Source organism: Salvia miltiorrhiza, unplaced genomic scaffold (assembly GCF_028751815.1).
Source record: "Salvia miltiorrhiza cultivar Shanhuang (shh) unplaced genomic scaffold, IMPLAD_Smil_shh original_scaffold_468, whole genome shotgun sequence".
NCBI lineage: Eukaryota > Viridiplantae > Streptophyta > Magnoliopsida > Lamiales > Lamiaceae > Salvia > Salvia miltiorrhiza.
Window position 1 is genome coordinate 142,085 of NW_026651556.1, and position 117,193 is coordinate 259,277.

The following is a 117,193-nucleotide window of genomic DNA, read 5'->3' on the forward strand; positions in this document are numbered from 1 at the left end:
CCCAAGCAAAACAAAAACAAAAATATCAACCCAACTAACTCTCAAGCTTTCATTTATTCAACAATAACAAAAACAAGACAACAATACTAAAACAAACAAAAACAAGTAAAGCTTAAGATAGATGAGACAACTAATCCATATCTCCCCTCCCCCCAAACTTATTTCACACAAAGTGAAAATGAGTTTGGAAGAAAAGAGAAGGAGAAGTTGTCTCGGACTCACAAAAAAAAACTAACATAAAAAAAAAAATAAACCATACAAAAATTAAAGGGTACCTTGTTGGGGTGCCTCCCAACTAGCGCTTAGTTTAACGTCATGAGCTAGACGTCTCCATGATGGTGTTATGGCTCGGGGGTGGTTCCAACGAACACTTCAACTTTTGGTTTCAAGGGCAAAAATGCCTTGATTCTTTCCTTCTCAACCACAAAGGTTCTTTCATCCTTCTTTCTCAATTCAATTGCTCCATTGTTGAAAACCTTGTTGATTTTGAAAGGACCCGTCCATTTTGATCTTGGCTTTTCCGGAGGTAGTGATTGACGGAAGGTGAGGAGAAGGACTTCATCATCGGGTGCAAACTCCCGTTTGTGCATCATCTCGTCATTAGCACTTGTTGTCCTCTCTTTGTAGAGGCTTGACTTCTCAAATGCGTGATACTCATCTAACTCTTTGAGTTGGAGTACACGGTCTTGCCCCATTGGATGTATCTCATTCTCACCAAAGAATGCATACTTCAAGTGTGTGGGGAGAAGCTTCAACTCCAAGCCTTGGGCTTCCTCCTCTTTCCTTTCTCCCTTCAATTTTTCTTTCATGTTGATGCAAGGTTCAATCACTTGCATCAATTTGCATTCCTCCACTCTCATTCTTTCTTCCCCATCTTTGTGCTTGGGAGCTTTGTGGATTGAGAAGGTAACACTCTCATCATTCACTCTCAATGTGAGCTTGCCCTTTGCAACATCAATTAGGGCCCTCCCCGTCGCCAAGAATGGACGTCCAAGGATCAAAGGTACATCCTTGTCCTCAACCATATCCAACACCACAAAATCCACCGGAAAAATGAATTTGTCAACCCTCACCAAGACATCCTCCACTATCCCTTTTGGATATGAAACGGAACGGTCCGCCATTTGCAAAGCAATCGTGGTTGGCTTAATGGTTCCTATTTCAAGCTTGTTGAAGATGGAGAGAGGCATCAAATTTATGCTTGCTCCCAAATCACACAAGGCCTTTCCAAAACGACCATTTCCAACATCACATGGGATAGTAAAGCTCCCGGGATCCTTGATCTTGATGGGTAGCTTCTTTTGAAGAATGGCACAACATTCTTCGGTGAGGTTGACCGTCTCAAATTCTTCTAATTTCTTCTTCTTGGATAGAACTTCCTTGAGAAATTTTGCATACTTGGGCATTTGTTGCAAAGCTTCAACAAGGGGGATGTTGATGTGTACCTTCCGAAAGATCTCAAGGAATTTAGAGAACTCACTCTCCACATTTTTCTTTTGAAGTCTTTGAGGGAATGGAATTGGTGGGCAATAAGGTGGTGGTGCCTTGTACACATCTTTCTCATTCTCCTTATCGCCTTGCATTTTTGAGGAAATGTTCTCATCATTGTTCATGACTTCCGGAGGTATCTTGGACTCTTCAAGTATCTTCCCACTTCTTATAGTGATAGCCTTGCAATGTTCTTTTGGATTCACAACGGTGTTACTCGGAAATTGCCCCTTTTGATGTTGGTTGCTTAAGGATTCGGCAATTTGTCCCACTTTCATCTCAAGCATTTTCAATTGGGTTGCTTGAGCCTCTAACCTTTCATCGGTTCTTGTCATGTGGGCTTGAGTGGCCGTTATGAATTTCATTAAGATCTCTTCAAGGTTGAGCTTCTTCTCTTCCTTGATCATGCCATCACTAACCGCAAATCCGGGCGGTGGTTGCAAGAAGTTATTGGGATTACCATAGGAAAGATTCGGGTGACGATTTGCTTGAAACCCTTGATTGTATTGCCCTTGTCCTTGATAGCTACCTTGTTGTTGGGGCCGGAAGTTCCCATAGCCTCGGTTGTTGTTGTTGTTGATGTAGTTCACATCCTCAAAGCTAGTTTGTTCTTCAACCACGGGTTCTACTCTTGATATTGACATAGCATCAATCTTGCTATTCATAGCGGTCAATTGAGCCGTCAAAAGAGCTATTGGATCCGAGCTTGTTGTAGCCGCCACCTTCTTCAAAATAGTCCTCTCCCCCGGAAATTGGTAGCTATTTGCGGCTAAATTTTCAATGATGTGGGCGGCCTCCTCGTGGCTCTTCTCCAACAATGCTCCATTAGCCGATGCATTCATGTCTCTTTGCATCTCACCACTACACCCGGTATAGAATGAGCAAATAATGGTGTTTTGATCCAAACCATGGTTGGGACACTTCCTTATCATCTCTTTGAATCTCTCCCAAGCTTCATAGAAGGTCTCTCCATCGAATTGATGAAATTGGACAATGTCCTTCTTCATCTTCATTGTCTTACTTGGAGGGAAGAACTTGATAAGGAACTTTTGAGCCATTTTCTCCCATGTAGTGATGGAACCAATCTCCAAAGATTGATACCACGTCTTGGCTATGCCCCTTAGTGAGAAGGGAAAGAGTCGGAGTCGAATGGCATCCTCCGGGACTCCATTTATCTTGATAGTATCGCATATCTCCAAGAAATTGCCGAGATGTCCATTCGGGTCATCTTGAGAAAGACCGGCAAATTGATTTTGTTGCACCATGTTGATGAGACTCGCCTTGAGTTCAAAATTGTTGGCATTGATTCTTGGGGCATGCACTCCCCCTTGTTGGACTACGGGTTGGAACATATTGCTAATAGGTGGTGGTGGTGGTGCATTCCTTCGAGCCTCTTGCTCATTGATACGCCCTTGCATAGCCTCCAATTGTCTTTGGAGTTGGAGGATCAATTCTTGATTTTCCATCATGTTTCCCTCCATTTCTTTCTCTCTTCTTGCTCTTGCTTTGTTGTGTCGGCAAAATGCTTCAACCTCAAGGTTAATGGGTATAAGAGGTGCACCCTTAGACCTTGTGTTCATACACTACCTACCAACCAAAAAGAAACAAAGAGTCAAGACACAATCTTAAAATTGAAAATAAAAATAAAGCAAGTAAAATGTCCAAAGTAGTTAAGCACAATGATTCAAAATATCACAAGTAATCAAACTAAACTAATCCCCGGCAACGGCGCCAAAAACTTGTTCGCTAATATTTTCACCACGCCGCAAGTATACGAGTAGTTGTAATATATGGAAGCAAGGTCGTATCCCACAAGAATTAGTAGTTCAATCTAGTGATTATCCTAATTCATTATGCTAGAGCTATTTAGACTAAACAAGGAGGTGAGTGGTTTGATTAACTAACAAATTCAAAGACAAAATAAGAACAATCAAATAAAGTGGATTAATTAAGTGATGAAGGTGGTTTAGGGATTAGGCATCGATGGATTAGCAATGGACTTCAAATTAGCTCAATATTAGTCTTGATATTCCTATTTATCTAGAGTGATCTCCCCACTAGTTCTAGCCCCCTCCCGGACGACTAAAACGGTAGATTACGGGTCATAGTTGCCGTCCCCGGTCAACTTCTAACCTATAACTCCCAAAAGCACAAAGGATCGGTAAACTCTCACCCAACTCTCAACCTCCCGGTTTATTGAGTCAATATGTTTCAAGCTCCTAATCTATTATGATTATCCTCTCCCAATTCAAATCACAAATTAGAAATGCATAGAAAGTGGCCAACAATCCATACAAGAATTAAAGCTAGGGCTTGAAAAGATAATAACAAGGAAATAATCAATACATATATTAAGCATAATAATCAATCCATCACATCATCCATGAGCCTAATCCCCAAACCAATGGGGGATTTTATCCAAACATGTTCACAAACAACAAACCAAAATCAAAGAAATACATAAATGAAAGAGAGAGTAAGAAGTGACAAATCCTATTAATGAGCTTTCTTCAATCTTCTCTCCTCTTCAATGCCTTCAATCTTGGTAAAAAGATGTGGTAATGGAGGCTAGGGTTTGGTGTGAATGAATTGGGGAAGATGGAAATGGGTGAGTATGAGGTTGGGGAAGATGAATAATGTGAGGAAAAGGGGGAGAAAGGGGTTAAGGGCTGAAAAACGCGACTGGGGCCCACTTGGGGATGCTCCGCTCTTTTCCCGCGGTCACAGCCCGCGTCCGCGGCCTTCAAACGTGGGGGATGCTCAGGGGACCCGCGGTCCCACCCCGCGGCCGCGGGTGGTGACCGCGGGTGTCTCCTGAGTCGGGGGCAGCTGACCCGCGGTCCCACCCCGCGGCCGCGGGTGGTGACCGCGGGCTACTGGGCGTTATGCGCAGTCCGCTCGTTTTGCTCCGTTCTCCCTCGTCCGGACTCGGATTTGATCGCCGTTTGCGCTCACGGATTCCTCTCGAGACGTACTTCAATATAATATCTTCAAAATCCTCCAATTAATCCTTGATTTTTCCTGAAATTACTCCAAAACTACACCAAGACATCAAATCTTCATAAAACTCAACATTATGGTACAAACACGCATTGGCAAGCAAAATATGAAGGGAAATGACAACAAATCATGTGGAATTGAGGTACGAAAACCATGTTTGTCATTCGAGAAGAACCTTTAATGGAACAGACGGTGGTAGATTTGGGAGGCAATCGACGAGGGGAGAGTGGAATGGGAGGGATAAGGCGATCACCACTTTCTTCGTCAACAATTTGCCAGACGGTTGCAGCGCGGATTTCCTGAGAAGAAAGTTTGCCACGATTTTGGAACCTACCGAAGTTGTTTGTCCAAAAAAGAGGGATTTGCGTGGGAAAGCTTTCGGTTTTGTTAGGTTCGGGGGGGTGAGTTTTCCCGATAAGTTGCTTGCGGATCTTAACACGCTATGGATCGGCAGCTATAAAATCAGGGTCTATAAACCAAGGTTTGAGAGAGAACTGAGGGCTGAAAGGCGGGAGGATCCGAAGCCTGATAAGAGTCAGGAGAAACCTCGTGTTTTTGAGAGAGCGGACAGGAAAGCTGGAATTTCCTTCAAAGATATTCTCACGGGGAACGAAGGAAAGGAGACACGAGCGGAAGAAGTACTTCACTTCAAGCCAACGGATGAGGAGAAAGCTTGGATACAGGGGGCAGTTACCGGTTTTCTGAAAAAGGAGTTCTTGTGGGAAGAGGTCAAAGACGAAATCATGGGAGAATGTTCGGGGAAACTGAAAGTTTCGACAATTGGAGGGAATCTCGTTCTCTTTCAGAGTGCATGCGGAGATCCAACTGAAGAAATCATTAAAGAGATGGACGAATGGTTTCGGTTCTGGTTCTCGTGGAGTAGGAAATGGAAGATTGGCGATGTTTCGCATCAAAGAGTGGTATGGACCAAATGGGTGGGTGTGCCATTACATGCATGGAATCCTCGTTTCTTCAACGATGCATGTGCTAGCTTTGGTGTGGTTCGTAAAATTCATGAAGGTACCGCGACAAAGGAAAAGTTCGATGAAGCCTTCATTCAGGTTGACACGGGCCTCCATTCATGCGACAGACTTTTGGATTGCGTGATCGAGGGGACGTGTTTCAAAATTCGTGTCGAGGAGGTCAGAGATGCACCCAATCTCTGCGTCAGATGTCAGGCGGAGGAGGAGAGGATGGAATCGGACTCCGATTGGTCTTCGGAGGAGGTATCAACGGGGCCGGCAGATGCTATTATCGAGGATGACGAAAAGCAATTTTACAAAAGCGGCAGAGTTTCATTGTCCCAAGAAACAGTCTCTTCGATTCCAGCATCGTGTGAGGGGGGTACAATCGAGGGCCCAACCGAAGGTCAGTCCAGTAAAGAAGAGGAAGGCCCACATCATCTAGAGAGTGGCCCAGGAGATAAGGAAGCATTTTCGGCCCAACCCTTTTTTGACTCTTGCGGTTTGGTCTCCTCGAGCCCCCAAACAAGTGGAAAATCAGCGTCTCTTTTGGTGGAAGAAGTCATAGTGGGAAGGGAAGATGGATTTGCGGGAGGTCAGGTGGGAGAGAGTTCATCCTGTCAAGTTTTTGCCAAAGAAACGAGGCTTTCAGCCGCGTCTGGATCGGAGAAAGACAAAGAACGCGAGGGCCAACCACGACAGTCAGAAGATAAGGAGAGAAACATTTTTCTTCAGGAAATCACCGAGAAAGAAACCGCTGATAAAGCTCTAGAAAATAACAAAAAGAAACAGAGCAAGAAATCGAAGAAGGTGTGCCAAATACAGGGAGATAATAACGGATGGGGAAACTTCATTGCGGATCTGGAAACCGAAAGTTTGGAAATTTGGAAATTAGGGAAAACTTTGGGGCTTTCAAGCAAACTTACAGATCAGGAGATGGCAGCGCAAATTGAGGGCCAAGAGGAAGGCAGCGTGAGGACAGAAGCTGGGAGTAAACCAAGTAAGTGTCCATGAATTTTCTATCATATAACATTCGGGGCCTTGGGAGTATTGGGAAACAGAAAGATGTTAGTGAGATTGTCAAAATGCAAAAGATTGACTTTTGTTGCCTTCAAGAAACAAAAATGACTGAGTTTGATTCCTCGGTGTGTAACTCTTGGTGGGGTATTGATAATTTTGATCTTGTGGTTCGGAATTCTGAAGGGCGGTCTGGTGGTTTGGTTAGTGCTTGGAATAAAAACGTTTTCCAAGCTTCTAGCAAATGGGACGTCAGCGGGGCTGTGGTGGTGAATGGAAAATGGGTTCAAGATGATGTTGTGTGCTGCATCATTAATGTCTATGCACCAGTTGGTTCGGAAGAGAAATCTAGACTTTGGGATGTTATAAAAAATATAGTGGAACAAAATGCCGATCGTGGTGTATGTGTGATGGGGGATTTTAACGCAGTGCGGAAGAGGGAAGAAAGAGTCGGAAGTGGGGATTCTTATGGGGCAGCAGATGCAAGAACCTTCGACAGCTTTATAGGTGATAGCGGCCTTACAGAAATCAGATCCCAAGGGCGCAAATTTACGTGGTATAAGCCGAATGGGATGTGTAAAAGTAAACTGGATAGGTTTCTGGTTAACGACGCGTGGCTGCGTCAATGGGAGGGGTCGATGGGACGTGGTCTGCAGCGCACCATTTCGGATCATTGCCCTATTGTTTTGGTGTCAAAAGCAGAAGATTGGGGACCAAGGCCTTTCAGATTCCTCAATGTGTGGGGGTCACATCCGGAGTTTGAACAACAGGTTAGGAAAGTGTGGACGGCGAACGGAATGACGGGATGGAGATGCTTCGTGGTCAGTGAAAAATTGAAGAAACTGAAAACGGAATTGAAAGAATGGAATAAATCCACTTTTGGGAATATTGATGAAAGGATACAGGTTTTGAAGATTGAATTGCAAGCTCTTGACCAGAAAGATGAAGAGCATGGGATTGAGGAGTCTGAAATCATTCGAAGAAATGAAATCCAAGCGAATATTTTCCTACAGCTGAAAGACAAACAAAGGGTCTTGCAACAGCAAGCCAAGGTTCGGTGGCTCAAAAGCGGTGATCTTAACACGGGATTCTATCACCGAGCGATTCTTGGGAGAAGGAAAAAGAATGAAATCTTGGGATTATACTTTGGAAACCAGTGGGTGTCTAATCCAGGGGAGGTCAAATCCAAAGTCCGGGAACACTTCGAAGTCTTCTTCAAAAAAAGGACACGGAATCTGCCAAACCTCCCCAATGATTTCCTCAAGAAAAAACTCTCCGATGAGGAGAGCAACTGGCTGTGTAGGGAGTTCGATTTGGAGGAGATCAAGGAGGCGGTGTGGAGCTGTGGTGGCGACAAAAGTCCGGGTCCAGATGGGTTCACGTTATACTTCTGGAAGAATGCATGGTCGACAGTAAAGGATGATCTTCTCCAAGTTCTGAAAGAGTTTTTCGAGAACGGGAGGATCCCCAAAGGAAGCAATACTTCGTTCATTGTACTTATTCCGAAGAAGGAAGGGGCAGAGAAGCTGGATGAGTTCCGACCGATCTCCCTGATCAATAGCTTATACAAAATCATTGCAAAAATCCTTGCAGGGAGGCTGAAAATGGTGATGGGGTCTATTATCTCGGACAAACAGTGCGCTTTTATCAAAGGTCGGTTCATTCTTGATGGAGTGGTTATTCTCAACGAAGCAATTGTGGAAGCCAAGAAAAAGAAGATTGGTCGTATTTTCTTCAAGATCGACTTTGCTAAAGCTTACGACTCCGTTCAATGGGATTTTCTTGATGCTTTATTCGGTCGTATGAACTTCAATCAGAAATGGCGGAATTGGGTGAAGGGATGCCTCGACTCGGCGTCAGGCAGCGTGCTGGTGAACGGATCATCCACAGGTGTCTTCAAAATGGAACGAGGTCTTCGGCAGGGGGATCCGTTGTCCCCTTTTCTCTTTTTAGTCATCGCCGAAGGGTTAAATGCCCTGATGGAGAGAGCTACTGATCTCCAGCTCGTGGCTCCGGCTGTTCTGGGGATGGATAAAATTTCTGTGTCGCATCTTCAATATGCAGATGACACAATCTTCCTGTTGGCAGCTAACGAGGGGAATGTGACTTTAATTAAAAGGATCCTTCTTCTCTTCCAATTCCTTTCAGGGCTCAAAATCAACTTCGACAAGAGCAACTTGATGGCAGTTGGTGTCGAGAATGCGTGTTTAAGGAGGTGGGCAGGTTATCTCAACTGTAAGGAGGGATCTCTTCCTTTCAATTATCTCGGTATCAAGGTTGGGGGACGGATGAATAGCAGTGTGGAATGGAGTTGCGTGGTGGAAAAAGTGTTGAGGAAAATCAGAGGTTGGAAGAAGAAATCTCTTTCTTTGGCAGGGCGTATCGTTCTTGTGAAGTCGGTCCTTCAAGCCATCCCAGTGTTTCAATTGTCTTTTTCCTTCATTCCTAAATCGGTAATTCACGACCTCAACTCCGTTTTTGGAAAATTTTTGTGGGGGGGAAGTGGCGGGTCTAGGTCTATTGCTTGGTTCAAATGGAAAGACATGTGTGTCGACAAGTCTCAAGGGGGATTGGGCTTTCGAAACATTGAATGGTTTAACAAGGTCTTGGTGTTTAAATGGGTGTGGAGGTACTTGGTCGAGAGGGAGGCGCTGTGGGTCAGGGTGATTAAATCCTTGTACGGGGATTTGTCAAGAGGGGTGGGAGGGGAGTGGAGGGTGGAGAAAAGGGGCGGGATGAAGGGATGGTGGTCGAAAATTGTTGGGAGAGCAGAGAGGGAGGAAGAAAAGTGGTTTAGTGGCAATATTCAAAGGATTATGGGGAATGGTAGAGAGGTCAGTTTTTGGGGTGAGACGTGGGTGGGGAACAGCCACCTCAAGATCCTCTTCCCTAGACTTTTTAATCTTAGTCTCTTTAAAGATGGTAATGTGCAGGAGGCTGGGGAATGGACGGAGGAAGGATGGGTGTGGGATCTCAAGTGGCGAAGGGAGCTGAGGGAGAGGGAGAAGGAGATGGAGGAAAATTTGAGGTCAGTCATTGGGGCGCTTTCTCCTTGCCTAGAACTTATGGACGGCTGGAGCTGGAAGAACGCAGCGGGGGGGAACTTCTCGACTAAAGCGGCCTATGAGGAGTGCGCAAAGGCGGAAGGTGATCATTTCGGGAGACACATTGAAGCTACTGCCCAAATGTGGACGGCACCGGCTCCTCACAAAGCCAGAGTGACAGCTTGGAGAAGCATTTGTAACAGGCTGCCAACCTGCGAAAACCTTCTCAAAAGGAATGTCCTCATCCCAGCCGAAGAACAGTGGTGCAATGCATGTGTGTGGAGGGAGGAAACAGCTGAACATTCTTTTCTCCATTGTCCGAAAGTCGATCGCGTGTGGGACAAAATCCATCAATGGATTGGAATGGAAACGGCTAAACCACAAAAAGTCGAAGATCATTTCATATCTTTCATTGGAGGAGGAAGAGGTAAAAGAAACAAGAACTTCCTTAAAGCTCTTTGGATTGGGACTGTTTGGCTGATTTGGAAGTATAGGAATGAGAGTAGGTTTGAGAACAAGAATTGGGAGGTGTCCAATCTTGTTAATGAGGTCAAAGGGAGGCTTTGGAGCTGGAACAAAATCTTCCATGTTGTCGAGTTCAATGTTTCTTTTACCTTGTGGTGCTCTAACGAGTTCGCACCACTTGTTTGATTTTTTGGTACTCCTAGTACCACCCCAGTTTTTTAATGAATTTTTTATTGATCAAAAAAAAAAAAAAAAAACGCTAATTGGAGTACTATTTATAGAAATGAGACAAGATCAGTGAGACAAATAAAAAATGAATACATGATAAGATCAATAGGACGGAGGGAGTACAATATAGTGCATCCTGATGTGTGTGTGGTGCATCTATCCTACACATGAAAATTAATTACTAATTGGACAATAATAAGAGAGAAATCTTATTATAGCCCTCTTTCTTAAAAACATAAGTTTTATAGCCCTAGTTTATAATAGATAAGTTATATAGCCATTTTAAGTTTAAAAGACTATAACACCCTTTGACTTTTTTGTACTCGATGGTGTACTCGATGGCACCATCGAGTACTCGATGGCGCCATCGTGTACACCATCGAGTACACCATTGAGTACTCGTGGTGTCATCATGTACACCATCGAGTACTTCGATTACTCGATAGTGTTGTAGAAAATCTTCATTTTTTTCATTACTCGATGGTGTACACGATGGTGCCATCGAGTACTCGAAGTTTCAAAAAAGTCAAAGGGTGTTATAGTCTTTTAAGCCTAAAATGGCTATATAACTTATCTACTATAAACTAGGGCTATAAAACTTATGTTTTTAACAAAAATGGCTATATGTGATAATTCCCACCAATAATAAATCCTAACTTGATATTGATACATTCTAAATGAAATGAGCTGAGTATACCGTATATTAAATGCACGGAAGTATTTGCCCATAATTTTCAAAATTTGACAATTGACACCATAAAGCTATACCATAAACCTAGATTCGAGGCTGATAAGCTTTAGGTATAATTTTTTTTAACTCATAGGGGTCTTATACCAGGAATTAATGGTGGACGTGAATTGGAGGAATGATTAATTGCTGTTGTATTGATCGAGTAATGTTACGAAACATGCATACATATTATGGTTATTTATAAATAAGATTGTCACGTCGTTTACAATCACCTCATAAATTAAATTGTCAAGTAGAAAAGTTAGTTCATCGAAGACTTCGTAAGATATAAAATTGAATAAGTTATATAGTTCAGGTGTATTGGAACATAACATTTGAAATAATTAAATACAAAATACATGAAATAAAATAGTTAGAGTATTTACTAACATTAAGCCCTGACCAAGAAGCTAAGAAGAATATTACTTCTTCCGTCCCAACCGAAATGTTCTGTTTTCCTTTTTGGGTTGTCCCAAACGAAATGTCATGTTTCATTTTTCGGAAAAAATAAGGGATAATAAAGTGTCTAATTAAGTGCTTTATTATAGGATCCACTAAATTTTTAACTTTACACAACACCACTTATACTCTAATTAATTTGCTCCTTAATAACTGTGTCCAAAAGAAACATAACATTTCGTTTGAGACGGAGGGAGTACTATTATTCTCCAATATGGATATCTGCATTTAGAAATACTGTGCGCGCCCTAATTAAATGCTAATGTAAAATTATATTTGTACCGAATCCAAGATAGCTTCGACCCACCATATTTTAGCTTTATTCTTCCACACGTCCCCTCTCCAATAAATATTATTTTCCATATGTTTGAAACCTCAATAATTTCTCCCCCATTATTCCTTGCACAACATTATGGTTAGCATTCGCGCCCCACCTTCCTCTCCCTCTTCTTCCTCCTCCTCCACCTCCCTTGCTTCACCCCCTCCCCCCGCCGCCGCCGCAGCCGCTCCACCGCACCAAAAACATCCTTCTTCTCCTTCTTCAAACGCCTCTTCTCCAACTCCAACCCACTACCACCACCACCCCCACCCTCCCGCCGCTCCCCCTCCTCCTCCACGCGCTCCTTGCGCCTAAGCCCCACGCTAGACATCCACCCGTGCTCCGCCTGCGGCGAGGTCTTCCAATCGTCGCCCCTCCTCGAGCGCCACCGCTCCACCCACCACCTCGTCTCCGAGCTGGCTGCCGACGACGAGAACATCGTACGGATCATATTCAATACGGGGTGGCCCGACCCGGCCCGGACTCCGAACATCGAGCGGATCCTCAAAATCCACAACACCGCCGCGATCACCTCCCGCTTCGAGGAGTACCGGGAGCGCGTCAAATCACGTGCGGCGGCGGCGCCTCCCCCACGGCGGGACGAGCGGTGCGTCGCCGACGGGAACGAGCTGCTGAGGTTCCACTGCACGACCTTCGTGTGCGGGCTGGACTCCGGCGACGAGTGCGGGCGGCTGTACTGCAGCCTGTGCGGGATCATCCGGAGCGGATTCTCGCCGAAGATGGACGGAATCTCGACGCTGCCGACGAGCTACGCCGCGCACGTGTCAATGCCGGCGGACATGGAGGCGGAGTTCGAGTTCATGAACGTTAGGCGCGCGGTGCTGGTTTGCCGGGTAATCGCGGGTCGGGTCGGGTGCGACCCGTGGGAGGCCGATAAGGAGGATCCCGGGTTCGACTCGCTGGCGGGTCGGGGCGAGGGGGATGACGAGGATGAGATTCTGGTTTTTAATCCGAGGGCTGTGCTCCCGTGCTTCGTTATTGTGCTTAATTGCTTCAAACCGTAGATTAATTCATTGTTTCTCCATGCACTTCAACTCTCGTTTCTATCTTAAAATAATATATATTGATAATACTGATTTTGTAGTCATTTTTGTTAGTGGGTATATGATGTGTGAAGAGGTAAGTAAAATTAAAAAGAAAATAAAAATAGAATATTCTTGTTAATTACTATAGTGTTTAATTATGTCTAGTATTTTATGATGTTCTAATGTAACGATATGGTGGTATCCAATGACAATAAGAAATATATTGGAGGGCTATATTATGTTAGTTATTTAAATTTGCACAACGTCGTTTAATTTCAAGTTTGCGACATAATCTTCATACCTTCTGACAGTTGTACGGTGTGATTATATTGCCCAAAATTTTCAATGATAGTTGGGTAATCTATATGAAAAGATAAATAGAATAACAATTAGGGAGCTTCAAGGTATTAGTGATGATAATATGGGAAATACTAGATGCATGTGGTATAGAAACTAATAAATCGAGTTTGAACACAATAATATTATTCGGCTCGATTCAATTACACCTCTATCTATTACGGATCAAGAAGAAATTGTTGTTATGCATTTTGAGAAATACTCCGATAAATTTACAAAGGTGTAATTATATCAATCAACATGCATACTAGAAAGACAGAGGCATAACACGAGTTTGTGATGAAAACATGTTTAAGGAATAATACAAGTATACATAATGAGATATAGTGTGACCACGTTTTATATTACGTTAATTCAAATTTAAATATAATAAGAAACGAGTGAACACGAAATTGTTATAGATTAAAACAGAAACCAATTGAAAAAAAAAACATACAAGAATTAATTAGTTCGTCTCTAGGAAAATACGTTGAAGGTACCTGTCAAACCATGAATTATAGTACTTTATATCTTTTTCGATACAATTACAAATGCGGCTATTTATAAGGAATACAATCATAATCAAATTCTAAATACGATCCGGCCGAAATAAATAAAACAAGTCAAAAAAAATTATGACCGCCCAAATTCATGGTATTTTTAGGCTATACAACTCCATCAAATATGATAATTGATTGGGTATGTACGAATGATCCCATTTCTATCAAATAATGTCGTAACTAAAAAGCATTTCATGTGATGGATCAGAGATTATGATTGGGGAAGAAGAAGTCAATTTAGAAATCGATCGATTTTCAAGTTTATAGTTAAAAAAAAAAAAAAAAACATATTGGATTTTTATTGCTCTGAATTCTTTTGGATTTTGGCTATAAAATGACGCGGATTTGATATATTTTGAACTTCCTCCGTCTCAATTCAATAGGTTATAAGATTCGGATACGTATATTACGAAATAAATAATTTATAATGAAATAAAAATGGAGAAAATAATTTTTGTTAAGAAATAAATAGTTTATTCATTTTTTTAGAGTCTATTTGTCAAAAGTAGGAGAGAGAATGATATATTACTCACTCCGTCCACAAAATAAACTCTCATTTTTATTATGACGCAGAGATTAAGAAAGTTGATAAAAGTATTTTGAGTGGGATAAAAGGATAGCGGTAAGTTGGTAACGATTTTTAATTAATTTTATTAATCTTTCATTAGAAAAAGGTATGCACATTTAATTAATTTTGGATATTTTAATCTCATTAATTAAATATAATATACCTTTGATAAAAAAGAATCGTCTTGAATGTTCCATTTTAATTGTTCCCTCATCTTTCATTAGAAAAAGGTATGCACATTAAATATAATACGAGATTTTACTGCTATTTATTTTGTGCTCTTTCAAAAAAAAATTATTTTGTATAAAGATTCTTTTTTCATTTTTGAATTAATGTTACATTAGTAGAGATTTTTTTAGGGAATATTTCAACATAATTAATTGTAGCATTCCAATTCAAAAAGAATTAACTCATAATACTCCTATTAAAAAAAAATACTCCCTCAATTCGTAAAAAAAATTATATGAGGAAATGACACGAGTTTTAAGAAAAAATATGTTGAGTTTATTGAGAATGAAGAAAAAATGATTAAGTGTATTAAAATTGGTGAAAAAGTGTTGTAATTAGTATTGAGAGTGGTGAAAATGTGAAAAATAAAATAAATGGAGTATTTAGAAATGGTGAGGTATAGTCCAAAAATAGATAAAAAAATTATTTTGTGAACATCCTAAAAAGAAAAAGTAGGAAATTCTTTCATATACGATGAGAGTAATACTCCATCTTTTCGGCACGGGATTTAAGGAGTTGTAGATTAGTGTTTTAAGTGCTCGTTTGGTTCAAGTAGAGGAATGAAAAGGGAATGGAATCAAATGAAGGAGTGAAATGGTAACAATAACTTTTATTGAGTGTTTGGTTTAACAATGGAAATGAATCATAAGTAAGGGATTCTCTTTCTTTTGTTTCCTCTCTATTTTAAGGGGTAACAAATTGGGTGATTGGATTATCCTCAAGTAAGGGTAATGATTATCTCATTACTCAAATTAAACAACAAATAATGGATTCAATTACTTGATTCCCTTTCCAACCTCTAAAAACACCCAACCAAACGTGGGTGTAGTATAAAAGTGATAAAGTAAGAAAGAAAATGTAATAAAGTGATAAAGTAGGAGAGAGAATGTAATAAAGTGATAAAGTAGGAGAGAGAAGGTAATAAGAGAGTGATTAATTAGTTGTAATTGCAATTAAAATCCCTTATTTTATTTTTTTCATATTTAGAAATGTAGCATCTTCGTTGGGACGGCCCAATTGGAATATGTAGCATCTTCGTTGGGACGGAGGGAGTAATTTATTAATATTCTCTCCATCCACCAAATGAATACTCATTTTAGGGTGACACGAGTTTAAGAAATTGATTAAGAATGTGTTTGGCTGAGCTTATAAACTCATTGAAACAGTAAGAACGTGTTTGACTGAGCTTATAAGCTCATTCAAAGTTTTTGGCAAAATAAATTCTTAACGAATATATAAGTTATAAGAATAAGCCGTAAGAGCTTATAATCTCTCAAAAGAAAAAAAAAGTTACTTTACCTCAAATTATTTTTTCATTATCTATAAGCAACACTTTATTTTTTTACAAAAATAATTTAATTATAATTTTTTATTTTCATTATATATCATTTTAATTTCACTCTTTTCAATTTTCTCCCTTTAATAAAGATTCCCAGTCTAATTAAAAGTTCTCACTCTAGTAACAAGTTTAATTATTTAAATATTTTGACAATTTATAAGTTCTTAAGAAATTATACAACTTACAAGTTTTTAAAATATCTTATAAATTTTAAAAGTTTATAAGATCTTTTATAATAAGTTTAGTGAAACACCTTTTAAACGTGTGTGAGTGAAATAAGGATCTTAAAAATTATAATTAAATTATATAGGATATATTTACTAAAATAAAATAAAATGAGTACTGAAGTGAAAGAATAAGTTTAGAAGGGGTGAAGTTTTGTAGAGAATTGGACTCCCCAACTTTCTTCCCCTCTCTACGCAATTCTCCTACACAGCACCAAATCTAATCTCATCGCCGACTATAAGGTAACTTTCGTGTTGCTGGTATTGCCAGTTTTATAACTTCGGATTTTTATCAGTGGCATTTCCCGATCATTCTCTCTCTCTTGAATTTGAGCTAGATTCCCTAGCAAGCGCCGCAAGTTCGATTTGTTAGCATATTATTACAGTTTATTAGTCGAATATTACATTCCTAGGTTCCACAACAGTTTTATCTTTTAATTATTCAAGAAATAGCCCTTTGAATCATTACTTGATTAACCTTGAGCTGTTGATGGCGCTTTATATTCATTTTTTTATTATAAGAATCCTCAGATGAAGTAGAAAGCTTATCCCTTTCGTTTCGGTTAGGTTGTGCTAGTCCGCTTTTCTGTAATCCGGTTTAGGCGAATCATTTAGAGAGAGTAAGTCGTTTGCAGTGGAATATTTACGTTTAGATGAGGAATACCAAACTTCGAAATGTATGAAACTAAATTGAATGCAGTGGTTTGGTTACTTCCAAATTTGAAATTTTCATCTGCACAAACTAGATAGAGTAATGGTGTCGGCTTTCTTTACTTGGGGGTCTGAAAAGTTTTAGTAAATGCTTGTGGTATCAGGTAAAACTTAACTCCATAAAGCCAAACCAAAATTGCAAATACTCATGGCTTTAAGACTCTCATCCGTTATCTCCTCCACAGTTGTCCGTCGGCGACTCCCTCTGGTGGGTGCCTTCTGTGTTCTTAGTTTGGGCCTCTCCAATCTCTGCACCGTTTCTCTATCTTCAAGAACAGGGTGTGCTCAATCTCTCCCTTTTGTCCCTCTCTTGCGGTATCTTTCACACTGCATACTTGGATGATTGAATTTGTTCGATGGAGTGTTTTCCCAGAAGTGACGATTGACGTCTATGCTCCTTAATAAATACAGGACGAAATTTGGTACACAGTCTGAGAATAAGAAATTCCATACTGTAAGGATGGAAGCAAGTAAGACGACTGTGCCCAGCATTGTTGTCTATGTTACAGTTCCGAACAAGGAAGCGGGTTTGTTTCTGTTTCATATTTTATCATGCTTAATTTATAGAACTTCACGGGTCCTATGTGGTTACATATGTTGAGTTTATAGAACTGTCACGATTTTGCTAGTGTTTTTCGTTGCTTCTGTTCATTAAGTTAAGGTTGAAGTATCTCAGGGAAGCTAATGTTTAAACTGAAGTGATAGACAGTTTTTGTTCATACTAGATAGTTCTACTTATCATAAATCCTTATAATATAAAGTATATTCAAGTGAAATCTTGTTAAATTTACCATATATTACAAATAAATATCTCATTACTTATTGGATATTTCTTTAACTATTTTGAATACGGAAAAAAAAGTGAAGCTATTTTTAGGTTTAATATAATGCTTCTCGTAAATTATAAGTAATCGAAATTTAATTTCATAGAAACCGTGTTGAGCTCATCAGAACAATCAATCAGTATGGTATTTCATTTTGTGACATCTTTATTTGGTTCTTCACGGTCTTTTTTTCATGGTGTTAATACTAAGTAACTTATAAATATGTTATGTAGTCGATTCTTATTATGCAATAAAATCATTATTTGTTGAGTCTATGAATGTACTAGTTAATAAAAAATCACCATTCATTTTCTGATTTAATTAGAACTATGGTACATTTTAATATCCAAGCACCATGAAATTAATATGAATTATCAATTTGTACTTGGAACATATAGTAGATAAAAATAACAAATATTTCTTTGTCAAATTTCTTCAAAGTATTCATAGATTTATTTCCCTTAGGAGAACACGAGGTTGTGAAGTGAGATAGTGGGAGTATAGGAGTAAAGTGAAATAGAATGAGTATGGGCTTAAAGCCTGCTAACTGAGGGTGCGAAGAGTGTTAGTTAATTGAGGGTGCAAAGATTATACTTTATACTAAACAAGAGTAGAGGGAGATTTAAATGGAATTAACTCAATAACTCATTCTGAATGTGTAATTTGTCTTAACATAGTTATCCATATTGAAATTCTTAATCTTGATTCTTTTATGATGCCTCTTAGTGCTGTTTGAGAACCTTTTGGGATTTGTCACGATATCTGTCAATTCTTTACTTTGGTTCAGCCACTCGTGATGGTTTGTTTGGAGCTCACTTTCACAAATTTATCTTTCAGTATATTACTTCTTTATACTGGCTGTTACTTTTTCCCTTTCCTTGTTTGAGATATGTTGACTTGGATATAGGGACTGTTTAAAACTATCTTTTTCTTAAACTTGGAGGAGACATTTGTTTGTATTTAGTTAACATTTTTACCTATAAATTTAATTGACATCTAAAGGTTACATTTGATATCTCTCTCTGACATGTTTACCTGTTATTGAGCCATCATAACTGTTGAAGAGAAACTTATAGGGTATCCATCTGTTTGCAGGGAAAAAGTTGGCTGAAAGCATAGTCAAAGAGCGGCTCGCAGCGTGTGTTAATCGAGTACCAGGTCAGGCTTCTGCAATTTAGGAAATACTATATAATACAGATGGAAGTACACTGTCAGTATATATTGAAGAATAGGTAGTCTCTCAAGGATTCTAATCTTGAGTGGAGATCTGATTATGAGTTAGTTTGCAGTAGCTCATTAGTAGTTAAGCTGTTATTAGCATTTGATATTATGGCAGCCTACTTGTTTATTCGAAAAACTATGACTATTTTTGCATGTTAAACTAGTCATGGAATTGTTGCATTCTGGGGTAAACAGTTTTCAATGCTTGTCATTGCTTGATCTTGGAATAAAATCTAGAATTTTAAAGAATATATATATATATATATATATATATATATATATATATATATACTTTTCTTATCTTTGACACGCTGTTCTAAATCTGCTACCTGTGCAATTTATTGTGTTTTCAAAGTTCTGTTTTTGAAATCCTTGTTAATTGAACAATCAATTTCTAAGTGATCTCCATGTTTGCTGAATTAGAGATGGTTCTTTGATATCTATATAGTGATCTCATTCAACATGCAATGCCTGCTCTTACATTATACTTAGAGCCGGCAATTTCTGGCCCAACCCAAATGTTTTACCTTCTTTTTCAAGGACAAATAGTTTACTTAGATAGGCCATCAAAATCGAGACCCAAAAAGAACCTGACCTACCTGGCTGGCACAGCCCATTTTTACTTGCACTTATTCTTGTATACATTTTAATAATTCCATGGGCTGGTCTGGCCTCTGAGTGAAATATGTAGTCAGATATCCGTTGTCAGGCACCACTGGACCATTTGCTGCCTTTACTAAAACTGAACATTTTTTTCCTCGATGCAGGTGTTGAATCAGTTTATGAGTGGAAAGGAGAGGTACAAATGTTTAGATTGTGTGCGTGTGTTTGTATCTCTAGGGCAGGTGGTTTGAGTATACCATAAGGCCACCGGTACTGACTTTATGTAAAAGTCTGTTATGGTTTTAGAGAATTTACGTCTTTGTTCTATTTCACATGCAAACAGATACAAACTGATTCTGAGGAGCTGCTTATAATCAAGACCAGGGAATCTCTTCTAGAGGCTTTAACTGAGCATGTGAAGGCAAATCATGAATATGAGTGAGTACTTACGTTGTCTTGTTTTTCTCAGAAGATCTGGTCATCCAATTATTTAAACTTGTCATTTAGAAGTTGAAAAATTAGCATTTAGAATATGCTTCAATTCTTAGTTTCTTTTTTTATTGGATCTTCAAGTTTTTTTTTTCTTCTTAAAAGTGCAGTAATTTACTTGGCAGTACATGTTAGCTGTTTTACCTGTTCTCATCCTATTATTAAGTCGTTCTCATCCTATTATTAAGTCATTCTCATTGATGTTGCATTGCATGTATATATTCATTTTGGCGCTACGGTTATTGCAATGGTAACTAAATTTCCAAATATTGTACTGAAAAGATGTCAAAAGTAGAAAGTAACCCACCGAAGGATGCTCCTTTATCAGTCTCTAAACTGGAAAAAGAAATCTGATTGGTCTAAAGGTAGCATGACTTTAGAAGTTAAACAAGTAAAAAATGATTCAGTATTAGCAGATTCACAAAGAAATACAATTATCTTCTAGGCTAATTGCACACACATGCTTCATAAACAACACATCTAGGGAAATGAGTCATTGGCTTGCACATTACTTGATGTGATATGAAAACTATCTTAGTAAGAAAAGCTACTATGTCTCCTTGTTTTAGTAAGAAAAATAGGTATATTTTAACAATGTGTTCAACTATAGTAGCACATGTTCTGCTTTAGATAACTGGTAAGAGATACTTATTTCTTGTCAAATTCTGCCGTTAAGCTATCAGATTGATAAAAATGACTCTTAAGCATAATTTTCATCAGCTGCATCCTATTTATAATCGGTATTCTTAATTAATGTTTCCTTTGTTATTCCATAGGGTGCCTGAGGTGATTTCCTTGCCCATAACCGGTGGCAATCTCCAGTATTTGGAGTGGATTAAGAACAGTACTAGGGACTAAGATCACATGCAGGCGCATTATCAGTTTGCATTGCATTAAATAAGTCTTAATGTGCATACTTATCATCTGATCGCGCCCGTGTGTGCTCTGGAATGTGGATATTCTCATATCTATGTGATGAATTATGTTGTCGAGTAGCAAACTGTATACGTTTTTTTTTTTCATCGTTACTAAGTGCAGGTAGATGTGGGCGTAATGGAAACAAGAATGTCTGGTTGAAATGAGTGATTATTTATAGGCTGTGCACATATAGTTTCATGTTGTGAAATGTGAAGGCATGGTTAGAAACTGGTTTATGCAAATATGGTGTATGTTTGTGCTTGCTTCGCTTTTATCACAAGCTGTCAAAATCTGCTCAGCCCCCCTGACCTAAACCAGCCCCATTTTAGGTCGGCCCGGGCCATGCCTTTTTAGACTCATTATGGTTTGGTTCCTCAATGGGCTCGGGCTGTCCCCACCCACGGTTTGACAGCTTTGATTCACAAGGATGCCTGTGATGATATGACATGTACAGGAAGTGCTCAAATTTCATTGGATAATATTATTTATCATACTTATAATATAATATGTATGCTTATTGTAAGGCGTGATTGTTATTGGTCCAGAATACATATATATGGGAGCTAATGGTCCATTCTAGCCCATGCCACTTATCCATGTACATAAAACTGTGGATACTAATCTTTCTGACATTTTTGCCCTTAATATTCAAAGTTATAATTATAATCATTAAAATGAGAAGTAAAATTCATATTACCTCTTACAATACTTCAAAACTCCCCCCTCCCCCAAATTTAGTAATCCTAAATCCACAAATTTACATCCCAAAATTCAAAAGCCCTAAAATTTGAATTACTCTTCTCCAAATGTTTGACGCCGCCTTATTTCCAAACCCTAAATGTTGCCGTCTCTGCAAGCATTTGCCACCATTGCCTCTCCAAGACTCCAAATGTCTAGTCGTTGCAGTAGCCCTTAGGAGGTGATTGGTAAGGTGATTGGTATGAAGGAATGGAGGTGGGAATGGAATGGTGATTACTACCTTCATTCCATTCTGATTGGGCGTATTTATACGCATTTATTTGGGGGATTTTGGTGTGGTTTCTATGTTTAATTCGTGTTAAATATCATCTTTTGGACATGATTATGATCTTATATGTATTTTGATGGTATTTGATAGGTTTTGGAGAAAAAGTATTAATTTTGAGAAGAGTTTTGAAGTGGTGAAGTTGTGTGAAGAGGAAGTTGTGCACGTCTGCCGTGCGGTGTGCCCATTTTATCTGGACGTGGTTTGATCGCATGGATTAAAGTCTAAATTGGCGAGATGTTTGGGCGATTACTTGCTTTCGATTTTGCATGGGTTCCTTTTGCTATTGGGCCCATACGCCACTTTAGTGGTTTAATTAGATTAGATTAAGTTTGTTTTTAGTGGGCTTGTCATATGCGCCACTTTTTCTTAAATCAATTTAGTTTATTAGTTTGTTAGACCTTTATTATGTTTCATGGGCTTTTACGCCACTTTAGTATTATTAGGTTAATATTATTTTAATTTCCTTAGTCATATATATATGTAGTTAGCTGCAACTAGGGCATAACACAATTCACGCCAACTTTGGGGAGAGCAGCTACTGGACGCTTGGAGTTCTTCAATCAAGTTTTTATTTCTTCTATCTTGTTTCGTAATTTATTCTTTTATTTTGTTTGTGTTATTTAATTATGAGTTCTAGCTAAATTCGTTTATTCCGGCATTGATTAGGGAAGCACTAGCGAAATTATTCTGTGAGATCTAATTGTTCTTATACGTTATTTTATGCTTGCATCTGCGATTCTCCATGTTTAATGATATTAATTGTTTTAATCCATTAGATAGTTGCAAATATTTATTGGGTTAGAATTAATTATATAGCCAATGGAACCGGCCATCCGTAATTGTGGTTTAGGTTTGATTAGTGGTAAATTGACACATCAGGGTCAAGGGAAAAGCAGTCTTAATTCAATAATCCTGCGTCAGAGTTTATTGGTTTTGAATCGGGTTTCTCTAGATATTAATGCTGTCGGCTCATTAAACCTATAGAGCGTCTCTTACGGTTGTCAGTCGATTAGGGTAGTAATTAGTGAAGCGTCTTCCTGGTTACCGAATAATTAAAGAGAAATAAGATCACGTCAGAAGCGTCTTCGGTGGTTATAACTGATTTGTTTGCATGATTTAAAGTTATTTTTGCATCGATGATCAGAATAATTAAGCTAGGGTGGACTTAATTGATTGCTGGAATTCTTTTATTAATTGTTGGAATTTTTATTCATCTTTTAGCTATTGGAAAAATTGGTTTATTTGGATTTTATTTATTTAATTTTAAGTTTAGTATTTTCTATATTTTATTCTCAAAATTTCGTGGGTTACTTGCAGACTTTAATTAGAGAAATTCTCGCCAGTCCTTTGGGAGACGATTTTGCTTACTGCTGTCTGCGCAGTGTGGGCATACCGGCTGACTGCCGGATATTTTTGGTGTAAAACGACGCACCAAATTTTGGCGCCGTTGCCGGGGATTGGTTTTAAGCAGGATTTTACTGATTTCAGTCTGTCTTTTATTTTTAGTTATTTTATTTTTAGTTTATGCCACGTTCTTCTCGTACAGGCGTATTAGTTTTTGATCCAGAAATCGAGAAGACTGCACGAAAGTTGAAGAAGCAAGCTAAGGAGTGGAAAAAGAGATCCAATTCTGCTCCACCGAGTCTTGAGGATCAAGAAGAAATTGAAGATCCAATGGGTGGCCGTAATAATAGGGATGAGGAGAACGATAGAGAGATCGTTGATCCTCGACAGGAACCACCTCAACTGATCAGAGAGTTAGGCCGTCATAGAAGCAATCGCCCTTTGTGCATTGTCCTTCCTGCCATTAATGGCAACGCTGAAATACGGCCTGGTTTCATTCAAGTGCTACCCAAATTCGGTGATTTACCTGGAGAGAGTGCACATAAGCATCTGGCTGAATTTGATCTAGTTTGCTCAACTCTACGCCCTCATGGTTTTACTGAAAATAATTTGAGGCTATTGACTTTTTCTCATACTTTGCAGGGTAGAGCGAGAGATTGGCTTTTTGATCTTCCTCCTGGTTCGATTAGAACTTGGGGAGATTTAGAAGAACAATTCTTGCGAAAATTCTTTCCTGAGTCCAGAGCTGCAAATTTGAGAATGGCCATTAGCAGCATTAAACAGAAGAAGGCGGAGAGTTTAGCCGATTATTGGGAGAGATTCCAACAGCTGTGTCGCAAGTGTCCTGATCATGGATTTTCTGACTACCAATTGCTTACTAACTATTTTTATCGTGGTATGTCTTCTTTTGATAGGAAAATTGTTGACGCTGCTTGTGGTGGAAGCTTGACCAATAAAACTTTGGACGAAGCAAAGCAACTCATCGTTGACATGGTTTCAAATGGCCAACAATATGAGGATGAGGATGATGATCGTTATAGGCCAGTGCAGAAAGTAGAAGATTCCAACATGAACGAGAGAATTGATGCTCTCACCTCTTTAGTTAGAGGACTTGCTGTCTCTAAAACTCAACACGTTCAATGTGGAATTTGCTTTGAAAATAATCATCCTACTGATGCATGTCCATCTCTGCAGGATAATAATACTGAGCAAGCGTGCATGGGATCCGCTGATGAGCAAGAGATGAACGCACAAAGGCAAAGGCGAAACGACCCTTTTTCCAACACCTACAATCCAGGGTGGAGAAATCACCCAAATTTTAGGTGGAGACAGCAGGAACCAGGGATGTACGCGCCGAATCCGCCGCAGGCTGGACAGTATGCCCATACCGCACGTCCTGCACCGAGTTCTGCACCCAATATGAGCGATATCATGAAGAGCCTCGCCCAGAGCAGTGAAATTGTGAAGAATTTGGTGCAAAGTCAGCAGGCATTCCAGCATGAAACTCAGGCAGCGTTGAGTAATATGGGCACACAAATCACGCAATTAGCCACTCAGGTGAACAAGCTGCAGGCGAATCAAGGCCGACTTCCTTCTGTCACGGAGATGAATCCCAAGGAAAATGCAAGTGCTGTAACTACAAGAAGTGGGAGAATTCTAGTTGAGCCACAACCTAAGCAGCAGGACAAAGAAGAAAAGCTCGATGAAGCCAAGGACGATGCAATTAGTGAAAAGTCACCAGAATCCACCGAGCCTAGCTCTTCTAAGGTAAGTGGAAAACCTAAGGTTTCAATTCCTCAATCACTGACTGCACCACCTTTTCCTTCTAGGTTGGCTCAGAACAAGAGAATTGAAGAAGAGAAGGATATTCTAGAAATCTTCAAAAAGGTAGAAATAAACTTGCCCTTGCTTGATGCAATTAAGCAAGTTCCCAGGTACGCAAAGTTTTTAAAAGAGTTATGCTCTAAGAAAATGAAGTTTGGGAATGATGCGAGAATTCGAGTGAGTGAGAATGTTTCTGCTGTTCTGCAAAGAAAATTGCCCCAAAAGTGTCGAGATCCTGGTATGTTCACTATTCCATGCATTATAGGTAATAAGACTGTTGAGAGAGCCATGCTAGATTTAGGAGCATCCATAAATGTCATGCCTTATTCTGTGTATAAGGATTTGCAATTAGGACCTTTGAAAGACACTCGTGTTATCATTCAGTTAGCTGATAGGTCTACTGCATATCCCGAAGGTGTTGTTGAGGATGTCCTTGTCAAGGTCAATGATTTGATTTTTCCTGTGGATTTTTATATTGTTGATATGGATGATTCTGCTAAGCAATCCTTGATTCTTTTAGGGAGACCATTCATGAAAACTGCTAAGGCAAAAATTGATGTGGATAGTGGAATGCTTAGCCTTGAATTTGATGGAGATATTGTCACATTTAATATTTTTGAGGCTATGAAGCATGTTGAGGATCCTGAATCTGTGTTCATGATTGATGTTATTGACCCTTTGGTTGAGGAATTTGTTAAGAATTTCAGGGAGGATGAGCTTGAGCAGGTTATTTTCAGTTCCCTAACTGAAGAGAACATCAAAACTGAGGAGAATGAAGCCATTAGAGAGATTATCATGCAGCTGTACTCAACGGAGGAAATTCCAGTTCGGCACTTGTCGAGCAGGATGCCCATACCGACCAGCACAGAACCGATTTTGCCCTCTGTTGTGAAGCCACCGAAGCTGGACTTGAAGGTACTGCCCCAGCATCTGAAATATGTGTTTTTAGGAGAGGATGACACGCTGCCAGTGATCATCAACAATGAACTCAGTGCAGAACAAGAGGTAAGGTTGGTAAGTCTTCTTAAGATGCATAAATCTGCCATTGGATGGACTATAGCCGATATCAAAGGTATTAGTCCCTCTACTTGCATGCATAGAATCTTACTTGAGCCTAATAGTAAGCCGTCTAGGGATCCTCAAAGAAAATTGAACCCTGTCATGAAAGAAGTTGTGCTTAAAGAAATTCTTAAATTGCTTGATCTAGGGATTATTTATCCGATTTCTGATAGTACATGGGTCAGTCCTGTTCATGTGGTTCCTAAGAAGTCTGGTTTTCAATTGGTTAAGAATGAGAAGAATGAGTTGATTCCCATGAGGTTGCAAACTGGTTGGCGTATGTGCATTGATTTTAGGAAGTTGAATAATGCTACTAGGAAAGATCATTTTCCATTACCTTTCATTGATGAGATGCTTGAGCGATTGGCTGGTAAGGAATTCTTTTGTTTTCTTGATGGCTACTCTGGATATTTTCAAATTTTTGTAGCTCAGGAAGATCAAGAGAAAACCACTTTTACTTGCCCTTTTGGCACTTTTGCATGGCGTCGTATGCCGTTTGGATTATGTAACGCTCCTGGTACTTTTCAGCGTTGTATGATGAGCCTATTTTCTGACATGATTGAGAGTTGCATAGAAATTTTCATGGATGATTTTACTGTGCATGGAGACTCTTTTGACCATTGTTTGACTAATCTTGAACAAGTTTTGCAAAGATGTGTCGACACTAATTTGGTGTTGAACTTTGAGAAATGTCATTTCATGGTGAGAGAGGGGATTGTTCTTGGGCATGTGATTTCTGCAAGAGGAGTAGAAGTTGATAAGGCGAAAATTGATTTGATTGTTAAGTTGCCTTATCCTTCTAATGTGAAAGAGATTCGTGCTTTCTTAGGCCATGCAGGTTTTTATAGGCGTTTCATAAAAGACTTTGCAAAGACTGCTCAACCTCTCACTAGGTTGCTTCATCAAGATGTGTCTTTTGTGTTCGATGACAAGTGCAAGGAGGCCTTTGATTTGTTGAAGAGTAGACTCACCACTGCCCCCATCATTCAACCACCAATTTGGGGAGAACCTTTTGAAATCATGTGCGATGCAAGCGACTACGCCGTTGGAGCAGTGCTAGGGCAGATGGTTGGGAAAGAGAGCCATGTGATTTACTATGCTTCCAAAACTCTCAACCCGGCTCAATGCAATTACACAACCACGGAGAAGGAGCTTTTAGCCATCGTTTTTGCTTGTGAAAAATTTAGATCATATTTGATTGGTTCTAAAGTTGTTGTGTACTCTGACCATGCAGCTCTTAAGTATTTGCTCTCTAAGAAAGAATCTAAGCCTCGCTTGATCCGTTGGATTCTACTTTTGCAGGAATTTGACTTGGAGATTAAAGATAAAAAGGGAGCCGAGAACTTGGTAGCTGACCATCTGAGCAGACTGCAGACTGTGTCGGACGGTATGCCCATACCAGACGACTTCCCAGACGAACAACTGCTGCACATCGACGGTAACACTCCCTGGTATGCTGATTTGGTTAATTTTCTAACTGCTGGAGTTTTTCCTAAGGGAATGGAGACAACCCGTAAGAATAAGTTGAGGAGCCAAGCAAAATACTTCATATGGGATGATCCTTATTTGTGGAAGACCTGTGCGGATCAAGTGATACGACGTTGCATCCCTGATGAGGAGATTCATTCCATTTTGAATTTTTGCCATGCTCATGCTTGTGGAGGTCACTTTGGTCCCAAACGAACAGCACGTAAGATTCTTGATTGTGGTTTTTATTGGGAAACTATTTTTAAGGATTCTTACAATTTCTGCAAAAATTGTGACAAGTGCCAAAGAACAGGTAATATCTCTTCTCGCAATGAAATGCCTCAAGTCCCTATTTTGGTTTGTGAAATCTTTGACGTTTGGGGAATGGATTTTATGGGACCGTTTCCTAGTTCTTTTGGAAATTCTTACATTCTTTTGGCTGTTGATTATGTTTCGAAGTAGGTGGAAGTGAAGGCCACCCGCACTAATGACTCTAAAGTTGTTGCAGGGTTCCTTAAAGCTAATATTTTTAACAGATTTGGAGTGCCCCGTGCCATCATTAGCGATCAAGGAACTCATTTTTGCAACCGCACTTTGGAAGCACTTTTCAAGAAATATGGAGTCCATCATCGAGTTGCCACAACATATCATCCACAATCCAACGGTCAGGCTGAAGTTTCTAACCGAGAAATCAAGAGCATCCTTGAGAAAACAGTCAACCCGAGACGAAAGGATTGGAGTTTGAGACTGGACGATGCGGTATGGGCATACCGCACTGCATTCAAGTCACCGATTGGTATGTCTCCGTACAGGCTGATTTTTGGGAAGCAATGTCATCTACCTGTTGAGATGGAGCATAAAGCTTTTTGGGCCGTGAAGGAATTCTGTTTAGATGAGAAAGTTGTTGGCAAAGAGCGGAAATTTCAACTGCAAGAATTAGAGGAGATTCGATTGGAGGCGTATGATCATGCAAGTCGTTACAAGGAACGAACTAAATTTCTACATGACAAATACATTCGAAGGAAATCCTTTGAAGTTGGGCAGAAGGTTCTCTTGTTTAACGCACGCTTAAGGATTATGCCAGGAAAGTTGAAATCTCGTTGGTTGGGCCCGTTTAAAGTTGTTAGTGTGAGTCCTCATGGAGCTGTGGAAATCCAAAGCCTCGAAACACAAAAGTGTTTTAAGGTTAATGGACAATTACTCAAGCCATATTATGCTGGAGTCGAGATGGAGTCGTTCAATGCGCTTAGCCTGACGTCTCCAACCATCGTTTAAGGCTTTTGGAATTTCTTTTCTGTCCAGCCAAGGACGTTAAACAAAGGCGCTCATCGGGAGGCAACCCGATTTTTCTTGCCCTTGTTTTGTTTATTTTCGTTTTTTCTTAAAAAAAAAAAAAAAAAAAAACTTGGGGTGTGTTTTGGTCAATTTCGCAGGTTTGGGGGTTGCCCTCCAGTTTCTGAAAAGTTGGGGGCCAAGGTGCAAATTCTAGAACTAGGGTTTTTGACTAAAGTCAAAATTCCCTCAATTTGGTTTTCCCCAACGCCACCCCCTCCATTCCGCCGCTGCTCCGTCCGTCCACCCCTGCCCCGACCACCAGCGAACCGCCCAACCACCATTCCTCATCGCCGGAAGCTTCAGTCCCTCATCCACCTACATGATTCCATTTCAGGGAAGTTTCTTTCTTTTTGCTTTTCGTTTTTGAAGCTTTTGATTTCTTTTAGTTGTCTGCTGTTGTTTCTGTTTTGGTCTGTCATACTCTCACACAATGAGGACATTGTGTTGTCCAAGTGTGGGGGGGTGTTTTTATTTTGTGTGTTTTTGCTCTGTTGATCTGTTGATTTGGTTTTCGAGTCAGTTTCGAGTCCTTTGGCAATATTATGATGGATGATGTGAAGAGTTGAGATTAGGATATTGGATTTGGTATGATAGGCTGTTGCTCTTGTGATGGAATTATGCATATGTTTGTAGGTGTTCTTGTATGAGAAAAACGTGCAAAATTTGATCAAAATTACTTGAAACCTACTAAATTGTGAGGATTGAGCCCTAATGAGCACACATGACTAGCTCTAATTGTTTCTTTGATGAGTGATTGATTCGAACTTCAATGCCGAATTTCTGGTTTGCCCTGTTGCCATAGTCAAGACTGAGTTTGAGAATTTAATGCATGAAAATGATTAAGGCATTTAGGAATAACCATTATTTTGGCCTGAACATATTATCCGAAACTTCACTATTCCCTTAGTGAGCCAGTTTGTGCCTAATTTGCTCCTTTTTGTTTGATGAAAACTCACATATATTGAGCCTTAGCCTGTTTTAGCCTGCTTTTGTCCCTTGAAAACATGTGAATGCACTATATTATGACGAGATGAGAAGATGAGTACTCCTATAATTTTAGTGTGTTGAGAGATAGTTCATTGATTCTATGGGATATATATGCTGTTAAAAAAAAAGAAAAAAAAAGAAAAAGAAAAAAAAGAAAAAAGAAAAATAGAGTTCTATAATAAAATGCATACGTTTTGAGGATTGTGGATATGTTGAGGAGTTACTCTAGAGTTTTATTGATGGAAGGTCTGGTGTGTTGCATGTTTTCAATCATATATTGAGCCTCTTTGATCCCCTTTTTCTTGTTTTATCCCACCTGTACGTACCCTAGCCCCATTACAACCAAAGTGCAAGACCTTTTGATTTGTGCATTGGTTCCATATTTTGGTGGAGATAGTGACATAAGGGCAAGCTGTGTTTGAAGGCATAAAGCTGTGAATTGTGTGAATCTATTCTGTCCATATTTGTCTTTTGAGAGAAATTGAGTGAACTTGGCGAGGCAGGATTGAATTTGCACAATTTTGACTTGAATGAAGAACATGGCATAATTTTCTGAGCAAGAGCATAGTTAGTGGTTTGTGAATGATTGTATCTTGATCAAGACTTTGAGTATTATCTATCATATTGTTGCCAAAGCTTTGTTTTTGCTGTTTTGAGTCTTCTTTTGTTCCTTCCCTGTCGTTTTGTTCTTTTTGGTGCTCGAGGGCGAGCTTTGTTTAAGTGTGGGGGGATTTGATTGGGCGTATTTATACGCATTTATTTGGGGGATTTTGGTGTGGTTTCTATGTTTAATTCGTGTTAAATATCATCTTTTGGACATGATTATGATCTTATATGTATTTTGATGGTATTTGATAGGTTTTGGAGAAAAAGTATTAATTTTGAGAAGAGTTTTGAAGTGGTGAAGTTGTGTGAAGAGGAAGTTGTGCACGTCTGCCGTGCGGTGTGCCCATTTTATCTGGACGTGGTTTGATCGCATGGATTAAAGTCTAAATTGGCGAGATGTTTGGGCGATTACTTGCTTTCGATTTTGCATGGGTTCCTTTTGCTATTGGGCCCATACGCCACTTTAGTGGTTTAATTAGATTAGATTAAGTTTGTTTTTAGTGGGCTTGTCATATGCGCCACTTTTTCTTAAATCAATTTAGTTTATTAGTTTGTTAGACCTTTATTATGTTTCATGGGCTTTTACGCCACTTTAGTATTATTAGGTTAATATTATTTTAATTTCCTTAGTCATATATATATGTAGTTAGCTGCAACTAGGGCATAACACAATTCACGCCAACTTTGGGGAGAGCAGCTACTGGACGCTTGGAGTTCTTCAATCAAGTTTTTATTTCTTCTATTTTGTTTCGTAATTTATTCTTTTATTTTGTTTGTGTTATTTAATTATGAGTTCTAGCTAAATTCGTTTATTCCGGCATTGATTAGGGAAGCACTAGCGAAATTATTCTGTGAGATCTAATTGTTCTTATACGTTATTTTATGCTTGCATCTGCGATTCTCCATGTTTAATGATATTAATTGTTTTAATCCATTAGATAGTTGCAAATATTTATTGGGTTAGAATTAATTATATAGCCAATGGAACCGGCCATCCGTAATTGTGGTTTAGGTTTGATTAGTGGTAAATTGACACATCAGGGTCAAGGGAAAAGCAGTCTTAATTCAATAATCCTGCGTCAGAGTTTATTGGTTTTGAATCGGGTTTCTCTAGATATTAATGCTGTCGGCTCATTAAACCTATAGAGCGTCTCTTACGGTTGTCAGTCGATTAGGGTAGTAATTAGTGAAGCGTCTTCCTGGTTACCGAATAATTAAAGAGAAATAAGATCACGTCAGAAGCGTCTTCGGTGGTTATAACTGATTTGTTTGCATGATTTAAAGTTATTTTTGCATCGATGATCAGAATAATTAAGCTAGGGTGGACTTAATTGATTGCTGGAATTCTTTTATTAATTGTTGGAATTTTTATTCATCTTTTAGCTATTGGAAAAATTGGTTTATTTGGATTTTATTTATTTAATTTTAAGTTTAGTATTTTCTATATTTTATTCTCAAAATTTCGTGGGTTACTTGCAGACTTTAATTAGAGAAATTCTCGCCAGTCCTTTGGGAGACGATTTTGCTTACTGCTGTCTGCGCAGTGTGGGCATACCGGCTGACTGCCGGATATTTTTGGTGTAAAACGACGCACCACATTCCCTTGCTTGGTATGTTCTTTTTGTAGGAATCACCATTCCTACATCTATGGGAATGGTCATTCCTTTCATCTACCATGGTATTAGTCATTTCATTCCATTCTTAAACCATCTAAATTTAAGTTTTGACATGTATATTTGTATAAAACATGCATCATTATTATTATTATTATTATTATTCAAAATATAAAAAATATTGTTTCAATAAAAAATATATATTTTTTAAAATAAAATATTATCAACTTTAAATAAGCAATAGTCTAATATATATATTACATCCACAAAATTACCATTTTAATTTAAATTTTTGCAAATGTTCTTCATGAAATACATCAATAAACTATTATCTACTCAATTATATTTATAATTTTTATACTTTTAAAGTGATGTAAAAGGTAATTTAATAAAATAAAATATTTCATTTAATTCCTAAACTTTATTTCTAGCTACCAATCATATGAATTGATTTTTTTTTAGAATTATCATAGAAATTAAATTAAACAAAGAATGACAATTCCATTCCTTTGGTATTCCTTGTGCATACCAAGCATAGGAATCACCTAAGGTTTGTCATTCATTTCCCACACTCATTCCATTCCACCCTTATTCCATTCCATCGTACCAATCACCTCTTAATGTTTTATTAAGATTGAGTTAGGATTCGTTATGTTGTACTTGGTTGCATGAAAAATGTGCATGTATACATGAAAAATTCAATCATTTCACGAAAAATTTGAAAGGATACACACAAAATATGAATTTGCCAGCCTTTACATGATTTACACATTACGCGATTTTTCGCAACATATTTAAATTCGTGTAGCAATGAATCATGTAAAGGCAGACATCCATATTTTCTGTGTAATTGAATTTTTCATGTATGCATACATATTTCTGTATAATCAGAAATAAATAGCAGATCCTAATTTAATAGTCATAATAAACTTAACAATTTATTACTAATTTAAAAGGCCTATAAGCTAAGAATAATTTCAAGAGTAAAGATCATAAAATGTTGCCCAAATAATCAATCTCTCTCAAATTATTACCATTTTTTAAAATCTATTCTAAAGCTAGACTTTGACCAACAAATACTCAAGTTATGAGAAACTATATGCAAAAAAGAAAGAAACATGTTCACTTTCACCATTTTTGTCACGAAAAGAAACATCATACTATATACTATCACCATTTTGGTCATGAAAAGGAACATCATTATAATAAATAAAATATATTACTGTAGTGTGCTTGTGTTGGCCAAGCGATAAGGGGTTAATGTCTAAGGCTAAAGGTCTTAAGTTCGAGGCCCTTATGACGCGACCTTTAAATTTCTTTATTTAATACTATTAATTTATATAAAAAAATATTATTGTGTATAACAAAACATTATTATAAGAAAATAATTATTATATAAAGAAGCTCTTTTATAAAAAAAAATTATATACTCCCTCCGTCCACGAAATGAGTACCCATTTGTGGACGGCACGGGTTTTAAGAAATGTATGGAGTGTAGTGTGAATAGTTTAAGGGTCCCATTTTTTTAGTGTATTAACTAAAGAGATGTGTGTGGTACACTTGCCAAAAAGGGAAATGGATACTCATTTCGTGGACGGACGAAAAAGGAAATATGGGTACTCATTTCGTGGACGGAGGGAGTATAAAGAAGTATTATTATAAAACAATATTATTTTATATAAAAAGAATGTTTTTACACGTTTCTATGCTACAGATGATTTCTAACTACTAAATTCCAACCTGATACACATGTACATGGAATGTCAGTCTAGTTCGAAACTCATGAGTTAGTCCGAATAGACTGATAATCTAAGAAGATTAGAGTATAAATTTTTTAGCCCAATAAAATTCAGCTCAAATAACCTGACGACTGTCACAACTAGATCAAATTGGCCCGAAAATAGCCTGAATGTTCATCTAATTATATGAAAATTTTCTCGTTAGTTGACTTTTCAACTTCATTACTTTCCTTTTGAAAGTTAGTATAGTAAGATTTTTTTCCCAAAGATTTGTGAAATATATATGATTCAATATTCAAAAGTTATACTCATTATTTCAATTATCTATGTTTTCAATCTAATACCCTCGTCTTCCCTAAGAGTGCATAACTTTTGGTTGCACGGATTTTAATAAATGTTAGGTGAGTATATTGTGAGTGGAGAAATAGACTTACTTTTATTGTAGTACTCACGTAGTAGGACGGTGTCCAAAAATGAAGAATGCACATTCTTATGAGACGTACCAAAATGATAAAAAAATGCATATTGTTATGAGATAGAAAGAATACTTAATATAAAAATTAAAAAATAACAATAATTTAAGAAAAATATGTGCATATATCCCTATCCCTCTAAGAGTTGCATATCAGCATTATACAAGTCAATGTTGAAATGTTATTTATTTATACATATATTTATTTATATAATTGTAATTAGAAATATATTAGTTAAATTTTTTTGATAAATTTTTTGAACCCGACTAGATCAACGGGTTAGCCCGAAACCAAAAACTTAGTTTAGGATTGAATTTATAACTCAAAAACAATTCAGTTAAAATAACCCGTGACCTAAAATCTGATAAGTTGGATCAATATTAGTTGGCTCACTTAGAGTTTAGGATTGAATATCAGCATTATTCAGTTATATGTGTACGTATAACTTTTGTTTTAGTTTCTGATATCATATGTGATCGTAGTTGTATTAGAATTCTACTCCATACTCAAAACTTGGCTTTTTTTAATCTAAATTTAGTATATATTCGTCAACATTGTTGAGATACACTTATGTGTAAAATAGAATCCAGTAAACGATGTAGAGGGTGTTTGATTGAATTTATAAGTTCTTTAAAATAGTTTATAAGCTCCTTCATATTATTTGACAAAATAAGTTCCTAAATAGCTTACAAGCTCTGAAAATAAGCTTTAAGAGCTTATAAGCTCCCCAACAAATAAGTTCATCTACCCCAACTTATTTTCTCATTATCTTATAAGCAACACTCATTTTATAAAAATAATTAAACTATAATTTTTTATTTTCATTATATATCATTCTAATTTCATTTTTCTTCGATTTTCTCTCTGTAACAAAAATTTTCTCTCACTAACTAAAAATTCTCTTTTTAGCTTATAAGCTAAATTACTCAAACATTTAGACAACTTATAAGCTACTAACAAACTATATCTTATATAAACTCTTGAAATATCTTATAAGCTCCAAAAGTTTATAAGCTCTTTAAAATAAGCTTAGCCAAACACCCTCGTAATAAAATACCCTAGTCACATACTTTTTTTTTTTTAGAGGAAAACAACGGTATTGAATTAACTCAAATCCCGACAAACTAACTCCAGGAGCCAAACCGGGAAATTGGACTCCCAAACAAAAACATCAGTGCAAGAGAGTGCATGATGAGCTAAAGAGTGAGCAACAACATTTGCTTCACGTCTAACGTGGCGGAAATCAACCACACAAGCTTCCCGTGCAAAGGAAAACGCATCACGAAGATCTTCACAAAGAGTTTCCGAGCTCACCTGTTCGTCATGGGCCACATGCACAGCAAGAAGTGAGTCCGAGTACACCATGATTGGCCCAAGGTCCAGCTGAAGACAATGACCAACGCCCAGTAGCATAGCCTGCAGTTCTCCCATCAGCGTCGTAGCCGTAGCGCTGATCCTCTGAGCTATCGCCGCCACCAGCTCGCATTTCCAATTTCGCACCACCATCCCTGCTCCTCCGAAACTCTCTCCCTCTGCTCTCGCCACGTCCACATCCAACCTAAGGAAAGTTTTCTTGGGTGGGATCCATCTCTTATCTCCCTCCGGAGGAAGAAGTCGCTGCTCGTCTCCCCAAACCCTCCGCGCTTCAACAAAGTTTGATAGTATCACTTCGCAGCAGCCCACCATATCCTCTTGCTGTTCAAATTTGCCCTCATGTTTAATATCACACAGCCTTCTCCAAATCCACCACAAGCAGACACCAAAAAGATCCAGCTCATCCTCTCCACCTTCATCAGCTACACGAGAAAAGATCTCTCGGCAAGAAAGTCGAGAACAGTCCGACAGAATCCCCCACCACTTGCTTCGTTTCCAGTAAGTCCTCGCCTCTTTACAAAATATCAAGCAATGCGTAGTAGTTCCCCAGTCCGCCTTACACCAATAGCAAATCCCTTTGGTTGGAATGTGATGTGATCGTAGATTGACGTCCGTTGCAATCCAGTCATTAAACAGCCTCCATAGGAAAATTTTAATTTTAGGCGGTAAATTCCTCCCCCACGCCAAGCTCCAAAACTCCTTATCCACCGTAGACGTCGAGTGAGGGTCCGGGTTATAAAATCCGACGCCAAAAAGATACCCCGACTTGACACTATATCTACCCTTCTCATCGAACCGCCAAAACCTATAATCATTCTTCTATAATAAATTCGACATTTTGACTTATGAACTGTAATTAATAATTAATAATAATGTATAAAAGGACGAGCTAGCTGCTAGAACTCATGAACTTTGCTGTAATTTATAATGTCAACTTTCTTTCTCACATTTCATGCCTCAACTTTTTTAGCAGCACTCATGCAAATCAGCATAAGTTAATATATATATATATATATATATATATATATATATATATATATATATATGTGCATTTGTTGGACGCTCCAATCGAAATGATATACAAGTGTACTAGCTAGCTAGATGTAAAAAAAATAGTCGAGCTACTTGTAATTTTAGATATAATTGTTGATATCTTTGCAAAAACCGTGATGAAATGACAATATAGATCAATTATTAAATCGATATGAGGAAAATATATATGTGGTGGAAGACGAGGAATATGACCACATACCATCTTATTTTATTTTACAAATTGAATAACTTTCTTAACTACTGATCTTTTTTTCCTCATTGAATAAAATGTAGTGATTAATATTCGCAAGATGATGTAAAACATTTTCTAATGTGTTGAGACTTGAAACTATATTTTACTTTTATATTTTTGCATCACACATCAGGCTTTTGGGGGAGGGTTTTATTAGAAGCTTCGCATGTCAAATGCTGACTTGCAGTAATAAAATACTACTCCTTGGTAATTAAAACTGTAAAAAATGTTATAAAAATATGTAAAATTGTGAATATATTTTTTTAAGAGTGGATTTTGAAAATAACCACTTTTATATAGTAAAAATAAATTTTACCCACTAATATAAAAACTTAAAAAAATACCCACATTTACCATTTTACCCTTACATATAAAAATTTTACAAATACCCACTGTTCACTGGTTGTGAATTCAACTCGAATTCAAGTATTGGTTGTGAATTCGCGTGAATTCACAACCAACATTATTTCGAGGTGTGAATTCACAACCGATAAAACTTGAATTCACAACCAACATTATTTCAAATTGTGAATTCACAACCAATAAAACTTGAATTCACAACCAACACTATTTCAATTGTGAGTTCACAACCAACGCTGATAATTCAGTTGTGAATTCATAAACGTGGTTGTGAATTCAAGAACATTTGTACAAAATTGCGCGATTTTCATCAATTTCTTCGTTGCATATATGTTTTTTCGATTACGTTCAATTGAATTAGGGAGAAATTTATCCAATCTGTAGAAATTCATTCCAATCATTCTCATCGGCATCAAAATTCATCCCTAAATTCAAAATTCATTCTAGAACAAAGCTTCATCAAAATTCAAACATGAGGAGATTTGCAGTGATGGAGAGGAGCAGAGATTTACGAAGAGAGAGAGAGAGAGATGCGATGCAATTTTCAGAGAGGGAAGAGTGGGAATAGGGCAGCGGTACCCCAGCGAAACCAGCGGCGGAGGCATCGGACCTTCGCCGGTCCAAGGCGGCAGCGACAGAACAGATCGAGAGGGAGAGAAGATCTGCGATGAGAGAGAGAGAGAGAGAGAGAGCGAGAGGAGAGAGAGAGAGAGCGGTGGCCGCGGGCGGAGGCTAAAATCGCGGCGGCGTTGGCTAAAATCGAAGGAATTGGTGGATGTTGCAGCAGATCTACCATTGCAGTTGAAAGAGGCGGCGCGACGACGATTCACAGCTAGAGGAGGCGACACGACGAAGAAGATGATGATGGAGAGAGAGATCTATGCCGCCGTTCCTCGACCGGAAGGCCGTCGACGCCGACCAGCTGCAACTTCGATCCGGCGGTGCTCCGCCGTCCGCCGACGCTGATCGGGGAGGAGGACAGCCTGGAGCAGCGGAGGAAGCCGATCGCCGCCGCAGTCCTCGGCCTCAGCAAGCTCCAGATCGAGAAGAGAGCGTGCAGAGAGAGAAGAGAGCTTGCAGAGAGAGAAGAGAGAGAGAAAAAAAATGAGAGAATGAGAGGAGGCTAGGGTTTGCCCATTTATATAGAAGGGCAATTTAGTCCTTTAACACAAAAAGTGGGTATTTTTTTATGTTTTTATTTGAGTGGGTAAAATTTATTTTTACTATATAAAAGTGGGTACTCTTATATATTAACACTTTTTTTAATATGGAAGTCATTGTTAAAATTTCAAATTATTTAAGAAGTTATATATATGTATTCTTATGCGATTAATAAAAGAGGCACTCTCCCGTGCAACTGGTTTCGGAATGATACTACTTCAACATATAAATGACACTTGAAGATCTTCAAGTGTCATTTGTATGTTGAAGTAGTGTTATTCAGAAATGTTCAAGTGTCATTTCCCGAATAAAGTAGTGTCATTCTGGCAACCAGTTGCGCGGTGCAACCGGTTGCACAGGACTATTTGTATTAATAAAATTGCTTTCAAAAACACTTTTATAACTAGTAGTAATATAAACATGAATGATAAGCCTATATATATTTCTGATTTTTTTTTTTAGGGTAATGTATATTTCTTAATTGAGTTCATCACATAAATTTTGTAACGGAATTAAAAAAAAAATCAGTTGCAGAAACGGCACATTCCCGTATTTAAAAACGGTCAACGGTGTCGGCCGTTAACTGCGTTAAAGTTTTGACCACAGTCCATTCTTAATCGCAAGAATCCAAAATGACAGAAATGCCACAGATCAATTTCAATTTTAATTTATTTCATTTGTATTTGTATTCTGTAGATAGACTACAGAAGATAGAGAGAGAAAGCGTCGGTGGGAAATCGGTTTACTGAAATAGAAATAGAAAAAGAAAAAACTGGAAGAATTGTTGACATACAAAATATATATACATACATATTTCGTATAAATTATGTGAGATAAAAGGGGGCGAAAGAATCGCTTCGTATATAAGTCATCAAAAGCTGAAGACCCCTCATTCGATATATGTATGTATAATCGGATATTTATGTTTATTTAGAGAGAGAAACTCAGAGTAACAAATCCAATATTGTGTGCGTGTGTGAGGAAAGAGGCGACGGCATGGCTGAATTAAGCGTTGATTCCGTTTGCCTCGATGTGGAGACAATCTATCTCGGCGGGAAGGTTGTAATTTTTCCTTTTTTTGCTGTTTTTCTGACATGTTCTTGAGGTCTATTGCTCTGCTTTTCAATTCATGGGTATGCATCATTGCTTCGTGTTCCGTAATCATTGTAAAATTTACTTTGCTTTTGACATTCTGTTTCTGAAATGAAACTTGCTCATTTTGGTATTGCAAATTTGAAATGTTATATTTGCGTGCTACTTTCCTTTTTTGGCTATGTCTTTATTCGTTTGCTCCTTAATTTTACCCCAAGAATTTGGAGCCTATTGTTAAGAATTAAGCACTTTTATTGGTTTAATTTGGGTCTGCTTCTAGTTTGTGTATAATTTCGGAATTGCCGGCGCAATATATACAGCTTCAATTTGGGATAACTTTTCTTTTGAATCACTCTAGCTTCTAGTTTTGATTGTTACATTTCCTCTGGTAATGGGCTTCCTCCAGTTGTGGCCAGAAAGTAGTTTAGGTGTAAATTTTTTTTTTTTTTATGACTTGGTGAGTTTACATTTCATAATCTGATAGTTGTCAGAATAGCTTTGATTTTGTTTCCTTGAATAAAGTTAAGGAATAATATCATGTTTTCTGTTTTATCCAATTCGTTATGTTGACCGTCTTGCTAAAAACATAAGTAGCCTTGCCAGATTGAAGTTTTGGCCAAGTTCATTTAAAGACTTGATGATAACATCAATATTTCTTTGTCAATTTTGAGAAATTTACCATGTGATACAAACTACAATATGTTGCACACTATACTGTTCTTTGAAGTATCTACATTATCTTAGTCCGGAGGATTCTACTGTTTCTGATGCTTGAGCTTGTTGGCTTCTGATTCATTAACGCCTTTTGTTAAAACTGGTTTGTCATCTATAGTGGTTTGTGTTACCTGTAGATTTCATTATCATAATTGTATGTTGATATAGCTTGGCTGTTGCTCCGTCTATTCTATTTCTTATGCAAATGGGTGGAAGTGGCAATCATTACAATTTTAGCATATCTGTCAGCATAACTATAGTTCGGTTCTAGAGGCTCCTCTTTGTAAATGTGAAGTTAAGGTGTCAAATGATTGGGAATTGCAGAACCTTTATTCTGCTTTGACTTTTTATATTAATTATTTCTATTTAGCATCTTGCTAAAAGGTGGGTGGATGCACATGGTTTACTTTATTCTTAAGGATGAAAAAGTTGCCAGAATAAATTATGGGGTTTTCCTTTCCTTGAAGGATGATCAAGCAAATGAATGGTTATTTGTGTTTAACTAATGGTTTCCTGTATGGTGAGAAAATACTGGTGCTACATAACTTCTCTCTCTTGCGTTACTATATTCTGAAGAGGTTGAGTAAACTTGTCAACTTGATTGTGAACTTTTTCTTATTATCTATCATGTGTATCTTCAATCAGGAGCATATTGTGCGAACAGGAAGTGGCTCAGTATCTGTTATTATTTACGGTGACCCAGACAAACCAGCTCTCATCACTTATCCAGATTTGGCTTTAAACCGTGAGTAATGAGTTTTTCTATGTAATAATCATTTTCCTTTAATTGTTTGGACATTACTCTAACAAATATTTATACATGTGGTTTCTTTTTCTATCAGATGTATCTTGTTTTCAAGGTTTATTTTTTTGTCCGGAAGCAGCAGCATTGCTCCTTCACAATTTCTGCGTTTACCATATCAGCCCTCCTGGGCATGAGGTTTGTCATGACCCATCTTGTGAATGATTGCATTGTAGATTTGTTCTTTTCATTATGTTAATTGTTAGTGTGCTTTATAGATTATTAAATAATATTACTCACAGAAAATTTAAATGGGACTCTGATAAGAGTTCTTGCAGTTGGGAGCTGCTGCAATTAGTGAAGGTTATCCTGTGCCTTCTGTTGATGATTTAGCAGATCAAATTCTTGATGTGCTCAACTATTTCAGGTGACCTTAATACTGCATCTATTTTGTAAATTTTATGTTGCCAACCTTAGGTTTCTCGTACTGCGTCTTGTTATTTGCTCCATTCTTGATATGTATTTCTAATTGATGGAATTTGATCTGGTCAGACTTGGTGCAGTCATGTGCATGGGAGTAATGGCTGGCGCTTACATCCTTACCTTGTTCGCCGTAAGTTTTCGGTAGTGTTTCATGATTATAACCGAGTCTTTCATAGAACTAAGAGTGTTGATGTTGACAGATGAAATATAGGGAGCGGGTTGTTGGTTTGATACTTGTATCGCCTTTGTGCAAAGCACCATCGTGGACAGAATGGCTCTGTAATAAGGTTATACATCTACACTTCATTATTACTATTGTCTTTCGACATGATTTGATGCGTGAAAATAAAAACTATAATGGAACTATGCAGGTGATGTCAAATTTGCTGTACTATTATGGTATGTGTGGTCTTCTGAAGGAATGCTTACTGTACCGTTATTTTAGCAAGGTATTTCACAATCCTCTTCAATAACCAGCAAATTATCCAACTGCCATATATTCTGGAGCTGTTTTCTTGGAACTTTTTGGTTACATATATTCTCTATGATGTAGCAGGAAGTTCGTGGCAATGCAGAAGTTCCAGAATCTGACATAGTTCAAGCATGTAGAAGAGTTAGTGCTTGAAAGAATCTATTTTTGTTAATTTGTTGAAACCAACTTCTATGTGTCCTTATAGAACACTTACTCAGGAGAATAATGCGTTTGTTTCAATATATCTAATCCAGCTGCTGGATGAGAGGCAGGGCGCAAATGTACTTCGTTTTCTCCAAGCCATAGATGGGTAAATGAGTTCATATATAATAGTGATTTCCAGTCCAAGTTTTCATGATAATATGTTATCTCATTTAGTTTGTTTTGCCAATTATAGGAGACCTGACCTAACTGATGGTTTGAGGAAATTGAAGTGCCGAACACTGATATTTGTCGGGGATAGTTCTCCTTTTCATTCAGAGTCTCTCCACATGATTACGAAACTGGACAAGAGATACAGTGCCTTAGTTGAGGTTTGTACTAAACATACTCAGAAATATACTTCTTAAACATTAGATGAATGAAAGCATTTTATTAATATCTCAAGAGGAGAAAGAAGAAGCAAGCATGAATTTTCAGGTTTTGGACCGATTCTTAAATACTACAGCAATGCATGATTGTAGGTTCTGCTCAATTTATCTTCGTATCTATTACTTAACTGATTGAAAGATTTGAATTTGGCCTAAAGATGAAGCTATATCTCGAATCTTGTGTTACGATAATGGTAGTATAGACTAGTGGTCTTAATGGTGGCGAACTCTGTGCTTATGCAATGGAAGGACGTTGTCGTGCAGGTGCTTGATTGTGGATCAATTGTCACGGAGGAGCAGCCGCAAGCAATGTTGACATCGATGGAGTATTTCCTGATGGGTTATGGGCTGCACATGCCGAGTCAGTATAGTGGCAGCCCGAGGAGCCCGTTGAGCCCTACTTGTATCGCGCCAGAGCTCCTGTCTCCGGAGAGCATGGGATTGAAACTGAAACCGATCAAGACCCGCGTCACGTCACAAAGACACCATTAGATTTTATTTGTCACTCTGTAAAGTTGGGAGGGCCATATATAGTTTTTTCTTGTTTCTACCATTTGTCATATTCTTTGGTTGTTACTGTTGTCTGAAATGTTGGGGTAGAGAAGGAGAGAGGGCTGTAGATATATATACATACATTATAAAAGACTGGAAAATTCTTTAATTGGACATAGGGCGGGAGGAGTTTGTTGGATGATTCATTCATTTGTAGTCGTTCATCAACTTGTAACATCTGTTGTAAATCTTGAATGTCACACCTTTTGATGACGGCGAGCTATCAATAAATAATGTACACCCGACTGAGCTGCTCTCTCTCTCTCTCTCTTTCTATATATATATATATATATATATATATTCTAGAGAGAACTATATTATTTGTGAGAACGGGAGAACCATCAAATCTAATGCATTTACTGTAAAAATTAATGCATTCGCTGTTAAAATTAATGCACTAAAAAAATGCTCCCTTCAGGATTCGAACTCAGGTTCCATATTCATCCAACAAGATGATGCATTTACCGTAGATCTTGATGATCGAATGGCTGAAAATAGTTCTCCGTTCTTTTTTTATTTATGGTTCTTTCTTGAACCTCTCCCTATATATATATACATATATGTGATCTGTCAATTTGGTTTTCGTACAAATGGAGAGGGAAGCATGGCTTGCAGGCACATGGAGGCAACCACTTTTGTATTGGGGTGGCAGTCGCGGCAAATCAACTTTTGATCGTTGAGTAAATAAATATTTAAAGAATATTATTGCAGGACCCATCATCAATTAAATTATGTAGTAGTAATAGTTTATGTATGATGCACGAATGAGAAAGGTAGCCATGGTTGTTGATTTTGTTTTATTGTGTACCAAGCGAAATCATTCATTGGTTTTGTTTCTTATATTGTGGGTCAAGGAAATGGTACTTTTAACCTACTGCAAGAATATGTTACTACTATATTATTACAAAAAATAATTGTAATTTTGTTAAATGTTTTTAAACATCCAATAATTTTTAGGTGTCTACGGCTCTCATAGTAGGTTCTCCCTCCGTCCCACGATTGTTGTCCCACTTACCATTTTGAATTGTCCCATTCAGGGACGGAGCCAGGGGGGCTGGGGGGGCTAGAGCCCCCTCCCAAATTTTGAGTTTGTTTGTTTTTTTTTTCAATTTAAAAATATATATAGATATATGTTTATACCTATTATAAATTAATTTTGTTTTATAAAAGAGTATTTGGTTATTATATTATCTCATATATACTTAATTTAAGGATAATTCTGTTATTTAAAACTATATAATCTATGAAATATTGTTTGTTATTATTACTATTATACTTGTCTTTTAATAAAAAAATGCCTAATATGTATGAAATGCTAAAAAAAATTATAATGTATTGAAACTAATTTGTAATTAATATATAGAAAATATATAATCTATGAACATGTTGTTTGTTATTATTATTATTATGCTTTCCTTTTAATAAAAAATGTCTTAAATATACGGAATGTCCAAAAAAAGTTTTGTGATATATTGAAACTATATAATCTATGAAAATATTGTTCGTTATTATTAGTATTATGCTCGTATTTTAATAAAAAAAATACTTTAAATATACAGAATACCCAAAAAAATTTATCGGGGGTTACCGCCCCCGAACCCCCGTACAAGTTCAGCCCCCCCCCGAACTTAATTCCTGGCTCCGTCCCTGGTCCCATTATTATTGTCTCATTTCCGTACACAAAACAATAATTAACTCTTTAAAAATTGTGGATCATTTCACTTTTAACCACTTTATACTTGCTCCTTAATTCTCGTGCTTAAAAGTTATGGGACAACAATAACACAAATACTTCTGTGCAACCGGTTTCCAGAATGACACTACTTCATTCGGGAAATGATACTTGAACATTTTCGAATAACACTGCTTCAACATACAAATGACACTTGAGTCTTCAAGTGTCATTCAGAAACCAGTTGCACGGTGCAACCGGTTGCACGGGAGAGTGCCTCCAACAATAATGAGACAGAGAGTGTAATACATAAAAGGATACAGTTATGATAAACTTAATTTTTCGTAAAAATTATGGATCTCTTAAACTAAATCTATAAAATTATTATACTTAACCAATTGAATAAATGCGTCCTTATGGGATCCGAACTTAGTACCACGTATTTATTAGAGTTTCGATTTAATATAATTCCATAGTTTAATACAACGACTTTATAGGTTAAGTGCAAAAGATTTATAATGAGATTTATTTATTCTAACTCTATAAGATATTTATAAAAACTAGATTATCATTTTATATTAGTGGCATATACAATACGTCAATATGTGTCATATAATGTAGGGAATATACACTGGCTAGCCTCATAGGTACGCCTTTGAGACAATACGAATTAAGTTAAAAAAAAAAAAAAATCGAACCGATCGGCGAATTGTATCAATATCTTCCTAAAAATATGATCAATTGAAATGATAGGTACAGTTTAATTTTTCAAAATTTAAAAATTTAGGCCATTGGTTAGGTTTTGGTTTCTATGTATACAAAGTTGACATTTAACCGACTGTAAATACACAATTAAATTTTAAATGGATATCTACGATCGGTTAATTACTAATTTTTCATACATAAAACATAAAAACTAATCAGTTGCCTCATTTTTTTTAGTGTGAAAGTATTTTTTGGCGTATGAAAGCGCAATTAGCAATCATAGATGAAATTAGAATGTCAATATGAACGAAACGACATAATTTTGTGTATAAGATGAAAATATAAATTAATAAATATATTATCCAGCTAAATTCATGTATCCGTCTTAACGGTAAATTGTGTTGTTCGTCCATGTAGGCCGTCACGTTTCATCTTTGGTTGCCATGCTAATTATTCTTTCATAGGCTGAAAATCATTTTTTTAACTTAACTTTACACATTTTCAATCTATTATTTTTTTTTTATTTTTTATTTGGATAAATTAACCAATTTGTTGAACTTGAATTACACGTAAATGATTTCTCGGACTTAAATTCTGTTAGAGCCCATTAAGAGTGCTAAAAAGCCCAAATTTAATTCTGCCTAACGACAAGTCGTTATTATCACATGCTTTCCACGTGGCTCCGTTACCACAAGAAGAACAAAGACGCTGAAATGAAGAAGACAATCAATCGGCTCAGCTGCTGAAACGAGCTTAGAGAGAGAGGTCCGGCTGAAATGGCCGGGAAAATGGTGATTATATTTGATTTTGATAGAACGCTGATCGAAGACGACAGCGACAGATGGGTCTATACCAAGATGGGTCTCACCCAATTGTTCCGCGACCTGCGCCCCACATTACCTTGGAATTCTCTCATGGTCTCTATATTAATATACATACATATATTCCTATGTAATGTCTGCGTATCTTTTAGTTTTCCTTCTTCTTCAAAGCTGGATATGATTTTATTTATTTCTTTTTGTCCGATCACTTGCTTTTACTTCAATTTAATGTTTTGATATGGCTTTATAATTCCATTATTTCAAGCTTTAAATGGATAATTAGGTCAAAAATCACCTCAATAAATTCACTCTAATTCTGCTATGAATTTTTTACCCTGTTGTTAGTTGTCGATTTCGTGATTTTCGTATTGTATGTTGTGATTAGTCAACTGTTTTATATAGGATAGGCTATTGGAGGAGCTGCACATTAGAGGAAAATCGGTAGATGATATTGCTGATTGTTTGAGAGGGATGCCGTTGCATCCTAGGGTTGTTTCAGTGATTAAGTTAGCTCATGCTCTCGGGTACTTGCTTGCCATCTTCATGTCGTTCTTTAGTTTTTTGTCGCTCGAGTTTTGTGTGAATGTGCATGTTTGTGGTGGTTTCAGATGTGACTTGAAGGTGGCAAGCGACTCAAATCAGTTTTACATCAAAACTATTTTGGAACATTATGATATATACAGCTGTTTCTCGGAGATCATCACGAATCCTGCTGTTGTAGACAAAGGAAGGCTGAGGATCTTTCCTTACCACGGTTCAGCTGCGCCACATGGCTGCGATCTCTGCCCATCCAACTTATGCAAGGTACATTAGTTACAAGTTTAAATGTCTGCCTATGTGTTGGTGCCTTGGCCTTGTATCTTGCTCAACTATTAATTGTTGCCTCGTTTGAGATCATAGACAAGTTGAATGTCTTTATCAGATTTAGATGTTTTATTTTGTTCAAAGATGATCTGGTTTGTATTGTTTTAGTGCGAATTTAAATGCATTCTACATACAAATAGTTCTTCATCCCATCATCCATAAGGTGATTTGATCATGAATATGCTGAAAAGAGAGTCGTAGCTTTACTTGCATTTGGGGACTAATTGCTTTACACAGACTGCATCTAGATTTGCAAATTAATATATTTCTGCAATTGCAATATTTATAATGAACTTATCAATTTTTTGTTGCACGTTGCACAAGGCTTCATAATTAACACAGCTGTTATTGAAATGCTGCATTGAATTTGCAAATTCGATCAGAAGTTGTGATTTAAAATGCAATTGATGCCCCTTTTTTGAACTGAAATTATTAATTCCAAATTCTACCTTAAAACTCTATATAATCCCTTTAGCATGTCTACCTCATCCAACAGAGTGTATTATTGAGTTTGAAGAAGAGGTTAGTCAGGTTGTAAGTTAAAATGCAACTAACTACATTTCTTCTTCAAACTAGACATATTACTTTCAAATCCAACCTTGACGCTATAGCTGTGGAGGGTATTAATACAATGGCCAAAACTTTTGTGCACCCGGATTTACGGTGCATCCACAAAAATCCAATTAGGGATCATCAATCTCCAATTAGGATTTAATTATAATGGATGCACTGTGCATCCTGATGAACTGAGAGTGTGTCTCTAAAACAATTTGAAGAAAAGGTAGTCAAGACTAAAGCAAAATTGTTTGGCTTCTGAATGCAATGACAACAAACTTAAGGGATTACAAATCAATGTATATTAGTAGCTAACATAGTCGAAACTGCCCTTTTATGTTGTGGTTTATTAGTCTCCAGATATGATGGACATTCTGTGGAGTTCCCTAGAAAATTTATTTTGATTTGGGCTCAAAGCATTGTGAGGATTAGTAATGTTCGAGCTGTATATTTTGGCTCCATAATGCTTAGTAGCAGTTGATTTTATTCGTAAAGGAGATAGATGGTTGGCTTGTTTGACAGGTTTTGGCCATTTAAAATCTTGTTGATAAGTCATAAGACAGCAATTGTTCTCTGTGCTCTACTGTAGGGTCGTGTAATCGAGCAGACCCAGGTTTCTTTATCTGAAAGTGAAAGCAGAAGATTAATATACATTGGTGATGGGATGAATGACTTCTGTCCGACTCTGAAACTTGCTGCCGAAGACTTTGTTTTGCCAAGAAAGGACTTCCCTTTATTGAGCCGCATTTTTAAAAACACTCATCTTGTCAAAGCAAAGGTTTGTGAATGGAACGACAGCGAAGATCTGGCTAGGATCCTCGGAAACCTTATCGAGTGCATGTCCAATGAAGACAAGATAAGTTCTTCAACCACTCAACTCTAGTAATTTCTGTATGCATTCAAACTGTCAGCCATCAATGCATCATTCTATCTTACTCTTGAGCTAGCCAATTATGCCTTGAAATTAGCAGATATTTTTCTCGAGCATTTCATGAGACTAGTAGCTTTCATTCTTGTACTTTGTATACTGCATTGGACTGGACATACTAAAATTTAGTTTCTGAAATTGTAAATAAAACCAAAGATCCCCTTAAACCTTCTTTAACTTTTCGACATTAGTTTCATTTATCATTTCTTTGCAGCATAACTCTTCGACTATGTGTATGTGCATATGTTATGTTTTTTTGTCCACACCGAGTCGCTGACTATCTCTTGTTCATGATTTTATGTGGTTGTGTATGTGTTCTTAGTTCTCACGTAAAAATATCATTTTCACCTTATCCTAAATCTATATAATATACATGTGTATATATATTTTGAAATATTCCTCAGGGGACAAAACTTCAAAAAGAAGAAAAAGGAACTGATACACTTCTTTTTTTTGCTCTAAAGTTCGTATCTCTGGGCAAGCAAAGGGTTAATTATATTCATATTCTTGATCTTGACGATGGATTTTTTATTTTTAATTTTTAATTTTCTTATATATAGTGTTTTTTGTATGCTTTTACAGCCATTAAGGCTTCATCGACACGCTCAATTTCTACCTCAGTAGAAACGATAATCCATGTAATTGCTTCGAAAAAATGCAGCGAACACATTGAAGATGCAGAGAACAATGCAAATATCTACAAGAAGCACAATGAAATGAATAGGGATATTGTCAAACTACTTGAGAGAACCTATGACATGTGCCATGTAAAACTAAAGTATCTAAAGGAGTTTATTTATGCAAATAGTTTGAGCTTTTTTTGACTTCAAGAGAGGTCTAATGAGTCATTCCAATTACTTCAACGATGTATTATACATTTATGTAATTCTGATTAGCTTGGTAAATGAGTGAAATGCCAAGATTGGCACACACACGCGCGCATATATATACATAGGGAGAGATTCAAGAAAGAACCACTAAATTAAAAAAAAAACGGAGAACCATTTTCAGTCATTCGATCATCAAGATCTACGGTGGATGCATTAGATTTGATGGTTCTCACGTTCTCACAAATAATGTAGTTCTCTCTAGAACCACACCACATATAGGGAGAAGATCCATAGAGAAAGCTAAGTAATTTGAGAAGAGAGAATGATTATAATCCCTTAGATTAGTTTAATCCCACGGTCCTTATTAATTCTTCTATCATTGACCGATTTTTTCATTAAGGGTAATTAAGTAATTTTTGTGTTTTTAATGTAACCGTCTATGCTTAATTTAAGATGGACCGAATCTCTTTCCTTCATTAGTTATAGTTTTGAAGATATCTTCCATTAATTTTTAATTATTTATTTCTTAATTAGTTTTTTTCCTTTAGGTTTGGGTTTCAGTTTCTTCAAACCTATACGTTCAGAATAGTAAGTTAAATATTTTATATCAATAAGAAAAATTCAAATATTTTATTTAAATGTTCATAAATTTTTTATGGCTGTTCGAAATATTTTATATTAAATATTTTATATCAACAATAAAAATTCAAACATTTTATTAAGGTGTTCGTGCATTTTTATGCTTATTCGAAATATTTATTTAGATGTTCATAAATTTTTTATGGCTATTCGAAATATTTTATATCAACAATAAAAATTCAAATATTTTATTAAGGTGTTCGTGCTTTTTTTATGCTTATTCGAAATATTTTTTATAAGCAAGACCAAATTCGAATAATTTATTTAAATGTTCAGAATTTTTTTATGCTTGTTCAAAATGTTTCATATTAAATATTTTACAATTATGAATCAGATATCAATAATATAATTCTGGATTATAATATATATATATATAAGGAGAAATCATAACCATTAAAATCTAATCTTGTACGACTGAGATTAATTTCCTATGGGGCGTTACATTCGTTTTTTGTGTACCTATAATTCATACATAATTTTCGCTGGAGGGTATAATTGGGTAGTGTAATTTATTCTCTTTCTATCTTAATTATCCGTTTTCGAAATTAAAGCCATATTTTTTGGGAATAAAAATGTCATTATTGACGTGAAGAATGGGAAAAGATTTCATTGCATATTCAAAGATAATTCTGGAGAAAATCATTTCAGATTATCTATATCTTTGGAATTCCATCTGATAATTATTACTCGACAAGAAATAACACCTAATCTAATAATTCATACTGTACATACAAATATACTTGCCTAATAATTCATACAGTACATACAATGATACAAATATACTTCTCTGATAATTCATACCATATAATTCATATAGTTGATAATTCATACAGTACATTCAAAAATACTTGCCTAATAATTCATACAGTCGATAATTCATACAATACATTCAAATATAATTGCTTAATAATTCATTGCACGTCGACATGTGTCAATTTCAAAGAATGAGTACATGCAAACTCGTTCGTAATTCTATTAATTTGTTTGGTTTTTTTTTGGATGATTCCAGTAGAATTTTAAAATGGATAAAAGGTGTTCAATTATTGTGTTTATTTTCAGTTTCCTAATTAACGTGTTTAATATGTGATTTATGAATTGAGAAAAAAAAAAGATACACATTTGAATGTAATCCCCACAATTTAGAAAAAGATATTTATTAAAACTATAAAATTACTTGTTTACACAATACACATATTGTTGGGTATCTTCGCCTTGCCGGGATTACTCCGCTTGTTTCCCGAACCTCCGGTCCGTCTCACTTCGTGCTCAGGCACTTCTTCTTCTTCTTCTTCTTCTTCTTCTTCTTCTTCTTCTTCTTCTTCTTCTTCTTATGTTCTTCTCTTCACAGCTCCTCCTTCCTTTCTTCTTCTTATCTGCACAGGATAGACAAGAAAGGAGAAAACAATACAAAGAAAGAAAAGAGAAGATATAAAGGAGTTAGGATTTCAGCCGAGGGAAAAGGTGTCCTCGGGACACAGGGGCTCAGATTTTCCCCCTTAAACTCAGCAACCCTTCCGGCAGCTGAATGATCAAAGGCCAGGGATGGACGACGGAGCAGCTTCTCAGATCTCAACAGAACCACCAACAGCAGGAGCCAAGGTCAGGACTCCGGCGGCTCAGATCTCCTCAGGTAACCACCAAACAGGGCTCCGATGGTCTGGAAAGCCCGGTGATACCACCACCCACGCAGGGAATCCCGTATTATCCAAGGAACAAATACACTTGAAAGGAATAGCAGAGCCCTTCACTTCTTGATAATACGTTATTCCTTGCGTATGAGAGAGCATCACAGATATAAGGGGAGAATCAGCAACGGTGGGGTGAAGCACCATTGAAGGCGCTGGAGAAATCAAGGTAAGAGGGCGGTGGAAGAGGGGAGGAAACGAGGAGTCAGAGAGAGAGGAGCGGATTTAGGGTTAGAGATGGAGCGGCGCGGATGAAAAAATGAGAGAGAGAGAGTGGGGACGCGGAGGGGTATATCTGAGTGGGGAGTGGGCTAGGGTTTGGAAATGGGCCAGAGAAAGGAGAGTGGGCTCGGGTTCTGGGCCTTAAAGAAAAGCCCAGACAAAGAAGAAAAAGAAGAGGAGAGGGAATGAGAAATGGGCCAACCTCACATATCCACCTTTGGCACATTGATCATTCTGTCACCAGGGAAGGGCCATCAATTGAGTTGGAGTTATCATCACAGCCCTAATTTTTACTCTTATCTGCCACAAAGTCAAGACAAGAGAGGGTGAGAAAAATATTAAGCATATTTGTCTCAATCTCAAACCACAGAGACCAACCCAGGGTAATCACCAATTCTCAAACCAAAAGAGGTTATCATCGAAGTCTTAACAGACTCAGCAGAACACACATACACAACACACAAACAGAAGGAAAGGACACAAGACAACAGAACAAAGCATGACTCAAACACACAGAGTAAAAGAAAACATGCAGAACAAGCAAACATAGATCAAAGCAGGCCAACAGACTCAACACATGCAGTAAACAGCAAAAGGAAAGAACAGAAAACAAGCAGCCACAAAGGCTGAACTTGTCACAAAACCACAGAGGGATCAACCAGGCCCAATGTTCAAGGTCCTTTTGCAAGATTCCAGCTTTGCAACTGGTAGGCACTTAGTGCCCATATCTGCAGGATTGAACTCAGAGGGGATCTTGTTCAGAATGACATCTCCCCTTTCTACAACATCTCTGATAAAATGATACTTGACATCAATGTGTTTAGTTCTATCATGGAACACAGGGTTTTTGCATAGTTGTATAGCAGACTGACTATCAGAGAAAAGCACAGGTTTATCATCAATATAGTTAATATCAGAAAGCACACCATTTAACCAAATTGCTTCTTTCACAGCTTCAGTAGCAGCTATATATGCAGATTCAGTAGTAGATAAGGCCGCAATGCCTTGTAACTGAGACTTCCAACTAATGCAGGCATCACACAATGTAAACACATAAGAAGTGGAGGACTTCCTACTATCTCTGTCATTAGCATAATTAGAATCCACATAACCCACACATTTCACACCATTTTTAGACTTAGAGAAAAGCAGACCATGTTTCATAGAAGATTTCAGATATCTAAATAGCCACTTCATGGCTTCCCAGTGGGGAAGACCAGGATTTGACATGTACCTGCTCAAACAAGAAACAGCATAAGCAATATCAGGCCTAGTGCTAATCATCAAGTACATAACAGAGCCTATAGCATTAGCATAAGGTATGTTTCTCATTTCTTCAAGATCAGTGTCAGAGGTGGGACATTGCTTCTTACTTAGTTCAAAGTGGGATCCAAGAGGCACACTGACAGGGTTACAATCAAACATGTTGAACTTATGCAAGACTTGATTCACATACTCAGATTGATGCAGCAAAAAGGTGCAGTTTTCCCTATCTCTTTCTATGCTCATGCCTAGAATTTTCTTGGCATCACCTAGGTCTTTCATGTCAAACATTTCACAGTGGCATTTTTGAACATGCTGTATAGTTTTCAAGCAAGGACCAAGGATAAGCATATCATCAACATACAGAAGCAAGAATACAGGAGACTTTCCACCCAAGTGATACAAACAATGATCAAAACTGCTCCTAACAAAATTCAAGCTTTTCATGCATTGATCAAATTTCAAGTTCCATTGCCTAGGGGATTGTTTCAAACCATATAGAGATTTTTTAAGCAAGCACACATGATCAGGGAAATTTTTATCAACAAAGCCCTCAGGCTGCTTCATATATATATCATTTTCCAGCTCACCATGCAAGAAGGCAGTTGTAACATCCATTTGTTTTAGTTCCCAATTAAAATGAGCACAGAGAGCAAGCATGATGCGCACAGTAGTAAATTTCACAACAGGAGCAAATATTTCATTGTAATCAATGCCCTCTTTCTGTGTAAAACCTTTGGCAACAAGCCTAGCCTTATACCTGACATTTTCCACCTCATTTTTAATCTTAAACAACCATTTGCATTCAACAATGGAGCAGTCAGCAGGTTTAGGAACCAAAATCCAAGTATTGTTGTTATGCAGAGAGTTCATTTCAGAGTTCATAGCTGTTAACCATTTTGCAGAATCATCAGAGTTAATAGCCTCAGAATAAGAGCCAGGTTCAACATGATCCACATTGTTAAACACATTAAAAGCATACATGGACATGTTGTAATCATCAAACCTAGCAGGCTGCCTAACATGCCTTCTCTCTCTATCTCTAGAAAGTTGATAATCATTCAGGTTGTCATTTATGGGCACATCATTCACAATCACATCATTTTGAGCAGGCTCTTGCACATCATGTTCATTCACAATAGGTTCAGGAATTACTGGATCAAGGGGAGAAGTAGGTTCAGGATGAGGGGTAGGTTCAGGATTTGGCTGGGGTTCCACCTCAAAAGGAATAAGAGTGAACATGAATTCATATCTAGTAGCATCATAAGTTTTCAGGTTGTCCACCCCACTTGGAGCAGCAGAATGTGAGGAATTCAACAAACAAGGAAAACTCAGCTCATTAAAGGAGACATCTCTACTGACACATGTTTTAAACCCAGGCACAGACCTATCCCACAACCTGTACCCCTTAACTCCTTCAGGGTAACCTAAGAAGATACACTTCTTAGCCCTAGGTTCCAGTTTATCAACACTTTGTTGCACATAAGCAGCACAACCAAAGACCCTCAAATTCTTCATGCATACAGGTCTATCCCAAAACACAGACTCAGGAAGCTTACCAAGCAAAGGCACAGATGGAGATCTATTGATCAAATAGACTGCAGTCATAAGGGCTTCACCCCAGAAATGTTTGGAAAGACCAGAAGCAACAAGGAGACTCATAACTCTCTCAAGGAGAGTTCTATTCATTCTCTCAACCACTCCATTTTGTTGTGGAGTGTATGGAACTGACTTATGCCTAATGATGCCTAACTCAGAGCACCAGTTATTCATGGAATGATTACAAAACTTAAGACCATTGTCAGTCCTAATGCATTTAATCTTCTTCCTAGTTTGGTTTTGAATCTGCACAGCCCACTTAGACAATTTATCAAACACTACAGATTTGTTTTTCATAAGAAACACCCAAGTTTTCCTAGAAAAGTCATCTATCACAGACAAGAAATACACATTGCCACCATGAGTGGGCACCTTTGCAGGGCCCCAGACATCAGCATGCAGATATTCAAGGATTTCAGTGCTAACATGCTTTCTTGGATAGGGAACAGAAGTGGGAAATGCAGACTTGTGATGTTTTCCTAGTATGCAAGGTTCACAAAATGTTATGTCTGAAATTTTGTCATTACCAAAACAACCAGCTTTTCTCAGGATATCCATGCCCTTATTGCTTAAATGACCTAGTCTAGCATGCCAAAGTGCAGACTTTTCATCATGAACCATATTAGCAACTTGTAAAGGCACAGATTCAGCATGCACAGCATACAAGTTTCCCTTCCTTAGTGCAGAAAAAACATGCTCAGAATCTTTCTTGAATTGAAAACTCAGATGATCAACAGATCCAGTTACTCTATTTTCAGCAATTTGAGACACAGATAACAAACTGAACTTCAAGTTGGGAACAAATCTGACATTAGTCAAAGTAAGGAATTTTCCATTTTCAAATCTTAAACATACATCACCTTTTCCAATAATTTCACAACTCTGACCATCAGCTAGGGCAACATGACCAGACTTGACAGATTGGAGATTAAGAAACATATGTTCATGGGGAGTGACATGAAAAGTACATCCAGAATCAATGAGCCATTCACTGGAACTCATAGTTTTTGAAATATCATTTGAGTAACTGATAAACTGAAAATCATGTTCATGCATCATGTAAACACAATCATCCTCATATACATTATTGGCATTCTGACTTGACTCTTCAGAGGGAGGTTGTCTTTTCTGCTTAGGGAGTCTGCATTTGTTTATGAAATGACCAGGTTTTCCACAGTTCCAGCAAACCTTCCTAGGCTTTTGGTCAGAGTTTTGGTTCTGAGTTTGGCCTCTATGCTCAGAATTCTGGTTGTAGGGTCTCATATCCTTAGGCCTATCCTGGTTCTGACCTCTATTGTGGTTCTGAGTTTGGTTTTTGTTAACATACAAGATTTCACCATGCAAGGGGTTTGACTTAGTCAATTTCAGTTCACTCTCCTTAGACTTAAGGCCATTGGTGATCATCTCACAGGTGACTTTTGAACCACCATATTTTAGGGCTGACTTTACTTCAGAGAAAGGCTCAGAAATAGAGTTTAAAAGAATTTGGGGGGCATACTTCTCTATAGAATCATCTCCAGCAAGTTTCAGGTCATGCAAAAGTTTATTAAAATTTTCCATGTTGGTGTCTACATCCTTAGAAGGATCCATTTGAAAAGACATGAATTGGTTTTGCAAAGACCATGTTGACACTTCAGAAGGAGCAGCATATATAGCATTTAAATCATCCCACAAATCTTTAGCACAAGCATGATGTGACACCTTTCTGACCACAGACCTACACAAATTTAACAAAATGGTGGCCCTAGCACTATCATTCATATCATGTAAAGCTGCATCAGTAATAGCTGCATTAACCCTGGTGGTTATAGCCCTTTTAACTTTTTCTTTAATAAGAATGCACTCAATCTTGATTTTCCAATCTTGGAAGTCATCTCTGCCATTAAAAGGTACTACATGCATGTTGTTCATGTTGATGCAGATGAAAGCAAGGAAGATCACACAAACACAGAGCAAGAGACACCACAACAAAGGTCTCCAAGACCTCAAAGAGGAAACAAATGGAGTTCAGGAGCAGGGAAGAGCCCAGATCTCAGCACAGATTGATCTGTGGAGCAAGGATTCACACTGGTCCCTCCAAAAGTTCCAACAGGACTTAACAGAGTCCAGAAACTCTCAATCCAAGGGAGTTTTCCAGGGCAAACAGAAGCACCAGAGAAATCAAAACAACAGCAAATACAGCAAGTAAACAGAAACACACACAGCCAATCTAGATAGCCCCCTTTCTCCCTTGATTTCCAGGGTACTCGCACGAGGAGACTCCTTTAAAGGAGAATCCAGACGAACTGGACCAAATGCAAGGAAGAACCTCACTTGGCTTTGGATGCCAGGGGTTTATCGAGACAGAGGCAACAAGCGGAAGCAAACAAGAGAGCAGGATCGCAAGATACCAAAAACAAGCAAAAACATGCAAGAAAGAAAAAACAGCAGACAACACCAATCCTAATGTCTAGGGGTTTCAGGGTGTTAGCCAATTTACCAGAGCCGAGCTCTTCAAGGAGGAAGAGCCGGACTTACCACTTTCCTTGCTCGTCGGGAGCAAGTCGGCGCAGCCAAAGGGCGGCGGGGTGAGAGGGATGTGTTCGGGGGGAGCCCCGGCAAGGTCCCCGTGGCTCTGATACCACTGTTGGGTATCTTCGCCTTGTCGGGATTACTCCGCTTGTTTCCCGAACCTCCGGTCCGTCTCACTTCGTGCTCAGGCACTTCTTCTTCTTCTTCTTTTTCTTATGTTCTTCTCTTCACAGCTCCTCCTTCCTTCCTTCTTCTTATCTGCACAGGATAGACAAGAAAGGAGAAAACAATACAAAGAAAGAAAAGAGAAGATATAAAGGAGTTAGGATTTCAGCCGAGGGAAAAGGTGTCCTCGGGACACAGGGGCTCAGATTTTCCCCCTTAAACTCAGCAACCCTTCCGGCAGCTGAATGATCAAAGGCCAGGGATGGACGACGGAGCAGCTTCTCAGATCTCAACAGAACCACCAACAGCAGGAGCCAAGGTCAGGACTCCGGCGGCTCAAATCTCCTCAGGTAACCACCAAACAGGGCTCCGATTGTCTAGAAAGCCCGGTGATACCACCACCCACGTAGGGAATCCCGTATTATCCAAGGAACAATTACACTTGAAAGGAATAGCAGAGCCCTTCACTTCTTGATAATACGTTATTCCTTGCGTATGAGAGAGCATCACAGATATAAGGGGAGAATCAGCAACGGTGGGGTGAAGCACCATTGAAGGCGCTGGAGAAATCAAGGTAAGAGGGCGGTGGAAGAGGGGAGGAAACGAGGAGTCAGAGAGAGAGAGGAGCGGATTTAGGGTTAGAGATGGAGCGGCGCAGATGAAAAAATGAGAGAGATAGTGGGGACGCGGAGGGGTATATCTGAGTGGGGAGTGGGCTAGGGTTTGGAAATGGGCCAGAGAAAGGAGAGTGGGCTCGGGTTCTGGGCCTTAAAGAAAAGCCCAGACAAAGAAGAAAAAGAAGAGGAGAGGGAATGAGAAATGGGCCAACCTCACACATATGAACCGAAAAATTGCTAGAGAAATCATTAACTAAATCAGGCCATTAATTGATTAAGATCTAATGGCCTAGATTAGTTCTTATTTTATAGTCTAACTTTAATTTTTATTTTAGTCTTCCTCTATATATATATATATACATCCAATCTTGACCATACATTTTTTGATATGTGGCGCATCAAAATTATGACATATGGCAAGGAGCTTCCAAGGCCTTCTGGAATATGAAAGATCATGATTTTAATTCGCGAGATGAAGAATATTGATTTGCTGCAATTCGTAAGGGTGCAGAAGAAATGAGTAAGAGGGCATGCGAGTCACCAAATTTGTATATGGATTATTGTTCAAGAAAAGAATATTTATCGAAGGGTGAAAGCCCGTTTGTATATGGATTATTGTTCAAGAAAAGAATATTTATCGAAGGGTGAAAGCCCGTTATATACTGATAGAAAAAGAGCCTAAGGTAGTTTAAGGCACAATTTGTGGATTGTATATTTTATCTCTGTTATATATTTATTATTATATTTATAAAATATAAATTTATTTTGATATACATTTATGACAAAAACTTATATGCGCGCTGCTTTAAACTTGCGCTCACACAATGCGCGCGGGTCTGGGTCGGGTCGGACAAATATGAACCGGGTCAGTTGACCCGATATATATATGAAAAAAAAAAACGATGCTTTCCTTCTCTCTGGCTTCTCTCCTCCTCTTCTCTCTCTGCGGCAATCCATACCCCAACTTTCTCTATTCTCCCTTCGATCTCCGTCGGAAAAGTTCGTCGGCCGACACCGGCTCATGTCATCTCCTCACTCAATCGTCTCCCTCACATTCTTCCTGAATCTACTGAGCCCAAAATAATCCCCAATTTCTAAAATAAAATCCCTAAATCCTCCCCCCAATTCCGGTAAGTCGGCGTCGCGACTCACCACCACCACACCTGCCTCTAAGTCCTGACAAGCTATCGTCCTTCTCCCCAGCTCTGGTCGCGGGTCGCCGCGCGTCGCTCCACCCTCTACTTCTCCAGCCGGCGCCGCATCACTGCAGCAGCTTCTCCAGCCGAAGCCCATTTGTTCCTCCATAAAAAAGAGTTGTCGCACTCTTCAAGTCATGGATGGCTCTGATCCATTATTCCTAATGGCTCATCTTCTTTGTGTAGTTGACTTCCCTCTTTGTTATGTTGCATTTCGCTTTAATTTCGACGAGAATCGGCTAGTCACGTGAAGTAGGTTGTGAGCTGGGTGAGTGGCTTTGTTGGATGGGGAAAACCTTGTGATGTGGTGCAGTGAACAACCCTCGTAGCTTTCCCTCTTCTAGTTGGTGTGTGCTGTGCAGTCAAATATTTGATGCCAAGAGCATATTTTTCTGCAGATAAGGTGTTTGTTAAGATGTCTGAATGAAAAAAAATTCAATAAATAGTTTCATTTATTAAGTTAAATAGTGTCATTTATATATATTTAAAGTGTATATACAATTCAACTGGAACACTCACTTGTTTCAGTTGATGGGTTATTGATGAATGTGTGGAATGAAGAATTGGTGGTGTTATTGAAGCCTTGAAGGAGAAGATGTAGATGAGATAGATGAGCAAGCCATATATGATGAGGAGAGATTTGAACAGGTTGTAGTTTGAGCATGGTGCAACTTATTTAGAATTCTACATTACTTTTCTTAGATGAGCATACTATATTTATATATAAATATCACTTTTAATATATAAAATGACACTACTTTTCTTAGTAAATGATATTTTTAATATATTTAAATGACATTATTTTTCTTAATAAAAGACATTATCTGCACTCATAAATTATACTATATTTATTTAAATGACACAATTTTTCTTAGTAAAAGACACTATCTACATCATAATTGACATTGTTTGGATAAATGAATAACACTACTTATGAATGACACTGTTAATACATCGAATCAACACTATAACTTTGCAAATGACAATTCCTACTATAATTTATACTATTCGAAAATATAAATGACACTACTTGTAATAATTGACATTATAATGTTGTAAATGATACATTTAATAATTGAAACTATTCGGATATACAAATGAAACTACTTATAATAATTGACATTATAATATTGTAAATGACACTTTATATAATTGACACTATTCGTAAATATAAATGACACTACTTGTCAAGTCACACTATTAATACATTGAATTGACACTATGTGATTTTGAAATTGACACTATAACATTTTAAATGATATTTGAAATGACACTCTAAGATTTAGAATGACACATAGTGTCGTTTTGAAATCTTGTAATCTCATTTTGAATTGTTATAGTGTCATTTGAAGTCTTGTAGTGTCATTTCAATTGTTGAAGTTTCATTTGAAATGTCATAGTGTCATTTGAAATGTCATAGTGTCATTTGAAATCTCGTAGTGTCATTTGAAATATTATAGTGTCATTTGAAATATCGTAGTGTCATTTGAAAGTTTGTAATGTCATTCGGAATGTCATAGTGTCATTTGAAATCTCGTAGTGTCTTTTGAAATGTCATTTGAAATCTCGTAGTGTCATTTGAAATGTCATAGTGTCATTTGAAACCTCGTAGTGTCATTTGAAATTTCGCAGTGTCATTTGAAATGTCATAATGTCATTTAAAATGTCATAGTGTCATTTGAAATCTTGTAGTGTAATTTGAAATATCATAGTGTCATTTGAAATCTTGTAGTATCATTTAAAAGGTCATAGTGTCATTTGAAATATCGTAGTGTCATTTGAAAGTTTGTAATGTCATTCGGAATGTCATAGTGTCATTTGAAATCTCGTAGTGTCTTATGAAATGTCATTTTGAAATCTTGTAGTGTCATTTAAAAGGTCATAGTGTCATTTGAAATATCGTAGTGTCATTTAAATGTCATAGTGCCATTTGAAATGTCATAGTGTCATTTGAAATGTCATAGTGTCATTTGAAATCTTGTAGTGTCATTTATATACTACATACTTAAAAGAAAGAAACTACAAGTATTAAAAGAAAAAAAAACTACATACTTAAAAGAAAGAAACTATAGAAACTTATAGAAGAAAGAAACTACAAGTAAAAATAGTGCCATTTGAAATGTCATAGTGTCATTTGAAATGTCATAGTGTCATTTGAAATGTCATAGTATCATTTGAAATATCATAGTGTCATTTGAAATCTTGTAGTGTCATTTATATACTACATACTTAAAAGAAAGAAACTACAAGTATTAAAAGAAAAAAAAAACTACATACTTAAAAGAAAGAAACTATAGAAACTTATAGAAGAAAGAAACTACAAGTAAAAAGAAAGAAAGAAACTATAGAAAAAAAATAAAGAAACTATAGAAATGAAATGATAAAATAAAGAAATTATAGAAATAAAATGAAAAACTGAGAAAAAAGTTAAAAACTATATCTATATATATATATATATAAAATTTAAAATTGAAAAAACAAAAAGAAAGAGAAAAAATACGTATATATATGTCAAAAAAGTGAGAAAAATGTTAAATGAAGAAAGAAACTACATACTTAAAAGAAAGAAACTATAGAAACTTATAAAAGAAAGAAACTACAAGTGAAAAGAAAGAAACTATATACTTAAAAGAAAGAAACTATAGAAATAAAATAAAAAAAATGAAACCTAAAATATAGAACAAATGATACCATTTTTCAAACTAAATAAAATAAAAAAATAATTAAAAATTTGAAACGAAAAAGAAAAAAGAAACTACATACTTAAAAGAAACTACAAGTATTAAAAGAAAGAAACTATAGAAAAAAGAAATAAACTACAAGTATTAAAAGAAAGAAACTACATACTTAAAAGAAAGAAACTACAAGTATTTAAAGAAAGAAACTATAGAAAAAAGAAAGAAACTACAGAAAAAAGAAAGAAACTATAAGTATTAAAAGAAAGAAACTATAGAAAAAAGAAAGAAGTATTAAAAGAAAAGAAACTACATACTTAAAAGAAAGAAACTACAATTATTATTTTAATAAAAAAATTACATATTTAAAAGAAAGAAACTGCAAAAAAAAAAAAAGCTACATACTTAGAAGAAGAAACTACAAGTATTATTTTAATAAAAAAATTACATATTTAAAAGAAAGAGACTATAAAAAAAAAACTACAAGTATTATTTTAATAAAGAAATTACATACTTAAAAGAAAGAAACTACAAGTATTATTTTAATAAAAAAATTACATATTTTAAAGAAAGAAACTACATACTTAAAATAAAGAAACTACAAGTTGAGAAATATCTAAATGACACTAGACAAAAGTTAAGAAATTAATACAAATTAATGCTTCAAGAAAGCAAGAAATAAAACACTTTAATGTGGGTTTGGAAAAGAATGAAACAATGACACTGTAAGAATGAAACAATGACACTGTTTTTTTAGTAAAAAACACTTTAAAAACACAAATTAAAACACTTGGAAAAGAATGAAACAATGACACTGTAAGAATGAAACAATGACACTGTTTTTTTTAGTAAAAAACACTTTAAAAACACAAATTAAAACACTTGAAACAATGACACTGTTTTTTTAGTAAAAAACACTTTAAAAACACAAATTAAAACACTTGGAAAAGAATGAAACAATGACACTGTAAGTTTTTTTAGTAAAAAACACTTTAAAAACACAAATTAAAATACTTTAATAATGTGGGTGTGGAAAGAAGGGGGGAGCTGGGATTCGAACCCACAACCCAATGTCTACATATAGGCCCAAACCAATTGCGCTACCTTCTCAATTGATAACAATTCCTTTCGAATTATATATAATTAGTAATAAAGTCATTTTTTTAATACATAAATTGGAGCCGGATCTCGGGTCCGACCCGGCCCAAACCCGCGCTCACTGTGCGCGCAGAAATTGCACGGTGCTCACCTAAGTGCGTCTCTACATTTATTTGTCATCCAAATCTATAAAGAATACTTTATATCTATAGCTATTGATAAGACTTATAAATAAATATATCCATCCAATAAATTAGCTAATAAAAATAATAAATTAATAGATTTTTTTTAAATAATAGATTATCAATTAAAATAACATTAGTTACACGTACAACGTATAAAAATGAACAATGATTTTCTTTCAAATCGAACTCTTATCTGGAATCTTTTTATTACATATCTAGGGAGCGTTTACTTTACATAATTTTTTTTGATAAATTAACCAGTATGAAATAAAGAAATTTAAAGATCGCGCCACAGGGGACTCGAACCCAAGACCTTTGGCCTTAGACATTAACCCATTTGAGTATTTTTATCTTCAATAATAGGATTTCTTCAATCTCATTTTTTTTTATGGGATAAGAATCAAGCAAAATTAGTTCAAGTAATAGAAATAATCAAGGGCTTTAGGATATTTCAAAGTTTCAATCCATTAAAATAAATAAATAATTAATTTTACTATTTGTATTTATCAAAGCTAATTCTAGAAAGTAAATCCCCCTAAAATACTAAACATATAATTAAGCCTAAATACATTTCATATCATGATTTTATCTTATCTATCAAAGAATGCCTAATCATTGTCTTTTGGGATTCCAAGATAGGATTGGCAAAAGAAAATCAAACCAATATATACTATTATTGTGCAATCAAAATCAAATTCCTTACATCCCTCTTCCATTAACTTTTTACATCGCCTACATATACACATGAAAAACAAGTCTTTGAAAAAATCGTGTTTGACTCATTCGCTTCGCTTGTAGGGGGAGAAAAATATTTTATTCACAAAACTAGACTTATACTTACAAAAGTAAGACCTCACAAAGAATTTATTATGTACTCGTAATATCTAGTGAAAACTGACAAAACTAAAACATTGAAAACAAAAGTAATTAAGTTGATGAGGTTTAACATTTATCCGACTCCGACGTGTAAAAATTGCGCAGAACATTTATGACTTGTTGAAAAGTGAAAAAAATAAGCACACATTTGTTGCTAAACAAATCAAGCATCGCATCTGTCTCGTTGGATAACACCCAATAAAAATTCCCTTTTCTATTAAATTCGGAATATTTCTTTAATGAATCCAACCAAGATTGAAACTCTGTCCTAAAGAAACGTATATATATTCAGTTTCGGTTGCGTTGCGTATTAACCGCTGATTCTTTTCCCAGAAAACTCCACAACTCAGTTAGCACCTTCTATTTCTTCAAGGTTAAAGAGAGAGATAGGTTTGTATTGGGGAGCAAGTCAAAGGGTGTTGTGTTGTGTTGTGGGCAATGGGAGAAGAGAGAGATGGTGGGGTGAATGGATTAATAGATGGGATGCCTGTTTTTGTGAAGGAGCTAATTGCTGGTGGTGTGGCTGGTGGATTTGCCAAGACCGTTGTTGCCCCTCTCGAACGCGTCAAGATCTTGTTCCAGGTTTGTTTTCTTCATCATCATCATCAACGATGCTTTCTTGCTTCTTCTCATTCTTTAACTCAATTTTCTCACTTTCAACTTTATGCCCCTTTTTACTCTCATGTGGAGATTGGATCAAGGCTGTGTTTGAGAGATATAATTTTTGGAAATACTTCAATCTCAGCAAATTTGTTAACCCAATTTCTGCCGTGGAATTAGGGTGTTGAGAGCATTGGTGAATCTTGCTGCCAAAAATTACAGTTCAAATATGTGCAGAGCCTGATTAGTACCTACCAAGTTATTATTCAGAATAAATTGTATGAAGAATATCAAATATTTTTATTGCTTCCACATACATAGAGTGGGTAACTCTTGATTTGAAGGGCTGGTTTGCATTATTCAGAGGTTGATGAACTTTTATGAGCTTTGCTTGGATGCTGCATTTACTTTCAAAGTCTATTTGTTACGCCGTAATAGGTGGTTGCCCTATGATTACATGAACTTTACCTCTTTGGGCCTTAACTAACAGTGTTTACTTCTTAAATAATGAATTTTAGCAGAGTGTGTTTCTTGTTCAGTGTTTCTCTTTTATTCGATATATAGTCCACTCCTCGTTCAGTCTCTCCGTAACTTGCTGAGAGAAAAACTTGGCTTCTTGGATTTTTCCGTCTCCACGAATGGCATACATGTCTCCTCTCAATTATCGGACGGACCACAGAAGCATCTGCATTGTCCTTGGCCATTTAGGTCGATCGTTAGATTTTCCTAGTACAGCTTCTCTCCTACTAGCATTGTGCCTAGCCCCTAGCCCTATTATGTCCAACAAAATTTTGTCCAAGAAGTTCATGTGCCTGAAAAAACATATAGTAGTAGCATATATGCAGATTGGCGGTGTTGCTCTCTCTCTGTCTCTTTTATTTTGTTGCTCTTCTCCTTGAATACAAAATGAAAAGCTCACTTCCATTTTTGATGCATGGAAAATAGGCTGTGTTCTGTCAATATGACTAAGGAAAGGTTAATTTACTGCTTTACAGAATTTCTAGGTTAGCATGCAAATTCATCCTAGGCCTCATTCAATATTCTTCACTCATTGCTACCTCAGATGACTGGAAGAAGGTTTAGTGAATCTTGCCTTCACTTGTGCCCAAACTTTTGATACATCATTCCTATGACGAGCATCTCATGCTGTATATTTTAGTGGACTTTTAGAATTTGTTATGAGCTTGTATATCATCGTCATGAAAATTTGGCAAGTCTGGTAGCTTCTTGTGGGCCGGGTTAACTATATTGGTTCCAAGTTTATCGGGCTGGTTCTTGCTCTCTCGGGAAAAGTAACACAGAAATATGTGATGGGGGAAAGAAAATAACATTTGTCTATTTCATATTTTACCCAGACCAGAAGAGCTGAGTTCCATAGTCTTGGTTTATTGGGATCCTTCTCAAAAATTGCGAAAACAGAAGGGGTGCTTGGTTTTTATAGGTAGAACTTTATCTTTATTGTTTCATCTATAACTTATCTAATAGTGTTTTCTTTCTTTCTTTTTTATTCCTTCTTTGTGTTCTCCTTTAATTGTCTTGTTACTCTCACTAAACATGTGTCATCATATTTTGTTATTAGAGGGAATGGAGCTAGTGTCGCACGCATTGTTCCTTATGCGGCACTGCATTATATGGCCTATGAAGAATATCGAAGATGGATCATCTTGGGTTTTCCCCATTTTGGGAGAGGCCCTGTCCTTGATCTTGTAGCTGGATCATTTGCAGGAGGAACAGCTGTGCTCTTTACTTATCCTCTCGATTTAGTTCGGACAAAACTGGCTTATCAGGCAAGTTCCTTGAAACTCGTCTCTTTCTTTTATAGAACCTAATATCTCTCTCTTTCTTTTAGATAACCTAAATAGAAAAGATTGCATAATTAGGGAAGATGGAGCAAAGTTACTTTTTGAAAAAGGCTTTCAACCAACCCTGATTTCATAATTGTGCCCATAGACAGCCAAATCCCATAAAAGAATTTCACACCCTTCTGTTTGAATATATAAATAATTCGAAAATGGTAGACCAAAAGGGTCGAGGGATGGCGAAAACAACGACCCTGCTACTTCCGTACAAGGGCTTTATCATCAATCTTTGGTTGAATATTTGCTTGTTATTCAAACTTGAACATATACTTCATTTAAAAGAATCCCTTTTTGTTAACAACGAGTGCATATAGAATGGTGCAGGTTGTTGAATCCTCAAAAATCGCTGTACAGAGGCATGCTCAGAAAGATATATTCTACAATGGAATTCGGGATTGCTTCTCCAAGATATACAAAGAGGCTGGCATGAGAGGCCTCTATAGAGGTGTTGGTAGGTTTCCTATGATCGAATAGCTTAAATTTTAAAAGCGTAAAAACTCGTGTGAGGCTGTTTTATTGGTCAAATTCGTAAGACGGGACAAACTCTGGATCCAAATCCATATCAAATGGCTTAGATAGTATTTGAATCTGGATTTTGACATATAAGATAAGATAGTCTCACACAAGAGCCCCCATTTTAATTGTCTTTCCTTTTCAGCTCCGTCTCTCTATGGAATCTTTCCTTACGCTGGACTGAAATTCTATTTCTACGAGGAAATGAAAAGGCACGTCCCCGAAGATCACAAGAAGGACATCACGGTTAAGCTCGTGTGTGGCTCAGTTGCAGGCTTACTCGGACAAACATTCACATACCCTCTTGATGTTGTCAGGCGGCAAATGCAGGTAATGTACATTCATCTAACTGATCAGAGTCAGACTTCCGTGTTTTTTAAATCCAACGGCTAAGATCTGTCGGGTGGCAGGTCCAACGGTTGATAATATCCGACAGCAGTCCTATGAAAGGGACTGTTGAATCTCTTGTCACGATTGCCCGGACGCAAGGGTGGAAGCAGTTATTCTCTGGGCTCAGCATCAACTACCTCAAGGTGAGAGCTAGTGTACCTCTTTCGTGACTTTCGACTCATTTTAAAACCCGAGAGTCTCCCATTTTCAGGTCGTGCCTTCAGTCGCAATCGGATTTACTGTTTATGATGTTATGAAAGCATCACTGCGAGTTCCGTTGAGAGACGATGGAGTTGCGTCGGAGCAAAGGCATAGTCAGCCATCATCGCTGCCTTCGCCGCCTTCATTATCTCAAACTCAACAGTAGTTCTCTCATTCTTTGCTAAGGTATTGTTGAATGCCAGCTCCAACATATAGGATCATTTAGATAAGTACACATTCATAGTGTATTACTTCAAGATGTAGTATATGCATTTGTTTACATTCTAATAAATCATCATGAGATGAGAAGATGTTCAATCTCATAATGAGAGAGGTATGAGCATAATCACTCTTGATCATCATATTCTATACGTAAATCCCAAGTAGTTTAGGTTGCGAATTTGCCCGTTTCTATGTTGATAAACCTTTTATCGAACTCGAGCTCAGCTCATGCATATGCTTTTGAGTCCTATTTTAAATCTCGAAATGTAAGAGCATCCACATGCAGAGTCCCTTGCTGCTCTATGAAAAGCTACCCCCTCCACAATAGGGGCTTTATGAGGAAGTTCTAAAGATTTTTTATTTTATTTTAAAAAAATTGAATTTTAAATCAAATAAATATAAAATTTTAAAATAAAAAATTACATTAGAAATTGAAAATTTATATCAATAGCATCTAGAGCTCGATAGGACCGAATCATATGACCAAATACGCTTGATCAAATCTTGTTCGAGTCTCAAGTGGATTTGTTTATCGCGGATGCTTGTATCTCGAGCCAAATATGTTCAAAATTCAGGCATAACTCCTTGCATAGCTTCATGAGTGTAGTTCGACGCTCCGTTGTTCCCCTCGTCTCCCCATTCCATAGCACATCCCTTATCATCGATTATCATATTGTGCAAAATAATGCACCTAAACATGACATCGTTGAGTTGCTCTTTATGCCAGAGCTGAGCAGAACTTTTGATAATAGCCCAGCGTGATTGAAGAACGCCAAAAGCTCGTTCTATGTCTTTACTTTAAGCTTCTTGCATCAATTTAAACTTTTTCTTATTTTCGTCAGTTGGAAATGGAGGATTCTTCACAAACGTTGACCAATCTGAGTAGATGTCATCGGTTTAGTAGTGCCCCATACTGTAATGAGATATGTTTACCTTGCATTGCACCGGCGAAGCCCTTCCTGCAAGAACATTGTTAAACAATCGTCACATACCCTCAATCATGTCCTAAATTTGAAAAAAAAAATCATCAATATCAATCTCTGGAGCATCGTGAGTACAGACGTTGGTAGAAGAAGACATATTTTTTAAAGCAATATGGAGTAGGAGAAGAGAATAAAATGAATTTGGTATGAAAAATGAATTAAATGAGTTGATATTTATAGAGAGATTTTGGATTAAAAATAAACAAAAAAATTAATTGTTCAACGACATTCTTGAATTAGAAAAAATAAAGAAATCAAAAGGTGAGATAGTAGAATTTTAAAAAATAAATAAATTATATAGCGCGTGCATAGCACACGCCTTGTATAAAAGTCTTCAAGCCAGCTCTAATTTTCGAGCCGCCTACTCGAACAACCAGGCTCGGCAGTGGGGCGGGACTCGAGCTTCTTAGTCGAGTCCGCTATGGATGCTCTAACGAGATAATTTACAAAGCTCAAATCATTGGGTTTCACTTAACACACGATATAGATATTTATAAATTTAATTATTAAATTTTTCCAGGGTTAGATAAATAAATAATTATTTAACTGCTATTGGTTAAAAATATCAGTCTATATTTTTATATTAAAAATTGAATAAAACAATTATGATCATATTAAATAAAGTGAAATTATTTATACATGTCTAAATTACATTTAGAAATAAATATTTTAAAAGATTGTATAGTTGTAAACTCGAACCTAAGATCTTTTAAGTTACACGTAATTGCATTTGACCTAAACCATCTTTATTTATCAGAGTCTGCAATTCATGAGTTATTTTCTGGTGTTAAGTTTATATGGTGAATTTGTTGTCTCCTAAAGGATTCAAACCAATGTTTGAATAACTATTCATGCATTACAAACGGTTTATTCATAGATTTATATGACTTATCGGTAGATTTATACTGGTTTATTTGCTATTTTCCTTTTACACAACAAATTTGAATACATTAATATCGAAGATTTGAATATCTGACGTTCCATATTCATTCTCATTTCTCACCACATTTGATTGTTCTCACTAAACCCCTTTTAGAATACAAGCTACAAACTCATGAATTCGCTATAGAATACGTATGAATTCAAAAATTAACATCATGTAAATTTTTGAATTTAAAAAAAAAATAAAACTTTTGCTCATATGTGATTCAAACATAAAACCTTGAATTCATCCAACAATGTTGGATACCTTTTAGGGGAGGGCTAAAATAAAAGCACTTTTTAAAATATAAAATATAAACAATTTTCAGCCCTTAGATCATTAAGATCTACGGTTGATTCGTAGCCCTGTTGGATGAATTTGTGGTCCTGAGTTCGAATCCCAAAAGTAGCAAAAATTTATTTTTCACAATTCGTAACCTTGGTGGATGAATTCATACATGTTCTACATAAAATTCATACATTGAAAAATATTTTTATTTTTATTTTAAGAAGTATTTTCACGGTAGCCCTTCCATATATATATATATATATATATATATATATATGGGAGAGTTCAATGTAGACCACTCTCTTAGATAAAGAATAAAGATCAAATCTTGTGCGTAGATTTTGCTTAATCTAACGGGCAAAAAAATTATAGATTTTTCTTGTATTTAAATCTGTAAAGGTCAAATAAGTAAATGCATAATATTTTGTAAGTGATATCGTCCATAATTAAATTCATTCAGCACTATTTTATATTTGGCAAGATATACTAAATCGCTAAAAATTAGTTAAATATTGTGTATCAGTCGTTTTTGTATATGTTCAGTCACTCCTAACAAATGAACATACTAATATTCGTCGATATGTTCGTATAAAAATAAATGAACATACTAATGTTCGTATAAAAATAAATGAACATATTAATGTTCATCGATATGTTCGTCGAAATAGATCAGGTCCCAGAATGGGAAGAGATGACTTTTCGGGATTTGTTTAACGGGATGAATTCGGTCAATTTGTTTTTTACACATTTGACCCTTTTTCAATTAAATAAATGCTAATCACCAATTTTTAATTACATGAAAAATTAAATTCGGATGCAATCTAGATCGTTAATTGGGATTCAATGAATAGCCTTGATTTGGTCTTCATTCTCTATCTAGGGGCGCGCTCCAATGAGACCCCTATTTTTCGTGAGACACTGAGTACAATGAATAAGACATACTATATTGATGCACAAGGGCCACAAGACAGTATATACTGATGAATAACGAAATTTAAAAAGCTGGTAATGAATAAGACATATAAACTGATGAACAAGACAGTATATATGTAATACCCTGAATTTTTCTTATTAGAATTTTAGAATAATTGAGTTTAGCATTAAGTCAATTCGCACCCCAGAGAAAAAAAAATTCCAACAATTATTAATTAAAGTTTTAATACAAATTTATCTTTGATATTTATGATTGACATTTGAGTTAAATTTTATTATGTGCTACTATGGTGTATAAGCAATCATTTTTATGAGATGACTCAAAGATTTATGATTTTATTGGAGTTTTGAATTGGACTTAAAATTTTATTTAAATCAAATTCAATCTATGGGCCTTACTTAATTAAGGTATAAATCAAGGGGTGATTCTATTCATAGCCCTTATTTTACTTTTTATAACTCCCTATTTAATTATTAATTAAAAATAATTAAAATTTTACTACTTTGCCCTATGCTTCATAGCCCCTAAATTGAATTTATTCACCCTACGCCAACCCTCAACTTCACCGCCGCGGGAGTCCTTCCAACAACAACAATCAACTAGAAGAACCACAAGAAGAGCCGTTTACTTGAACAATCCAACCCCTCCTCTGATGGCTACTCTGTGATTTTTTTAGGGCCGTTTACTTGAAGGCTCGGATAGCGTCATAGTATTAATCTTGAAAATCTCCAATACTGCAAGCATAATCATAGAATTAAACCACTATAGCAAATATGATCATAGGGATAGGATTGCAAAGTATGTGATAAACTCAATCCCGTAGCCGACACACCACATTTTTTCCAAAGCAAGCTTGGGCTTGTTGTTCCCAAATCTAGTGACATTCGCCAGGAAAATTCCGGATCTCAATCGCAGTGCCGCTACTGGTGATGGATGCATTTTTACCAAATTTTGCATTGATCGCAGTGCTACTACTGTTGAAAAGATGCGACCTAAAACTACTCGGATTTTTTCAAGTAAATTAATTTAATTTGAGGGCTATGAAATATAAGATAAATTAGTAAAATTTTAAATATTTTTAATTATTAATTAAATAGGGGGCTATGAAGAGTAAAATGAGAGCTATAAATAGAATCACCCTCAATCAAAGTTCTTTTATGTGGGCCAGATTCCTAATTCAGATGCCCAGTTGTATTACTACTATTCCAGATATTTTCATTTTTACTGATTTAATTATTGGTTGGAGAGTGCATCCACTTCCCCATTTTCCTCCTATTTCAAGATGATTCATCATCGTTTCTAATCACCCTCACAGATCTTACTCCAATTCGATTTCACTATGAAACTTCTTCACAATTTTCCAGCAATGTTATAACAGACGCAATTCTCTTGCCATCAAATCCCAGCTTATTTTCTTCATTTCCAATTTGAAGAACAACTTTCGCAATCCCTTCAGAATTTCTTGCAAAGTCGAATACCATCACAAACATCAATTTACAGCAACCCACTCCCACCCATAATCTGGAGAAATCAATTTATTTCACAAGAGGTAAACCAACTCACACATCCATTCAATAATCAATAATCTACTTCAAGAACCATCATTTTTTTTTGCAGAGGACCTTGAGACATAATGCAACGGATGACAAATTGACTTTGAGCACATATTATATATATATATATATATATATATATAATCTATCCACATTTATGTAGACAGATGCATTTTTCTGCAATTGAGCTAATTAATTGATGTAACAAAAGAAGCTATTTTTGTGTGTGTGTGTGTGTGTGCTGCTGCTGTGTGCGTGAGTTTTAGAAGCTGTTGTTGTTGTTGCGAGTCGGGCAGGTTGGGGTCGAGGGAGAACAGAGGAGGCAGGCCTTCAGCGGCTTTGCTGCTGCTGTCGGCAGCGGCGTTGTGGCCGCGACGCCGATGGATGGCGGCGGCTTCTCGCCGAGAGAGAGGGGTGAAGATTAGGAGGGAGGATCGGCGGCGGCAGCGGCCGATGCTCCTGCTGGCCGTCTGCCAGAAATAGAGAGAGAAAGGGGAGGCGGCTGGACGGCGGGTCTGTTCGGCGGCCTCGGCCCTTGAGGTCCACCGGTGGTAGCCGATGCCTGCGGCCGTTCGTCTGTCAAGGAAAGGGGCGGGGCGGCGATGGGTACGGTCCGGCTGACCGTAGCTGTCAGCTGAAGGAGGGAGGCGGTGGCTAGCTCGCCGGAAATCGAAGAGGAGAGAGAAGCTGGGGATTTTTGGGGGGTTTTCGTGATTTTTAAGGGGAAAAGGAAGAGCGAGAAGAGGGAGTGGTCGTGGTGGCCGTATCAACGGCGAGAAGAGGGTAGGCGGTGGTAGATTGAAGGGAGAGATGAGGCAGATGATGAGAGGTGTGCATCTGCAGAAAGAAAGAAAGGAGAGAGAGAGAGAGAACGAAGAGGAGAGAGAGAGAGAGGGATTGGGCTAAAGTTTCTGGGCCTTTTTTGTTCTTATAAGTTGAGTTGGGATTAATTTTTAGTTGGGCTCATGGTTTGGGCTATCAATTAGATAATTGGGCTGCATCTTTATTTGTTGGATTTGCCCATTTAAATTATTAATTGAACCAATTACTTAAGTTAATTTGGATTGTGATTTAATTAATTAAATTCCTCATTATTTATTTTTCTACAAGTGTTATTGTATGCATATAATTATTTAATTACATGTTTTAATTTATATACTAAAGTCTTACAAATTTTTGTAAGAAAAATATTTTCCAGTTGATTTAATGCTCAAGTTGAGTTTTTAAATAAAAAGTCAAATAAGGATATTGTTGAAGCCCGTAGCAAAAAAAAAATGATTTTCAAGTTTTATGTTGAATTCTTTTGAAAATCCGGGTAATGCGAATCTAGTTAGAAAGTGATGACGAATTATGAATAAGGTTAAGGTTTACTTTAGAACTACGAGCTTAAGTTGAGAACTTATCTTGTAGGACTTACAGAAGAGGATACTTAGGATTCTGATCAACTCGGTTTAATTGTTTGGATTATCAGCAATCAAGTGAGACTTTATTTATGAAATGTATGTTTGAGCTAATAAGCTCGTTTTTATGAAATGTTAAAGTTGATGGCTCATGCTTAAAATATTTTTGTTCTCTATTGGTTATTGCTACTACCAGAACATTGTTGGCTTCGCCAACCAGAACTTTGTTAGCTCTGCTAACCAGAATTGTGTACGGACACCAGAACTTGTTGGCTTGAGAGATCGATGACGACCAGTTGTAGATAGCGCCCAATAGATGAGCCAAGAAAATATGAGCCAGATTATTTTTAGTATGCATGGAATGACACGTTTTAAAAATATTTTGTGTTATATTGATTAAATCATGAATTATCTTTTCAGTAAATAGCTTTCAAAATATTTTTAAATGGCTCAACCCACTGAGTACACTAGTACTCAGTCTTGCAAATGTTTTCAAAACCTTTTGCAGATTGAGCAGCTGGTGGTGACGTGCGATGCTGAGGAAAGGTTGTTCCTGTGATATTGAAGAACGCTATGTTTTACTTCTGCTAAAATAAATTCACTTGGTGAATACAATCTGATGCGCAACTATGTTGATACTTTTAGATTGATTTAATTTGAATTCCATTTTCCATCGTTTTCCCTAGCAATTGATATCTCGCATATATTATATGCCTAGTACGAAATGTTGTTTTTAGTATAACGTCGTACTTGTTGTCTTTTAAATACAACATATTTTTTGATTAATGAAATGATGACCGACTCTAAGGGTGCATTACCGATTTAATTAAGTAAAGCCTAATAGTCCTGCTCATTTCTTATTCTCCCGGAAAATCGGAGCTGTTACAAATGATATTAGAGCAAAAGTTCTTGGTTCTGAGACCTCTAGTTCTTTGATGTCTAAGCTACACAGCAATCTCAGCTCGCCTTCACATCGCTCTCAAGTAAGAAAGGTACACAATTTTAACCAATTTTACTTAAAGTGCGTACAAGTGTTCAAAGTGATTTCAAAAGCAAAAGTTCTTGTTAAAGGAAAAGATTTTAGTTTATTGTACAACTCAATACACATAAAGATGTTATTTCGAGCTTTAGCTCGAATAGCCAGAAAGATTTGTCATATGTATTTATATGACCAGAAAGATTGTCATATTTTTATGACCAGTATTTGAGCTTTGACTCAGGAAACAGTTATTGTTTACCGTCAGAGTAAAATTGTCACAATGATTTTATGTCTTTATGACCAGCAGCTATTAGTAGGTAGGCCTAGTTTATCGCCTTAGCTATCAGTTCAGAAAGGTGTAATTTTCTTGCAGATAGAGAAATACACTAGATAGTAGTAGCATGAGAATCTTATGAGATAGACTCCTAGCATGAAGTGCTATAGGAGAATCAAGAAAAACTTAAAGTGCTCAATGGAAGCACGTATAACTTAGAATGCTTGAATAAAAAGATAGAACGAAGCAAGACAAACATAGAAAGACATCATACGAAGAGACAGAACATAGAAGTGCACAATTTAGAAAGATGAATCATGAAAAGACAAAAGAGAAGAACGAGACATAAATGAACGAGCCGAAAATAAGTGAAACAACGCATGAATGGTTTCACGCATTCTACAAGTATGGAAGACTCAAGGACTTCACAAGAACATGTATCAATCAGAAAAGAAAGGTGGAAGGGAGCTACAACAACCTCGCCAAAAGCTAACAAAAAATTTGAAGCTACAAGAAAGAGAAATACCCCACTATATAGTAGGGTTACTTGATATATATTCTAAGCGTAAACCTTTTGTTGTAAAATAATAATCATTTTCAAGCGTTAGATCATCATCCTGTTGGATGAATTCATGGTCCTGAGTTCGAATTCCAAATATAACAAAAATTTATTTTTTGCAATTTATACATTTATACAGCGAATTCATGCGTGTTTTACATGTAATTCATAATTCTTATTTCTTAGTTTACAAATAAAAATGCATGAATAATTTTTTATCTACCACCCACCATAATTTACTTTCCATAGAGCTGTTAATCTTTTTTTTTTTGAGGGGAAGAGCTGTTAATCTTTTCATTAATCTTAGTTTTTGTAGAGTTTACAGTTTAGTATTTTTAAAATAGTAGTATTTGATTTGATGAAGAGCGGGTTCGCAGGGGCTGATTTGTCTTTCAAATTGGAAAACTATAAAAAGGGGCCCGAAAGCAACTGTCAGCTCCGGTGATAGACTGAGGAGCGAGCTGAATGGGACTGGGAGCGCGCAGCTCCGCTTCCGACACCTCTTCAACCACCACCACACGGCTCAAGAGAGAGGATTTCCGGCGCACCAAACACGACTCTGCTTTCTCCCAATGGAAGGTCCTCTTCTTTCCTCAACACACACTTATCGCCTGCTTCCTATCTCTTTCAATGTGTTTACTGCTTGTTTATGAGCTGTGAAAAAACTCTACTATCTTTCTCTTGGAGTAAAAGAATTAACACAAATGGCTTCTGTTAAGTCGCGATTTGTGCTCTTGATGAATTAATTGGTCTGGTTTCTCTGATAGTAACATGTTGACCGCACAGAAAAGGGGGAATTTCTCCTATGGGGCTTGAGGAGTTTGAGTTTAGCTGCATTGAATTTAGTAGAGGGCTTAGATTTATTTTGGTGAACACTCAAAATACTAAGAGGCTGATAATTCGTAGTTTATTTCTAAAGTATTTGTGTTTGCTTGAGAAAGAAGTTTTCCCGATCTATCCTGCTTTTTGATTGAAGGATTCATGATGTTGAGGAAGTAATTGAACTGAATTATAATTGACAGTATTTTCAAAAGTAGACACTTATAACCATTGCAAGAGAATGAAGAGATCACTATTAGTGTTTGTTCTGTTAGGTCCTATTGAGGGCTGTGATTTACTTGTATCAGCATCAGCGAGGTGCGAATGGAAAATAAAAGGATGTTCTGAATGAGATGGACCAACAAAGTTTCTAATTTTCGAAGCGATAGTTGAATGAGTTTAGGTTCAGCAAATAACATAGTTTTCGGTTTTGGAAAATAAAAGGATGCTCCGAATGAGATTGACCAACAAAGTTTCTAATTTTGATGCTGATGTATGACCAGATCCTAATAGGAGCCTTTGATTGGGAAGATTATTCGATGGGAAAAGAAGGAGTAGAAAGGTATAGGACAGAAAACCTCCCAAACTGGACTTCATGTCCAGGAGTTTATGAGCTTGGGATTGCTACATCACGCCCACAATCTGGAAGGGAAACCAGAAAGCTGGACTCAAGTTCTGTCATTCCCGTTTATCTTGGACAGGCCGATAATCTTAGGAACCGACTGCAGCAGTATGGCCGTGATGGTGCCCATTTGGAAAATGGATATACAAGTAGCAAAACTGTTAGTTGTCAAAGTATTTCTTCTCATAAGGGACCTGGATTATTTACAGATATATTCTCAAGAGGGCTGCCAATCGTTTATAGATGTGCTCCTGTAAGTACTATATCTATGAGACTTCTAATTTATTGATTGATTCATTTAGTGTAATTGTTCATTTGCATTCCAACAGGCGCAGTAGCATGAATGAGTGATAAGTGACTGAAAATTGAAAAAATAAGACTGGATACACATTTTCTACAAGAATAAAGCAATACAAGAAGGGTTTTTTTTTTTTTTTTAATTATAATAATTCCTATGCCCTATTTTCTTTTTAGGTCCAAATGACTGCAGCATCCCTTATCTCCCCTTAGCAGAAAATTGAAAAACTCGCACCGACTGTATTATGATTATGTGTATTAAGAGTATGCTCTTCATCTTAATCTCTCATAAGCTTTCTTATTCAGCACACAGATAAAGAAAATTGTGATCCATTCCCCAAAATCAGTAGAATTTTTCTGCTACAAGAAAATTTTGGTGCACCTCTTTACTATAAAGAAAAGAAAAGAAAAGAAAAGAAAAGAAAAGAAAAGAAAGGTATTTTTTTAACTAAATTAACTGAATCTATTCCCAAGTTTTGTGGTACCTGAAACTCGGGATGGCAAGCTGGCTGATTCAAAATCTTAGAGGTACTTAAAATTGTCAAAATGATGCAATCTGCATATGTTTAATTGTACTGATACTTGGTCCTTCTCCAGAAAAGCATAGGAGTGTGTTGTGTGTGATTCAAAAGTGTTAATCCAAATTCAGTCCTTGGTTAACACATCACTTGTGATGATGCTAGTTTGTCTTATTATAGGACTCAGTCCATTTAACCAATTATCATCTTATGGCAATAAAGATATCTTATCTCATCATGCAGGATCTAATTTTTCAACGTTAGTCTCATTTCTTGAATTATTTTCACAGATAAAAAGTAAGAATGATGCAGAGATAACTGAGAAACAGCTGCTTGACAAATTTGATTATGCATGGAATAAAGGCAGCAATGTTTCACGCCGCCAAGATGATATCCACAAAAAACTTGAACGTCTTGAAAAAACGTCCAAGTTTTCTCTTCTTGCAAAAGAGTTTCTTTTCTCCAACAAGAGGGAAGTGGGCATTAAAATCAGAAACGGCTCTAATATGAATGGAACTGGTAATAGTACAATATTCTCTAGAATACATGGAGTTAGGAGGTTGCAGGAAACACCAATGCACTCTGGTTATGGTGATTGTGGTGATAATATTTGTGGAGTTGCCACCGGCCATGGATCTGTTTGCACTTCACCACCTGTTGCAGGAAGAAAACGATGTGCTGTGCACAAAGGACTGAGAGTCAACGGCTACAATTCAAAGTTGGCTACAGAAGGAAAACTCCCTCTTGCTGCCAACCCAAAATCTGGTGTAGAAACTTATCAAGAGTATTCTGATAATCAAGATCAGAAACAGAGATATATCACAGAGAACCATCATCCTTGTGAGCAAACCTCCGGCAAAAAGTTTAACCTCACTTGTGGAATTATCTTGGAAGACGGCTCTCCTTGTAAAAGAAGTCCTGTTCGAGGAAATAAAAGGTGTTTGGAGCATAAAGGAAGGAGGATCCGCAGATCCAACCTAAGCTTCCAAACGAAGAATTATGAGAACATTGCATAATGATCAGTCGACTGAGCTAACCAATGCAAATTCTTCGACTCCCAAGCTCTGGTAGACAGCTGATTGTAAGCAAGATTGATGACATTACATACCAGGTTGATGCAGGAATGGAAAGGTTCGTATTGAGAAAGAAGATATGAAGGCGAAGGGTCCACCTTTGAGGTTTCCTATGCCATATTCGTGTGTGTTTTTACTGAAGATGATCCTAGAAACTGTATATGAAGATGAGAGAGAGCCATTCGAAGCTGCAAAATAAAATAAGCACTTAAACTGGTTTCGTATTGTGCAACATTTGCCCATTCTGACAATAGCTATGGCTAATTTGAAGGGTGTTGTCATGTATTATGAATGAGTAAATACCACAATATGTTGTATTTAATTGTAACAAATTTGTTGTATTAGAAAAAGAATAAGGTTTGTTTCTGTCTCTCTGTTTATGGCGGAGCACCGAGGATGTTAACCCTCAATACTCTAAAAATCAACCTGAATCCAAAATGATATCAAAATCGATCCAAATCAAAATAAATTAATGTCGTTATAGACGTATACACTTCAAATAAATTTGAAACAAAAAATTATGTAAAGCAAATGTCAAAAATGCAAAGGAGAAAGAAGCAATTTTTTTTAATAAAGTGTATATCCCACATAGGTATCCAAGTAGATGGAGCATGGAACTTACCTGGACGGGGTCGATGGGTGATCTAGAAGGCTCATGGCTTAGGTTTGTAACCTCCATTGCATTTAGGAGGGTGCTTGCCTAAAGTCGATCCAAGTGGTCGAGTTTACGTCATAATTTGTGGTAGAGGGGCTTGCGTTCGCGCAGCCCCTAACTAATTCAATGCAAATTTATAGGAACATGATATTTGACTTGTTGAAACTATCAAAGTATCACATAAATGTATCGAATATATTTCTTTTAATAGAAATGTTTATGATGTTAGATTAAAATACCTCTTAAAAATAGTGCAAGGACCTCATGATTTTATTAAAAAATAAAGGATTAATTGCATATAAATTATTGAACTTTCAACAAATTTTCATTTTGCACGTGAACTTTAAATACCTCTATTAAGATACATTAATCAACTATACATTACAATCAGTTCTATTTTTCCACATAGTTGTATTTATGCTACGCAAGCATATTCATGCCATAACAACACGATGAAAAATGGACAAATATGCAAAATGAGAAGAGATTAATAGTTGAGTAATTTTAATAAAGATTTTAAAGTTTGTAATAAAAATTTGTTGAAAGTTCAATAATTTATATACAATTAACCCAAAAATAAAAATAGTGTAAGAACCTACTGAAATAAATATTGAAAGGTATAAGAACTTAAAGATGTATTTTGCCAATATGAAAATAGTGATACATATATTTATAAGATTATACGTTTTGTTAAAATTGAACTAAAACATTACATCGCGAAGCCAACATATTGGATTTCAGGAGTCAATCAAAATAAATCAGTGATGGAACTAGAGAAAGAAAATGGAAAAAGTAAATAGCTAAAAACGATATACAGAAACTCTTTTAAAGGACTAGAATGTCATGTTATTTTAATATCTTTCTTGCAGGTATACATTCACTTAAAAAGTGTTAGTACCAAAATTTTTGTTAGAGCAAATCGTGAAAGAAAATGCAGGCAGTCATTTAATTAAATTAATGAAGAAGACGCAGACACATCCCACATCGCAGACACACCCAAACAAAATGCTACGCCAGTATTAATAAATATGGAAAATTTGCAAAGTTTTAAAATACGCAGCTGCGCGTTGAGCACATAGCGAACTATTCTTTCGCCTTTTACTAAAGAATACCGTGTGCTCGTCGCAATTCAAGCAGCATACGCTACTTTTTGAAGGGTGTTTTTTTATTGGAAAACCCCAAAAAATTAAGTCAATTTTTGTAGGATACTTAATCAGCTATTTGATGTCGTTCTTCATTGGCCAACCTCAATTATTTGATACAATTTATAGGTTTTTTAGTGTGTGTTTTCTTCGTTGAAAAACATAACAATTTCAGTCGAACTGATTAATGATCTTTTCTATTCTAATCTCTTTTCCTTTTGTGTCAATTATTTTATTTTATTTTATTTTGATGATAAAATTGAAAACAAGATTGAACAATCAATGATGTTTCAAAAGCTCTAACTGATAAATTTTAAAAATTGAGATATTAACAAAAACGAGACTATGAAGAATTGGAATAAAAAATGATAACCCAATTTTATAATCTGTGTTGGTTCTATTTCAAGTACATTTTAGATGAACTACATTTCAACTAAGATGTTATTTTTTCTTCTGTCTCTCCCTTTCCAGCGGAGCATTGAAGATGATAACCCTCATGTTGCGTTGGTTTACCCTTTTTCCTAACTTACTAACTCTTTAACATGCACATAATTCATGCATTTAGACACATAATTATATAATAATCAAGTAAGGTCTGTGTTCAAGTTTAACTCATACTCAACGCTTTAGCCAGTTTTTTGGCAAATTTTTCAAAATGACTACTGTTTTAATTCAATTTTTTTTTAAAAATTCATTATAATTCGTAGAATGCTTGAAAAAATACAGAAAATAGCTTTCTGAAAACTTTGAGACATCTCCAATTTGAATGACTCTATCAACTGCTATGGTTCAGAAGATATACTCATTTGAAAATGGCATCTTGAAATTGGACAGTTTCAAGTTGACTACTTTGAACTTGTAGAAAACAAGGCTAAGCTCAATGAAAATGGCTGAAAATCTCCAGATACCTAGTATACATACATGCGTATCTACGGTTAAAATTTCACAGGGAGATCCGTTCATTTGATCCCTCAATTCAAAGAGTAAACTTGGGCTCTCATCCTTTTTTTTTAAACTTGGTAGTTTCAAGTTGTCTAATTTGAGTTGTTTGAAATTAATGTATCAAACCATAATGGAAATTGATGAAATTTGGCGGTCGTAAACTATACATATAATCAAATACACTTGGTCAAAATTTGGCGCCGATGTTCGTTCAAATAGTGGCTCATGTTTTCTGAAAAATAGGACATAATGTTCTCTCAACTCTTACAGGCCAAAACATCATACTCAAAATACTCAGGAGTTTTCTTAGCAATAATCTATAGAAATTAAAATAGAAAATTATGATTTGATAGAAAAAAGCAAATCATGTTTTCATTACAATAATGACTAAAAAATCAAGAAATAAAAGGTGTTTGGAGCATAAAGGAAGGAGGATCCACATATCCAACCCAAGCTTCCAAGTGAAGAATTATGAGAACATTGCATAATGATGAGTCTATTGAGCTAACCAATGCAAATTCTTCAACTCCCAAGCTCTGGTGGACAACTGAAATTGTAAGCAAGGTTGATAACATGAGTGTTTCCGGCGGAGCATTGAGGATGATAACGATCTCAAAATCGAATCAAATTAAGTTTGGAAATCGGAAAAACTGCTGGCAGAGATCAAATTCAGAATGTGGGGGTGGAAAATGGCATATGGTTTTCTGATGCAAAGTTGATAGATTAACTCTGCAATAGAGGCACTCAAGTGTTTAGGACCCTTTTCAAGCCTCTGCTTTTGATTTTCTCTCATTTTGTAAACGCTTCTGGGCAAAGGATACCGAAGCCTATAGTTAATACTATATGATTTTTTTCCTGATAAAAAAAAAAAAAAATAAGTGTATATTAATGTGGTTATAGACGTATACACTTCGAATAAATTTTGAAACAAAAAATTATGTAAAGTAAATGTCAAAAATGCAAAGGAGGCAAAGGAGAAGGAAGCGATTAATTTTTTGAATAAACAAAGTGTATATCCCACATAGGTATCCAAGTAGATGGAGCATGGAAGTAGCGTGTGGATAAATGGAAGAAATAAAATCAAATCCCATACTTACCTGGACGGGGTCGATGGTTGATCTAGAAGGCTCATGGCCTAGGTTTGTAACCTCCATTGCACTTAGGAGGGTGCTTGCCTAAAGTCGACCCAAGTGGTCGAACTTACGTCATAATTTGTGGTAGAGGGGGTTTGCGTGCGCGCAGCCCCTGCCTAATTCAATGCAAATTTATAGGGATATTTGAATTCAATGCAAATTTATAGGGATATTTGATTTGTTGAAACTGTTGATGTATCTAATTCAATGCAATTCAGATTGCCACAGTGGCATTTCCAACGCCAGCTTAAGAAAAAATTGGTCACGGAATAAATTTGAGACAAAAACGAAAGATTATGTATTTAAAAGTAGAAAAATAAAATTAGGTGCAAAAATCAATTTCGTGTAAACGTTATGGATTTACAGACAATTACCCATTTATTAAATAAGTATCATTTTTTTATTTTTACATCTAAATATTTATGTTAGGTATTGGATTATAAATACGGATAAGTGAAATAATGAGTATAACTTTCTAATATTGAATCAAAATACATTTCACAAATTTTTGAAAAAAATATTTTATTATACTAAATTTCATAAGCAAGATAATGAAGTTGAAAATCAAATAACAAAAAAAAATTCACATAATCAAGCGAACACATTTTTTTTGGGTCAGCCCTATAGGGTTTCGGATCGATCCTATCGAGTGTCGGACTATTTGGTTACGGGGCTAATCGAGTTATAATTTTCATCGATTGAAAATTTTCAACCCTAATCCTCTTAGTGTAGCGAGTTAATTGAGTCAGCTCATATATTTCGAGCTGAATTGACATCTCTACTTACAAATAAACATTCAATTAAAAAGTAGATTAGTGCCAAAATTTTCGTTAAAGCAAATAGTGAAAGAAAATCCAGGCAGTCATTAATTAAAATAATGAAGAAGACAGAGCAAACACCTTTTACTCTTAGGATGAGTCCCACATCGCAGACAAACCCAAACAAAATGCTACGCCAATATTAATAAATATGGAAAATTTGCGAAGTGTTAAAATACGCAGCTGCGCGTTGAGCACATAGCGAACTATTCTTTCGCCTTTTACTAAAGAATACCGTGTGCTCGTCGCAATTCAAGCAGCATACGCCACTTTTTGAAGGGTGTTTTCGTTTTGGAAAACCCCAACAAATTAAGTCAATTTTTATTGTATTATTGGAAAACCCCAACAAATTGAGTCAATTTTTATTGTATACATAATCTTAATCAGCTGTTTGAGGCTGTTCTTCGTTTGTACTCAACTATTTGAATAACTATTTGAATCAATTTATATGATTTTCTGGAGGGTGTTTCCTTCGTTGAAAAACTTAACAATTTTGAGTCAAACTGATTATTGATATTTTCTATTCTAAATATTGACAATATTTTCATTTTGTGTCAGTTATTTACTTTATTTTGATGATAAAATTAATAACACGATTGAACAATCATTGATGTTGATAACTTTTAAAGATTAAGATATTAACGAAAACAAGACTATGAAAAGTTGGAATAGAAAATGATAACCCAATTTTATAATCTGTGTTGGTTGTATTGCAAATACATTAAATAATACTCCATCCATACTCATAAAATGTATCCAATTTGTCATTTTCGTCCGTACTCATAAAATGTATTCAATCTATTTTTAGTAAATTTTCCACTACAATAAAGTAGGACCCTTACTCCACTCACAACACATTCATCTACTCTATTAAAACTCGTGTTATTTACAAATAATTACTTTTTATAAGGATGAAGGGAGTATTATTTTTTCTTCTGTCTCTCCCTTTTCGGCGGAGCATTGAAGATGATAACCCCTCATGTGTACTCTATAAATCAAACTGAATCCAAAATGATCGCAAAATTGAATCAAATTCTGTAATTTGATTCGGTTTATCGGTTTCAGTTCAATTTACTCTCCCCTATCATCTCAACTAACCGGCAAATAAGTGAAAATTTTCAATAAAAAAGGAAAAAGAAAAAAAAAATCACTATAGAAACTAGCGAGTTAGACTGTGCATATTAAAATCATTATAGACATGTTCACTTTAGAGAAATTTGAACCAAAAAGTTATGAAAAGTAAATGTCACATTTCCAACAAACGCAAGTTTAAATTGAATTTTTGGTATTGAGTAAGAACCAAAGAAGTGAATAATAAACATGAAGTGAGGGAAGAAGTTCTTAGGGATAACAAGTAACCAACTTTTGTGAAAAAAGTTTAGTATATATCTCCCACATAGACATCCAAGTGGAAGGAGCATGGAAGTAGTGGTTTGCAATCTCCATTGCACTTAGGAAAGATGCTTGCCTAAAGTCAACTAAGTGGTCGAGCTTACGTCATAATTTGTGATTGTGAAGAATTGTGTTCACGTTGTATCTACCAAATTTATTGCAATTTTATAAAAGTATGAAAAAAAAAATTATGAACCGAAAACATGCATTTTGTTAATGGAGTTAATTGTCTATAAAATATGTGAACTATATCTAAATCATTTATGTTTAGTCAAAACTATTTTCTTTGCTAATAAATATATGAACTTTTAATTTTTTAAAATCAACCCCAATTAGAATTCTGTCACATTTAGTCTTACATGAAAACCGAAATTAACAACGTGACATTTTGTAAACTAGCTAGTTATGACTTATGACGCGGATTTGCAGTAAGTAATTAATTTCTGACTTCCACGTAGAATGAGGGTGTTTGGCTAAGCTTATTTTAAAGAGCTTATAAGATGTTTCAAGAGCTTATAAGATGTAATTTTTAAGAGCTTATAAGTTGTCAAAGTGTTTGGATAATTAAGCTTATAAGCTAGAGAGAGAATTTTTTGTTAGAGAGATAAAATATTTTTTTAGAGAGAGAAAATCGAAGAAAAATGAACTTGAATGATATATAATGAAAATAATAAATTATAGTTGAAAAATATTTGTAAAATGATTGTTGCATATGAGATTATAAAAAAATAAGTTGGGGTAGAGAAACTTATTTTTTGGGGAGCTTATAAGCTCTTGGAGCTTATTTTTGGAGCTTATAAGCTGTTTGTGAGCTTATTTTGCCAAACACTTTGGAGGAGCTTATAAGCTTCTAAACAGCTTATAAGCTGTTTTGAGGAGCTTATAAGCTCAGCCAAACACCCTCTAAGTGTGGTCGAAATCCTAATTCGAGCCGAATTTTTAAACTTGAAAGCTCATGTATTTATTGACCAAGAAAATAGTGTTAGTTAAAAATCAAAATTTAAGTATACTTCATGTTTTATTGACAATTAACCCTTTTGTTAATATGAAAAAGATATTCCCCCCGTCCCGTGAAACTTGAACAATTTCTTTTCGGTACGAGTTTTAAAGAGTTACTGTATAATAAAAATAAAAAATTATAGTTGAGTTATTTTTATAAAATGCGTGTTGCTTATAAGAAAATGAGAAAATAAGTTGGAGTAGATAAACTTATTTTTTTGGGAGCTTATAAGCTCTTAGAGCTTAATTTTACAGCTTAAATTCTTTAAAAGCTTATTTTGCCAAACACTTGGAAAAAGCTTATGAGTTCCTAAACAGCTTGCAAGCTGTTTTAAAGAGCTTATATCCTCAACCAAACACCCTCTAAGTACTCTCTCCGTCCCGCGAAACTTGAGCAATATTCTTTTTCAGGTTGTCTCGCGAAGCTTGAGCACTTTTCTTATATGACAAAAGTTTTTCCCTTTATTCACATTTTCATTTTTTCATCTACCACACTTAACACACAAAATACTACTCCCTCCGTCCACGAAATGAGTACCCATTTGTGGTCGGCACGAATTTTAAGAAAGTGATTGAGTGTGGTGTTAGTGGAATAAGGGTCCCACTTTTTTAGTGTAATAATTAAGGGATGTGTGGGGTACACTTGACAAAAAAGGAATTGGGTACTCATTTTATGGACGGACGAAAAAGGAAATATGGGTACTCAATTCGTGGACGGAGGGAGTATCATCTCTTTTCGACTTTCTCTCTCTAACTAAAATTTCTCTTTCTAGCTTATAAGCTCAATTATCCAAACACTTTGACAACTTATAAAATCTTAAGAAACTACATTTTATAAGCTCTTGAAACATCTTATAAGCTCCAAGTGCTTATAAGTTCTTTAAAATAAGCTTAGCCAAGCACTATATTAATATAAATATTTTTAAGATTACATGTTTAATTTGAGGAGAGGAAAGAAGAGCGGTGATTTCCTCAAAGTTCTTTGGATTTGCACCATTTGGCTCCTTTGGAAGGCAAGGAACGAAAGCCGTTTTGATGGAAAGGCTTGGGAGATTCAACCCCTGGTTCAGGAAATTAAGGGTAGACTTTGGAGCTGAAATAAAGTCTTTAGAGTCATCGACTCCGATTTGTGTTTCTTAGATTGGTGCTCAGGTGAACCGTTCGCCTTGTATCTCTGACTTTGGTACCTCTGGTACCTTCTTCTCTAATCTATTGATTTTTCTGATAAAAAAAAAAGATTACATGTTTAATAAAATTGAACTAAAGCATTACATAGCGAAGCCAACATATTAGATTTCAGGAGTCGATCAAAATAAATCGCTGATGCAACTTAGAAAGAGAAATGGAAGAAGTATACACTTGTAAAACGATAAGATTTTCTTTTTAAAAGATCTAGGGTGTGATGTTAATAATATATGGTTTTTAATATCCTTCTTGCAGTATACCACTTTAGAGTTCAAATGAAAAGTTGATTATTATTAAAAATATAGTTTCCAACTTAGAAAGATAAACTTGATTCGAAATTGTCAAATGCCAACTTTTAATTGAAGCAAATAGTGAAAAAATCGAAGCATTCATTAAATTATGGAGAAGGCAGCAAAGACCTTTTTCTCGAAGAGAATCCCACCCACATCGCCCAGAGACCAAAGAATGCTACGGAAGGGTTTATAAATACTGCAGATTTGCGAATTCTAAAATACGCAGCTGCGCAATGGGTACATAGCGAACTATTCTTTCGCCTTTTACTAAAGAATACCGTGTTCTCATTGCAATTCAAGCAGCATACATCACTTTTTGGGAGGATTTTCTTTATTGGAAAACCCTAACAATTTGAATCAATTTTTGTGTGGTTAATATTACTTATTTTAATTTCAACTTTTGAAGTTTACCATTTATGTTTGATCTTTTCAATATTAAATCATTGATTTAAACTTTTCCGTCATCATTGTGTTAAATAAATCATCGTTTTCTTCTTTTCTCATATTTAATTTTATTTTCAAATTGCAATTGCAACATTGACCAATGACCATGATTCAAGATACATTTGAAGAATGTAACATTCGTAATGTACAATGTCAGTACAAAACAAATAGAAGTGGTTGCATATATAAAATTCGTAAAGTACAATGTCAATACAAAACAAATAGAAGTGGTTGCATATATAGATAGATAGTTTAAACTAGGCATTATACAAAAGTGTTGTAAAATTGGACAAATTGGCGAGAAAATTGGTTGATATGTTCAATTAGACAAAAAAAGAAAAACACATACACACACACGCTCAAATTACTGCTATTTGGATCAACAGAGTCGAGTCCACTCAGATCTGAAAGAGGTGGTCTTGGGTACACCCGCGTGTACCGTACAACTGAGTTGCACCTTCACTTAGATTTTGATTTGTACCATAATTTGAACTCATATCCTGATCCAAACCATATAAATAATACTCCATCTGTCCGCGATATCGTTTCCACATTGTGGACGACGCGAGTTTTAAGAAAAGTGGTGGATAATATAGTAATGGATATTGTAGTGAGTGGAGTTTGGGCCCCACCATAAAAGTGAAAATATAAGGTAAGAGAATAAAGTATTATGTGGACCATATAACTATAAATGGAAGTGGAAACGATATCGTGGACGGACCGCAATGATAAATGTGGAAACGATATCACGGACAGAGGGAGTACTATTTTGGGTACGGGTCAACCCGGTTGTACGGCACACCCGAATGTACTCAAGATTTTGTGTATCTGAAATATGAGATCCGATGACAAACCAAGAAAAGATGAAGAAGCATAACTGTGGAGATTACTCTGCAAAGCAGATCAATTCATATCACCGATAAAGTCAAGACTACATTGGTGAAGACGAAACAAACAATGTTAAGAAGATAATCAAAAGAATATGAAAGATTCTAATGAGTTATGGCAACGCTGATATTTTGGATTCAAAGTTGAAGAAGAAGACGAAAAGAGTTGTTTAGCTGACAGTATGTGACACACCTACAAGCGATCCCGTGACAGTTCTTGACACAAGAAAGACCATCGAATATTTGTTATCGACTGATGTGTCACTTGAAGAGTTGAAGAGACGAAATTATCCTTCAAATTAAAAAAAAAAAAAAAACATATCTAAAATGATGAAAATATCTCTCCACATAATGCCCCTCATTTGGAATAGCTTATAAATAGAAAGAAAATATCTTATTATTATATATATGGTTCCTCTTTTTAATGAATCTCTACAAAAATTAGTACAAAAAATTCAAGATTTAAGCTTATTAGTGTCAGTGACCTATTATTCAAATCACACACTCCATTCAAAATTCAAATCTCATTCACATTACTATTTAAGAGGAAACTCAATTTTCATATTCGTGACAAACATCACCGAAACTCTTTTTTGACGAAGACTCATATCTCTTCAGTTCTAGTTAAAGCGAGATTGGTGATCCAAAATATAACATGTTATGTCTTTCTCCTATTTTATGTGAAAACATTAGAATTAGTTTAAACCACTTTTTACCTGATATATAGAGATGCACATTAAAATTTTATTTTCTTTTATATACCCATAATGGTGAAGACGGTTTTTTACCAACACTGATATTATTACCTTAAATTCTGTAATATGACTTGAGTTGGGCACGTTAATGGTGCTTGAATATTAGTTGCTCGAGAATCGGCCCTTCCTCTTCCAACTTGTGCTTTTCCTGTTGCTCTTTTTTAGTTCACTATCTTAACGGTAGTACTTTTGAATGGAAGTGTAGGCAATTAAAATTTATGGCCAATTAAATCGTGTCATGTGGAAATTATAAATTAAATATTAAATTCTATATTTTATTTTATATTTTAAAATTAAATTAAATATAATTCCAAGATTAAATAGATATATAATTGATATTTAATTATGTGGATTTATTAACCAATTAGAAACTGCCATGTGTCAAATTCTGCATAAAAGGAAATAAATCATGAAGATCCAATCATATTGTGCCACCTTAGCCCTAGGCCCAAGATTTACGGGCTCAGGCTTTGAAGCTTAACCCTAAGATTCCTTAATTAGCTTTTGCTACAACTATAAATATGAGATGTAGGAAGCTCATAAGGACACACAAATCATTTGAGAGCTCAAGCATTGAAAGAGTAATCCACTACAACGAAGTCATCTCCAACAATCAAGGCGTTCTACAAGGAAGTCAACGAGTTCTTCATCAAATTTATCAAAGTCAACGTTTAATTCAGAAATAAGGTGGAAACCTTCTGGATTAACGTCATCAAATACCAATTCAAGTTCAAGTCATCAAATCAAATCCAAGGAGATCAAGAAGGCGAACTTCCCTCCAAAAATTTCAAGAAACATATCAAATTCAAGTTCAAGTCATCAAGTCAAATCTAAGGAGATCAAGAAGACGTATTTCCCTCCAAAAGCTGGTGAATCATGATTGAACGGATGGTATTTTAATTGGTGAAATATGGTTGGATTATGGATTTTACCTAGTGTAGATTGTGGAAGTTGAGAGAATAAAGTCGAATTGCTGAGAGAAGAGTAAACTTGTTGTTGTATTAGAGAGCACGTAGTTATACATAGCAGGAGTGCATGGGGTATTTATAGAGTACATTTGGGGGGTAGAATAGTAATTTCATCCTAGAAGTCATGCTCCCCGCGTGGTCAGGGGCACGATGGTAATTTCATCTGTCTTTGCTCATTCCTCTGTACATGAACGATTCCTCTGCTCTGGCCCTCCCCGGGTGAAGTGGTCACAATTTACCGTTGACTATCCTGTGAGTAAGTCATCCCTCTGACTTCAGCGATTCCTCTGACCGAGGCCGTTCCTCTGACGAAGTCCGTTCCTCTGACCCGAGCCCATTCTTCTGACCGAATGATTCCTCTGACCCGAGCGATGCCTCTGTCCCAGTTCATTTCTCTACTCTGCATACATTACTCCTCATCAGATCTCAAGTAACATTTGAAGAGGATAATCAGAGGATCAAGTGGAGATTCGCAACCCGCAACAAATTCATCTCTATCCATATATTTTGGATTTGTACACATTTTTGTATTTCATTAAATTGAATACATTTAAAATTTGTGTTTGTAGAAAGATCTTTTTAAAAGCAGTTTATAGTAAAACATTGAAACAAGTATATTTTCTAAATAAATCGTGTGTTACAACGTGGACTTCCGACTATTTATAGATTATATAACATAAGGGGAATTCTAGTAATTCCCGCTCTGATTACGGGAGGGTAATTCCGTCATTTTTAGTTTTTTCTTTCTTTATGCTCAAGGGTAGAATCGTCTTATCGACTTTAAGGCATCTTCCACGTCAGCCGATAAGTTGAGGGTTAGAGGTAACGGTTCCTGCAAAAAGGTGGAAAGGGACCGCCTACCATTCGGTTACACAACCATCTCCTAGGTGCGCTCTTTTGCAGGCGCAAAAGTACACTTCGTCCTTATTCTTTAGATCTGCCGCCCCTCGAGATCTTTTTCTCTCTTCTCTGCAACTGATGGTCCTTCGCCAGAGGCTCGAACATGCTCCTCCTTTGACTATGAAAATACTCTTCCTCTGTTGATTGTCACCTTTATTCTGTTCTTTAACTTGAATTACTCTCGCCTGGTCAGCTTAGCTCTGCAAAGTTGCCGTTAGTCCTCATTTTCTCCTCCGAAGATGATTTCCCTTGTTCATTAATTCCGGTAGTTGGACTACCTTCATCTTGAAAATACGGAGGTTTAAATACCATCCTCGTCACATAGTTATTTATTTTTTGAAATTATGAATCCTTTTTTCGTTTGAATGAACATACATGGATACGAAATGAAAAATTTATACAACTATAATTTTACTTTTTAAAGCATATTAATATAAAATTCTTAAATTCGTGTGAAAATTGAAAGGGACAAACAAAATTAATAATTGTCGCTTCAAAAAAACAAAATTACTTGTTATGTGAGAATCCTTAAGAAAAATGACGACCTATCCTTTTCTCTTTAACCGATTAATTTCAATATCCAATCACAATACCACATTATTTCCCGACATTTTCAACGGCGAACCCTAAAACACAACCCCAAAACGACGCCGTGGCAATGCCTGCTGGGGAAATCTGCCACCCCTCACCGCCGCCGATGCCTCCGGGTTCGGAGGGAGAGGAGGAATGGCTGTGGGGACATATCAAAGCCGAGGCTCGTATAGACGCCGAAGCCGAGCCGGCTCTGGCCAGCTATCTCTACTCCACAATCCTCTCTCACTCCTCCTTGGAGCGCTCTCTCTCCTTCCACTTGGGCAACAAGCTCTGCTCCTCTACTCTGCTCTCCACGCTTCTCTATGACCTCTTCCTCAACATCTTCTCCACCGACTCCTCCCTCCGCTCCGCCACCGTCGCCGACCTCCGTGCCGCCCGCTTCCGTGACCCCGCCTGTATTTCCTTCTCTCACTGCCTTCTCAATTACAAGGGATTCCTCGCTTGCCAGGTATCGATACTTTCTACATAAGCACTTAACCTGTTTGATTGTTTGTCTGGCCCTAAATTGGTTGTCAATAGCAACTTCCAGCTGATAGGAATCGCCTTACTTGATTTCTTTGCTTAAAGATATTGAGTTGTGAGATTTGAAAGTTTGGTCTTGGTTAGTTACTGGATAATTTGTGGTGCTTTTGCAATGCATTAATGTCTAATTTTTGCTCTTTTTTTTTTTTCCTTCCCCTAATTTATTTGAAGCTTATCCTGTTAGCTAAGTGGATAATAGTCGATGAGGCCTTTGCAAAGGTGGAGATATTTCAATGAGTGCTTGTGGGTAATGATTTTCCAATATGTGATGTGTGTTGGTTGAGTTTTCACTGAATTGGTGATCTTTGCGATTCTCATTGTGATTTGTACCTGATAAAACTAAATATAAAAGTCGATGGTAATCAGGGCATTTAGTTTGAAGTTTCAGTCTGTAGGCCTTGCAGTTGAGAAATATTGAATTGCTGAAGGTGTCCAAAATATATGTTCTGATCTCATGATTTTCATGAGCCCGTACTGTACTTCAGTGTTCGCCTTTGGTCCTTTAAGACCTTGTTCAGTGGCGTTCTAGTGCTGCTAGCCTGCTACACTAGTTATGATGGTTTCCATTAGTTCTGATGCATGTTTCCTTAGAGAAGTGGTAGTATTAGGATTTCATCCCTCAGTATCGAGCAAAGAGTCACTCTGCTTGCTATTACTGTGGACGATGTGAAATCCTTCCTTTTGCATAATATCTGAAATTTGAAAGAAATCTGCTTGATTGTACTCTGTTTCTGTGTTTGAGTAAGATTTGAACGGTTTGATCATCCAATTTTTCTTGTTCTTTGCATGTAATATCTTTCTAGTCTATGCTTTTGCCCTTGTAGTAATTGATTCTGAGCTTTCTTCTCTTTGGAAACCCTCTTGGACAACAATTTGGAAGAGAAATGAACTTGGGTGTCGTGTAGCTTGGCACTTGGGTCAATATGCTGGACGAAAACACGTTGTTTGATCTTCTACTTTCTCCATAGGCATTCTATTCATCTCTCAAGTTTATTTCGTTGGGCTTTCTAGTAATTGACTCTGACCTTCAATAGATCTTTTTGAACACCTTTTGGACATTTAGATAATTAGTATATTATGCTGTTATTGGAAGCAAATTGATTGGTTTAAAAAATTTAAACCAAGCCATCTTTTTCAAACCATAAACCAAACTAAACCACATAAATACAGTTTGGACAGGTTTGATTTACGGTTTAAACCAAATTGTGTCCATCATTGTTCACTCCTATGAATGTTTGGAACTTTGGAATATATATATGCATGTATAATTATGGACAACACTTTGAAGTATCATATAAACAGTGTATTAGTATGCTCGCGTCTGCTCTGTGGATAGAGTTCTGTGTATGTAATCATGTGTTGCATGAGTTTGATATACTATTTTATTATTTGACCATTTTGTCATGAGTTTTTTAAATTTGATTACTGAAAGTATCATGGAAGAATTTGAATGAATAACTGGGGATGGCAAACTTGAATGACGAAATACTTTCCAATGATGGATTATATGAATTAGGGGAGTTGGTTATAATTTGTATTAGATAATTCTGTAAACATTAGATCCATGAGCTTTTCTGAAGATGTGCTCAAATAACTTATCTGAAGTGGTTATATTTGTGCATTCAGGCTCACCGAGTGGCTCACAAGCTATGGACTCAATCTCGAAAGCCTCTAGCACTTGCACTTCAAGCTCGAATTTCAGATGTCTTTGCTGTTGATATCCACCCGGGTGCAAAAGTTGGAAAAGGCATCCTATTTGATCATGCAACGGGAGTTGTAGTAGGCGAGACTGCTGTAATTGGAAACAATGTTTCCATCCTCCACCATGTAACATTAGGAGGAACTGGCAAGTCGAGTGGGGACCGACACCCTAAGATTGGCGATGGAGTCCTGATTGGTGCTGGGGCGACTATACTAGGGAATGTGAAAATCGGGGAGGGGGCAAAGATTGGCGCAGGGTCAGTGGTGTTGATAGATGTGCCGCCAAGAACAACAGCGGTGGGTAATCCAGCCCGATTAGTTGGTGGCAAGGAACAGCCAACGAAGCACGAGGAGATCCCTGGGGAGTCGATGGATCATACATCGTTTATGTCTGAGTGGTCAGACTATATAATATGATTCCAACCAGTAATATTTAGGATGATTAGCTTGATAGATGGCTGAGAGGACTGTTACAAGGTAACTGCATATCTTAGTAATGAGCCCTCATTGTTTGTTTCTGTTATATTTGATTTGATTATGGTATGAGTTGGAATAAATGAGAGGGGGTGTGAAGCCGCATTGCTCATTTACCTCACAACAAGCTGTTGATTGTACATACTACATAGTACAAAATTACAGATCATTTTAGCCCATATATTTGTTAAGTTTACTGTCTACATGTTTAGTGATCTTGCACTATCCTTAGTTATTTGTCATATAAAAAGCCTTTCGTACATTTTGTTTATTTATTACGTCGTCTCTAATGTTGCATGATCAATGATTAAAGGGTATTTATTGAGTTTCCATTGCTATAAAGAATGTGTATTGAGATTTTGTACAAATTCCCTCAGTACTAACCTAGAAAGCAAGAAATTTTATTATTTGTATAAAAAAGAGTAATAAAGTGAATATGTAAAGTCCCTAAGTGGACACCAAGCGGTGCGACCTCCTGTGTGTGAATAGTGAGGTCCCGGGTTCAAACCCCATTGCTTCCCCTCCCCAACTCCCCCAAGTCAAAAAAAAAAAAAAAAAGTGAATATGTAAATGTTTGAACTGAACCGGACCAAACGAAGGTGTCATTTGACTAAGGTTTAGAATTAAATTCTTGTAAAATCCAGTGTTGATGCATGTATTTGCTTTTCAACCAAAGAAAATGACTCATGGATAAGATACTTTTTGTATGTTGTAATGGAAGACACCAATTTAGATATCTCACAATTTTTACGGACGGGAACAATGATCCATTAATTCTTTAGGAAAATGTAAAATTGGACAAATAAAAATGATAATATACTAATCATTTTTGTAATCCATTGCTAGTAAAGAAGGAAATTTTATCTGGTTCGACAAGGCCAAAGCTGTATGGAGCTTTAGAATGCAACATGCAACGTTAATTTATGAGCATTCAAGAATCGCTATAATCTAATTGCTTTTTCAAAAAAAGAATAAAAGAACGGGTATATGATGTAACAAAAATAGTGCTACTACTTACAAGCACGTCTAATGGATTAATCTACAAAAGCGTGTGATTGTATTCTCCTTAGCTTAAGCCTTCCCTTTTGGTTTAAATTCGGTGGGAGGCATAAAGAATTGTGGTTTCAATCCGTAGACGTTGAAATCCACCTCTTCAAGCTTCCACGTCTCCTGCATCTCTCGTTTGTGGTTTGCAGACTCCTCCCCGTATCTGAAAACGGTGAAGAAGGTCTTGCCGCCGTGGGCGATGTTGACGCCTTCGACGAGCTTGTATTCCTCGATGACAGACTCAGTGCTGGTTTCCCAGAAAACGTCTCCGTCTTCCTTGCAGGTCTTGACAGAGAGCAGCCGGGAATCCTCGAGCTTAACGAGGAGGCCCGATCGCTGGCTGAAGTAGCCCCAGATGGTGTGGTGGATGATCTCGTGCCTGGGCCCGCTCTGCGCCTCCAGCGTGGTCTGGTTGGTGTCGATCTTGAGAATGAAGCAATCCTCGTCGTTGATGATCTTCTCGCCGATGCAGACGGCGTCGATGAAGAGATTGGCGGCGGCGCGGGGGTCGAGGCCCTGGAGGAAGCGGCGGAGGAGGCGGGGCGGGCCCTTGGAGATGGGCCTGTGCTGGTTGGAGGACTGGCGCCAGGAGAGGGCGCCGTTGCTGCCGGAGATGACCTTGGAGCCGGAGATGAGCATCTCGAGGCACCACTTGTCGGGATTCTTCTGCCAGAGGACGAAGCCGCCGGCCTGCTCGTTGCTCTTGGTCTTGACGGACTCGTCGCCCTGGTGGAACTCCGACGCGCTGATCTTCACCTGCCCCACCACGCACATGCTGCTCAGGGCGTTCAGCGCCGCCTGCCCGCCCATCGCCGCTATGTACTGCTGCACGATGTACTTGGCAGTCGACGCCTCCTGCATGCACCCATCACATTAATTAGCTACAAGACTACATCATCATTAGAAGAAGAAGAAGAAAGAAGACGACTGACAATGGAAGCGTGCTTGACGGCGCGCTCGATGGAGCGGTCGACCTGGATCTGGAAGGGGAGGATGGGGCAGCCCACGATGCTGAGGATGAAGCTCATCTCGTTGTAGCGCCCCACGATGAGCGGCGACGACCACTTGTCCGCCGTCTGGGCCTTCATCCAGGCGGCCATGGCCTGCCACCGCTGCGCCCCGTTGCTGCCCAGCGTCGCGAACATCTCCTCCGGGATCGGCACCTCCAGCACCGTCTCCAGCGTGTCCTCCCGCTCGAAATTCGGGCACATTTTCCTCATCACCAATTTCTGTTTGTTTTTCGACGTCATTTTTCTCACCACTATCTCTTCTCATCAATCTCAAGATGATGATGCGATGATGAACAGGAACCAGTTTTTCTCTTTCTTTCTTTTTTTTGTTTTTTAATTTGTTTGTTTGTTTGAAAGGAGTTTAGGTGGGCTGGCGTGGTCGTCGGAGTCGTGTGGGCACGATCAAATGTATATTTATTTTCACTTGGATTCATTTCTGATTTCTCAAATGTTATTCGATATAAGTTTAATTTGTGTTTCGAAAAATTTGAACATCTATACGTGTGCCCTACAGCTTTTGAAATGAGAAAAATTTATAAAAACACTATTAACAAGGACCGAATTGTATGTGATACTTGTGGTTCCATTCTTGATCCAATAATTATTTATAAAAACACTATTAACTAGAATACATTTTTTGTTGTGATTCTATTCACCGTCCATATTTTTCTTTCTATAACCCACACATTATTTAATGAAAAAGTTAATGTATTTAATAAATCCTTTAAAAATAGTAATGGTAAAGAATGTGAAACTAAAAAATAGTATTTAATAAAATAAAAATAAATAACATTTCATAATCAATTTATTTTATACGATAAGTATAATTTATACTAACCGCTTTCTTTATAAATGATCGAAGGAGAATACCTAATAAAGTGAGAATTAAGGATAAGCCTAGTACATTTAAGACTCGTTTGGTGGTGATTGAGGTGTATAATATATCAATGACATCCTAATATTTTGTTTTGTAAAAAGTAATACGAAACATACAGTCCTTTATAAATTAATCACACAATATTATTATTAACTTTATATAATATTAATACATCATATTCAACACCATATTATATTTTACAGATTTTTTAATGTATTTTACCAAACATGATATATAGTTCGTTCCATTACAAATTTTTCATATTTCATAATAGGATGTCTCACTGCAAATGTCTCATTTTTTTAGCAAATAATTAAGAAATTAATTAATTAATGGATCCATCACCTTCTCTCTCTATACCTATTTTTACAAATTTTATTTTATTTTTCTTCATCAACTCACTTTATCTATTAATTACACATTTTTTAATTTTTATATTAATAAATAATAAGATATTTATAATAAGGACTAAAAGATATTTCAATTAAATTTATGAGAATTTATCCCATACCGTGTATTAAACGAGAATAAATAAATTGAACGGCTCATATTATTACTATGAGTAAAATTTTGAAGTAGCCAAAATGAAGCATAAAACACAATTTATGGCCACACATTGAAAAAACACAAATTTTGGCCATTTTTATAGCTTTGGGACGTTTTTGCTCTTAATTGGGCGGACTGGGTAGGGTCAGGAGCGCGGGTCGCGTGCCGGGTAGGATCAGGTACGCGGGTCGGGTTAGGCACTTATGGCACTATAAGTGCCATAAGTGCCAACGAAATTTTTTTTTTACTCCCCCTGCCCTGTCTACCCCCCAGACCCCACCCACCCCCAAGCCAAAAACTTTTACTTTATTATTTTATTTTATGGCACTTATGGCACTAATAGTGCCAACGAAATTTTTTTTACTCCCCCTGCCCTGTCTACCCCCCAGACCCCCGACCCCACCCACCCCCAAGCCAAAAACTTTTACTTTATTATTTTATTTTATGGCACTTATGGCACTATTAGTGCCATAAGTGCCAACGAAATTTTTTTTTACTCCCCCTGTCCTGTCTACCCCCCAGACCCCCGACCCCACCCACCCCCAAGCCAAAAATTTTTACTTTATTATTTTATTTTATGGCACTTATGGCACTAATAGTGCCATAAGTGCCAACGAAAATCCAAAATAAAATAAAGTAAAATGGTCTTTTTAGCACTTATGACACTAATAGTGCCATAAGTGCCAAACATGCAGAACAAATATAGAAACAACAGCATCATCTAAACCCTAAATGGAACATTTAAACACTAAATGGATAATCAAAACCCTAAATGGAACATCAAAACCCTAAATGGATAATCTAAACCCTAAATGGAATATCTAAACCCTAGGGGAAGTGTTTAAAAAGTTCCTTTTGGCTTGGGGGTGGGTGGGGGGGTAGGGTCGGGGGTCAGGGGGTAGGCAGGGCAGTGGGAGTAAAAAAAAAAAATTATTGGCATGGGGTGGGTGGTGGGGGATGGGTGGGTGGGTGGGTGGGTGGGTGGGGTTGGGGGTCTGGGGGGTAGACAAGGCAGGGGAAGTAAAAAAAAAAAAAATTTTGGCTTGGGGGTGGGTGGGGTCGGGGGTCTGGGGGTAGACAAGGCATAGGAAGTAAAAAAAAAAAAAAATTTGGCTTGGGGGTGGGTGGTGGGGGGTGGGTGGGTGGGGTCGGGGGTCTGGGGGTAGACAAGGCAAGGGAAGTAAAAAAAAAAAAAAAATTTTTTGGCTTGGGGGTGGGTGGTGGGGGGGTGGGTGGGTGGGTGGGGGGTGGGTGGGGTCGGGGGTCTGGGGGTAGACAAGGCAGGGGAAGTAAAAAAAAAATTTTTTTTTGGCTTGGGGGTGGGTGGTGGGGGGGGGTGGGGGGGTGGGTGGGGGTGGGTGGGGTCGGGGGTCTGGGGTCTGGGGGTAGACTAGGCAGAGGAAGTAAATTTTTTTTTTTTTTTTTGGCTTGGGGGTGGGTGGTGGGGGGGGGGGGGGTGGGGTCGGGGTCTGGGGGTAGACAAGCAGGGGAAGTAAAATTTTTTTTTTTTTTTTGGCTTGGGGGTGGGTGGGGTCGGGGGTCTGGGGGTAGACAATGCATGGGTTAATCTCTAAATCTGGATCCGGGTCAAAGAAACTTGTTGGATCTATTGGGTTAAAGGGTAAATTAGGTAGAGCACATAAAAGATGCCAAATATTGATGTTTTAAATTTTATGGACAAAATTTAAGTTTCAATTACCAATAGGGCCATCCGGCCCTATTGTTTCTTATTACTATTGTGTTGCATGCGTTCTTTGAAAAAAAAGGTTAAGTTTGTAATTTGGTTTTTACCAAAATCGAATTTTCTTCTCCAGTACAACTTTGACTCGCCTTTCTTTTGATTCTGGAGCTACTCCCAACGATGCAAAGGCGACGCGAGTTCATAAATTCTGCTATTCTTCAACTATTAAACCTATGAATGCCGCAAAATCCCCAAGTTTTGGTAACGATGCTTTTGCTTCTCGGAATTCGAAGGCCATTCTCCTTTGCAGTTCAACGACTCCACCTCCGATGCTTCTCCACTTCACTCCCCTGTATTGCTTACACCTCTCCTTTTCTCTTGCATTTATGTAACATACATATAATAGACATGCTTACATAAATGTATATGTATCTCATACACCTATCAATGGTGGTGCTATTTCGTTAACAGATGTTAAGGAGGAGGAGAAAATGAGTTGTATGGAAACAGGGGGCAAGTCTAGTTTTATTCATCCATCTGCCGTTGTTCATCCGGATGCCATATTAGGTCAGGTATTGACATGAATTTCCCAGTACTGATAAAGGATTGTAGCCAAGCTCTTTATTGTAACATGTGTTGTGAAATTAATGTGAATATAATTCTCGGCTGCAATACCCGCTGCAAATTGAGTCAATAAATGAAAATGAGATAACTTTATTACTTGTGCGCAAGATGAAGCTTGCAAATCTTTGTAATAAACTGAGTTGTCGAAGAATCGATCAGGTTTTACAACAGACCTTCTCTGAGGAATTAGGTAATTGGAAATAAAATCGTGGAGCTTTTCTCTGCAAGGGGATTATTGGCAAACAGTTCCTCAAAAAGCCATTGATAAGGCTAGTCTTCCTTGTGCCGATGAGTTTGAAACAGAGGACATCTGATATTGAGATACTAACTTTAGGGACGATTTCAGCAACTTAGATAAGCATGTGAATGAAATTCAATCAAAATAGCTCGGTTGCCAGCCATCAGTATTTATCCTATCAAAAAGAGAAAAATCAAGAGAAGATATGGGTCATGATTTTTTTATTTATGAAGTTGGCTTGTAGTAATTGATTTGGCCAAATGACTTATTTAATATTTTTAACTATTGAACTGATATTAAGGCCCTCTATACCTGTTTTAGTGAGTGGATCTTACCATTGGCAGTTGCAACAGAGGTTGAGTTTTTTGCTTGTAGTGTCTGGTGTGATTCCTAATGACTGAATTTGGTTAATTGCATATTGATGTTTTGATGTTTCCAAGAGATGGGTTAGCTATTAAGCATCTATGACTCATTACGTACATTTAACTGCTAAGCATCTCTGCATAACAAGCTTCAAGTTATAGAAGGTAAATGGGGAGGAGGAAGTGCTGTTTCTCAAGTAAAGTTATGTCATGCTCACATGCCACTACAAATATGGATTTGTAATAGCATAATCTAAGCATCAACTCTTTTGGTGACCTCTGAGACTCAACCCAGCCCCTATATATCCTTGAAAGAGGAAGAAAAGATGGGTTGACGCTCGAAAGACTTGTCCACTTATAGGCCGGCTGCTAAACATAGAAAGCTACAATGGGTATTAGGAGGAGAGATTATAGAATGATGTAGGGGAAGATGGACAGTTAAAAGAGGAGTTTGAAGTCCCATCTGTTGATTAAACGAGGCGTGATTTGGTTCCTCTGGGCTCTGGGTAATATTTCCTTCTCTCTGTATTATTCTTTTCTTTTTTAGTTGTAATAGTAGAGACTTAGACCCAGAGAAGAGTGTGCTTTACCAGAGACACGACTCTAAGTCAGGGAAAAGCACCAGCCGTTTGGTGTGCGGTACTATGCTAAATACTGTTAACTAGTTTGGTCATATTATAGGTTTCGACATTGAGACACTCATTTTCTACTATTGAAGTTATTGTGCTATTAAAAAAGATTAACTAATTTTTGAAAAATATTGTGTGTCAAGTGCTGGTATATAACTTCTGAGTATACTGAACCAGTATGGATTTAGTTTACCACTCGTAATGTGCCTATTCTGTACTGTTAAGCTCATTTTCTGAATTCTAAGATATTGTATATTGATGAAGTCTCATCTAAATGCAGGGTGTTTCTGTTGGTCCTTTTTGCACAGTTGGACCTTCTGCGAAGTTAGGGAATGGTTGTCAGTTATACCCGGGGAGCCATGTCTGTGGACATACAAAGATAGGGGATGGCTGCACTTTGATGATGTAAGATATTTGTATCTCACATATAAGACTGGTTTGAATTTGTCTTTAAAGCTGAAAATCTGCCTAATGTGTCTATAGGGGCGCTGTAGTTGGTGATGATCTTCCTGGTAGTACTGTTATTGGAAATAACAATTTAATTGGGCATCATGTTGTGGTAGGCACTAAATGTCAAGATTTGAAATATAAGGTACGTTGCAAAACCATGACATTTCTCTTTGCAGCCAAGCATAGCTATAAGGAAAAGGAATAAAAAAAAGGTACTTGATAGTGTCAAAACTCTGGCTCTCACACTTTGATAAGTGTAAATAATTGTTAATGTTGATTTTGGAACTGCAAAGAAATGTGACATGCTTGATGGCGTGGTAGCAATTTCAGCATGCTCTGTATTTTTATGATTCCTAAAGAACTCGTTGATTTAGTATCAGCTATTTTACTGAGAAATGCTTAAATAGAACTGGGACTGGAATTGATAAAAAAAAAGTAGATAGTTGTATATCCTTTCACTGTGGAATATAGTGAAGATACTAATTTTATATCAAATATGCATAGTCAAAATTAAATCATTTATTTAGCCAGGGAATGAATGTTTCCTTGAGATTGGGGACAACAATGAGATCAGAGAATATGTATCTATCCATAGATCCTCACGCCCAGATGAAAGAACAGTAAGTAACATGATTTTTTGCTCATTATTTTACATTGCTTTGGTACCTGAAGTGTATCATTAGTCAAATATCATATACCTCACAATACTTTCATCAACAGATCATCGGCTCTAACAATCTCATAATGGGATCTTGTCACATTGCACATGACTGCAAAATGGGTAACCATAACATTTTCGCAAATAACACTCTGTTGGCAGGCCATGTAAATGTGGAGGTGGAGCTCTAGTTCTACACCTCTCACTTGGATTCTTAGATTCTATTATTTCGTTGTTGTAATGACAAGGTTGTAAAATTTGTTAAATTGCAGAATTATACTCACACAGCAGGGGCCACCGTTATACATCAGTTTTGTCATATTGGTTCTTTTTCTTTCATTGGTGGTGGGTCAGTGGTAAGGACTTATGCTCAGAATATTCTTGATTGTAGTGATAATTTTCTTTTTAATGAGCAGTGAAGCATGCAATAAAATGAACTTCCTTGTTGATGTGCAGTTCTCTTATCTTCTTGTCTTGACTAAGAGGGTGTGTGGCTGAGCTCATAAGCTCTTTAAAAAAGAGCTTATGATAATAGCACTTGACATTTCTCTTTGTACAGTGGTTGCTTATGACACATTATTTTTATAACTATATTTTGGCAGTGGTTTTGGAGAGCTGAAACTTAGAACGTTTGAAAATTCCGATTGTTTAATTGGCTTCCATTGAATACATGCCATGCCAGAACTGATGGTGTTTGATGATATATGATTGTTTGCTCACACCTCATTTTTATTTGATCTCTTTGACGTACCTTGAAGGTTTCTCAAGATGTACCCAAATACACAATGGTCTCTGGTGAACGAGCTGAGCTGCGTGGATTAAATCTCGAAGGCCTAAGGCGCCGTGGGTTTTCAGTTGGGGAGGTTGGTTTTCGGTCAGTTCATAATGCACTTATTGCATGTGATAGTTTAGTTATTCTCTAATGTGATTTCCATTAAGTGAATTAAATTTTATAGATCTTCATCTTCCTCCTTTCTAACTACTGTTCCCTGAAATTGTCGGATCCAGAATCAGTTTTTATCTGATCTTTAGGACTTTACGAGAAAATCCAACTAAGTTTTTGTGCACTCGATACTGATTTCCTATGTTTTATCATCGAGTATGACCATGAAAATTTGACCTGATATATCCCAGATAAAGAGCCTGAGAGCAGCTTATCGCAAAATATTTATGCCTAGTGAAGGAAGTTCTCATAGCATTGAAGACCGGCTTGTCGAATTGGTATTTCTCGAGCTCTTTGCTTATTTGTCCACCTGCTGGATTTAATCCAATGACGATTTTCCTCCTAAACGGTTTTCCCCCCTTCTCAGGAGAAGGATGATGAATTGGGTCAAGTGGCAGCCGTCTGTTTGATGGTAGAATCCATTCGGGATTCTTTTGCAGAGGATCGCCGTGGTATTTGCAAGTTTAGGTCACGGATTGGATCTTAATATTGAGTGCCGGGTAATTTCTTGTCATCTGGTATAAAACCATTTGCATCGTCATTATCACAGATATCAAGTTTTACTACATTGCCTGTTTTTATATCACAAGAATATATCTGGTTTTTGCCTTTTTGGTGCAGATATCATCAATCGAGCCATAATTTTGAAAACCTGAGGCTTTTCTTTGTATAACAGCATTTCAGTGTGTATCATCAGTCGAGACATTCAGGATTTTAGCTTGGGCAAAACTAGTCTGAGCATGAAAATTTTGCATCCACCAAATGAATCCCCAACAAACATAATGAAAAAGGTTTGTTTTGTAGTTTTGTTGAGTGATGACTAAATATCTTTGCAATGAAATCTCGCATGTTACAAAAAACTTGTTTGTTTGATCATTTCATGGATTTCTGTTGATTAAACGTTCACAAATTGTATTGATGAATTTGGGTGATGACATATTACAATGTGGGTATGATTAGAAAGCTATCATGGTAGTGTCTGAAATCTCATACGAATCCAAGTCGAGATTTTTCATCCATTTAACCCAACTTATGACATCATGGTATACATTAGTTATATAATCAACTTTCCACTCATGCATATATTGTATGATATCGTTACGTTGTTTGCCAAAAATAGATGGATGTCTACGCGGCTACGCCAACCGATAATGAAATGTCAATTTGATCAATTTTATATAGTCCAGGAGTTCCTTTTAAACCAAAAAAACAAAATACAAAAACAAAACTGTTCATTTGAGCTCAAATTTACTTATGTCTGGAAGAAACTAACCATATAGTTATATTTCTATTCTTAACTTAATGGTAATTTTTGTTTATCTCAAGTAAAATCCACCTTGTATTTTTCTAGAAACCATTCCTCGAAATGGATTCATTAACGTCAACTTTAGTCAAACATTTCTTTGTATGATCGAAGAGGACTGAAGAACTTGCGTGACTTATTTAAATTAATTGAATCTATATAACAATGATTAAAGTATAAAAATATCAGTTAAATATCAAATTAAAAATTCTATATTTTCGATTAGCTACAAAAAAATTAGTATTATGAATCGGTCATCGACTCCCAAGTGTAGACGAAGTGGATGCCTGAGTTCTACTGCCAAAGTAATTAGGGCTCAAACGCAATTAGTGCAAAATATCGAGGTCAAAATACAAGAAACCGTAAAACCTTCATCTCGATGACTATGACTATGAGCGAAGACTGGGTCTCCTCAGCTTCGCTACTGCAAGCGACAGTGAGAAATGTAAGTACAATATTATGCTTTTCCTTTTTTCCCCCCTTTTTTTTGGGTCCCTTATTGGTGACGGAAATTATTTACGTAAATGCAGTTTGATTTTGGTTCTATATTGCTTGATTGCCTCCAAGAATGTTCCTTTTTTACTTGGCCTATACAATGAAAAGGTTTCCTGCTTTGGTTCGGAAGCGGGATAAGCAAAGATGGATTTCTTGAATTTTGGCGAAACCCCAATATGGCAGAAGTTAGTGAATTTTGTTTAATCCAGTTATACCAGGTACTTTTTCGAGGAAAATGTTTGTGATATAGTTCTGATTAGATGTTTGCCTATGGAGATTGATTTAGAATTGCCATCGTTGGACATAAGAAATAATGATGGTGGTATTGGTAATGAAGAAATTGTGGCTGATAATGAAATTATGGGAGATGAAGATGGAGTGAATTTGAAAGTCTTGAGTGATAATAGAGGTAGGGTAGAGAGTTACATGCCTCAAAATGGTATGGAATTCGAGACGAAGGAAGCGGCCTATTCTTTCTATAGGGAGTATGCTCGGTCAGTTGGATTTGGCATCACGATAAAAGCTAGTCGCAGGTCCAAAAAATCTGGCAAGTTTATTGATATAAAGATCGCGTGTTCTAGGTTTGGGAGCAGGCCTCAGTCCAGCACGAGTATTAGTCAAAGGCCGTGTGCCAAGACAGACTGCAAAGCTAGCATGCATATCAAGAAAAGGTCAGAGGGGAAGTGGTTTGTGTACAATTTTGTGGAGGGGCATAATCACGAATTTATGCCTAACGATTTCTTTAACACTATAAGGGGAAGAAAGAATAAGGAGGCCGATGCTGCCTGCCACAGGAAAGGGCTGCAGCTGGTTTTAGACGAGAGTGATGTAGAGTTGTTGCTAGATTATTTCATGCATATGCAAGCTGAGGCTCCGGGGTTTTACTATGTGATAGATTTTGATGCTGAAGCACGTATGAGAAATGTGTTTTGGGTTGATCAGAAAGGTAGGCATGATTATGCATCTTTCAGTGATGTGATCTTCTTTGATGCTCATTACATCAGAACAAAGTATAGAATTCCTTTTGTACCTATTGTCGGGGTGAACAATCATTTTCAGTTCATTTTGCTTGGATGTGCCTTGATTGGAGATGAAACGAAGTCTAGCTTTACTTGGTTGATGCGCACTTGGCTTAGAGCAGTTGCTGCACATAGTCCGAAAGTGGTCATCACTGATAACGACAGGTCATTTATAGAAGCTGCACATGATGTTTTCCCTAATGCTTCCCATTGCTTTTGCCCTTGGCACGTCTTCACTGAAGTTGGTCAAAATCTAAGTGGGAAATTTGACAAATCCGAACTTCTTTTGATGAAATTCAAGAAATGCACATATAGATCCCGGACTACCGAAGAATTTGATAAGAGATGGCACAAAATGGTCAAGCAATTTGATCTTGGAGATGATAAGTGGGTGCAATTATTGTATGATGATCGCAGAAAATGGGTTCCTACTTATATGAGAGAGGTTTTTCTTGGTGGATTTTGTACAGTTGAGAGATCACAAAGTGTAGTGTCTTTCTTTGACAAGTACCTGCAAAAGGAAACTAGATTTCACGAATTCATTGATCAATACAAATTATTTTTGCGTGAGTGTTGTGAACAAGAAGTTAAGGCAGAGGTTGAAACTCGCAGCAGTGGACCAATATTGATTTCTCATTCACCTTTTGAGAAGCAAATGTCTAAACTTTACACAAATGATATATTCAAAAAGTTTCAAGCTGAAGTTTCAGGAACACTTTCATGCACTCCTGAAAAAGAAGGTGAAGATGAGGAAACCATTGTTTATAGGGTTTATGATCTTGAAAGGAAACAGAGCTTCACTGTCTCCTGGAGTAAAGGAATATATGGCATCTATTGTTTGTGCCGTTTGTTTGAATATAGCGGATTTCTCTGCAGACACTCCTTATCAGTTCTCCAACTATCAAGCATTTCCACTATTCCGTCAAACTATATACTGAAGCGATGGACACGAGCTGCAAAGATTATAGATATACCTCAAGCATCAGCCAGTACAAATTTTAGGGTTCAGCGCCTTAATGATATTTGTAAACTTTCTATTAAAGTAGGCGAGGAAGGTTCAATATCAGAAGAAGCTTATAAAGTTGCATATCATGCTCTAGAAGAAGCAATGGAGCATTGTGCGCGCTTGAACTATTCTGCAAAGAGCATCCTGGAGACCACCAAGACTGCTGCTCATGGTCTTTTAGACGTTGGACAGAATAAAGACAAAAGCATTGCAAAGGCATCAAAGACAAAAGTTCCAAAGAAACGGAAGGTTAAATTTTGTCATGGTTTTCTGCAGGCACTGTGGCATGTTTAATGCAAAATTTTGGCTAGTGAGTTCCTGTCATAATGTCGATCATTTCATTGCTAGGTACGAGCTGAGCCTGAAACAGTGTTGTCTACTGGGATGGAAGAAAGCAGCCAGGACGTGGTTTGTTCTATTTTTGAGATCCTAATTTGTACATGTGTGTTGAGACCATGCAGGCTACTATACGTTTATGCAACACTACACCATTTTTGTAGGAGCAGCTGAACCGACAATCACATAGACTTCATGATTCTTACATTTCTCAGCAGGATTTTCAAGGGGTGGTATGTTGGATCTATATCTTCAAAACCAATCTCCTACTTTCCCTTTTCTTTTCCTAACTTCAAGGAACCATAGTGAACCTTAAAACTGCAGGAACCTGAGTTAAGAAATCCCATAGTCAATGGTTACAGTGGTGCAGAGCATGGCGGACCGGTACTATAGATCTGGTTTCTGCTTTTTCATATTAGTATGTAGATTCTTGTACTAGTATCTAAATGGCCGTTATGTTGACAGGGACACTTGAGTTCACTATCGTCTCTGCAAGATTGCTACTACAATGACCAATCGCTTATGCAAGGTGTTCTGGTACAATGATTGAATCATTATGACCTTAAGTATCTATTACTATAAGTTGTTTGGTTAATATCCTTGGCATTCAGATGTATTTCTATGGGAAGCACAGCTCCTTTTGAGTAAACCTTAACCTTCTTTTTTTTTTTTTTTTTCCCTTTTCCAATCTAGGGTAATTTTTCAGCACGTGTCAGCCATCATGCTACCCAACAGAATCTGCATGCTCTGGTATATGATTGAACGGATATAAGTCGTTGGAGAAACATAATGCGTTCTTATGTATCAGCACCAACTCTTGAAACTATATTTGCAGTTGCAGGGTCAGTTTAGCTTCAGGCCCCTGTCCCTGGAAGGATGTTCTCAACTACGGGATAGCTTGCAAAATGTAATATTTGTATCAGAAAACTTCTTTATGCTTTTCTATAAGCTTATCTATTATGATTTTGTTCTCACTGGCTACTGCAGGAAAATTCTGTTAGTATGATGTCAAAGCATTTGCACGATTAACATATTTGGAGGGTTGGTGATCTGCTGCTCCAGTTAGAAGGTAATTCTGCTTTTGATGAATTTTCTCTTCCAAACATGGTTTTTTTTTTTTTTTTGTGTAGGCTACTTTTGACATAGACCAAAATTTTCGTATTAATGCATTATGCTCTGCAATGTTTTCCTTAGTTTTTTGGTGGCATATGCCGCTTATGCGAACTTAGTTTTTTGATGCTATAAATCTATTTCATTTTAACATTTGCTTGGAAATTTTGTATTTTAGGAACTAATTCATCAAGGTGAATTTATATTCAAGAGAAACACTGCGCTTGTTTTTTTATTTCTCACAAGTATAATAGGTAACGGAATAGTTCTTAGATTCCTGTAAAATGCAAAATGTAGGAAACTATATGGTTGCATCGTTGTTGAAGGATTTGATATGAGGGGAGGATTGGGAAAGGAATATAAAGTAAATATACTTTTACCAGGACTGCTCCAAAATTAGTTCAACTTGAGTCATGGACATAAAATCGATTCTAGAAGGAGAACATAGTCCAACAAACCATTGATGGATTTGTTTGTGGATTTCAAATTTATCTTCGAATCCTTCGATCAGAAAGCAGCCTTATTATTCTTTCTTTAATCCTTACTGCTCATTGGCTGCATGCATACTGGAAACATTGTAATTGTGTCTATAATGATGTTTTGCACCTGCTTGTACGGATAAGACATTTACTTCCAGAAATTATATTATGCGTAAACAAATGTTTGTAACCATTTTTGCATGACTAGATAATTCTTATTTGAATGGTGCCAGTCAATTGGAGATCAAGATAGGATAATATGCTTGTTCCCTCATTTCTTCTTTGAACAATATATATTGCACAGATATGCAAAAACATTAAACTTGAAGGTATGATCTAGCACGAATCAACAGTTATGTTTGTAGCCGAGTAATAAGAAAATATTCAACTAATGTCACACTTAAAGAAGTGGTGGCTCGTTCGACAATACTAGATGTACTACAAAATAATTATCTGTCTTATCAGTGCTTTCTAGTTTTGGATACTCATTGGTTGAACTTTGTGCTTATTTCGAGTTACAATCTTTGAAACATTTGACATGTAACTAATTCTATCTCTGTTTGCTTCTTTGCTCCCTGTGCTTGTTAAAGTTTTGGGAGGTGAAGAGCTTTGTTATGCACAAATGGAGTTGTTGAAACTTTATGGAGCAACACTTTGCAAATGCCTGTTTTGCCCCTTGTTAGACGACACGATATATGGCTCATTTTCTTGATGGATACTGCTTGGTGCGTCTATGTGAGATTGAGCTTTAGGGATGTTAGGGATGAAGACGGGCACATCATATATATCGTGCAGCGATTGAGAGCGCATGCCAAATAGGGTAAGTTCCTTATGTCCATTCTCAAGTGTACTGTGCTACACCAAAATGATTCATAATATCAGATGCAATTCCATTCCTTGTAGAAATTAAGTATTAAGTTGGTTGGTTTATTAACTTTATTTTCTTGAAAGTTAACATTGTCAGGATCCAATTTAATTGCTAGTTTCTGAAAATTACAAGGTTGTGAGAGTGGATGCAGAATATCGTTTCACTGGTAAATAGAGAATATCAATTATTTTGAGGTCTTCTTTGACTGATTTATCAGAATATGGAATTCTAAAGTATGATCATCATATGTAATATAAATTCCATTTTGAGTCTCATTTAGCATGAGGTTAGAATATTGACCTACATGGACGACCTATCTTTTCTGTTGAATTCATACATGCATATACATATGGAATATATATATCTCTTTTTTTTAATAGGGAATATATATATCTGACTATAAAAAAGTTTGAAGTAAATGTTTCCATGAATATTTGTTCACAGAAACCATTAGACCAACCTCATTAGTCAGTATGACTAAAAATCAATGTTGAGAATCGGTGAGTTTCAAAAGAATGCAGATCAACTTAAAAAATATTAATCAGCATAAAAAAAATGCATGATTATATATATAATAGGGGTAATTGCCTGTAAATTCCTAACGTTTACACGGAATTGGTTTTTGCACCTTTTTTTATTTTTCTACTTTTAAATACCTAACCTTTCGTTTTTGTCTCGAATTTATCCGGTGACCGGTTTTTTCTCATGCCGGCGCCGGAATTGACACTGTGGCAGCCGGAAATTAACATGGTGGCACTTTTGTGACATATGGAAAAAAATTAAAAAGAAAAAGAAAAAGAAAAGGAAAATTCTCCCCCCATCGTGTTTTCCCCCTTTCCCCCACCCCAAACCCTAACTCCCCCTTCCCCCACCCGGCGCCGCTCCCTGCCACCTCCACCACCGCCACCTCCCCTTCCCCCACCCTGTTGCCCGTCTATTGAGGTTTGAGGGAGAGACGATGGCGGCGGTTTCGCCGCTGCTGTCGCCGAAATTTCAGAGAGGGGAGGTCGACGAGATTTAGGGAGGGGGAGGAGAAGGCGGCCGGCGGAGAGGGAGTTGTGCTGGTGTGGAGGGAGAGAGGCGGAGGCGGAGGTGCCTCTGTTGACTGTTGCCCGTCTGTTGAGGTTTGAGGGAGAGACGATGGCGGCGGCTTCGCCGCTGCTGTCGCCGAAATTTCAGATGGGAGGTCGACGAGATTTGGGGAGGAGAAGGCGGCCGGCGGAGAGGGAGTTGTGCTGGTGTGGAGGGAGAGAGGCGGAGGCGGAGGTGCCTCTGTTGACTGTTGCCCGTCTGTTGAGGTTTGAGGGAGAGACGATGGCGGAGGCTTCGCCGCTGCTGTCGCCGAAATTTCAGATGGGAGGTCGACGAGATTTGGGGAAGGGGAGGAGAAGGCGGCCGTCGGAGAGGGAGTTGTGCTGGTGTGGAGGGAGAGAGGCGGAGGCGGAGGTGCCTTTGTTGACTGTTGCCCGTCTGTTGAGGTTTGAGGGAGAGACGATGGCGGCGGCTTCGCCGCTGCTGTCGCCGAAATTTCAGAGGGGAGGTCGACGAGATTTGGGGAGGGGGAGGAGAAGGCGGCCGGCGGAGAGGGAGTTGTGCTGGTGTGGAGGGAGGTGCCTCTGTTGACTGTTGCCCGTCTGTTGAGGTTTGAGGGAGAGACGATGGCGGCGGCTTCGCCGCTGCTGTCGCCGAAATTTCAGAGAGGGGAGATCGACGAGATTTGGGGAGGGGGAGGAGAATACCGGCGAGATCTGGGGAGGGGGAGGGGGCGGCTGGAGCGAGATCCAGTGGAGCGGGTGGTGGTGAATGGCGGTGGCGACGGCGGCAGCGGGTGGGGGAAAGGGGGAAGAAGGGGGAGAGGTGAATTAGGTTGGGGAAGATGATGATTTGGAATTTTTTTTTGGTTTTTTTTTTTTTATTTTTTTTATGCCACATGTAAAAAATATATTTAAGTGTCAATTCCGGCTGCCACATCATCAATTCCGGCTGCCACAATGTCAATTCCGGCGCCGGCATGAGAAAAAATCGATTACCGGATAAATTCGAGACAAAAATGAAAGGTTAGGTATTTAAAAGTAGAAAAATAAAAAAATGTGCAAAAACCAATTCCGTGTAAACGTTAGGAATTTACAGGCAATTACCACTATATAATAATGCATTGTATATAAAAAATGCATGAAATACAGTATCACGATCTATCTGATCCTGGCCCTATCAATACATACCAATATATATGTATTTACATCTTTTTTCTTCACTATATTGCTTACAAGTACTTATATGTTTTTTATGTTTAGGACGAATTACTATGTACTTTTTTAAAATTTCTCTTGTAATGTGTTCACACTCTAGAACACATGAAATCCTTACCACAAAAAAAATTAATAAATACGAAATCCTAACGGTACTTTACTACTCCCTCTGTCCCATTAAAGTCGTCTACATTCTTTTCGGCACGGAGATTAAGAAAAAGATTGTTATGTTTTAATTAAGTATCGTCCATCAAAAATAAAGAATTAATTAATTGTGGTCCATATTTTTCTTCCAAGTGTTTCTGTTCCATTTTTCAAGCCAGCGCCGGCACCGGTGTTGGTGTTGTCAGCTCCGGCGACGACTGTCAACATCCAAACCAAGAAATTGGCTGTCAAACCAAAAAATCAATTCAAACCATTTTCTATTCCAAAAAATCAATCCAATTTTCACCAAAAAATCAAACCAAATTCTTGAAAAAACATTGAGCAGAGGACAGGGAGACGGCGACGCCGACGCCGGCAGCCCCTTAATTTTCAGATTTAAGAGCACCACCACCACCGTAGCCAACAACCACCACCCTCAAACTAGCCGCCTGAAAACAACCACCACCCTCCGACCACCGCCTGAAATCACCCTCAAATCGCGCCACCCTCAGATCTAGGCGAACAATGATTGCTTTCCTTTCCACCATCTCTGTCGAATGGTTCATCTCCATACCAATGTGGAAGTCTTCCAAACCAGTGGTGCCGATTGCTCGCTCATTGATCACTATTTTTATTAGCAACAAAATCGCAACTCACACAACGCAATTGTAGTAACAAATAGTAAATAGAGTATCGTCTCCACAGGAACTGATAACTGCAATAACCCTAGCTACTCCCTAAACAAACTATCACAATAGACAGACAAACATAATATGAAGAAGATTTAACTAAAGCTAAATTCAAATAGCAGCAAATAAAATTCGAGAGGAAAAATTCAAATAATGAAAACGACTGATCCTAGGGTAGTAAATTCATTAACTAAATCCACATAATCAATGTATTAATCATATTAACCAGTTTAATTCAGTTATGATGAGAGACCACTTAATTAATCAATTACTCTCGTTAGAGCAGTAACGATCGTAAATTAGTAAATTTTCCATCTTCGATAGGTTTCAAGAAAATCTACTAACTCCCAAAAGCACATAAGAATAGCTCTCTATGATCCACCTATCTCTGCTAGGTCTCAAGGTTAAGATCATAACATACATCCTTGAATCCGCTAAATAGTTATCTCCGCTAGGTCTCAAACTGAATAGCTAAACATGCAAACTATTGGCCAGATAATTCACAAGAATTCAAGCACCAGGAATTATGAATCATAAACTGGAAGACAAATAGGTATTAACAAATTAATCACATGAATTTAATTAACTATTTACAAACCCTAGAATCAGATTAAAAACCTAGTCAGACATAATGAAATAAAACAGAAACATAATTAAAAAGAACGCAATTGTAAAAACTGAATTAAATAAAACTGGAATCTTCAATCTTCGCAGAAATCCAATCCAAGCTCTAAAACTGGAAAACAATAACAATCTAAAGCTATGAAACTGAAAAACTAAAGTTGGGAACCCTAAATAGGTCAAAAGAAGACCTATATAAAGTGTCATTGTAAAATACAGAGTTTGAAACCCAGAAGAACTCTAAAAAATGGAAAAACTCGCAAAATCGCCTGACTCGGCGACCGCCGAGTGAATCGCCGTTTTTGTGCTTAAAAAACCCCTAAAAACGGCGCTCACCGTTTCTCCAGAGCGAAGCATGAAAATGAGACAGAAAAATTGGCGATCAACTCGGCAGGCGCCGTTTTGGCCGCCGTTTTCCTTCACAAAAAGAGATGAAATCGGCGACCTAACTCCCGGTCGCCGTTTCTGGACTGCTGCACGCGGCGTTTTTGTTTTAGTCATATCTTCCTCGCCTGAACTCCGATTTGTAATTCGTTTACGCTCACGAACTCATCTTGAGACGAACTACAGCTTCTATTTGAAAACATATTTCCAAATTCAATCTCAAGATTCCTGTAAAATCCATTGAAGTTCGAGCAAATATCATATTTCACAAGATAAAGCAATATACGCACAAAACAACTACTCAAACACTCAATTTCCTATAAAAGTAGCATCATATGAACATTAAAAACCATGGAAATATAAGTGTTATCACTCATATAGCTCATAATTAATCTTCGTATTTCCAGCCTTCCAAAACAGTGCGCCGATTGCTGGCACTAATTGTTGGCGTTGGTGCTTCGCCCATTGTTGGCGCTGATTGTTGGTTGATGCTTCACCGGACAATACGCCGATTGCTGGCCGGTGCTTCGCCGAGCAAAACGAGAAAGAAGAAGAAGAGGGAAAGTGGAAGAAAATGGACGTTGTTTTTTTTTTTTTTTATGTGGACGCTACTTTAAATTTAGGAACTAGGGTTTTAATGTTTACACAGAACGCAACGTTTCATTTACCGGAATGGTGTGTGCCAGCGAGCCACATCAGCGCCACGTCAATTCCGATTTGAAGGAAAAAAATCATGGGAAAATTGAACAAATGTCAAAATATTTGATAAAATATAGAATTTTTAAAGATCGTGGAGAAAATGAATTTCGGGCAAAGTTTGTGATATTATATGTAATTAATTCTTAAAAAAATCTTTTTAATTATTTTTTATTCTAATATCTCATAAATTGTTATAAGTAAATAATCAAATTACATAAAATCAAAACTCAATTTCTTTTTCCTCTTCAACATTAAAGAGATTAATACAAAAAAACAAATCGGACTTTAACTTGTATATTTGATGATTTCGATAACAAATTATGAAGTATTAATATAAACATAGTATTAAAAAAAAATTTTGACGTGTGCTTATTGAAGATAGTTACAAATAATGGATCATCTACAAATACGTATACATATATGTGCGTGTACTACACAACACACGTGTGGGTGTACGTTATGCCGATTTTTGAACACTTCGCACAAAACATATTGTGGCTAAATCACACAGATTATCCAATCCTTAAAATATAGGTTTTGCACTACAAAAAGAACTGGGAAGTTAGGAAAAGATGTTTCTTTTTAGGCAATTGTTGAAACTAGTGGAAGTACTTTTCGGTACGATAAAGATAATCTTTCGATAAAGATTTAAAAAGAGATTAATGAAGTATCAACTATTTGCTTTAAGAAGTTAATCATTTACAAAGGAAGCACTACTCAAAAAGTAAATGAAAATTAACCAGTTGCTTCTGCTAATTCCAAACTTAAACTATATACATGCTGATTAATTATGCTCTTTAATTTAAGAGAACGTATATGTAATATTCATTAGTTTAATTCTTGCACAGTATCATCTATTGTTAATTATTTCCTTTCTTCTTCTATTAAACCCTCAAAGTTAAGTAAAAGGTTATGCTTATAATAGTTTTTTCAGTGGATTAATATATTGGTTAGCACTTTATATGAGTGGGTTTGTGTATAATTAAATGTTAACTAATTTATTATATGGTGATCAGGTGCAAATAATAAGATACTTATATGATGACTTAAATTAGTAATCAAAATTAGACGACGAAGCACAACTTAATTGGTTCAATTTATGTGAAAGGGGGAGCATGTGTGTATGTTAAAAAAGGTTAATATATAAACAATTTTGTTCATTATTGTTCTCTTCATGAATTATGCCAAAGTTACCCCATCTAAGATTAGGCAAAAAGAAAGGACAAGATATGCTATTAAATTTACTAGATTGAGACCCTTCAAAAAAAAATTTACTAGATATTGATAAGTTGTGCGGTTGTCCTGTTTTCAATTTCAACAACGAAGACAGCACGTTTTAATGCCTCTTTCCAGAATAAATTCAATTTTCTGACTTTCTCAGTCTTGGGCTGAACAAATTAACAAGCTAAGAAATTTATTTCTATATATATTGTCGTGAAAAAATATAATATCATGCATTTTTATTTGGTCAACGTTGAATAGAATTGAAGAAAATAACTAAGGTTCTCCCGAGAAGTATTTTGGTCAAAAATTCAAAGTTTTGATCATCAATATTGTTCCCTTTTGAAGAAAGAATTCTTAATCAAGATTATTGGACTAATTAACATAAAACAAATCTTATCGATCAACCTTCCCCAGATACATGCACACACCATTATATTCTAAAGTCTTTGTCAATTGTCAGCATCTTGAGTTGAGAAAGCTAATTATCAATTAATCAGATTATCTTTAA

The 117,193-nt window shown here is 36.9% G+C and overlaps 10 protein-coding genes, 1 long non-coding RNA gene and 6 other non-coding genes across 36 annotated transcripts; 16 read left to right on the forward strand and 1 right to left on the reverse strand.

Moving 5' to 3' along the window:
- Positions 1-2,391: 2,391 nt before the first annotated feature.
- LOC131004924 (small nucleolar RNA R71) lies at positions 2,392-2,498 on the forward strand. The gene has a single exon (XR_009095151.1). It is a non-coding gene; the product is annotated as a small nucleolar RNA R71 (small nucleolar RNA).
- Positions 2,499-16,119: 13,621 nt separating this feature from the next.
- Positions 16,120-21,040, forward strand: LOC131004880 (protein CutA, chloroplastic-like). Of its 5 annotated transcripts, none has more exons than XM_057931629.1 (7): positions 16,120-16,256; positions 16,829-17,039; positions 17,136-17,251; positions 18,644-18,706; positions 19,537-19,568; positions 19,716-19,810; positions 20,638-21,040. In XM_057931629.1, exons 2-7 carry the CDS (start codon positions 16,873-16,875, stop codon positions 20,717-20,719), a joined length of 555 nt encoding a protein of 184 aa, XP_057787612.1. In that variant the 5' UTR covers positions 16,120-16,256; positions 16,829-16,872; the 3' UTR covers positions 20,720-21,040. The 5 variants fall into 5 exon arrangements, with proteins under 5 accessions (XP_057787612.1, XP_057787615.1, XP_057787616.1 ...); XM_057931632.1 differs by having other exon boundaries at positions 16,829-17,003; XM_057931633.1 differs by lacking the exon at positions 16,120-16,256 and adding an exon at positions 16,275-16,828 and having other exon boundaries at positions 16,910-17,003.
- Positions 21,041-21,788: 748 nt separating this feature from the next.
- On the forward strand, positions 21,789-27,962 carry LOC131004915 (uncharacterized). Its single transcript, XM_057931682.1, has 3 exons — positions 21,789-22,370; positions 23,124-24,266; positions 24,345-27,962. Exons 2-3 carry the CDS (start codon positions 23,331-23,333, stop codon positions 27,960-27,962), a joined length of 4,554 nt encoding a protein of 1,517 aa, XP_057787665.1. The 5' UTR covers positions 21,789-22,370; positions 23,124-23,330.
- Positions 27,963-39,130: 11,168 nt separating this feature from the next.
- LOC131004881 (protein NDL1-like) lies at positions 39,131-43,327 on the forward strand. 2 transcript variants are annotated; one of them, XM_057931635.1, is made up of 11 exons: positions 39,131-39,492; positions 40,885-40,984; positions 41,082-41,179; positions 41,320-41,408; positions 41,534-41,594; positions 41,665-41,751; positions 41,836-41,913; positions 42,021-42,077; positions 42,191-42,246; positions 42,334-42,469; positions 42,791-43,327. In XM_057931635.1, exons 1-11 carry the CDS (start codon positions 39,430-39,432, stop codon positions 43,016-43,018), a joined length of 1,053 nt encoding a protein of 350 aa, XP_057787618.1. In that variant the 5' UTR covers positions 39,131-39,429; the 3' UTR covers positions 43,019-43,327. The 2 variants fall into 2 exon arrangements, with proteins under 2 accessions (XP_057787618.1, XP_057787617.1); XM_057931634.1 differs by having other exon boundaries at positions 39,148-39,492; positions 42,018-42,077.
- Positions 43,328-46,104: 2,777 nt separating this feature from the next.
- LOC131004883 (thiamine phosphate phosphatase-like protein) lies at positions 46,105-48,800 on the forward strand. Of its 2 annotated transcripts, none has more exons than XM_057931636.1 (4): positions 46,105-46,372; positions 46,679-46,800; positions 46,885-47,080; positions 48,285-48,800. In XM_057931636.1, exons 1-4 carry the CDS (start codon positions 46,232-46,234, stop codon positions 48,576-48,578), a joined length of 753 nt encoding a protein of 250 aa, XP_057787619.1. In that variant the 5' UTR covers positions 46,105-46,231; the 3' UTR covers positions 48,579-48,800. The 2 variants fall into 2 exon arrangements, with proteins under 2 accessions (XP_057787619.1, XP_057787620.1); XM_057931637.1 differs by having other exon boundaries at positions 46,176-46,406; positions 46,684-46,800.
- A 10,134-nt stretch (positions 48,801-58,934) lies between these two features.
- LOC131004884 (uncharacterized) lies at positions 58,935-60,051 on the forward strand. The gene is made up of 2 exons (XR_009095137.1): positions 58,935-59,753; positions 59,879-60,051. It is a non-coding gene; the product is annotated as an uncharacterized LOC131004884 (long non-coding RNA).
- Positions 60,052-64,320: 4,269 nt separating this feature from the next.
- On the forward strand, positions 64,321-68,109 carry LOC131004885 (mitochondrial carrier protein CoAc2-like). The gene is made up of 7 exons (XM_057931639.1): positions 64,321-64,766; positions 66,140-66,225; positions 66,364-66,571; positions 66,968-67,094; positions 67,302-67,486; positions 67,567-67,689; positions 67,758-68,109. The coding sequence occupies exons 1-7, from the start codon at positions 64,623-64,625 to the stop codon at positions 67,911-67,913; spliced, it is 1,029 nt and encodes a 342-aa protein (XP_057787622.1). The 5' UTR covers positions 64,321-64,622; the 3' UTR covers positions 67,914-68,109.
- Positions 68,110-72,278: 4,169 nt separating this feature from the next.
- LOC131004886 (protein EFFECTOR OF TRANSCRIPTION 2-like) lies at positions 72,279-79,556 on the forward strand. Of its 4 annotated transcripts, XM_057931640.1 has the most exons (6): positions 72,280-72,645; positions 74,060-74,127; positions 74,558-75,041; positions 76,239-76,440; positions 77,184-77,555; positions 78,408-79,556. In XM_057931640.1, the coding sequence occupies exons 4-6, from the start codon at positions 76,327-76,329 to the stop codon at positions 79,131-79,133; spliced, it is 1,212 nt and encodes a 403-aa protein (XP_057787623.1). In that variant the 5' UTR covers positions 72,280-72,645; positions 74,060-74,127; positions 74,558-75,041; positions 76,239-76,326; the 3' UTR covers positions 79,134-79,556. The 4 variants fall into 4 exon arrangements, with proteins under 4 accessions (XP_057787626.1, XP_057787623.1, XP_057787624.1 ...); XM_057931643.1 differs by lacking the exon at positions 74,558-75,041 and having other exon boundaries at positions 72,279-72,645; XM_057931641.1 differs by lacking the exon at positions 74,060-74,127.
- Positions 79,557-79,804: 248 nt separating this feature from the next.
- LOC131004925 (U1 spliceosomal RNA) lies at positions 79,805-79,963 on the forward strand. The gene has a single exon (XR_009095152.1). It is a non-coding gene; the product is annotated as a U1 spliceosomal RNA (small nuclear RNA).
- A 940-nt stretch (positions 79,964-80,903) lies between these two features.
- LOC131004927 (U5 spliceosomal RNA) lies at positions 80,904-81,022 on the forward strand. The gene has a single exon (XR_009095154.1). It is a non-coding gene; the product is annotated as a U5 spliceosomal RNA (small nuclear RNA).
- A 1,996-nt stretch (positions 81,023-83,018) lies between these two features.
- On the forward strand, positions 83,019-83,177 carry LOC131004922 (U1 spliceosomal RNA). The gene has a single exon (XR_009095149.1). It is a non-coding gene; the product is annotated as a U1 spliceosomal RNA (small nuclear RNA).
- An 884-nt stretch (positions 83,178-84,061) lies between these two features.
- LOC131004926 (U5 spliceosomal RNA) lies at positions 84,062-84,181 on the forward strand. Its single transcript, XR_009095153.1, has one exon. It is a non-coding gene; the product is annotated as a U5 spliceosomal RNA (small nuclear RNA).
- A 3,792-nt stretch (positions 84,182-87,973) lies between these two features.
- Positions 87,974-88,092, forward strand: LOC131004928 (U5 spliceosomal RNA). The gene has a single exon (XR_009095155.1). It is a non-coding gene; the product is annotated as a U5 spliceosomal RNA (small nuclear RNA).
- A 4,067-nt stretch (positions 88,093-92,159) lies between these two features.
- LOC131004887 (serine acetyltransferase 5-like) lies at positions 92,160-95,173 on the forward strand. The gene is made up of 2 exons (XM_057931644.1): positions 92,160-92,745; positions 94,446-95,173. Exons 1-2 carry the CDS (start codon positions 92,362-92,364, stop codon positions 94,935-94,937), a joined length of 876 nt encoding a protein of 291 aa, XP_057787627.1. The 5' UTR covers positions 92,160-92,361; the 3' UTR covers positions 94,938-95,173.
- A 664-nt stretch (positions 95,174-95,837) lies between these two features.
- Positions 95,838-97,261, reverse strand: LOC131004888 (uncharacterized). Its single transcript, XM_057931645.1, has 2 exons — positions 96,974-97,261; positions 95,838-96,896 (listed from the first exon to the last, which is right to left on the reverse strand). Exons 1-2 carry the CDS (start codon positions 97,259-97,261, stop codon positions 96,066-96,068), a joined length of 1,119 nt encoding a protein of 372 aa, XP_057787628.1. The 3' UTR covers positions 95,838-96,065.
- A 2,982-nt stretch (positions 97,262-100,243) lies between these two features.
- On the forward strand, positions 100,244-105,044 carry LOC131004891 (probable acyl-[acyl-carrier-protein]--UDP-N-acetylglucosamine O-acyltransferase, mitochondrial). 5 transcript variants are annotated; one of them, XM_057931650.1, is made up of 11 exons: positions 100,244-100,507; positions 100,627-100,727; positions 102,289-102,413; positions 102,492-102,600; positions 102,986-103,078; positions 103,179-103,295; positions 103,389-103,472; positions 103,875-103,979; positions 104,251-104,337; positions 104,427-104,559; positions 104,681-105,044. In XM_057931650.1, the coding sequence occupies exons 1-10, from the start codon at positions 100,393-100,395 to the stop codon at positions 104,544-104,546; spliced, it is 1,056 nt and encodes a 351-aa protein (XP_057787633.1). In that variant the 5' UTR covers positions 100,244-100,392; the 3' UTR covers positions 104,547-104,559; positions 104,681-105,044. The 5 variants fall into 5 exon arrangements, 4 of the variants coding, with proteins under 4 accessions (XP_057787633.1, XP_057787631.1, XP_057787634.1 ...); XM_057931648.1 differs by having other exon boundaries at positions 100,269-100,507; positions 104,427-104,577; positions 104,681-104,862; XM_057931651.1 differs by having other exon boundaries at positions 100,274-100,507; positions 100,627-100,722.
- Positions 105,045-105,187: 143 nt separating this feature from the next.
- Positions 105,188-110,950, forward strand: LOC131004889 (protein FAR1-RELATED SEQUENCE 2-like). 7 transcript variants are annotated; one of them, XR_009095138.1, is made up of 11 exons: positions 105,188-105,807; positions 105,893-108,131; positions 108,231-108,290; positions 108,383-108,451; positions 108,543-108,602; positions 108,684-108,755; positions 108,912-108,968; positions 109,054-109,125; positions 109,206-109,287; positions 110,398-110,627; positions 110,808-110,950. XR_009095138.1 is itself a non-coding variant. In XM_057931646.1 (10 exons), exons 2-9 carry the CDS (start codon positions 106,128-106,130, stop codon positions 109,245-109,247), a joined length of 2,436 nt encoding a protein of 811 aa, XP_057787629.1. In that variant the 5' UTR covers positions 105,188-105,807; positions 105,893-106,127; the 3' UTR covers positions 109,248-109,287; positions 110,398-110,757. The 7 variants fall into 7 exon arrangements, 2 of the variants coding, with proteins under 2 accessions (XP_057787629.1, XP_057787630.1); XR_009095139.1 differs by having other exon boundaries at positions 110,759-110,828; XR_009095140.1 differs by having other exon boundaries at positions 108,389-108,451; positions 110,759-110,828.
- The last annotated feature ends 6,243 nt before the right edge of the window (positions 110,951-117,193 follow it).

Coding starts and splice junctions, on each gene's coding strand:
- LOC131004889 (XM_057931646.1), top strand. CDS start 106,128: ATGGAGATTGATTTAGAATTGCCATCGTTGGACATAAGAAATAATGAT. Junction 108,291..108,382: donor AAGAAAGCAGCCAGGACGTG/GTTTGTTCTATT, acceptor CCATTTTTGTAG/GAGCAGCTGAACCGACAATC. Junction 108,969..109,053: donor AACAGAATCTGCATGCTCTG/GTATATGATTGA, acceptor CTATATTTGCAG/TTGCAGGGTCAGTTTAGCTT.
- LOC131004881 (XM_057931634.1), top strand. CDS start 39,430: ATGGCTGAATTAAGCGTTGATTCCGTTTGCCTCGATGTGGAGACAATC. Junction 39,493..40,884: donor CAATCTATCTCGGCGGGAAG/GTTGTAATTTTT, acceptor ATCTTCAATCAG/GAGCATATTGTGCGAACAGG. Junction 42,078..42,190: donor TAGTTCAAGCATGTAGAAGA/GTTAGTGCTTGA, acceptor TATCTAATCCAG/CTGCTGGATGAGAGGCAGGG.
- LOC131004888 (XM_057931645.1), bottom strand. CDS start 97,261: ATGAGGAAAATGTGCCCGAATTTCGAGCGGGAGGACACGCTGGAGACG. Junction 96,897..96,973: donor CCGTCAAGCACGCTTCCATT/GTCAGTCGTCTT, acceptor GGGTGCATGCAG/GAGGCGTCGACTGCCAAGTA.
- LOC131004891 (XM_057931650.1), top strand. CDS start 100,393: ATGCCGCAAAATCCCCAAGTTTTGGTAACGATGCTTTTGCTTCTCGGA. Junction 100,728..102,288: donor CGGATGCCATATTAGGTCAG/GTATTGACATGA, acceptor ATCTAAATGCAG/GGTGTTTCTGTTGGTCCTTT. Junction 102,601..102,985: donor GTCAAGATTTGAAATATAAG/GTACGTTGCAAA, acceptor TCATTTATTTAG/CCAGGGAATGAATGTTTCCT.
- LOC131004880 (XM_057931629.1), top strand. CDS start 16,873: ATGGCTTTAAGACTCTCATCCGTTATCTCCTCCACAGTTGTCCGTCGG. Junction 17,252..18,643: donor AGTTCCGAACAAGGAAGCGG/GTTTGTTTCTGT, acceptor ATCTGTTTGCAG/GGAAAAAGTTGGCTGAAAGC. Junction 19,811..20,637: donor AAGGCAAATCATGAATATGA/GTGAGTACTTAC, acceptor GTTATTCCATAG/GGTGCCTGAGGTGATTTCCT.
- LOC131004886 (XM_057931643.1), top strand. CDS start 76,327: ATGGGACTGGGAGCGCGCAGCTCCGCTTCCGACACCTCTTCAACCACC. Junction 76,441..77,183: donor CTGCTTTCTCCCAATGGAAG/GTCCTCTTCTTT, acceptor ATGTATGACCAG/ATCCTAATAGGAGCCTTTGA. Junction 77,556..78,407: donor TCGTTTATAGATGTGCTCCT/GTAAGTACTATA, acceptor TTATTTTCACAG/ATAAAAAGTAAGAATGATGC.
- LOC131004915 (XM_057931682.1), top strand. CDS start 23,331: ATGCCACGTTCTTCTCGTACAGGCGTATTAGTTTTTGATCCAGAAATC. Junction 24,267..24,344: donor CTTTAGTTAGAGGACTTGCT/GTCTCTAAAACT, acceptor CCATCTCTGCAG/GATAATAATACTGAGCAAGC.
- LOC131004885 (XM_057931639.1), top strand. CDS start 64,623: ATGGGAGAAGAGAGAGATGGTGGGGTGAATGGATTAATAGATGGGATG. Junction 66,226..66,363: donor GGGGTGCTTGGTTTTTATAG/GTAGAACTTTAT, acceptor TTTTGTTATTAG/AGGGAATGGAGCTAGTGTCG. Junction 67,487..67,566: donor TTGTCAGGCGGCAAATGCAG/GTAATGTACATT, acceptor GTCGGGTGGCAG/GTCCAACGGTTGATAATATC.
- LOC131004883 (XM_057931636.1), top strand. CDS start 46,232: ATGGCCGGGAAAATGGTGATTATATTTGATTTTGATAGAACGCTGATC. Junction 46,373..46,678: donor TACCTTGGAATTCTCTCATG/GTCTCTATATTA, acceptor TGTTTTATATAG/GATAGGCTATTGGAGGAGCT. Junction 47,081..48,284: donor GCCCATCCAACTTATGCAAG/GTACATTAGTTA, acceptor GCTCTACTGTAG/GGTCGTGTAATCGAGCAGAC.
- LOC131004887 (XM_057931644.1), top strand. CDS start 92,362: ATGCCTGCTGGGGAAATCTGCCACCCCTCACCGCCGCCGATGCCTCCG. Junction 92,746..94,445: donor AGGGATTCCTCGCTTGCCAG/GTATCGATACTT, acceptor TTGTGCATTCAG/GCTCACCGAGTGGCTCACAA.